Genomic DNA, 141572 nt, shown 5'->3' with positions numbered 1-141572 from the left:
TGAGAAACCGCTTACTGCACCCTTCGTCAATTCGATCGTGGAGACTTGCATTTGGAGGTTTCCATACTGCCATTTCTTTTAAGCCTGAATGGTTGGCTCCGTTTGGAAAGAAAAAAAAAAAAACGTCAAAATGAACTGTAAGATATGTGAAACAAAACATTGCTTGTCTTTATTTTTATATTTTATATAAGCCTTAATGTACAGCGTGTAAGCTGCTCTATTGTAAAGTACCTTTATATTCTAAAATGCATATCTATATCTTTGAGTTGACTTCATTTGGTTCACAACGGTTTTTACCCCATGTTACTTATCAGTTTTGGAGAGGTGAAAAGTGTTCCACAACTAATTGACTTTTTCCTTCCGTTTTCTTTTTTAATAATGTTCAAATGATTTTATTTGCTAAAAAATGAGCTATTGTTGCTTGTAACTTTGTACACATATTTATATTTAAATAAAACCATTTCAAATAATATCTGCTCTGACTGGAGTGAGTTTGGAACACATCGCTGGTTCTCGTCAAATGTCATGAGGGAACGAGGACAAACAAAACCGGGGCTGCCGAGTTGATGAATACATAAATTAGCAGTGATGCCTATGTTGATTCTCTTATTCCCGCGGCGACAGCAGGGATTTTAATAAAGACGGATGAGATTTCCAAGCCTCCCGCTGTCTGCGTATCAAACATAGCAGGCACAGGCCGTCTCCCCTAACGCAACGAAATATTGCGCTGACGGAGCGGGTGTTGTGTGACAACATTATCTTGTCATGTCACCCAGTCTCTCAGATTTCATCATGTCATGCCGAGCTTCACCGCAGGGAGTGTTGAAGACATAAACACGTACTCAGCATTAAACAAATGGCTAAAAAAAAACACACAAAAAAAAAAAAAACGGAGGGCTACTCTGGTAAATTCAGGGTCATGTTTCCATCAGCTGTCATCATCCCTCCCAACAGAGTGCATAGACACATAATGGAGAGAGGACATATTAACAGTGGCAGGGCATCTTATGCACATGCTTAGTGGCACATCCGGTTTTTATTGACATGAGCCACTAAAACGTGTAACGTGCCAATGGATTGCATAATGTGCCACTGACAATGATGCAAAACGTGTTCCTGTATTTTGTGGTACCTCTAGTAGTGACTGACGGATGCTTTGAACAGCTGTACTGGTGTAGTTGTGACACTAGCCTAATTTAGTGATTGAAAAAAATATATTACTGATTTGTAAATAAGTTCAACTGATTTTTTTTAAACATGTCGTCAGTTTGTGGGTGACTCTGTATTTGAGTGCCATGTGCCACTGAATGTTACACTTAATGTTACTGAATGTTGTTGATCATGAAAATTGGCCTTTCAAGGAAACATGTAATATGCATTAACAGTCGCATCATACTTGAAATTATCAATTACTACACCTTTACTTTTATACGATGCTGCATGCACAGTACACAAATATGCGACAGGTGTCAGTATAAGTGTAACACTGGCTAGTGCAAGATAAACCAAAACTTACAACGGTGGTGGATGGTGTGTTATTTATCCACGGATGATGTGTTATTTGTTAGTGAGTTAGATGGTTGCACCAAAAAAATATAATAAAAAAAGTAATCGGCAATTTGTCAGTAGCCTACAGCACCTAGGGACACATAATTCGACACAACAGCGACCAATTTGTCTGCAAGTCCCCGAAAGCCCAACTAATCACTTGAATTTCCAGGTTTTTAATTAGTTATTATTACTTGAACTAGCTATGCAATAGTTATGCTGACTGTGAATTTAGGCATATTATTTTATTGGACAAATGGAATAGTGATAAAACAATACATTTATAAACATTGTATTTAAAAAATAAATAACTTAAGACTCTTCAAAAGTTTATTCTTTTTCTACACAATTATATAAAAGCTATTTCCGATTTATAGTCTTCACCTAAACTATATATATCTCCTGACACATGAAAAAATAAATAAAAAAAATCTTGTTCTGAGGTAACGTTAATTATGGCGGAAAAATCAATGCCTAAACGAACCGATTGCACAACTGATGCTGGCGCACACGTGATAACATACTCGCTGGCGCGAGTATGTTATCCGCAAGAGGATAACATACTCGGTTACTAACATAACATCAGTTCTGATAGTAGGGACTCTAGCTCTCAGTCCCTGAGATTAAGGCCTGCTAAATTGATCCAATGGCGGTACTCGGTTAGAGGTGTAGGTCTCACGCGTGTTCCGTCTCTTCCCATGGCATAGGGATTTTTAATTAAATGCAATACATTCTATCTTATGTATTAACTCGTTTCATCTGACTCCATAAAATGAAAAGGTTTTTCAATGATCTGTGTATCGTTTTGTATACGTTAATGTTTGACTATTCCTTTTAACGCTAATGAAAATAAAGTCAAAGTCTTTAAAATAATCAAATATAACAATTTATAACAGAAGGCGCACATATCCAGTCTATAAGAGGGGAAAGACGCAGCAAGCCAACATTTGATCTGGGCTCATGGTGAAACTGGCTTCAGGAAAAGGGAGCCCAAGGAAACAGCGGTTCAAACTAGGTGTTGCCCAACCTCCAACCCCCAACTCTAGAATCTGTCAGCAAAGCACTCTGTCAACATCCAGGCAGAGCACACACTTATTATAGATGAGCTCTATAACACCTAGGCCACCAACTTTGCTTGGAAACAGCCTTCCCTCTCTGCTGAATCTAACAGATAAGAGCTGGTCTGAGGTCTAAGGCTTGCGTTCTCTATACGTCTAACCGCTATGAAGCGGACAGACAGAGAAAGCCAGGGGTGGGTCTGCCACCTCCTGGGCAGCACTCGCAGGCTCACCACCTGATACTATTACTGGAGAGGTAAGAACCTTGGGCACAATCCAGTAGAATACTAGGCACTCGAAGGGTAGGACCTTGTACTGAAACTTCGCATCTTTGAATGCCAGAACACAGAATGATCTGTGGAGCAAAGAGATCGAGGTCTGAAGTACTGTCCTTCAGGTTGAACGCTGCAGGCCATCTAAGGTACGGAGAATTTGGAAATGCATCTGTGTTAGCAACTGAATGTAGACTTTCGCAAAAGGGCCTGTTATAGCTGACACAGGTCTAAGATGGCCATGACCCACCACTCTAAGGTACAATGAAATACAGGTTTATAGAAACCGGATTTCATATCGGCTGGAGGAAAGGCTACATCGCATCCTTCACCAGTAGGACTGTGACATGTGCACACAGGACAGGAGCAATGCTCAACAAGTAGGTGTGATGAATATCACTAACTTTAGGAGCATCTTAGCTCAACACCTAGGTATGATTAATATCACTAAGCCAGGGTGGAAGCCAGCGAACTGAATTGCAACAGATTCTGATAGCAAATGTACCCATGGTGGGGCAGCAAGTTGGAGGACAGGGACCCGACTCAGAAGGCCTGGAGGTGGCCCAAAGCAGGGTCTGAGTGTGATGCATGACACTTACCTGTCTCCACGAGACTGGGATGCGTGAGAAGGCAGATGACCGGGTCCTCGAATCACACCCAGCTCACCCAGCACACCCAGACTTACCCACTTGGGGCCCAGGAACAGAGGAATTTGCTCTTTCCTTGAAGTGTGGGTACCGCTTTCTCCACTCTTTTTGGGAGCAAAGCGGTGAAACAGAACACACACACCAACAAAGACTCCACCTGGCCCTCACCTGGGGGGAGGGAGTGGATCGGTGACCAACTCCAAGAGCATTCTCCTCCATCCTGGGCTGGGCGTCCCTACTGCATCCAGCTTCATGCTGAGGCCTGGCTGGAGGCTGCTGCAGAGGCCCAGCAGGAGCAGCAGCCAGGGAACATCCTCAGCGATGAGCAGGTGGAGGAACTGCCACCGGTGGTGGGGTGGAGGCAGCAGCAGGCTGCTGGGGCAGTATCTGCCGGATGCCTCCGTCTGCGCTTGGGCAGCAGAGAACTGTTGGACGCAGTTCTCCGCCGCATCGCCGACCAGCCCAACCTAGGAAATTGGGGAAACCAAGAACCTAACCTTGTCCGCATTCGCCATATCAACCAGGCTGAGCAAAATATGGCGCTCCTGGACCACTGAGGTGGACACCGATCCAGCATGCCATGACACTTCACCTATGAGCACATGGTCTGGGCTACCCTCGTGCATGTCCATGGGTGTCCTGGTCTGACAGACATGTAGCAACGCTATGGCAAACAAGAGGCAGCAGCTTGCCCAAAAGCTTTGTAAACTCTGCCCATCGAAACGGGCGAGAATTCAATACAATTCAAATTTATTTGTATATCGCTTTTCACAATACATATTGTTTCAAGGCAGCTACAGAAAGTGCATTTCAGAAATGTACATGGAAAAATACATTTAGTTAATCATGTAATAATTTAGGGCATAACATGTCGCCGGTGTTGAGTCGTCTCTTCACAGGCGTTTAGTCGTCTCATCGCAAGTGTTTGGGCATCTGAAGTCTCCGTGAGAGGCTGGATACAAACTGGAGCTGACGAACGCTATTTTCCTCAGGCCTGGCATCCCGAGATAACAGCAGAAAAGCAGATGGGAAATAATTAGCATAGCTGCTGTTCATAATATTTACTCGAAGAACATTGGCTCTCTGACGCGATCCCCATTCAGTCGACCCTCAACTACGTCCGATGTTATCGACTGAAAGGGAACCACTTTTGCAACATAACTGTCACGTGGTGTAGCGACGCCTCCCCATTTGATAGAGAGACTTCCCCCTGAGAGACTTCCCCCCGTCTCCATATGCTCTACTTCTATTGGATATTCGAGTCACGTTCAACAAAATTCATTAGCATAAAGATGGGCATTGGCTTTTAGCTTAGCTTTTTTGACGCGCAGCATCTTTCCAAATGAAGCGCCGCCTTTCTGGGATGCTTTGAAGTGTTGCGTGGACAAGTGTATCCACAGCCTAAAACAGAAGTAGGCTACAAGACGTTCGGATAGACGTTCGATCGGCCATTCAGACGTTTGATTTTGTTTCGGCACAGAGTACGCGCCGTTCATTTTGTATAATGATACAAAATGAACGCCATTAGCGTACACTTTTCTTGAATGAGCTCGCGAGTTTCTGTTTCCTTGCGTGTAGATCTGTTATCCTCTCCCGGAAGTCATTTACCGCGTGCGCCAGCATCAGTTGTGCGCTCGGTTCTTTTACCCCTTATTTACACTACACACGTCTGCGGCGCATTACAGCTCTGACAAGGTTTTATTCCAACTTCACACGGTGCCAACACACACCAGCAGCATTACAGAAATGAAGCGACTGGGATGCGCGAGACCACGTGATTTTCCCGTCCGACTTGTTTTTGGGGGTTTTACTAGGGATATATCAGTGTGGAATACAATACTGGTAATCTGCACAGGGTGTTTATTTTGAAATTGACTTTTTTTTTTAACTTTTATTTTGTATTTACAAAATAACTTGGTTATTATTTATTATATATTTGTTATTATTAACATTATTAGGTATCATTAATATTTTTTTAATAGCTTGGACACGGTGTCCGTCGAAAATAGACTCGGCTTCTATCTTTAGCGAAGCGGCGCTGAGAGCTGCTTCTGAAACACGGTGCGTTATGCTGGTGTAAACACAAGCATAGAGTGGGCGAGATCAGCTCCGGTAGCCGCGTCGCAGCCGTAACGCGCCGCAGATATGTAAAGTGCAAGTAGCATTGATTAGGCATTGATTTGCCGCCATAGTTATCCTTTTAATTGAAATGATCGGAGCGTCAAACCTGCTATCATATGGAGCGTTTGTACAAATATATGTACACATATTTCATGGTTTCTCCAATAAAAAACAATGAACATGAGCAAATATACCAAAGAACTTAGCTAAATATATTTTTTTTTATCTACTCACCGAACACGCAGCTTTGCTGGATGCCCACCTCAACCTTCACGTTATTTGAATATTTATAAATTAAATTAGATTTAATAAAATTATAAAATATAAATTAATTAATATAAATTAGAATATTTATGACGCAGGGTGAATCTCACCATTAAAACGATCTGAACTATTGTCAGGCTGTAGCCTACATAAACAGTAAGCTGACAGAAATACAGTAGGCCTATGGAGGAATTAGTTAAACTAATGTTAGCTGTATTTCCTTCATTCATTTTATATACCAAAATTCTGTTTCAATCAAGTGATAGTGACCTTTGGCTGCCTACATACCATATTACTGCACAATATGCTAAGTGCAGGAGTTGTTATGACATCAATTGTAGATAATATAAAAGGTTGAGCACCAATCTAAAACTCATACAAGGTCAAATCTGCCATGTAATTAGCTTAAGTTCAATACTCTGCCAACCATTTAAAACAACTGTTGCAGTGCAGTGCAAAGCTTAATTAAACCTAGAGCTTTTTAATTGGTGCAAGGTCAAAACTAAGTACATTCACATCTGTAACAAAGTCACGCTTTGGGTTCTCGATCGTATCAACTGAAAATAGCAGATATGTTTCCCTTTCCATTAGGAGACCACAAATAATTGTTGAAGGCAATGCTGATGTGATGTTGGTTATTTATGCAAAGGTCAGCTAATTTATTATCGATAGTTTTCAGTTGTTTTTACTACATTTGCATTTTTCAGGGGGAAATTAAATTACATGGAAATTAAGCAAAAATGTTAAAGAAAAGATATGAAAATGTAAAACCACTATAAATTTTATTGTTAAGAGAACATTGTAAACTCTTGGGAAATTTTAATACATTAAAACATTTGCATAGTGTTTAAATAGAAACACAATGAAACTAAACTAAAAGTAATCGCTAAATTTGCATTTAAAAAGCATGTTAAATATTTACAAATGTTAGTCACCCAGACACTAAAAGCCATACAATAATTTTAGTTAAACAATTTAAAAATTTGTTTGAAATTCTCCCAATTAAAAAACAAAAGCCTAACAGGCCCGTAACAGGTTAAATTAATCATCATGATGCTATATGAAACTCCAGTAGTACATAAATATATAGTCCATTGCTTGACATCCCTCAACACACAGCTTGCATCTTTTGTACCTCCTGGGAGATTAAGTCTCTACACTACAAAGCCTGAAATTCTTAAGCAAGTGGACTTTCCATGGGAAAGAAACTTGCCAAGTCTTTTAGGATCCGGGGTTATAGATTCCTCAATACATTCAGGACTCTTTGAAGCAAAGACCATCCTGCTAGGTTGTTTCAGCCAACTTCTTTGACATTGATTGGCTGGAACTCTAACATGCAGCAGAAGTGAGTGACCTATGTTGGCCTTAGTTGTATTGGCAAATGGATGATGGAAATATCCTATTTTTACCTAATCCTCCCATTTAGAGCTTTGCCTCCAAGGTCCCGAGATCACACAGATGTGAGGAAAGAAGGTCAGCCAGAGTGGGATGCTTACAGAAATTTCTAGATTGCAAAGAAGCTTTTGACCTTCTCTAAAAGAGAAAGAAAAAAAATGTAGGGACTGAAGCTCGCTCCAAAGTCTGAAACACAAGAGTCATTGTTTCTGAGAAGAGGCAAAGTCCAGTCTTTGGAATAAAGGCACGTTTTGAGTATAAGAAAAAGTTAAAAGATTTGTATAAAAACAGAACATAATTCAGAAAGAGAACAACATGAATTCCATTGGGTCAGATGTTGCTGGCAATCTCATTATAGGACAGTTTGATCTCTAAGTGCCATTTATGAAGTTACTGTTGAAGAAATCAGATTTGAACAAATGAAAGTTGGCAAAAAAATGTGTAACAGTGCATCACAGTGATATATATGTATATCCCCTCATTATAGTTGTATCTCCACGTATTTGATTTGGTTGACTAAAGATGAACTCAACTTTAGATTGATACAGCTATGAAAAACCACACTGATAAGCCAACAAGGTGGTCTGAAACGAATGCAAGTTCAATTTTCTCACAAATGATGACAACCGAAGCTGTATTGTGCGTGTGCGGCTCACATACTGTACTAAATATTCACAGAATTGAACATTTCTGTTCTTCTTTGGTTGTCATATGATCGCAGGTCCAGGCTCCACTATACGGATGTGATTTCACGGATCCAGTCCCGTAGTTTGGTGACACGCGTGTAGACGCCAGGCTTGTTCCGCCGAGCGCAGCCTTCTCCCCAGCTCACTATGCCAGCCTGGAACCATTTGCCAACATCGGATCGACACACAAGAGGCCCGCCCGAGTCTCCCTACGGAAGCCAAAAGAAAAACTCTTTAAAATATCATTCCACGTTTTCCAAAACTGTTCGAAAAAGACCAAAATGCATGGAGGACTAATGTAACAAAACATATTTGATCAGCATATTCAAGTTGCCTGTTGATCTGTTCAAGAGAATGTTCATTAATGAATGTTTACAATATTTTAATTTATTGTATATTTATTGTGGTTATTTATTTTTAGTATTACTGGAGACCTTTTTATTGTGTATAATGCTTTGGTAATATTGTATATAAAACAATCATGCAAATAAATAGCTTGAAATTAAAAGAGGAGATGAAACGTTGATTATGTATGTGAGAAAATAGAAAGAAAAGAAAAAAGGAGGGTGTGTGAAGCAATTGCAAACATTTTAATTATTATTGTAATCACTTATCATTTATTATTTTGTACCTCTAATTTAAGCTGCTTATTTACGGTGTCATTTCATTACTATTATTCCTGAATGATTTGTTTTGTGTGTAATACAATTCGGCTCTTAATTACTTTGCCAATATTGCAATGTAAACCGACGTGGCAATAAAGCATATTTGAATTGGGAGGTGAGAGAGAGTGAGAGAGAGAGAGAGAATGTGTGTGTGTGTGTGAGAGAGAGAGAGAGAGAAAGACAGAAAGGAGTCACAAGACCAGGACCGGAACCTGTGCGAGGAAAAAAAAAAAAAAACACACTAAGAAGATTACACCCAGAATAAGAGAGATGCACAGAGCGTTCAGAAGGGGAAAGTAAGATGAATAACAAGTGAGATAGAAGAAGAAATTATGGAAATCAGCTCATTTAAATATCAGGGAACAAGGTAGAATAATTAATCTTCTCCACTACGAGGGTGTACACACACTGCAGGAAGACAACAACATTAGCTGAACACTTTGATGGCATTATGCTCATGTCATATTTGTACTGTAGGTGTTTCTGAATGAATAGAACAGGATGAAAAAGGCTTGACAATGCATCTAAATGGCTATTAAACCACCTTGAATTCATTACCATTCAATAAATGTGTAATCTTTGCACAAGTTTTAGTTAGAAAGCTTTTTAGCTGCATTGAGGGTGTTATTATTGTAACTCTGTAAATGTTATTTTGGAAAAAAAAAAATATTGGGATAATAGCCCTCAAGTTGCGGTCAACATTGACACATTTTCACAGTTGAATTAGCCATTTCAACGGTATTCCAAACAATTGAGGGTGAACAATTTCATCAATGTTGGAAACAGTTACTCCTTATTTTTTTATATAACATGTGATACTTTTTTTCAGGATTCTTTGATGAATAAAAAAGTTTTTAAAAAGAACAGCATTTATTTTAAATAGAAATATTTTGCAACAATATACACTACTTTTCAAAAGTTTGTAAAGAAAAGAATACTTTTATTCAGCAATAATAATAATAATACATTTTATAATCTTATCACTATCATTGTTAGAAAAGATTTCTATTTTGAATAAGTGAGCTCTGTCTGATGACGACGACTGGGGTATCGCTTAGAAAGCCTATCGACTTCGAGTATACAAAATGAGCCAATGGCAAAGAAATGCCATGGGTCTGAGTAATTTGCACTCCGCCCCACCTCATGGGTATAAAAGGAGAATGCCGGGCACTGAAGACTGCTGAAAATTCAGCTTTGATCAGAGAAATAAATTATATTTGAAAGATATATTCAAATAGAAAACTTATTTTAAATTTTAATATTTCAAAATGTATTTTTCCCCCTGTACTTTTAAACAAAATCAGGCCTGATGAGCATAAGATGATCTTTAAAAAAACATAAAAAATATTAATATTTCTAAATTGCTACCATGTATTTAGTAAACGTTTGACCGGTACAGTACATATACTGTAACCCAGATCGAAATGAAAATATTACATTCAGGATGATTTCATTAAAAATTAAAAACAACAACAACAAAAAAAAAACTTGTGGATGTTTTTTTTTTTTCTTTTTTTTTTTACCTGACAAGCGTCCACACCTCCAGTGAGGTAGCCGCTACACATCATTCTAGAGGTCACCTGACCTTCGGTCACCATGTTGCATACTGTATCATTAATCACCTTAACTTCTGCTTTCTGCAGGATTGTTGCAGCAATTCCTACAACACATACATAAATCATTAGTCCTATGAGAACCATACTAAAACCAAAAAGCATCATTACACAAGTCATAATTTGAAACATTTATTGGAATTAGTTATTTGATTCCACAAATAACCAAATCGCATAAGTGACATTGAGACAAGGGATTGATAAATGTCAAACTTGTGAGGCGCAATTCCAAAGGTATCTCATGAAAAAGCAGAACTCCAAACGCAAAGGGCAGCCCTCAGGCACACAAGCTGTCTCACCTCCCTCTCGGAGCGCGCCCCAGCCCGTCACAAAGCAGGAACTGCCGGCCGAGAAAACGTGGGTCGATGCTGGAAGGCAGATGGGATGCACGGTGTTGCTGAAGTTCAATGGCTGGCTCAGTTCCAACAAGGAGATGTCATAATCGTAGGTCATTTCATTGTAGCTTGGGTGGGTGATGATGGTCTTTATAGTACGCTGCTGAACTGAGGCGTCCTGGATGTTCTGGTCTCGCAGACCACTGTACGTCAGCCAGCTGGATGTCATTTTGTAGCTGCTGGAAGAGACAATGAACACAATGTTGTTTTGGAGGTTAGTTGTTTAAATCAGATGTTTTGAAAGGTCAACATGAAATGGCAGTCGAATCCATTTTAAGTCCCTATTTTGACAGGAAATCTGAGGAAATCAAATTTAATGAGAAGAAAAAAAGTACTGTCAGTATTGTGAGAAAAACCGCTTGATTTTTTTTTTTCATGTTCTTTAAAGAATTATCTTCTGGTTACCAAGGCTGCATTTATTTCATCAAAAATACAGTAATATTATGAAATATTATTACATTATGAATATATTTTAAATTATAATTTATTCCTGTAATGTCAAAACTGAATTTTCAGCATCATTACTCCAGTCTTCAGTGTCACATGGTCTTTCAGAAATCATTCTAAATTATGATGATTTTGTGCTCACTTTTATTGGCACTCACTCATTTTTCACTTATATTTTATTAATTTTATAATCAATTATTATTGTTGTTTGTCTTAATAATAGTTCTTATCATTATCAGTGTGTAAAAACAGTTTTGCTGCTTACTATTTTGGTGGAATTCTTTAATGAATATTTCACAAAATTACAGTTTTTACAGCATTTTTAATCAAATAAACGCTTCCATGGTGAGCATTAGAGACTTTTACTTTTCTTGTTTTAAAAAACGAAATCCTAATTATTCTAAACGTTTGACCAGTAGTGTAAATGAAGAGGGATTGAAAAATAAGAGAGCTTGTTAATTTCAGCCGAAAAGCAAAGTCATTTCAGAGGTGGAACAAGTTATTACATTTTAATGAAAGACATTTGTGCATTGATGTATCATTCACAAAAAAAGACCAGAAACCTTTATTAACAAAGTAAAATGGGGTCAATTTTGATTTCACGGTGAAAGCATAGCTCAGGAGAGCGAATTATCTTTTGGTTCAGCCTTCGTGTTTCAGTTTTAGAAGCATGTTGGACTAACTCAAAGTAAAATATGATTGTATGCCATGTCTTGTGCTCCACCTGCTGGCCAATGAGAATAAATACAAGCTCAGTCTTTGACCAAAATGTTTGGAGAAAGATACTAATTCATTTCTCTGATAACATCAACTACAGCAAACAGACAAAATTAAACTGACCGAATAAAACAGATGCAATAAACCGACTCACTCGTCTGAAGGCTGGATGAAGCAGTGGGCAGCACAAAGCAGCCATTTGTTGGAGATGATTGAGGCGCCGCAAGTGTGTCCATTGGTCTTGAAATGTAGGCTGACCTGCCACGGCCATTCACCCACATCTGCGTTCTTCCCACCCACAATACGGTTGTGCTTGTATGGCCGGACTCCACAGTCTGAAACCAAATTGTAGGAATGGTTCAAAAACACAGAGAGACTTCAAGAAAGACAACGGAAGAAATATCATTGGCATGCTGAGATGAGAGGTTAAGGAGGTCTTCTTCGAGACCAGCAGGGATAAGATCAGAGGGCTGGCTGCAAAAATTGTTAGCACTGAAAGTTCGAGTTTCTCGAAACATCTGCTCTGACTCACACGGCCGTCAGCCTTTAGCGGCGGGACTAAAGCAGAACCATAACAAGGCAGATATATGGAGGAACGAACCGTGCTGGCTGATAAAAACACAATGAAGAAAGGAAAAAGAAACTAGCAACCCTGAGGCCTATAAAAGAAGTAGAAGGAATGAAGAAATGTCAAGTAGGATTCCATAAAATAAGTATAATGGCTTTGGGCTTTAATGTGAATTTCTTTCCACACTAATTACCACATTGTCGATTATTCAGCAACTTCTGGAAATGACAATTGTTTTTAAATGCGCTGAAACACCAAAAGCTTGTGAAAACACTGAGAAGCTCATTATCTTCAAATCATTATGCAATAAAGACACTAGAGCTGCATGGGGCGGTAATTGTATTCTCTTACATATCATTATATATTATAAATCTATACCATTTCATAACTAAATCTATAACTACTGTAAGTGATTTTAACCATTAGCTGGGTTTTATAAAATAGTTTTTAATGTGCATTTCAAATTAATATTAATAAAAGCTGCTGTACTTATTTGTTTTTCCATAATCTAAATCGCTGCTAGATCTTAAAATAAATGAAAAGACTGTATAACTGATGTGCCTTGGCTGATACTGATTCATAAAACAACATAGACAATCCATATATATATATATATATATATATAATTAGGGCTGGGACGATACACTCATTATAATTGATTATAAAATTCAGGCAGAATTTTAGTTTTTTGACACAAAAACACTAATAGGTGTTGCATGTCTATGGGTATAATATCTACATTCTGGTGTGGTTAGAAAACATCTTAGGGATTTCAGAAAAGTCTAATGTGTTGATATAATGTGTTAGAACGAAATACATTGCAGAAGTCAAAATTGTAAAAAAAAAAATGTTCCAGATTACCCAAATTCACCCTACATGATGAGTCATATAAAAAAAAAAAAAAAAAAAAAAAAAAAAAAATTACATCTTTTTTACTTTTATTTCAGAAGCATCATACAATACTACATTCTCTAGAATAAATGATTCAAATTCAATTTTTAACAGTCACTTGTAGCCACTTATAGGCGAAACAATTTTTATAGATAACGACACATTTCATCCTCTGTTGGAACGAAAGTGGCTAACTTTATCAACCTCATCTACAAGCAAGGCCAAAAATAAAGCAACTAAATTTGAATAAATATTGATTCTGGAATTAAAAGAAAAAAAAAATCTTTTTTAGAATTAAAAAAAAAATAATAATTTTCTCCCACCCCTGAATATAATAATAAAATATATAAAATACAATAAAATTATATATATATAAAAAAAATATATATATGACTGGATGAGCCACATTTTAAATCATTGTAAAATAGTAGCTGAAATACACACCTGAGCAGTACATTTCAATTATGTATTTAACGAATATCTCAGACAACAGTGCTTCTAAATATCACCGCTGCAAATTAATAAAGAAGTTATAAATATTGAATAACTTTGTGTGTTGAATGGTTCCTGGCCATGTTTTGTCCAGACTAAAAGAGCCTTTACTTTTGTTTGTAAGTGAAAAAAATACATTAATCAATGTGACTTACCGCATCCCTGTTCATCCGAACCATCTGAGCAGTCGTTTTCGCGATCACACTCTGCGTTGACTTTGTTTACACACTGCTTGTCTTTACACACGAAGGAGAAATCATTGCAGATACCAGCCGCTAAGAGAGGAAGAGAGCATAAAGTAAAACTTGAACGAGGGAAATAAACCATCAATTGCAGCTTCTTTTTATCATCAAAGACCATGCAAGAGCCAGCTTATTGATCAGGCTTATTGATTGTGGGATAGGTCACTTATCTCAGCTGAAGGATGCAAAAACAATGGGCAACTTTGGGATAGAAAGAGTGGGAGGTAAATAAGGACTGAACAAGTTGGAAAAGACCAACATGTGTGATTCACTACCATTTCAGCCTAAGTGTTGAAGCTATTGCCATCACAAGAGTCTATGCATATTAAATCAGGTTACACAGCATGGTCCCAAATCTCACTCAGTACTCACACACACGAACATCCAGCCAAACAATAGAAAGCACTTTAATATGTTTAATAATTTACAATTTTGTGAATAACTCAGGACCTGTATATGTCTCACAAAGAACATTAAATTCTGCCCAAAATAAATAAAATCTTAATGTCTGTCTTGTATATATATATATATATATAAAGCTATTATTGTGTGCCAATAATTGCTAATTCAATTTTATCTGTATTGTATCCACTTTGTCCCATTTCTGTGGTTTGGCTGATTCTTTTTTTATTTTATTTTAAATTGGAATTTATTTTATTTTATTTGAAGTCACCTTAAAGGGACTAAACCATGATGAAGTAAGTTAGTTTGTTGCTTGTGAACAAGTCTGGTTCTCATAATTAGACATTACACAATGCAGATAAGCTCACAAAACAAATTTGTATTACCAACCTAGTGTTAAGCTCTATGGAAAGGCAGTAAGTGATCAGTAAGTTAAATCCACTCACATCCTGAGCAGGAGACCTCATCGCTGCCATCAGCACAGTCATTTTTCCCATCACATACATAATCCTTTGAGATGCAGGCGCCATCCCCGCACCTTTCCTCAGCAATGCCACAATCTAGGAGGAACAGCAAAACAAAGCCTTGTCAAGTGTCCTTCAATGGTAAAAATGAAAGTGGTCTTTTGAAGTATGCAACAACGAAGCAAGTGTTAAAGGTGTGCATATGTTGAAGTTCTCAAAGAAAATCCCAATTTAACATAAATTCTTCTTAAGCCAGTGTTTATTTGAATCCCAGAAAACAGCTGGTCATGTGATCTCATCAAGGTCCTGCTTTACTAGGCCACTGCTTTCTCTGTGTAAATGCTTTAGTTTATCCTTAAATGGATTTTCTTCCATTTAAATTGACTTCCTTTTGAGTAGGGTTACCAAATCAGCATCACTGCTGAAATGTAAATTCTGAACGGAGTTTGTTGAAAACTCACCGCAATGTTCCTCATCACTGTTGTCGCCACAGTCATTCGATCTGTCACAGACAAAGAACTGAGGCCTACAAAGGCCATTTCTGCAAGTGAACTGTTCCTCATCACATTCTAAAAAAATGTAAAAACACATGCAATAATGCTACATTTATTTAAACATCACACAACGTAAACTGTCCTCAAAAGGATATTTTAAATAAACATACAGTATTTCCAAGTATTCCCAATTTCAATGGCTAATGATAGGTAGCAAACAGGATGCAGAATTATAATTCAAATCAGAAACAGAATTTGCATGTATTTCAGTATGAATTAATCATTTCAAGAAACATTTAATGATTTCAAAAATGATCAAAACATAGCGTTCATTATATGAACCAAAACCACCTAATTTCTCGGAATGTTTTAATTAATCATTTCTTGTAAATTTAATTTATAATATCTAATATATTAAACACAATAAATAGAATTGTTAAAATGTTGGTGTAAATGTTCTTAAGTTATCTGAAAACAATAAGGGTGCTGTTTGGCAAAATTGAATTCTATTCATTGGTTTATTCCAAACTTAATTAGGAGGAATCTGTCCAATCAGTTGAAGAAAACAACAGATACTGTTGTATCAGAGTAATTGTAAGCAATATAGATACTGATCTATATATTATGGAACCAATCAACATAATTAAATTATTGATGCAATTATTTATCATTAATTCTGACTGATGAATTATCTGTGTGTGGTCATTCCGAATCAATATCCAGCCGGACAGGGCTAATCCAATTCAAGCTCTAATTAATAAATTGAAAGGTTTAAACTAAATGTTACAACATCCTGACAGGGGTGAGACTTACTGCACTGTTTCTCATCGCTCATGTCAGCGCAGTCGTTCCACCCGTCACACTGCTGCTGTTTTGAGATACACAAGCCTGAGGTGCACGCAAACCTACCAGGGCAAGCTGGAGAAGAAAACAGGAAGACACACACAACTCAACGCAAGAAGTGAAGGAGATTTCTAATGATTTAAATGGTTATATTGAAACACTGACTGAGCTTACGTACGGTCTACAGGGTCAAATGCGGTGTAAATGATGCTGAATCCCTTATCAGTGTAGGATTCATCTGAATGGAACTTCACTTCCAAGGTATTGCTGGTGCTAGAGAGCACAAATCTTTGCCTCTCCCCACAATACCTTAAAGAAAAGAGGAAGAAAAGAGCTGTTAATAAAACAAAGGCTAGTAAATCAACAACAAAAAGAGTGGACAACAGACTGCTCCAGCTGGTTTTCAGATACAGTAAATTGAGCTTAATGCCATTTTAAAGATTGTCAGGAAGCTGAAATCTTTCTAGCTGTCTTGGCAGGACAGATGACAGAACTTACTTTTTCCCCAGCACCTCTACGTAGTCTTTGTGACAGTTGTTGGTGTCTACCCCCGGCTCCTTCACACGGAACATAACGAACTCAATCTTTACACATCTGCCAGCAGGAACCTGCAAAATCCACACGATAGTACTCAGAGTTATTTTCAAAAAGGCATGAATCAACAAACTCTTCAAGAGGAATAGTTACAGGGGTGATGAACTGAGAAATCAAATTTCAGGTCATCATATTATAAGAATATCCTGTAAGTTTCAGAACTGAAAACGTCCTTGTTAGTCCAATAAAAGCTTTTATTGACACCAGCCTCAGCAAACGACTCGTTTTTCAAAGTGGGGAACTATGACGTCAAAGAGGATAAAACACCACCACCCCAGCAGAAGATCAACGCCTACTTCAACACGGCCGGTTTAGCCCCGCCCACCGATTCGAGCATTACACACATAGCTAAATAACATAGGCCTACCTCATGATGACAAACCGGATCGAGCTACAAGCAATACAGAATATTGTGCAGCGCCTGGTTGTGGAAGAAGACAGTCGCTTATATGCATCCTCTGGATTCCAATAGGAATGTGTGGTTAACTTTATTTTTAATGACGTTCCAGCTGAGGGTAAAACATTGTCCGTCTGTTCACTTCATTTCACTGAGGATTGTTTTGTAAACAAGACTGGATTTATAGACCGATTAAGAGTAAAGAACGGTGACACTGAGTCACTCTCGTGCGCACAGTAGACAACGGCAGCATTTCTACAGAACCCCCTTTTTTTGCAGTGGAAATGAACAAAACGGTTTGAGAACAGACACAGGCTGGTAAGCCCATACCAGAACTGGCCTGGAACCCCCTATTGATAAGTGGAAATGCGTGAAACGGTTCGAGAACAGAAACAGGCCGGGAGCCCGCACCAAAACTGGCCTGGAACCCCCTTTTTTGCTGTGGAAATGCATGGAGCAGTAGGAGAACAGACACAGGCCAGGAACCCGCCCCAGAACCGTGTCGGTGGAAAAGGGGAATCTGTTAGTAGAGCCCGACCGATAAAGGATTTTGAAGGCCGATAACGATACAAATATTTTTGGGTTTTAAAATCCGATATTCCGATAGATCGGCCGATATTTTTTTTTTTTTTAAATATTGTTGGATTTCACACACGTGTAAAAGAAAAGCTAACTTTTCTGCACAAGATACGTTTGATACTTTTTCTCTGTCTAAATGTTCACTCCTCGCAAGTATAACTTACATTTTACAATGCAGGGACTGTAACTAGAGATATGCGAGTTATAAATACAGTAATAATTACTTTATTTAGGCAGAAAAGGTTCATTGTGGTTTCCAAGCTCATTAACGTTAACGGTCTTCCACTGATGATAGTGGCATTAGCTAGCTTTGTGGTTAGCTAGTCTATGATGAGCCATAACTTAGCAATAGATAACATCATACTGCAAATTGTAAAACATCCATTTTCAATATAACAGGCCAAGGAGAGATGATTGAAGCGTGTTTCGTCCATTTTTATTTTATTTTTGAAATATTCATTTATCGGCCATTATAACTGCCGATACCGATATTATGGAAAATGCCCAATATCGGGCGATAATATCGGCCGACCGATATATCGGTCTGGCTCTATCTGTTAGTAAACAAAAAAGAGTGAAACAGTGTTGTAAAGCTTACATTGATGTTCCAAATGCAGTCTACCAAAGGAGGGAAGAAACTAGGGTAATGCGGAGAGGTGAAGTTTCCCGTGGAACCAGTCAGAGATGCTCCACAGCTCACACCTAGAAATGAATATGCGGAGAGGGGGAATGAATGGAAAAAAATGTTAAGAAACCAACTTTCTAGTCAATTCAACATTTTTTTTCAAGTTTCAAGGCTGCTTTAAGTCAGATGCTGCAAGTGTTTACATGAGCAATGAGTAGAAGTGCAATATAACTGAACATCAGCAAGGCTGTCACAGTGTGCTAATCTACAGCCATATCGCACAGCTACGAGTGTAGTATTACGTTAATACAACAGTTCAACGGCACAACTGAGTAATTAAATAAGATACAACAACAGAGTGTCTTTAAAAACACTCTTTTGTGCAGAACTACTTCCTTCTGCACGGTCTCAAATTGACAGTTGAGTCCAAGCCTCTGTTATTAATTCTAAAACGTCACTTTAGATCTATTAATGAAGGAACGTTGAGTTGAAGCTTATTGCATTATGTAGAGTATTATGGTATTATGAGAGAATTATGGTATTATGAGAGAGAGAGAGAGAGATCGACTAAACAAATGCATTACATAAGTATCTTTGCTACCATCTAATGGCAAAACATTAATGTAACTTTCAAGTCCATATCACGATCACTAACGAACCATTTTTCAATACTAAATACTACGTCTGCGAAAGCGTCTAAACGGATGGTAAAATAGTCACTATGTTTATATATTAGTCACATATTTGAGATCTAAATAAATATATTCTAGCCTAAAAAAACTCTTAAAAATACATTTTGTGACAAAACAACAGTAGTACTTGTAAAAATTTGCTCAACCTCCATGACAGTCGCAGCAAGCAGAGTGATACAAACTGTGCCGATACTGGGGAAATAGTGCATGGCTCTCAGCCAATCAGATTCGAGTCCAAAATTCGAGTCAGCATCGAGTCCAAAATTCACGTCCAAATTTTATGCATGTTAAAAAATAAATACAACCTCACGTTGTGTCAATCGCGCTTGCACACTGCCTCCGAAACTTTTGTCCGTCAAGAAATAAAAATAAAAAAATGAATCGGGTTCGATTTTCTGCGTTTTTCGCATCCGTACCAAGTAGTTTGAATGGTGTTTTTGACAATTCAGAGCCACCGAATCACAAATAAGAACGCATTCGAAAATTTTGGACTCGGTGTACAAGGACCTTTAAACTGGATGATGACGTTATAAAATGCTACAGCATTTGTACAGATTGATTACACGGTTTACCAGTAGTAGTAGGAATGGCAGAGTAAACCGCTTTGAATCCTTGTTTCCGGACCTTGTCTGTGACCAGGTTGACAAGCATGATGTTACCAGAAGAAACAACGTCAAGAGGATTTGAAGGAGGGCGAAGACCACACTGTCTGTGATGGAAAGAGTGTTAGAACTGTGACAACGGTATATAGAAGAGCATTGTATTATTGCACACTAGTGTGGAGTACAACCCGTGAAGAGTATTATCAATATGTTTGTTCCAAAATTGAAAGACAATATAATATAAATATGTGCTGCAAGTGGATTTTGTCAGCCTTTAGGCCTGTAGATGACAGATACGACCTTTAAGATGTAGACTAAAACTTGAATTTATGGGGTCTTTAAGATCATAAATGAAAGAAAGAGATACCTGGGACATAACAACATTATTAGGAGCTGTATGGCTCTGTGTCACCTTAGAAACGGGGCAGAGGCTGAGCAGTGCTGTGAGTATTATGTTCAGAGCCCACTCACTACAAGATACAGTTACGACCTACGTATACACTTCAGGTGATTTGTTGTGTAGACAAACAAACACAAAGAAAAGAAAAATAAGCTCTCCTTTCCTAAAGCCTGTGATAAGGTGACTAAAAACTGGCATGTATCTGAGAGGTGCAACAGAGGGGTCTCAACAAGCCAATCTTCAGCTAGAAGCCTGAGGCCAACCAAAAAAAATGAAACTGAATTGAAAAAAAGTCAAGTAACCGCTGCTCAGCGATGAGGGGGCTTCGTCCTTGATGGAAGATAGTTCTATATATCCTATACACTACGGTTTAAAAGTTTGTGGTCAGTATTATTCTTTTTTAAATTCATATTTTTTTTTAAATTTATAATACTTTTATACAGCAAGGACATATTAAATGGATCGAAAGTGACAGTAAAGACTTCTGAACATTCTATTCTCAAAGAATCTTTAAAAATGGTTTCCACAAAAAAACAAAGCAGCTGCAGCACAGAAATGTTTCTTGAGCATCAAATCATCATATTGAATGATTGCTGAAGGATCATGTGACACTTAAGACTGAAGTAATGATGCCGAAAATTAGCGTTGCCATCACTGAAATAAATTGCATTTAAAATTATAAAATGGTTATGGTATGCTTTTTTTGTATTTTTGATCAAATCGATGCAGCTTTGATGAGCAGAGGAGACAAAAAAACTAAACAATTATTATTTTTTTTTATCATTTTAACTTTTTTTTCTTTTATATTTGAGTTTAAGAGTGTATAAAATGGTTATTTTAAGTCATAATAATATTTCACAATATTACTGCTTTTTATGTATTTTTGATCAAATCGATGCAGCTTTGGTGGGCAGAAGAGACAAAAAAACTAAACAAATTTAATTTTTTTTTTATCATTTTAACATTTTTTCTTTTATGTTTGAGTTTGAGAGTGTATAAAATGGTTATTTTAAATCATAATAATATTTCACAATATTACTGTTTTTTCTGTATTTTTGATCAAATCGATGCAGCTTTGGTGAGCAGAAGAGACAAAAAAAACTAAGCAAATTTAATTTTTTTATCATTTTAACTTTTTTTTATATTTGAGCTTGTCAATGAATAAAATGGTTATTTTAAATCATAATAATTATTTTTCACAATATTACTGCTTTTTCTGTACTTTTGATCAAATCGATGCAGCTTTGGTGAGCAGAAGAGACAAAAAAACTAAAATTTAATTGTTTTTATCATTTTAACTTTTTTTCTTTTATATTTGAGTTTAAGAGTGTATAAAATGGTTATTTTAAATCATAATAATATTTCACAATATTACTGTTTTTTCTGTATTTTTGATCAAATCAATGCAGCTTTGATGAGCAGAAGAGACAAAAAAAACTAAAAAATTTAATTATTTTATCATTTTAACTTTTATTCTTTTATATTTGAGTTTGTCAATGTATAAAATGGTTATTTTAAATCATAATAATTATTTTTCAAAATATTACTGCTTTTTCTGTATTTTTGATCAAATCGATGAAGCTTTAGTGAGCAGAAAAGATTAATTTTAAAAAATTAATTTTAAGTTTTTTTCTTTTATATTTGAGTTTAAGAGAGTTTTTGTTTTAATTTAATTCTCAATATAGTGAGAAAAAATTCTCAATGTCTAGTCAAAATGCTTTCAGCGTAACAATAGTCACACTATTCAAAGATACATTTTTTGCTAAATCAACAGAATGTCACAGATCCTTTCAATAGAGGATAACTGGTATCTAAGTTCTAGCATATTCCTAGAAGCAACACTGATACATATGACAAGAAGTTAAATCTGAGGTTTGAAAGCTGCATATACTCACTTTGTGATGGCACGAGTGCTGTCAGGACTAAGAGAGTCGTAGATGGCCACATAGTCATTGGCACAGTCATCCTCGATGTGGAAGGTCTTGAATTTGACAATGATGGCGTGGCCTTTAGGGGCGCGAATCTGCCACTGACATCGGGAGTGAGCTGGATATTTCTTAGGGTGATCGGGAGACACAAATTCTTTGCTGGTGGTTTCAGCAACAAGACTGTAAAAGCAGTTTTCTGACAACAAAAACAGGCAAAGTAGAAAGATATGATCTTTGCTGCATGCTGGTATGTACATTCAAACCATGTGCTCGACAGATACTGTGCTTGTGTACTTGTATTTGCCTAAATGAGCAGTATACAACAGATGCAGATCCCACAAAGCAATTTGTTTATGGAAATGGAATTGGCATTCTTGTTATTTAAAGTCATATACTTGCTTATGTTGAAAATATGAAAGTTCTAGTATATTGATGGGAAGGTCAAGAGTGCATAATAACAGCCTCTTGCTGATGATGGAGAAATCTGGAACACACACATGCTAAAACTAACTTGAGGACTATGGTAGCATTAACAATGGACATCTGCTTAGTAACAGAGGGGAATCTGCTCAGCAGACATTAAATCAACCAATCATAATGAAGTAAACATGCAACCTTTTAATCATGCTATTTTTATACATAATTTCAAGGGATAAATATTTGTGCATTTTTCTCTCCGTTGTCGTGACTGACTCTTTGCCATCTTCATCAATTATCTTTTTTGTCCCCCATTTTTGGTAAGAGCTATTTGGATTCGGGTCTGGTTTATGATCAGTGTGCGGGACTTGATGTTGTCAGCCTGGAATTGATCAATAGAAAGTGGCCTTTGCAAAACTGAAATGGAAGCATATTTGATCAATCACTGTGTAATGTCCCAACTCTAACCAAACACCCCAAAACGGCACAATAACCACAGTATTAAAAATGGAATGTTCTGAAATCACTGCGTTGCAGTTAATTAATTATTGTCATCATGTTGAATATTTACGATCAGAAATCCTGTTGTGTGGTGGGAACTCCGAGCACGAACACGCACGCACGCGCAATGTAGATTGTCACGTGGAATAAAACGATAGTACCCAATCAGAAAGCAAGCTGAAGGAAGATCAGAAATCGTCTTGCCCGTCATCCGCCATGTTTGTTTAACTCTAAAAGTCGTTTAACCGCAAGAAATTTTGCAAGATTTCCCATTCTCACAGTCGGGGACTCAGGTTATTTGTGATTGGAATATGTTAGTGTGCGTTGTGTTGTCTTGGTCACATTGTGGGACTCCAAACAACAAACAAAACTACGGAGGCGTATTGCATTCACTTGAAGAAAAAAAATCTACTCTGTTTTTCTGAATTAACGAGTTAATTTTTCATGAGAAAAAAAATTGCTCTGTTTTTCTGAATTAATGAGTTAATTTTTCATGAGAAAACAATTTTTTTGCTCTGTTTTTCTGAATTAACGAGTTAATTTTTCATGAGAAATTTTTTTTTGCTCTGTTTTTCTGAATTAATGAGTTAATTTTTCATTAGAAAAAAGTTTTTTCTCTTTTTCTGAATTAATTTTTCATGAGAAAAAAAAAATTGCTCTGTTTTTCTAAATTAATGAGTTAATTTTTCATTAGAAAAAAAGTTCTCTTTTTCTGAATTAATTTTTCATGAGAAAAAAAAATTGCTCTGTTTTTCTGAATTAATGAGTTAATTTTTCATTAGAAAAAAAGTTTTTTCTCTTTTTCTGAATTAATTTTTCATGAGAAAAAAAAAATTGCTCTGTTTTTCTGAATTAATGAGTTAATTTTTCGTGAGAAAAAAAGTTTTTGCTAAAAAAAAATTTCCATGAAAAATTAACTCGTTAATTCAGAAAAACAGAGCAAAAAAAAATCCATGAAAAATTAACTCGTTAATTCAGAAAAACAGAGCAAAATATTTTTTTCTCATGAAAAATTAACTCATTAATTCAGAAAAACAGAGCAAAAACTTTTTTCTCATGAAAAATTAACTCATTAATTCAGAAAAACAGAGCAATTTTTCCTCATGAAAAATTAACTCGTTAATTCAGAAAAACAGAGCAGATTTTTTTTTTCTTCAAGAGAATGCAATACGCCTCAGTACAAAACTGTTCAATCTATGCTTATTTTTCTCTCAAATTTCGACAAATCTGATTCGATTTTAAAGATCTTTCAGTGTGGGCCAGCCTTTAATTGAAGTAAAACGGGTCCGTTTTGCTTTCATTAGTAAAGCCATAAAAAAAAAAAAATCAAATGCACTTGCACTTTAATGCAGATAGTTTAGACATTTGACAAGTGCTGTTGAAGAGCTGTACATTTGCTTTCTGTGGTTGAAAAACAAGTTGAGATCTTGCGTGTTGTGCACAGTAAGGTAAGTGGAAGGGAAAGCGAGCGAGAGACAGAGTGAGCGTGAGATGGAGGCGGGCAGGCATTTTTCAGTGAGTGACAGGAGAGAGCACTGCAACTCAGGTGGAAAATTACAGTGCAGCGGTGACTGAAATGGGACACACTTTACTCACTGGATCTGGGGTCTCTGGCCATCCGAGGGTCTGTGGCTGCAGAGACAGAAAGAGAGAGAGAGAACATGATGCATGCTGTCCTTTTTTCAGTCCTCTTTCCTTTCATTTTCCACAGGCCTGTCAGACATTCTGTTCTTCCTCCCCACCCCTCACCTTGACTGCGACGTTCACAAATACCCATCTCTCACCTCACTACAGCGGCATGAGTCTCCGGACAGAGATATCATTTTAAGCAGGGCACTGAGGTGTCACTCAGGCCTGCTGCTCACGTGTATATAATGCAAATGGGGACTGCAGAAGGACAAAGTGTAACAGATTTTTTTTTAGTAGAAACAGATAATTACTCTGTTGCATTGAGCCGCACATTGGAAGCCTTACTGTTATATAGAAAGTTATTAAAAAGCATCAGCACTCCTAAAGGAGCCATTTTTGTTTTTTCCCTTTTTCATTTATATACATGTTAGTCATGGTATTTTGCAACAAAAACAGTCATAATGTAATTTTCCCACAACCGTTGTCAATTTAATCTTCCTTTATTCACCCTAATTACTGCACTGTGACTGTGGAGCAAATATGCTTTTTCTTTGTAATTAGCAATCATCTTACGTGAAGCGGTGATGTCGTTGGAAGTGATTGTGAAGGTCCTGAAGCGTTTGCCCTCCTGTCGGATGGTCTTCTGCAGAGCCTCGATCACACGCCGCTCTGTCAGCTCTGGGACGATCTCCTGGTCCATCTCAGGAATGTCAAACTGAGACCAATGATACGCTAAGGTTCCTTCACTGCAGATGCATGATATTGTCAGGTAATTGAGTGAAAGTAAAAACAAATAAAAAACTCACTGTTAAAAGCTAGGCTATTGTGTGTTGTTGTGAGGGTGTTTCTATGAAGCTGCTAAGGTTTTTTTATGGTTTTAAGGATGTTGCTATGCTGTTGCTAGGGTGTTCTGGGGGCTTTCTTAAGGCCCCAAATAAAAAAAAAGAGACCATTATCTATGCTACTGTGTAATGGATTTTTGTCCTGTTTTTATGGTCCCTTACCCTGAGTATGAGCAACAGTAATAGTTGAACTGGAAATTAATAATTTGTATTCTATTAGGGTGTTTTTTTTAACCCAGATTCTATGAGACTTGTAATTTATCTCTATCAGCGAAACCACTAGGCATTAAAATCAAGACATAAAGAATGATCTATTCTTTAATTTAAAAACTATTAGATTTAGAGAGTGTGCTATAAATCTAGCTTTGTCTAGATCAGTGCTCGTCGGCTCAGCTGTACCTGAAGGCAGTGATGACAGACTTGGTGTAGTATTTGGAAAGTAAAGGATCTCTGGTGAATGTATCGTTCATCTGAAAAAGAAACAGTAGATTGTATTATATATATATATATATATATATATATATATATATATATATATATGTACACACACACACACTGTATTTGCAGTGCACACACAAAAAAAAATATGTTAGATCTGATTAATCTATATTAATATATTTGGCAGTATGTATTAATTGATTTGGCAGAAGTATGTATACCTTTGTACAAATGTCTAAATAAATTATTAAGTTCAAAGTTCATAAGTTATAAAGTTCATAAAACAGGCCTTGTAAAGTTTTGCTTTCACAATAAAATATATGACACTGATCTGTCTTGTGGCATTCAGCCAGTAATGCGAATCTAATGAGTCAAGCTTTGTTTATTGGCTCTGCAGGGCAATGGGAAGTTCTTTGTTTGAGACAGGCATAGCTCAGGAGTGCCGCCTTGTGCTTTTCAGCACGATAGGGAAGAAATACACAAATTTGATAGAATAGTCCATCAACCTGACAGCTACAGATACATGTCAACTAAATAGTAATGGCTTGCTAGAAACACAGTATACAACCCTTCCTATTGAGTCTAGAGAAATTAATGGACATAGTCAGTAACGGTCATGAGTCTTTGAAAATGAATATACCAGGTTGCCACTCACTGCCATAAGTATAAATACATAGTCATTTCCCCATATTTAGCCAAATCAATTTCTTGTGATATATTCCATCCCAACAATGTGTGCCATTTTTTTTTCTGCAAATATGCCACTTCAGATGAGGCTTCATTGCATATTAGCATTGTAAAGACTTCAATGACTGAAAGTTTATTTTTTATATCAAAATACAGATAGTAATGGTGAACCTCTAGTAATCATTATGAGGAGGACAGAAAAACAAATTGAATTATTCCTCAATTTAGAATAAAGAATCTCAGTCAAAGTTTCCACAAGACTCATAAACACTGTCAAAGGAGAAAAGTCTGAGAACAACACAAACTCACAATTCCTTCCAGGTCTTTTGCCATTTGTTGGAACTCCGTACTTTCAGGGTTGTCATATGCTGGGCTGTACTCCAGTTTGAGAAGCTTCATGTGTCCGCTGTAAACTAGTGTGGATGAGGTGGATTTCTGAGTGGTGGACTCTTCCAATTCTTTGCTCCTAACTGAGAGATGGAAAGATGTTTTTTTTTTTTTTTTTTTTTTTAATAAAATAGTAGGAATTGTACACTACCATTTAACTGTTTGGGGTTAGTACATTTTTTTATTTTTGGGGGGGAAGAAATGAACAATGCTACAAATGATTTTCAAATTAATGCAGTTCTTTTTTTAACTGTAAAAATGGATACATCAGATTTATCAGTTTATGATGAAGTTTTTGATAAAGGTTGAGCGTAAGAGACCCAAAATGGTAGTATATATGAAGAGTTCAGATGCAAAAGCCTCTAAATGCCAATTGAAATTTTCTTCTTTAATGATGATTTTTATCAAACATGTATATTTAAGTTCAGTAATTTCACTTAAATAACAATTAATAGGTAATTATCATTGCCATTTAAGTGAAATCACTAAACTTAAATATACAAGCTTGATAAAAATTATCATTCTAGAAGAAAATTTCAAATGGCACTTAGAGGCTTTTGCATCTGAACTCTTCATATGTGCAACCTTCTTGTTAAGAGCAAGTTCCCTAGAGACAATTGGTGAAGCGATTTACCAACAAAGAGCCACACGAGAAATCCAACCACCGCGGCAACTACCAGCAGGGAAACGACGACCCCCACGGCAATCCTCGTCTTCCGTGCTGGTGTCATCTTCTGTTCATTCGTCAGGAAGGTGACCTGCTCAGGTCGCCCATTCCCTCTCTAAAACAGAAATTAAAGTATTCTTCTGTGAGTGTGTTCTTCAATAGTGAACATTTAGCTCCTCAGTCAAGCAAATTATACAAAATAGCACATTCAGAACGAATCATGAATTCAGTTTCATTTATTCATATAATAAACTGAAAAATTCAGTTTCCTCTTTAAAATAGCTTTACAGCTGTAAAGCTCAAAAAAAGCAAAAGAGAAGAGGTTTAAGAAATAAAAAAAATAATTTTGGTTTACTTCAGACTTAAAATATAGCACAAGGCTTAGAGTACCGTCATTTAATTTTTTGCCACTTTGGGTTTTTGATGCATCAAAAAGAGCAGTTTGAATTTTTTAACCCTGCTGTGTAACTTCTGCTCTACTGAAGAAAAAACAGCACACTGTATCATAATAATTCCTGTTAGTTGCTTTGCTTAGAGAACATGAAAGCACAAACACATTAAACATTAAATGACATTAAATGTTAATATAAACTACCATATTTGTTAGAGAAATAAATGAAAGTAGCCTCTGGTGGTGCAACATCTGTTAGAATATTTAATACAAACTAGCCACTAATGAAAACTATATTTCAGCACCACTTATTTTTATTTAATCTCATAAAAATTTAGACTATGTCACAAATTATGCATGAGTAGACGCAGTACGCTGCCTACACACCAAACCCACTTCCCAAACGGCACAGGAAGAGCTGAAATATTAAGATAAAGATAAACCAAGCTTTTTGTAAGTGCAACAAGTCCTACCAGTACTGAATGCTCTAAACTGAAAAAGCATTTTTTTAATTTTATTTTTTTTATTTTTATGAAATAATCCACATGCCTGTTCTTTGCAACAAAACATGCCGAGACTGGTTTCAATGGCCCGTACATTGCTCAAAAACTGGTTAGGCCTGTTTCTGTGACCTTACACATACACAGACAGTTATATGGCATACGCTATCATCCAGCTCTGGTTTAGAGCATTACATTGTTGACATGCCTATGTTTAAAGTGTAAGGTGTGAGTTAATATTTCTAAGAAGGATTAGAGATTCTGTTCTGAAGATCTGTCTTAAAGTCCTGTGTCCAAATACAGGAGGCAAATATGTTGTAGCTGAATGGATAAGAATGTCTGAATCTAATTCAAATGTTGAAGGTTCAAAACCAATCCTGAATGTACCATAGTCCCTGCTGAGTCAACATGAAATGCATTTGCAACCCATATTTATATGACACTGATGGGAAAAAATATTAAAGAATAACAAATGTAGGGTGGGATTTATTTGCTATATATTACGCACTATAACAATAGCTATACAACTATCCACACACCAATGCATCTTCTGTTTATCATAAGCATGCGCAGCAGTTCTGCCGCTTTAAATGCTTGAGTCCTAGGATGGATTTTGACTTGCTTTCAATCATCATTCATTGTCGGACTCGGCAGGAAAAAGTCTTTCTGAAAGTGATTCCAATGATATCTTTGGCATTATTGTTTAAGTTCATATCTTTTTCATTATTGTTATAGATATTATCCTTGGTGTGAATGGGCCTTTAAAAATAAAGGTTCTTTATTGCTACCTATGGTTTCATGAAGAGCATTTACGGGCTCTCAGTATAGGAGTATAGGAACTCAGTTACAGGAAGTAGCCACCAGTGTTGTTCCCCAGAGAACACAATTTTCCCTTGGGGCATTTTCCTTGTTGACTCGCAGTAGAAACTCTGAAGTGTCGTAAGCCAGCCGACAGCAGCGTAATATCAGCGCAGCATTCAACAACAGGAGGATGGAAGAAGCCATAATTGGTTGAGAAGTGCCTGGACTTCGGCGTCTGTCCATCCATCACAGTTTTCCATGTTTGTGATGTTAGTTTGTGGAGTAAGTAAATGTAAACTGTGCACTAGTTTTTAAAAGTGGCGGGTGCCAGAGTTTCATATGGAATGCGTTCAGCCAATGACTGGTCATTCCTATTGTGCTGGGTTAGACCCTACTCTGAAGTAGGAGCTAATTTAGGTCCCCCAAAAGGCGCTCCAATAACTAAGGGCCCGTTCACACCTACCTTGTTTGGTCAGGACTTTCGGACTTTTAAGTTTGGTCCTAATCAAAATTACAGGAGTGAAACCTCCCAGTCTGGACCAAAGAGATGAAATTTGGTCCGACGAAAAGAGGTAGTCTCGGTCCGGATCAAACTGAAAAAAGGTTTGGTTTGTTTCTAGTGTGAAAGCATTTCTGTATGGTTCGGACTCTCAGACCTTTTACATGAATTTCTGGTGGTTCCCAAAAAGCCGAAAAAACAGAAGGTGGCAGGAAAAATGAGCCGTGGTAGCAATGAGGAGACAAGGAGACGAGGGTTTTAATTGAAGTATGGTGTGATGACATAAGAAGTCAACTTGCAGTCTTCATCTCCTTTCCTGCCGGCGACGATAAAATGTTCGCACGATGAGGACGTTCATTTGGCGAATTTGAACTAGCCTTGTGTATAGTTGGTGCTGCGGGTAATTATGCCATAAAAATAACAATATAGTTGCAACGATATGCATCTGTTGTCAAAGTTACCCGCCGAATTGACAACACACAGACGTCAGATGCACCTCCATTTACTAAACCCATCAATGTCAAGATGCAGCCCACATAGATGATGACAACAGGAGGCAAGTATGTCGCGTAAAGTTCTTTAGTGCGATCGAATAATTGCAGTGTGAGACCAAAACAAAACTTTCTGAAACTATAAAACGTATCAAAACGTGAACTTTGGTTATAGGACCACGGACTTTCAGGTGTGAAAACGCCCTAAAATTGTTCCCAGTTCATTGTTCTTTTTTCATTTTTAAAAAACTTTTGTGGAATGGAAAGGTTTCATGAATGTTAAAAGGTTCGTCACACCAAGATTTTTTTTTTTTTTTTTTTTTAAGAACTGTTCGCTAAAAGGTTCTTTGGGGAAACAAAATTAGTTCTATGGCATCACTGTTGAAAAAAAAAAAACACCTTTTGGAATATTTATTTTAAAGAAGGTAAGGACACACACAACTATCCAGCAGTGTCCTTACCTTCTTTAAAATAAAGATTCCAAAAGGTGTTTTTTTTTTTTAACAGTGATGCCATAGAACTAATTTAGTTTGAGGCAATAATTAATTGTTCATGCTCATTGCTCTTATTTACATTCAAGTTAAAGACTAAAGTTAATCTTTCACAAACCATTTAGAGTATAAATGCAATATTCAGCGAATCTCAAAACGAATATCCATTTTTAACACCGTACATAATATGCTGATGCCAAAATTCCTACTGTGCATTTGTTTAATCAGAGATGAGACAGAAGAGCAACATTGGAAAAAATTGCTTAAATGTGTGCGCAAAACAGCAAACAACAAACCAAATCACTTTATTTCAGAGGTCTGTGTTTGAGAAAGGATCAAATTATGCCTTTATTTTGCAAGATGTGGATTGTGTACTGCTGTGAGAAATCTGGATGGGCTACATACTGTATAGAGAATCCCAAAGGATGCAGAGGTAGTAAATAACAGCACTGACAGACATCTACAGTCAGGCATTTAAGAAACCAACCGGCCTCTTCCTTCATTTCCTCCTTTCTTCCACACACACACTGTTGACTCCACAAAAAAACACTGTAATTGTCCATAAATCACCCGTTCCCTACCGCAGCGGTATCATGCTGAAGCTAAACTGGGACTGTGGAATGAGCCAGAGCCTCAGTACATTGCGCACGTTTTTAACTGAAAAAGCATGCACATTGCACACATAATAAGGAAGGGGTTGCAATTAAAAAGTGGTTAGAAATCAGATTGTCTACACCCTGGGAGAAGAGGAATCAGGAGATCATTAGGGAGAAAGAATCACATTGGTATTAAATCAATTTGTCAGACGCGCTAACCCTCCTTTCAAGATTCGAGCCCGATTACAACAGCGAGTGCAGTAACTCATCGCAATTAAAGCCATTCTTACTGTAGCCCGCCTGGCACTCAAGCTGCCTAAATTGGAATTTTTTAATAGCCATTATGGCATAAGATTAAGAGAATCATTGAGGAATGCAGGCCACTTGCTGCTGTGGGCTTCTGTTATCAGTCATCCAGATCACAGCCTAATAACAGCATTACACGTCGTGATTCTACCCATAACCCTCTGCAAAACGCCATACTGAAGACATATCACTCTCAGTAAGAGCCATCAGCAAAACAGTACCATCTCTTTCTCACTTTTATCAGCCACGGTAGACAAATCTAATTAGACGCGCCTCCACAGGTGTAATCCGCATAAAGCCAGTGCGTGTTGCTTCTCTGAACTAAGGTTTGCTTCGAAAATGGAGCGATAACACTGCAATTAAAGATTAAGGTGTGGGTGATGTGTTACAAATGGAACAAAGAGAAAACTACCTTATATTGAAGCAAAATAAAGCTAATTTACTTGTCTATAGGTGGATTGATAGCTATACATAGTTGATTGCTCAATTGCCCCCCTCACTGTTTGACCAATGGGCTCTATGCACGGCGGTATTTCCGGTGAAGGATTAAGGATGCTCGATAACTTCTGCCGATCGTAGAGTCCAATGCAATACCGAGAATTTATATTGAATTTTAAACTCCATGGTTATAATAAAGAAACGTTACTCACAAAAACAGATAAAACAGACACCCCTCGTTGTGTTTATGCTTCTTTTTAAAATTATATTAAATAAACATAACTATATATAAAATTGCATCTAAACGTACGTTTCGTTTCAAAGACGATAGGACAGTAAATTTTGAAGACTCTGCCATAATCCCGTTTTCCTCGGTTCTCCTCCGCTTAAATCTCCACAACCGGAAATGGACGAGCATCCTTGCGTCAAATGCGGAACTTATGCGTGCATATAGCCCATACACTAGAAATAAATGATGTTTCTTACACATTAGGGCTGGGTAATAAATATCGATTTCTCGATATTAATCGATTCTCATTTTTACAAACCGATATCGATTCTTAAATCTCAAGAATCGATTAGTCATCCTGTTTCATTTGAATGAATGAGACATTGTATCGCGGCTGCGCGCATCCAACAAATCGCAATAATCTTTGTCCTTTGTTACAATTGATATGAAACAAAGTCTCAATTTTCAAGTTACGTCCATTTTCTTTAGAAATTCAAAAACATAAATAGCGTTTTGCCGTTTTGGCGCTGTGGCGTGAGATCGCTCTGGCGCAGCTCCAGAGAAGCAGCAGCGCTGATCTCTCTTCCGGGTAAATAATACAAGCTACAGCGCGAAATAAACATGAATGAGCATCTCAAAGTGTGTTAAAAGATAGAGTACAACTTATCGAAATCCCTATCATTTTACATTGAGTCGCTCAATCTGCGTTTCAACCGTGGAAAGACGTCAGTTAAACAGCTTGTAATCAATGTCATGTATCGTCATATTTACCTCAGAAAACCCACATAAACTCGTTAGTCCACACTCGTTAGTGTTCTTCAATATTTAATGCATATTTGAATAAATCTGGCAAGTTTTTATGACAGCCACCATTTAAATGTTTATATTTCATATAATCTTCTTATTATAAAAATAAATAAAAGTGTAATTTAAGTGTTTGTATAGCTACAAAACAGTTAATTATTACCTTCATATTAGGCCAATGAAGCCTAGTAGGCTACAACTAGACTATAGACCATAGTTTACAGCATTTAAGAGATTTGATTCCCTTGAGAAAAATTGCCATTTATTGTAACTGATATCCAAAATAATCGATATTGAATCGAATCGAATTGCAAGCTTGTGAATCGAAATCGAATCGAATTGTGAAATTTGTCTCAATACCCAGCCCTATTACACATATTTCCTATGCTTTTCCAATAAATTTAATTCAATGAAAAGCTGAGCAGCTTTTTACTTAAGTTGTCCCCTGGGGAAGGATTAATGAGACAGTGGTCAAATGAATACTCAAAATTATGTCAGGTTGAGATGTCTATTTTCAAATTAGATGAAAGTTCTGTATAAAAAAAAAAAAAAAAGTTCTATACCGGTTCCCTCGCTCTAAAGTCTATGGGTTTTTGATTGGCTTTTTGCTAAATCGCCTGAAATAAGGTCTGTGGTGAACAAAGCCTCAGTCAAAATATTTTCACGTTTTGATCTATGACATAGAACACACAGTTATAACCAGCTTGCAGTTATAACCTGCTGCTGCTTGTGGTTTTTAAACTTTTCTTGTGTCTGCTTGTGGTTTTTTTAAACTTTCCTGTGTCTGCTTGTGGTTTTAAAAAAAACTTTATAGGCTTCAAAATGTATACATTTTGGATTAACTTGTTAAGATTATCTAGATAAAACGTGCAAGGGTCGTGCAAGAGGTTTAATAACTCATGATGTAGTCAAATCTGATTATCTCAAATGAAAGTGAATTAAAATGTATTAAACTTTATTTTGATACACACAAAAACATTGTTAGCATTGAAAAAAAAGTGGAAAAAAAAGAACAAAGATACCTCAAGTGTGACAAAAATCGCAGTATTATCCTGCAGTGAGGACTTCCCACAGCAGAGGGTGTTAGATATGTTAACCTGTTACCTCTTTTCAAGGTGTGGAGCTCTTGAACTGAGACATGACCCTGTGCCTGCCTTAAGCTATTTCTGCTTACCAAGAAGAAAATGACTTCAGTGGCAAATGTAGCTAAACCTGTTCGCAAACTTAGAAAAACTCAGAAGACATAAAAAGCAAGAACGAAAAACAAACACACTTTTAATAGCTAATAGCTCAGATCATATTTAAAATTATTCATAAATGCCGTGCAACGTAAGACTGTATTATGTTGTCTCTCTTACAGTAAACATCACAGGCTGTTGACTCAACTCATCTTTCTATTTGACTAATCTTGCACTGCAACATCTTGCACTACAAATAACATGTTTGTATTTGTTCTGTTATATTTCTGTTCTACTGTTTCTCAAGGAACTGAAGGCTTAGCTTTTGTACATCTATCCATAGCTATCTGCCAAGACCATAAAATGCGAATGAATCACTACAGTGCAGCCAAACCAACCACTGAAATCAGTCGGAATTTGAACCTGATAATCATACAACAGATTTGCCATTTATACACGTCCCAAAGAATAAAGCCAATGATTATGTTCATTTTATTTATCAGAACAAAAAATAAACCAAAATAGTCCTGGTCCGCTTAGCATTCACATTGGCATTTTAACACTGAACCTAAAAGATACCGAACCTGAAGGCATAGGGATATGTTGACAACCTGATTGGTCCGCTTTTATTATGTGTATTGTGACAGAACTTACTGAACATCCAAAACAATGCTGTGTGCTGGGCTAAATGTGCTTGTTGTGTGTAGCCTACATTTGATGGTATTTTGACCAGCTGAGAACCTGAAGAGCTTGTAAATCCAAAACAGTCAAGAATCAAAACAGCACCAGGAATCTCTCCGTCACACACAAACTGAAGATTTGCTGTGAGAAGCAGTTCTGTCTGTTCTGACCTGTAATGGGCAAACTCGCAACTATGATGAGGTAGGCATAGCATAGGCACCCTGTCCTTTTTAGGGTCGCATCTTCCTGTTTTTTGGTTTGCTTCATGTCTTTGGTCTGTGTTGTGTTTACATTCGAACCGCACCAGAGTTCGTTTGGAAGCAGACCAAGACCCATAATTTTAGCAGCTTCGGTCCACTTGTTTGGTGCGCACCAGGGTTCCAATGGCAGCATTCACACTTAATCAAAAGAGCCGCACTAACAGAGCAATTGCATCAGGGTTCGTTTTAATCCAACCGGCAAACATGCCAAGTGTGAACAATCCAGACTTGTGCAAAATTCAGAATCCGCCTCCATTCAGTTCATGAACTGGAATTTTAATTGAATTGACTCCACCCCACAGAAAGTTGAATTGAAATGACAGGTAGTGGAATTAAATTCATAGCAATTAAAAGAAATTCCACACACTCACACAACAGAAAGAATATGTTGAATCTCACATACGTTCAGTGTTAGGAAGGTTACTTTGAAAATGTAATTGCTTACTGTGATAAGTTACCCATTATAAATGTGGTTTGGATTACTTTATCAATGTAAAGCAATTTCCTTTTATTTTGATTAGTAACCAATTGAATTACACATTTTACCTCAGTAATATGACTAATTACAATTACTAAATGTATTACACATAACTAACTAGTCAATCCACAACCCCGCATAATTTTTTTGTTTTTTTTTAATGACTAAAGTAATTCTGGAAATGGAATCATGTTTTATCACGTTCCACAAAATTACAATACATCAAACTTAATTATTTGTTCTGTGACTAGAGCTTTTAACATTCATTGCTGGGGGAAAACATTTACACGTAGTTCAAAATATCATTTATATAATGTGGAATGCAATCATATCTGACTGTAAATCTTCATTGTTAAACCCTTCATTTAAAATATGTATGTTAATTTCTTTGAATTTGTATTGAATTGCAATTCTGCTTCCTTTAATTCAAATTCGAATTGTAATTCTAGATCCTGTTTTTTGACATCAATTCAAATTCAATAATTAAATTGCAATTCAAGAGTCATTCTCAATTCAATTCTGAATTGTGAACAAGCCTGGAACAAACACTAAATGATTGGTGTTATAAATATCAACTTTAAGTTAAATTGGGTAAATGAGCATGCAATTAAATATTGGCTGGTAATGGTATATGGAGTGATAAAAAATAACTCTGGTTATCTATTTGTATCAACAATGCTTGGCTATATTGGACAGATTCAACATAAGATAGTTATGTGACAAAAAGATATAAGAAATAGTAAACAGAATGCAAGAAAGCAATTTGTCTACATTCATGTAGCCTATTCTTCCTCTGCTATAGTATATGATCTGTAAACCCAAGCACACCACATTTCAGCTAAAGTCCAGTTGTCTGGACTTCTGACATGGAGCAGGACCAGAGGCCAGTAATCACTGACTGGTCAGTCAGCTGGAAAAGACAGTTCAAAACACGGAGGAGCTTCCGAACAACATCGTAGCAATTAAACCTCAAAGAATGAATCCCCCCAAGACATAACAGAATATTTAAAGATACGTTCAGGCAATTAAAAGACGGCTCCTGACACAGGACGGTTGAGCAAATGATTCAGTTGATTAGTTTGCCCTCAGTGCAGCAGATCATTTTACTATGTTGGGGGGTTTTGAGACGTATAGCATGTAGAAGAAAATTACTAGTAAAATGTTGAGTTATTATGACAACTGTGAAGCGTTCCAAAAACAAACTTTTATTTTAAAAAAAAAAGTAGGTTTTGTTGGAATTTAAATAAGGAATTATTACCATGTAATGAAAATCCTTCCAACAGTCATGAATAGGCTATTCATTGAGTTGTCTTGGTTGTTAATTAATAAAGCATGACAACACAAAGAACAGGAAATCATAATCATTAATGAAACTGTAGAAAATAAAAAAAAACTATGTGTGCTCACTAACAGGACTTTCAAGAATATTCTGTTATATCTTAAAATTTTCTCATGATAGGGAATTTCAAATGAACAGAAAGTCAGTCCAGGCTTTTGTTGTGTGTAAATAAGGTCAGAGTATTAGCTATATCAATATGATTCACTTTATTTCCAACTTAATGTGCCAGTGAAATATTTGTATCCTGCACATACACTAAAGCATTTGGATTTTAATCTACCCATTCCTATGAGGACAGAAAAAACCATTCCTGAGATATCATACCCTTCAGCGCTTTTCCAGATAGCATGTTTTTTGGCCTTGAAATAATGAATACTTAGAGGACTGAAAAAAAAAAAACATTTTTTTAAAAAACGATTTTTTTCATACATTCCAGAGAGTTTCTCAATTTATGATGCCATAAAAACAACATCATAAAATAAAACACTTTTTTAAAATAATTTAAAATACACATCACTTTCCTGACACTGTAAATCTGAACTCAACTAATCAAACCCAACAACTTTTTCTCCAAGAAATGGAGCAATAAATAACAAAACACCTTCATCAGAATAGCTTCAGGGATGGTAGGAAAAAGGATTACGCAAGACGAAGTATAAAAAAATGTCTGTGTATGGTCATGTTTAGTCTTGCTGGAGCATTTCTTATTACTAAGGTGTACTGAACTGTCACAAAGGTCGCTATTCAATAAACCCCAAACAAAACGTCTTTTCAACTAGGTTACATGGAACAAAGTGCCAGACACACCAGGCCAATAACCTCCTCAGGTTAATAAATTAGAAATTGCAAGACAGAAGATGAAACACTGCTGAATGAGATGAGGGTGGGATGACATGGTCACACTGGATTGAAAGAAATGAAATGTGCAAGTATTGGTCCTTCTGCCAAGATGGGCCTGAGGTCATTTGGATTCACAAACATCCTTGTAATAGAAGTCTGATTATACAACTAAACTGGCAAATACAAAGATAGGTCTAACAGAGGTTGTTGATATTGTTTAAATACTTACTTTCATACATAAACTCTTTCCATTGACAGATGTTTACATGATTTGTGACACAAAGCTTCCCCTTGTTGATGGATTTTTCCGGCGATCTGTGTATTAACTGTTATAAGGTAGGGGCGCTATTATCTTATGAAATAGTAAGCTACAGAATCTCTGGAAGTATAGACAAGTGAAAGAAGCATTGCTTACGCATATGTAAAAGAACGTGATCTTCAAACATTGACAGTAGGTCAAAACTTGGTCCTACCAGACTCTCTGTTGCGTATACGTATTAACACGTACACATTTAATCTCTAGTCATTCTCCATTGACAAGCATTAACTTCCTTGAAGGCAGGTACTCTGGTCTGGGCAGATCCAATAGTTTTAAACTTCAACAGTTACTCTGAATCCGACATAACTAATCGTTAACTTTGTCATGACGTACGTAACTCGCGCACCTCAACGTCATCGTTCTTAGCCACTCAATCTGTTCGCTGATTGGACCGGTAAAAAATTGATCAGAGAAAATCCAAGAATATACAGCAAACCCAGAAGTAGTACTGAAGGAAAATGAAAATTGAGCAGAAGGAGGGCGGAGCCAGGCTAGTCAAAACTAATTTGTACAGAGAGTATTTCACCCATTTCAACATTAATCTTTATTGAAAGTGGATCATAGATGTAGTCAAAATGTAAAAGAATTTTTGAATTTGGGTGCCCTCTTGACCGATAAAATACAGAAAATAACTGAGGGGCGCATTTGTAAGTAAGACGACAATTCCCATAATGCACCACATAGCACAGCTCTGCAAGCCACACCCGCTAATCCGGAACAGCACAAACAGAGAAATCAGTCTTCCATCTACAAGGCTAACGTTAGCTGTCACCGAAATTTGAAATTCATTTCACACAAAATTTCTAGTTAGTTGGCTGTGGCGAACAGAACGATCGAGGGCGAGGGATGTAAGGACGGCGTGAGTGATAATGAAAGACCCCTGTGAGGTGCACGCCAGTCTCGCGTCTCTCACGAAGGAGCGAAAGCATTAAATGAGGAGCGACAACGGCAGATCGAGAGAGAAACAGGCCTGATTTTATGATGTGTTTTGTTTCTGTTGTGTGTAACGTTACAGCAGTCGTCAATGAGGGGCTACTGGCTTATACTTTCATTTTGCATGTGTTCATTTTACTATTAAAATGTTTAAATGTTCGCCGGTTCGCACAACAACAAATCCCGTTAACGTTACATTGGCAAACTCATTAGTGAATTACTTCTCGTTTGTAAATCTTTATATACAGTGCCCTCCACAATTATTGGCACCCCTGTTTAAGATGTGGTCGAGGACTTTTAAAAATTCTCCCTTTTTTTTAAACAACATAGAATCCAAATGCAAAAAAAGAGAAAAATCCAACCTTTTATTTAAGTACATTACTTTGGTGGTAAAAAATTTTTTAAAATTTAAAAAAATAAAAACTTCAAATCATGTGTCCCACAATTATTGGCACCCCTGATGTTAATACTTTGTACAACCCCCTTTTGCCAACAAGAGAGCACTTAATCTCCTCCTATAACATTTCACAAGATTGAAGAACACAGAGAGAGGGATCTTTGACCATTCTTCTTTGCAAAATCTTTCTAGATCATCCAGTATCCTGGGCCCTCTCTTGTGCACTCTCCTCTTTAGCTCACCCCACAGGTTTTCGATTGGATTGAGGTCTGGGGACTGAGATGGCCATGGGAGGACCTTGAGTTTGTGACTGAACCATTTTTGTGTAGATTTTGCCACACGTTTTGGATCATTATCCTGCTGAAAGACCCAATGACGACCCATCTTCAGCTTTCTGGCAGAGGCCATCAGGTTTTTATTTAAAATGTCCTGGTAGTTCAAAGCGTTCATAATGCCATGCACCCTAACAAGGTTCCCAGGGCCTTTGGAAGAGAAACAGGCCCACAGCATCACAGATCCTCCACCATACTTCACGGTGGGCATGAGGTACTTTTCGGCATACACATCTTTTGTTTTACACCAGATCCACTTAGAGTGTTTGTTGCCAAAAAGCTCAATCTTAGTCTCATCCGACCAAAGCACACGATCCCAGATGAAGTCCCAGTGCCGCTTGGCAAACTCCAGACGTTTACGTTTGTCAGTGTTAGTGAGAAAAGGCTTTTTCCTAGCATGCCTCCTAAACATCTTGTTGGCATGTAGAGAGCGTCTGATGGTTGTTTTGGAGATTTTGTGACCCCAAGATGCCACTATTTGATGCAATTCTGTGACAGTGAGCTTAGGACTTTTTTTTACTTTTCTTAGCATCCTCCTCACAGTGCGTTGTGGCAAGATAAACTTGGGACCTCTTTCAGCCTTGTTTGTCACTGTTCCTGTTGTTTTAAACTTCTTAATGATTCCTCTAACTTTAGATATGGGCAATATAAGGTGAGTGGCTATTTTCTTGTAGCCATTGCCTGACTTATAAAGGTCATCACACATCTGCCTTACTTGAATGGTGTGTTCTCTTGTCTTTGCCATGTTGACAAATGGGTAAGAGAATTAGGCCTCTGTGTCATGTCATATTTATACCCCAGGGAAATAGGAAGTCATGAATTACTAATTAAAAGTTCCTAGATATCCTGACCAACATTAGCAACTACAGAAAATATATATTTTTTAAAAAATCAATTACATTTTTCAGCGGAATTGTTAGGGGTGCCAATAATTGTGGGACACAGGATTTGAAGTTTTTATTTTTCTAAATTTTTACTTTTTTTTTTACCACCAAAGTAATGTACTTAAATAAAAGGTTGGATTTTTCTCTTTTTTTTTGCATTTGGGTTCTATGTTGTTTAAAAAAAAAGGGAGAATTTTTAAAAGTCCTCAACCACATCTTAAACAGGGGTGCCAATAATTGTGGAGGGCACTGTATGGTGAATTACTGCATGACACCTGGATGTGCAGTCAGGCGAAACTAGGATGGTTCACATCACAACACAAACGTCTGTGTGCTCGTCTGATTCAGAGATTTCGTTTGACCAGACGGACTCTGTGTTCGTAGTTCACAGCTAAAGCACAGGCACCAGGAGTCTGGCTCGAGCCAGTCCGGGCTGCCCGTCCGCGACAGGCAGCCGCCTCCGGTTCCTCAATCAGTCTCAGCTGCTCTTCACTATATTGCGGCTCATAAAGACAGCCACGAACATCGGATTCGAGCAGCAGAATTTCAAAATCCTCTTCTTCCATATCATGTTTAGTTTCTTCCATTATTATCATACTTCCTATCTCCGAAGCGCTTTTTAGCTGGAATAATGAAGAGCTAAGTTTGTAGTCTCTACACTTTTCAATGAAATGTGACTTCCTGCTTATGACGCAAAATGACGATTTTTACGTCATAATATGCAGGAAGTAAAACACTTAAATCCTTTTCTCCCATTTTGGGGGAAAATAAGGGAATAAACCATGACCATTCAAAAAATATGACTGGGTTTCTAAAGATACAAAGCTTAATGCAAATGGGTGAAGTGTCCCTTTAAGATAACACAAAAACCACAAGCAACCAAATTTCAACTTTGATTTCATGGAGTCTGGAAATACCCAACACACCCAAAGAGAACAAGCCTTTTGCATCATAATGCCTGTTTCAATAAACCAATGACTGGAACACATATTTCTATTTAATAGCTTAAAGCTATTTACTGTGCATCTACAAGATCCTTGCACAAGTGTGCATTCATATCTGAACATCACCTAAAACCACTGATTCCAGTCCGTGTAACAAATCAGAGGAAATATCATCCATTCTGTAATATAGATCCTACTTATCTGTTTTTCTCAAATGGAGCGGATAATCGCATGTCTAGGGAGACTGCGAACAGCTGAACAATACTGTAGGCCTCAGTATCATCAGTCCACATCACAGCAAAGACACAAATTAAAGCCAACCTCAAAATGCCATTGAAAATGGGCACAAAAGGGATAATAAGAGATGTCAAAACAACAAATCTGCTATAGCCTATTAATCTATAATGTTGAACAGACAAGACTTAATAGCAGCATCTCAAACAACTGCATAATGTAAACATTACATTTTAATTGTTACACTTTATCCAGTAATACATGCACTTGTCTCAGAATTTTGTTTTTTGCCTATAAAGTATGAGAGCATGACGTGTTTTATTCTCTTGAAAAACTTGAAAATTGTAAATTAAGTAATGTAAATTAATAATTGCATGTAATTATTGAAAAGTTATATTGTGGCCCATTAAAAACTTACCAGAAAAAAGACAAAATGCATCTGTGCTGCTTTGAGATTTTGGCTAGTGCTGCACGATCATTGTATCCCAATCCCCATGGTTAAGCCTATGCGATTAGCTATATGACGCGATTTTATGGTTATGGTTATATATATAGGGGCAAAATGTCAAACAAATATCTGAAAATTTGTCTCTCCTTTTTTTTTTTTTTTTGCATGTACAGTTCAAATTTTGGTGTTTAACTTTGCGTTTTTAAAATATAACCATTCATTTTTCGTTTTGCAATTACGGGTTAAATAAGGGAAAACGAATGGACACAACATTACACTGACCGTTTGGACTATGAGACAGTCCTTTATTAAATTCATAAAAGAAACAATAATTACAGGAATAGCCTACTGGACTTTAAACCTCAAAGAAATACCACATCAAGACCTCGGAGCAGAAATGAGGGGGAGAAACACCCAAGAACTCCCCTGCCAATGCCATTAACTTTTGGATAACACACCACTTCTCCTTCCATTAATATAGACCTAATAATGTCTAGTGTGGTAGCTCTGATATAGGGTTGCTTAACCTACCAACATCCATTGCCACGACTTTTGGAATAACTTTTTATGCGAGGAAAAAATAAGTTTTAGTCGCATAACATCAGTTAATGGAAACACTGTCATTTCGCAATAGTTTATCGAAATTTACAAAAAAAAATGTTTTGCACAAAACTGTAATGGAAACACACCTACTCATTCAGCGTGAGACTGACGCAATTGACACTTTTATGCTCTCACGACACACATCCATTTTCTCACGCAGAGAAAAATCGTGAACCAAAGAGGACACTGCCACCAACAGACAAGACTATTGATATGAAACTAATTCTTAGCTCATTACGAAATTGACACTAAAAGTTAACAGAATTCTGTTTAGTTACCAAATGTTTTGACAATCACAATATACACTTACACCAAAAATGATCCACAGACTGAGTTTAGACAAAGCATGTTACATCCTGCCTAGTTCCTGTTTGTCTGGACTGAATGTTCAAATAACATTTTTATGAGCATATAAATATTCTTATTGTTCTATTTATTGTATAATATTGAGACAATAACACATTTGCTGTAATGCAAAGATGTCATTATTTAATTTAGTAAAAATATATAATTTTAAATTGAAAACACTGTGCATTTAGTTGCTAGTTTGAGTTGAGAAATACACATTTCAGCATTATCCCTCATTTGTATGCATTTTCCTTGAGAACCAAGCAAGTTGACTCGTGAAACCTTTTGTTTAATATATCGCAGTTGCATATCACAAATCACAATATTGACCTCAATAATCACAAAATTACATTTTTCCCAAATCATGCAGGCTATTGTGGTGGAAAATTTAAACACACACACACACACACACACACACACACACACACACACACACACACACACACATACATATATATATATATATACACAGTAGCTAACGCCAATTATATTTAGACAGGCTAGCGTATAAGTTATACTAGAATAGCTAGTGTTAGGGAGACAAATCTAAAACAGTTAGGTCTGAGGATAGAAAATCCAGAACACCATCAAGTTGAAACAGGCCTGAGGAACAGAAGATATTGCAAATACTTGGAAAGATATGTTTAGCTTTAGCAGGAAAAAAGCCCATCTGAACACATGACCTCCCCCTAGTGTAGCATAGGTCTTATGTCTGATCATATATAGCTACATACATCTACTTCGAGTCAACATGTTTTGGTAGTTGCAAATAGTTAAATGATACAGACAGCCAATGCATCAAGTAAGAGAATGGCCAAAGAAATGATTCATCCTCACTAATCTATATCCTAAAGCATATGTCTTTCCTTAAATTGTGATGGCAAGACAAGAACCACAAGGGATAATATTGGCTTTAAGGAAAATGCCAGTGTTATTTGGGCTTTGAAAATAATTTATATGAATCACATGGATATGAATGCATGTAGATTTCTCAAAAAGGAATTCAGAACAAGACATGAATAATATGGATTATATTTCTTAATGTGTCAACACTGGGCGTGTCTCTTGGTTTTTGCTTCCACGAGGACTGTGTTGCAATAGGGTTAGGTTTGGGGTTTAGGGTTAGAGTTGTCATTACAGAAAAATAACAAACAACTGAAACGAACAATTTGTGGTTGTTACTCGGACAGATTACTTTAAGGACAAGGAAGTGGCCGTATGAGACAAGTCCAAACCCTGATGGGTCTCCATTTACAACTTTATGATAAGAATTTTGCCACAACTACTCACACACAGACAACATTAAAATGCCAAGGTAACACTAAATGGATCTCAAACACATACTTTCCCTTCAGGGGAATATTTCTGTTAGAATTAGGCTATTGTACATTCCTACTAATCTGCATGGTCACCAAACCAAAGTCAATGGATTGATTTCTAGGGAACACAAAAAATTATACCCTAAATGCCAAATGCAAATGTCAGGCATTAACCCTATAAAGCTTACAGTGTAACACTCATTTAGTCTTCTAAGTTATCAACATGATCAAAACCATAGGCTGTACACAATCTTCTAAATGCCTTCAGTTATCTATTTAACAAGTAAAAATGTCCACCATCAGGTTGCAGTACATCACGTGTCTTTTTTCTGCAAAATTTTTGACTTAAAGTAAAGAGTCATTTTTATTCAAAGATGAACATTTACCGCACTGAAGCAACTTTGACCATAAAACATGCATTTGAATCTTAGAACAAATTAACAACTTAAAATCGTTGTTTAGCCTACTGTTATAATATAATTGATTTACTGTACATTACAATAGGCTAAAAAATATGATGGATCAATATGATGCAAACATAGGCTATACCCATGTAAACTTTTTTTTTAGTTCTTAATTGTATATGTTGTGTAAAATATTAAACTAAAAAAGGTTTCTGACTATCCATGTCTAAATGGTTATACCAGCAGCTAAACTGGTCAGTTGCACACAGAGATACTCACAAAAATGAGTTTCTTCAGTCAAATATCAAAATGTTCCACTGACTTTACTCAGTGGTAGGAGCATGGACACTACTAAACCTTCACTGACGTGGATTCAGAGTTAGTCTTGTTAAGAGAATCTTGAACGAATCATTCTCGTTCACCTCCAACTGGACTCGTTCGTGTGTATTCATTCAAACGAGTCAGTGGGATGAATCAAAAGCCCACTGGTAGATGAATTAACGATGGCGCTAGACTCGCACAGGTGTTAAGGTGAAACACGAACAGTTAAACAAAATAGACCTACCTGAAAACAACAACACACAATTAACCGTATTACAACTTTAAATTCAAGCGGCGCTGTCATTTTACTTTGATACGTTTAATATTTCGAATGATAAAGTTTGCAACATCTTCATTCAGTCAAGAGATTTAAAAATAAGATAAACAAAAAAATATGAACATGCACTTACATGTTCATACGCGGCGGAATTCATGTTACTTCAGCAGACAGACACCAAACAGAAACTCAGATCAGTCTATCCAGGCGCTTTTCATTGCGTCTTGGGAGAAATATTCCAATTGTAAAAGTTGTTTGGACCGTTCTGAGTTTAATCCAGTGAGTCCCGCGGCGTCCTCTCTCTCATCTCTCTCACACCTGAGGGCTCGTGATGACGTTGTGGTTTCGCTGACAAAACTACTTCCGTCACTAAACTCACAGGCGTTTACCAATGTACTTCTTCTTCTATTGTTTAAATGGCAGTTGGCAAATCAACTTTAAGGTGCATTTCCGCCAGAACTCAATGTCACAAGACTAGCGGTGCTTCTTTTTATGTTGGTTTCAAACAACTTGTTCAGAATTGTTAAGAAATTTTGATTTTGCGGTTAGATAATCAAGTGAACACGCTAGTATTCCAACGACGAGAGGTGTTATTGAATGTAGACTCCAGCTACCTGAAAGATGACAATAGGCCTAGGCTATGCATGTAAATATCTGGCCGGGGCAAGTTGTCACATTTTAAAATGTTAATGTAATACCAATGTAATATTAATGTAAGGTTCCACTTTTTGTTTTTTGTTTTCTTTAGACATTCTACTAACTCTAGGTAACTTTGCAACTACATAATGTCAACTAACTTAACTCTCATTAGAGTATTAGTAGGCTGTAGTAGACTGTCAGTAGACTGGTAGGTTATGGTATAGGGTTCAGGTTTGTAGAATAAATTGACTTGTAGTTGCAAAGTTATAGTCAGTAAAATATCTGTTGGGGGACCAACAAAATAAAGTGTTATCGGATATTAAGCAGCTAGTGTACTAATACTCTAATGACACTTAGTTGACATGTAGCTGCAATGTTAGGCTTAGTAGAATGTCTAAAGTGGACTATCAAAATAAAGTGTTACCAGCCTACTACGTTGATGTCGATAATTGTTGTTACTTTTTATTTTTATTTTGCTGTTGCTTAATAAAGTGTTGTGTGTTTCTTAATTGTTTTTGAAAGCCCAGGTAAAGGCTCCAAAGAGACACCATTATTGTCAAAATCCTTTTTCCCTGGGAAATAATAGTCACCTATTCATCAAAATCGTATTAATCATTGCCAACTTATTAAACATATAAACCTCATTAGCTCCCTAGAACATTACATCCTATCCATTCATTATTGTATACGTGTGTGTTAGAGCGTGCGTGCATGGTTTAATCATTTATCTGGACCTCCCTCTAGCGACTCAAGTCTGAAACTACACCATAAGCAGGTAGATGTGAAAGTAACGTAGTGAGGAACAAAAGCGGCTGTAAAAAAGCATTGAAATAATGACATGTAGACACCAAGATGCATTTTGCTGGGTGAAAAGTGTAAACTAGTGTGCCTACGTATTTCTCCCACAGTTCGTGTCTTTTCTCACAGGCGTCCTCTGTGCATTTCCATGAATGTCCAGCAGGTGGCGCTGTTCTTCAGCAAATGGACGCCCACCCTCTGCGCAGCCCGAGCGGAGGAGGGTTTGGTTTTTGCAGGGGGGAGCCGCAGCCGACTGTCATTCACACCGAGATCTGCGGACACAGGAGATATCTCAGCCTAACGCCGACCAGACCAGCTCGTATCCCGCAGCAGACCTGCTCAATCCTCTTGCTTTTTTTTCTTTTGTAAATAATACAGTAGCTAAAACAGGCATTCAGAGAAATCAGCAAAGTTAAATAAAGAAGAGAAGGAAGAAGAATGGGGCAGAAAACGCCATTAATATTGATGACTTTATTGTCTTATTGCGTCTGGAGAGATGAGGTAGGATCCGAATGCGGATTTACACATTTATTTGTTCTAATTGTCATGCACTTGATTCAGGTTAACCTTGAGAATACATCATTTTTTGCAAGCTTTCATTTAATTATTATTATTAAGCCAAATTTAATATATAAAACAGTGAGCGTACTAAATAACACAATTCTGGGGTCAGATCTGATATTTATGAAGGTTTGACTGCGTATGTTTGTTCGTGTTTGTGTGTGTGTGTGTGTGTGTGTGTGTGTGTGTGAGAGAGAGAGAGAGAGAGAGAGAGAGAGAGAGAGAGCGAGCGAGCAAGAAAGAGAGAGAGAGAGAGAGAGAGAGAGAGAGAGAGAGAGAGAGAGAGAGAGAGAGAGAGAGAGAGAGAGAGAGAGAGAGAGACTGAGTGAGTGAGAGCGAGAGAGTGAGAGCGAGAGAGTGAGTGAGAACCAATTGGTACCTTGGCCTGATAAAGGGAAAGATAAATTAGCTGATCATTTTTTTTATTTCTTAGGGTGGGGCATGTTTTTTTTTTTTTCATTACAGAATGGATGTTTAGTATTAAGATTGGCATCTTTGAGTAATCTATTATATTTAGTATTGATTACTTGCACTGAAGAGGAAATTGCTGTCTTGTTGCAGATGCTTACTATTTGTATGGGAACAATTCACTGCATCAGTAAAATAAGACATTTAAAGTGGTCTTTCTGATCAAATCGTTTGGGAAGCTGACATTAAGCAACACGGACTGTTATAGCAGAGCAGACACAATCTCCTCAACCCTGATCGTTGAATGATGTCTGGGAGTCTTTGATTCAGTGCTGTTAGATATGCTGCATCCTCTGCGGCCTGCAGTGCTGACGAAGCCTGTTGTACCTTCAGACCCAAGATGGAAAAAATATATATATATTATGTAAAAATTATCTATTTTTATGCCGGACATCCCATTTTATCCCGGAAATATTATTGGATGATGAAGTGTTTTAGTGATGGGTTGAAAATCCTTCTTGGCAAAAAGTCAGAATAATGGGGCAGATTTATTTATTATGTAAAGACTTTATGTAATATGATGCTAGATTTGGCCACATGCAGTTCGAGTGATCGGGATTGTGTCTGTTTGCGATGCATGGATGTAAACGTTGTAAATCCCTGTAACCTCTTGTGAACAAATCAGTGTAAGATCAGGAGAACACATATCTGTAATTTTACTGCATCCGAGGGGATTTTTAGTGGCACCATTTTTAAAGCGGGAAAATGTTTTAGCAGGTGATATAGGTATTTAAAATAAATATCGGTAATTAAAATATTCCTAGGATGAACAAAATTTAGCATTTGTCTTCACTAAATAAGAAACAAACAGTTACACGTTTACAAAGAAGTTGTATATGAGTATTCTTTATAACACAACACAACAGTAATCATTAGAGGTCAACCGATTTAACCGATAAATCGGCACCGATAAAGGATTGCTGGAACATTCGTTTATCTGCAAAAATCCATAAAATAGTTTTCCGGGATTGCATCGGTTGCTGGAGTGGCTGAGAAGGGTCCACTGTCATTATAAAGTACAAGAGCGACCTCTAGAGGCGAAAAAAAACTAACACGCCTCGTGGAGTTTGTTTTGACGGAGCTGGGCACTTCAGAAACTGATTTATATAGATGCAATATACATATGTAACTATTTGCAATGGCCTTTTTATATAGATATTTTAAAGATGGCCAACTTTAAGCATGACTGTTTAAATTTATATGAAATAGTAACACTACAATAAGAGTCCATTTGTAACATTTACTAAGGTTAATAAAAGTATTGCTCATTGTTAATTTCAACATTTATGAATACATTTTAAAGCACTGTTTTCTTTGATAAATCGGTCTTCAGCCAACATGGTCCTATCTATCTATCTATCTATCTATCTATCTATCTATCTATCTATCTATCTATCTATCTATCTATCTATCTATCTATCTATCTATCTATCTATCTATCTATCTATCTATCTATCTATCTATCTATCTATCTATCTATCTATCTATCTATCACAAAGCATACTATCTATCTATCTATCTATCTATCTATCTATCTATCACAAAGCATAATCAATGACCGATAATCAATCCGCTCTGAACTGACTCTGTTGTTACAGTAATATGAATCCCCTTTATGAAGTCACATCCTGTCTCTCAGGATGCAATCAGTTTGATGGAAGTCAGTGATATTAAATCTTAACCTAGCTAATAATCCTAAATTATGTCTTTAGAAACAAAATTTCTCTAGATATTGTGTTAGTACTCATCTCCGTAACCATGCCACGTTTAAAGCTAGTCTTGCATCTGTTTATCGATTAGTTTGGTGTATATCTAGCCTAGAAAACCTGTATTCTGGGTCATAAATGAAAGCACATTGGTCTAACAGTAAACGCTACACCAGCTCAAAAGAAGCAGAGGGTGAGGGAGGGAGAACGGGCTGATTCTTCTGTCCCTCTCCTGCTGTCTGAATGCGTCAGCACTCACCCCGAGCTGCCGGTACACAGATGCTGCCGCTGAGCCTCATGGGAAAGGAGTAGCAGAGACTTTAGGGTGTGTCTAGGAAACCCACTGTCACCTTCATCGTGCAGTGACCCAGTGTGTCCGTACAATGATTATAGAGCGGGCTAAAATGGGTTCGTGGCAATGGGAGTCTATGAGGGGATACCCCTTTCTTTGTTCATGTGTATTACAGCAGTGCCTTTAGAAATGTCGGCGCACTTATAATAAAATATTAAAGAGAAAGAAAATATGATGACGTACATTTGTAGACTGCGGAGTGAAGGTTTTTTTGTGGTCAAATTCAGTTCCATTCAAAGTTTACACAGCACGACACTCTGAAACAACTGTTTTCAACATGGATCATGGTGATAACCGTTTCTTCATATTAGAGTCATTTCTGAAGGATCATGTGACACAGACTGGAGTAATGATGCGGATAGCTCAGCTTTGACATCATGAAAAAAAATTGTAAATTATATTATTTTTTTTAGATTTTGTGATTTTTTTTAGATTTTTTAAAATCATTGTGCTTTATGAAGATGAAAAAACATTATTACCCATTTTTAAGGCTAATTTTAGTACTAAAGCAACAGCTCCGGGACCCGCCCACAAAGTTACTTGCGCTTTTCTCTTCGACACTTGCGTTTCAGATCGTTAAAATAGGGCCCGTTGAGTCTAATTCATTATATAATGGGTTACACAAATTTCAGTGCAAATGATTTGTGGAACCATTGTTCGGTCCAAGAGAATGTTTTTACATTTTAATTTGGCTTAGTGCCAAAAAAAAAAGTATGATATTACGTTCACTTGGATAGCATTAGCAACAGTCCTGTAAGTATTCTTCTTTGATTAACCATGTATCCATTCACAAATAGATTACGAATGTAGCTCCATTGAAATACACCTGTATGACGGATGAAAGAGGGATAAGTGTGAGAGTCTTTAAGGTCACCTTGTCATGTGAAACAGTGAGCATAATTCCATTTAGCAGTAATCTGGATGAGGTGCAAATCCCATCTTTTGTTATTCGGAAGTGGGAGAATGCAAAAAAAAAGTTGACAGCCATATCCTAAGAGGATTAGATACTTCTTTATGCATTAACCACCAGTGAAGATTGCTTAAATTTATTAGCTATAAACCCATCTTTCATTGTTCAATTATGCTGGGCGGGTAAGAGCATTACTGGGATTACCGTTGCTGCCAGTAACTCTGTTGTGTTGTACAGTCAGTCTTGGGCTTCATTGGTTGTGCCGTCACGATTGAGCATGTTAGATTTCCCCCTGTTTGACTCACAATAAAACCACTTCTTAAATTTTCACCCTGAATGTGTGGTTCTCCCCCAATAAAACACTGTTTTCTTCACCGCACCTTACTATGTACCTCACGTAATCTTCTCTGGGAGTTGTTTCCCCTCATGAAAGCAATGTTTGTGAAGAGGTTGTTTGTTGATGCTATAAACCAGGATTATTCTCATGCTTTTTTGAGGGTTTTTGAGTGCTGTTTATGCACGGAGGAAACAGCTGAACTGTGGCGTGTGGTGTAGCTTGTTGGGAGTGTGAGATTCCTTTGAGAACATTTTGATATTGGATTTCTATGGCAGAGGAGAGACTGCACATTAACCTGGAACCTGAGACCTGATGAAGCTGAACTGCGAAGCCCCTCGGGGACCGGAGCATGAAATGCTTCCAAAAGTTGAAAATTATACAGCACATCTGGACTGAGTTTTTTAGCAACAATGTACATTGCATTTTGATGATTGTACACTTCCCGGATGATTCATTTATCACAATGGCATTTACTGTTTGTTTTTAGTTGTTTTTGTTGGTTATTATATATATATATATATATATATATATATATATATATATATATATATATATATGAAGAGTTCAGATGCAAAAGCCTCTAAGTGCCATTTGAAATTTTCTTCTAGAATGATAATTTTTGTCAAGCTTGTATATTTAAGTTCAGTGATTTCACTTAAATGCCAATGATAATTACCTATTAATTGTTATTTAAGTGAAATTACTGAACTTAAATATACAAGTTTGATAAAAATCATCATTAAAGAAGAACATTTCAAATACCATTTAGAGGCTTTTGCATCTGAACTCTTCATATATATATATATATATATATTAGAAGTATACAAATATATAGTTTTTTATACATTTAATGAAAAGCCAATTTTCCTATAAATTGTTAAATTATAGTAACTCAGTTTCATATATAATTTAATTAATTTTAGGATGATTTTATAATATAATTCATAACATTCATATTTAAAAAAAATACATAGAAAATATTTTATAATAATTAAATTAACTTAATTCTAAAAACATATTAAAATACACTCTAAAAATGTGAGATTGTTTTAACCCAATTGTGAGTCAAATATGGACAAACCCAAACATTGGGTTAAAAATAGAATTAAAAAAAATGTAACCCAATGGCTGGGTTTGTTCATTTTTGACCCAATGTTGGGTTAAAATGACATTGGGTCAAATATGGAAATTTATATAAATTATATAAAATGGGTCAAATATATAAAATGTAATTATAATTACATTTTAAAATATTACATTGCTATTTTTATTATTACATATACTAAATATGTATTTATTTATTTATGATGTTTATAATATTGTTTATGTCATAAAAAATGAAATGACAAAATATTATGATTTTTATAATGTAATTGATAGAATTAAAAATGAAAAATGACAGAAAACAGATAACTTTAATTCTAAATTCATTAAAATAATACATATTTTTTTTGAATATTACATTCAATTATTTTTATCGTTACATGTAGTAAATATTATTTAATTATTTTTGTACGATTTTATATTGTTTATATAATTAAGAACTATATTAATTGTATCAATACACACACTTCATATATAATTTAATGAGCATTTTAGTATGATTTGTAACATAATGAGTACATTAAAATTGCATATAGAATATTAAGTAATAATTTAAAAATATATTATTAAAATGACATGATTAAATATAACATTATTAAAATTATAACACAGTCGCTTTCAGTCCTTGAAAAAAAGCCCAGGACGTCTTTACGTAGTGATAGTTAGCAGAGGGTGGTGGAGGGGTAAGACAGTGTTAAACAGGTACAGGGAGAGCCCTGGATGGGAGGGAGGACCCTTGGGTGGTGATGTGCTTGAATTTGTAAATTGCCCATGCTCAGCTCTTCCCAGTAGACTGTGGCCTTGTCTGTACAGAGGCACAACGGCTCTGGCTGCAGGGCAGGGGATTTGTTAAAACAGATACGAGTGTACAAGCCCCACCAGATCCCCCCTCTCTCGTTTAATTAATTTCCGAGCATGGGAGATAATCAGGTTTCACTAATGTTCTCCAATGTGCTTTGCTCCGCCATGTGCATTTGCTACAGGGTATGAAATGCACCATTTCAGTGCATCTCTCCGCTCCGTTTTTGTATTCCCTGTCGGTGCAGAGATGAAACGTGTTCTGTGACTATGAAAGAGATGCACTGCTCATTTAAAATAAATGCAGCTGAAACCCATTAACTCTCACCCATGACAGTATGTGCATTTAAGCAATCTGGCTTATTTGGCAGCCACTATCACTTGTGTTTGTTGATTATAAAATCCAAGGCTGGTGAATTCCAACATCTTCTAATGAGAGTCTGGCAAAATAAAAATAAAAAAGCATACTAAATGCAACTGTTTCATTTCAGGATCTTGTAGATTTAAATGCAGGCAAGTATCATACATCTATAAAGATGTCAGATCCAAATAACACAATCATCCAAATAAATACTGAAATTGATGACTACCTTGATTAAGCAGTTGTGAAAGTGTTGACTGCAGCATTCAATTGACTTATTTGGCATTTGTTTTTTCAGTACAATCACAGACAAGTTGTGTGCATCAATGACATTTGAATTAGTTGCTAAAAAAGAGCGAAGTTTAAACAGTATGATGTACAATATCCAATACATTTTAAGGCCCACAAGTGTTGAATAAATATCACCCGACTCAGGCGAAAAGCTATTTGCTAGATGTCTTGCTGTTTGCTTGCAGTGTAGAAAGTGAAACACATACAATGCAATCAATGTGGAAAATCTATAATGCTCCCATTACATGGGACATAGAAATGAAGAGATTTAATGTGCAGACAGCAGTTCTTCAAAAAATGTGAAATTTGCCTAAAAGTGGCCAGTGTTCGTTTCACATAAAAAAAAATTTGGGGCAACAGATTACAAGCAATATTGTTAATTCAATTTAACAAATTAGACTTGAGTAATAATTATTCAAATTAATTCCTTAAAAGTAAACAATTTAAAATGACTAAAACTTACAAAAAAAAAAAAAACACTTACATTTAAGTCGCCATTACGGTGATCGGTGTTTTTAGGTTTCTCCTTCAGTGATTCTGCTTGTTAACATCAGGTGTCTTCAATGTTGGCAATATAAAATAAAGAGTTCTTAATTAATCTTTGACGTCTGTCTGTTATTCAGATATTTTTGTTTAATTTTTTTTTGGTGTAAACTTTACTCATTTTAAATGGTTAACTTTTAAGGAATAAATTGATTCATTATTACTCAATTCTAATTTCTGTAATATTGCATTAATATTGCTTGTAATCTGTTGCCACAATTTTATTGATTAGATAAAGCATATTCATTTTTACAGTGAGTTCTCTGCCACACTGAAAATACATATGAAGAGTTCAGATGCAAAAGCCTCTAAATGCCATTTGAAATTTTCTTCTAAAATGACCATTTTTATCAAGCTTGTATATTTAAAGGGTTAGTTCACCCAAAAATGAAAATTAAGTCATTAATTACTCACCCCCATGCTGTACCAACCCCGTAAGACCTTCGTTCGTCTTCGGAACACAAATGAAGATATTTTTGATTAAATTTGAGAGCTGTATAACTACCACATTGGCTCCTAAGGGACTGCCTCTTGACGGCCCAGAAAGTCAATGAAGAAAATGTTTAAATTTCCCAAATGACTACCGTGGCTCAACTATATGTTGATCAAGCGACGCGAATACTTTTTGTGCGAAAAAACAAACAAAAATAACGAGTTTATTCGACTATTTCTTTTCTTCCTTGTAGGCCAGAAACGAGACTTCCTTAGATTTCCACGACGCATGCGCGAGAATTGCGATCTGAAGTAGTGTAAGCAGATCGCAAATCTCGCGCATGCGTCGTGGAAATCTAAGAGAGTCTCGTTTCTGGCCTACAAGGAAGAAAAGAAATTTTTTTCATTAGTGGATGTGTAACCTATAGAATATGGCTGTCGTTGCGCTATAAATAACTATTTTAATGTCACTTGAATTCATTTGAATAAATCAACCCGGTCTCATCCCAAATCGTCATATAACTGACGTTTTGGGACGTCTTTTGACCATACGTCAATATTCGCCTTTTTAGGGCCCCCTTAAACGTCGGTAGATGAGGTTATGGGATCCTAACTCTACCCCATACCTAAACCTAACCCTAAACCTAACCCGTCACCTAACTGACGTTAAAGGTAAAGCGTCAGTTGTATGACGGCCCGGGATCGCATTCTACCGACGTTTAAGGGGGCCCTAAAAAGGCGGATATTGACGTATGGTCAAAATACGTCCCAAAACGTCAGTTATATGACGATTTGGGATGAGACTGTGTTAAATAAATACAAGTAGCTATTTTGATCATAATTGTGCAGCCTAATGAGTGAGTATAAAACCCAGTGCAGATTTCTAACGGTGTCTTCAGCCTGCCGAGGGAAAAGCCTAATTGGCTCTGGTTTCTGTTCCAACTTTCAGAGATTGCGAGGCTAAGAAATGAATGCAGAAGTTTTGGCTTTCCAGTTGGAGGCTTTAGCCAGACAGCCTATGAAGCTGCTGCAATACATTGATAACACAGCTCTACACTTTTGCTGGAGGCGGGGGGAAAGTGTGAAGAAAGAGCTAGAGAGAGAGAGAGTTTACATAGAAAGATACAGTAATGGCAGATGAAACTGCAAGCCAGGGGATGGGAGGGGAGCGTAAGGAAGATAGAGCGATATTAGCTTTGGGAGAAATCCTAACCCTGCTATCCCTGGTTTGTTTCGCCTGATCCGATTCATCTCTGTCAGAGATCCGCACACGTTTGGCCTGGTGGGAGATGTCGGTCAGTGGAGAGATGTCACGAGCCTGCGAGTCTTCAGAGCACAACTCATATTATATAAAACCATGCTGGCCGTTTCAGGGACCAAGTTTGCGATAATGAATTGGCCTTAATAGGAGTATTTCTGTTGTAAATGTCAGTGGTTTTGCATTGGCAAGGTAGACCTGCGGCTACCTTATACAAGAGTGCAATGCAAACTGGGCTAAATGAGGAGTGATAATAGATTTGGAGCAGGCAAATAGCTGTAGGCAAGATAAGATGGATTTTTGAGATTGGAGACAGATTTAGGGCAACCTTGGAGGAATTTTGTGGAATAAAAATATATAGTCTTATTAGTCTTTCATGAGAAATGTGGGTTCACAGACTTCGCACATACCGCTGAGACTCCACATGAAATAAATCCCCCATGAAACGTGTTGGTTAGAGCGGAAGATCGTCAAACGCGTCTTGTGGAGACGACAGGTCGATTCCATTTTTATTGAGGCCCATTTGTTTGTCCATCGTTTGCTGGTGCAGAGTAAAATGTAAAATTATGCAAATGATTAAGTTTTGCCTATTATTTGAGTGTCACCTGGATGTAAAATGTCAAATTTCATATGAGGAATGCAATGATTGCCAAACCTCTGTGCCATTACTCATTATAAGGATGAAAACTGTAACCACGGATAGCAAAAGAATCATTCACTTCATTAGCTTTCTTTAGAAATGGATCACCCATTTGTCATTAACGAGGCCCAATGATATATTCCAGCAGACCTGGGTGATTATTATATTATATTATATTATATTATATTATATTATATTATATTATATTATATTATATTATATTATATTATATCTATTTGTCCTAAAAAGATGCATTGTCTGTGTGCGCAAAAGTCATGTGACATTCATTCTTGCCAGTTGTCTTGTCTCGAGGTTTGTGGCGTTGCGTTCACAGTGTCTGCTGTTGAGACTGTATGAAATAAGTTCTGCCTCCGCTGCTAAACAAGATGGGTCATTTTTTTAGAGCTCGGCTTGTATAATTCGCCTCATCACCATCAGTAGGGAATGTTGTAGTAGAGTGGTATTACCAGGGTTGTACCAACCCGATCTCACTACCAAGTCGTACGAATTCGACGAATGATTAAAAAGTGGCTAAATTGTAACAATTCATACGACCTCACTCGTACGAATTAGTATGATTTTGCTAAATCGTACATATTTTACGAATTGGCCCACTCGTATGAATTCATACGAATGACCTACCCCTTACCCCGCCCCTAAACCTAACCATCACGTGGGTTTAGAGAAATCGTACAAATTAGTACGAGTGAGGTCGTACGAATTAGACACTTTTTAATCATTCGTCGAATTCGTACGAATTGGTCGTGAGATAGTGTTGGTTGTACACCATTCAGAAATGAAAATTTCTTTTAAATTTAATTTATTTTGCTGAATTTGAATTGAGGTAGCAAACAGGGTGCAAAATTGCAAACTTTGAATGTTGGCGTGTCTGAAAAATATTTTTTAAAAGGCATGAAATTTGAAGGCTATACACTGCTGTTCAAAAGTTTGGATTGGTAAGATATATTGTAGTTATATATATATATATATATATATATATTGTAAATATTATGTGTGTGTTTTTAAAAGAAATACATATAAATGTATGTATGTGTGTGTTTTTAAAAGAAATTTGTTTTATTATTAACTAAGGATTTTTTTTGTTAAACTGATCAAAACTGACAGTACAGACATAATGTCAGATTTGATTTGAAATAAATTATGTTCTTTTGACTTTTCTATACATCAAAGAATCTTGAAAAAAGAAAAGAAATTTTCTTGTTTCCACAAGAAAAGAAAAAAATAACCAATGCAACTGTTTTCAACCTAAATAATAATGAGATATGTTTCTTCAGCAGAAAATCATTTTCTGAAGGATCATGTGACATGATCTCGAAGATGCTCAAAACTTATATAATATATTAAATTATTTAAATATATTATAATTAAAAACAGTTATTTTAAAGTATAACAATATTTAAAAATATCATGATTTTTCCAGCCTGGTCTCATTGTTAATACGTAGCTATTTTACGTTTTTGCAAAGATAGAAAACGTACTTTTTAGTACGTTTGGATAGATGCTGAAACGTATAATATAGACGTATCTGCAACATTTAAACGTAACATTTTTACGTTTTTACAGCTACAAAACGTAAACTATTTACGTATATTCTATATCATAAAGATATCTGGATAATTTCCCTTTTTACTATTTTATAGATAAATGTAAGATCCCGTAACCCTAATCCCAAACCTAAACATACCCATTTTATACTTAATATAAAAAAGGATAAAACGTAACAGACAGGTGTTGGGAAAGGGCAGTTTTATTAACAATATAGCATTAAAATATATTTTGAGCCACCTACTCCTACCCCTAAACCTACCATAACAATTCCTTAAAACTACGTAAAAAACTACAATTATGAAGAAAAACATAACTAACAGACAAGTATAATCACAATAATTTATTTATTGCGAAAATGTCAAAACCGATACCAAAAGCCGTTCACATGATGAAGCGTTGCAGTCGCAGTCTTCTCTCTGGCAGTATTGTAATAGTTTTGTATGAAGTACAGAGCAGAAATTAAATTACTAATGAAAATGTTAATCCGGCTTCGGTTGGTTCGCGCTTCTCCATTTCAAAATTCAAATGAACTAAACTAACCAACCGTCTACAGTCCTTCATGTCGCAAACTGTGACGAAGCAGGGAAGAGCCAATGAACGTTTGATATCGCTGCCGTAAAAGATGACGTATGGGCGCAATATTTGAATTTGAATTAATCACCAGCGCGGGGTTTGACTTGTAACGTTACGGTCGCTGCTGAGAATGGAGATCACGAGTCACGACTGGATAAGAGGCTGAAATCGCTGAATTAGGAGTTGTTTCTTGCAAACAACTATGGATTCTAAAGATTTGGATTACATCAAACTATTAAAATTGATGTCTTTTGTGAATTTTTGTTGTGTTTTATAGGAGAAAACGCTTTATGTGTCTCAAGGTAAATAAACTATTACAAAATGGTTGAACGAGTAACGTTAAAGAATGTATTTTTTAAGGTTTTATAGTGTATTGTTTAACACCATGCAGGCGAAACGAGCAAAATGTTAATATTTATGAGTATTATATCAATAATGCGACTGAAAACTTCATTAATAAGACAGTGGGATGCAATAGAGTCAAAACATAATGCTACGATATTAATATGCATAAATTGTGATACGTACAATGTGTACGTCGGTGGATTTGTTCATACGTAAATAAATTACGTTTTTGTGCTGTCAATACGTAAATATTTTACGTTTTAGTACTGTAAATACGTCAGTATTATACGTTTCTGCGCATATAAAACGTAATTATATATACGTATGATAGAACGACACTTTACGTACACATACATACGTATTCTCATGAGATCACGTTGATTTTTCCTATATTTTTAATCAATAAATGCAGCTTTCGCAAGATACTTCTTTCATAAGCAATAACAAATCAACACTACACTAACACTAACATTTTAACAGTAGTGTAGATAGATTTGTACATTTTAATATTCTATATAGTAATCATCATGTTGAATAAATTCATATTTGTGGAAGAACACAAATGCACCTCTGTTGTAAATTCCACTTCCTGTTATTTCAATTCAAATTCCAAATTGATCCTTCTTTGGTGTGCGGCCAGCTCGATTCAAACTCACACTCTTACACTGAAAGAGATACAGTTCTTCAATTGTGAATTTTGCAGCACACTGTTATGCATCAAAACCCCAAAATGTAGTTGTGTGTGACACTCTGCAGAAGATGGCTGGTTGCTGCAGCTCCATCAATAATGTAAGGACTCGGAAAGGCCCGGACTCTTGCTTGTCGGATCTGCTTGGTTACCTCTGTCGCACTCTCCTGTTCTCGAACGTCCCTCGTTCCACCGCCACCCCATACGTTCATCCCCAGCCGACCCGCCACTGCTTTCCCCCTCTTTTTCCATCATCTCAGTTTGTTTTGCAATCAAATATTTATCATCTGCGCCCACTTCACTCATTCTCCATCTGTCCCTCCCCTTCTCTTCGGCTACTTCTGTCAATCTAACGGCTCTCCTGTCTCTAATAGAACTCAATGTCCTCTGCCACCTCTCTCTCTCTCTCTCGCTCTCTCTCTCTCTCCTCCATCCATTGCACCGCAGCATTATGGTCTATCTTGGCTTGTTCATCACTTTTAAAATGTTTGCTTTTCACAGCAGCAATTCATTTTTCCTTTGTGCTCTTTCTTTTGCGGTGTGATCTTTAATGTGTTTTTTCCCCACAATCTTTTACCGACGGCATATTTCACACGGGCAGGAAGTCTCAAGGACGCAGCAAGAAAGTGTCATTTGTAAACACTTGCCACTGTGAGCTGAGATGAGTTCTGTGGCTATCACAATGTTACACAAGCTCAGATAATTGAATGAATTGTTGAACTGTGCTGCTCCATTCAGCACAGATTACAGAGCATTTTTCTCTTTTCATGGGGAAATGGGGAAGTATTAAACCTCTAGGCTTGGTCTGAACAATAGATTGCTGTATATATACTGTATACAGATTTTTTGTCCAATCTGACCAATCAGTTCACCCTAAAATGAAAATAATGTCATCATTTACTCACCCTCAAGTCGTTCCAAACCCATAAGACCTTTGTTCATCTTTAGAACACAAATGAAGATCTTTTCGATGAAATCAGAGAGATTTCTGTCCCTCCATTGACAGTCTACGCAACTACCACTTTGATGCTTTTACAATGGTGAAGTGTCCAATCGCTCCGAAAACCAACCCTGACTGACAAGGTACAACAGCCCATTCTCACCCCCAAGGCGTCAGTTAGATGACGGCCTAGGATCGCGTGTCAAGTCAAGTCACATTTATTTATATAGCGCTTTTCACAATACAGATTGTATCAAAGCAGCTTCGCAGTGATAACATGAAAGTAGTACAACACAGATCAACAACATTGCTAAACACTAAATAACCCCAACTGAGCAAGCCAAAAGCAAGCCAAAAGCAAGGCGACAGTGGCAAGGAACTAAAACTCCATCAGATTGGATGGAGAAAAAACCTTGGGAGAACGTGTAACCCTATCCCTACCCCAGACCTAAACCTACCCGCGTCATCTAACTGACGCTTTCCTTTAGCTTTAGCCTAAAGCATCAAATATTGAAGCATGGTCAAAGATGACGCCTTGGGCTGAGAATGCGTTGGGTACAAAGACATGGACAAAATGATTTACTCTACCTTATGTATTTACAAACCCAATTTTATTTAATACATTAGCTAACATGAATGAGCTATATATTTTTTTTGTTGAACAAACAATCAATAATTGTATTTTTATTAAAGGGTTAGTTCACACATTTTGTTCATCTTTGAAACACAAATTTTAATGAAAAATCAAATTTTTGTCCCTCCATTGACAGTCTTAAGCTTCCGTTTACCACAACTGATGTGTGAGTTGATGAATAATTTTGATCATATAAAATCATATACTCACATATTATCTTATAAATCGAACGAGTCTCTTCATAATATTTGGATCGCTCAAATTTAAGCCCGATTTGCAAATCGTTGAGCTCGCCGACAGGTCAGGGTGTTCTCGCGTGCAAATCACGGGGGATTAGAGAGCGATGAACCAACAAGAGCCAACAACACAACAACACCGAGCTTAGAATAAATATCTAGCATGCTAGATATCCAGAGCGAGCGCAGTCTCATCCCAAGACGTCATAGAACTGACGTCTTGGGACGTCTTTTGACCATACGTCAACATCCGCCTTAGGGTACCTTTAAACGTCGGTTAGATAACGTTATCGGATCCTAACCATACCCCAGACCTAAACCTACCCCTAAACCTACCCCGCCAACTAACCGACGTTAAAGGTAAAGCGTCAGTTGTATGACGGCCCGGGATCGTCATGTAAACGACGTTTAAGGGTACCCTAAAAAGGCGGATGTTGACGTATGGTCAAAAGACGTCCCAAGATGTCAGTTATATGACTTCATGGGATGAGACTGTGTTACCAGAGCTCAACCTCACGTGATGTCATGAGCTACAGCCAATCAGAGCAAGGCATGGGTTGAGGTCAGTTTTCTTTGCTGAGTATTGGCGCGCTTGTTGTCTCGCGTCATTTTCGGTTTGTTTTATCGTGTGATTTTATAGATAGATTTTAAAATCGTGTAGTGTGAACAATGCTTTAGTAAATGTTCGAGTTAACATACAAACAAACTAAGCTGTGTTATTTATTGTATTCACTGTTATAGTCAGCTTCAAATGGAAATTCACCCTTTCAATACCATTACTTGTCAGTCATGAAAAAACATGGCGTTACATTTTAAACGATAAGGGCTGAATCTATGCATTAATACTAATGCTAACACCACTGCTAAATCTCCGCTAATAGCAGCAATTACACATTGCAATTTGAGACTTGAGTAATATCACTCGCTAATGGTCTGTGATGAATATTTATATGAATATTAGAGGGTCCTGCGGTAGGAAGGATGAAGCGGAGCTTGTATATTTCACATGTAATGACACTCAGAGAGCAAGCTGGCTTGGAACGATCTGCGTAACTCAATAGGCTAATTCCCTTTTTTAAAAGGAAAACTGCGAGATGCTAATTCCAAGCATCGGACATGATGAAGCATTTAGAGATGCGGAGATTTGGGGTAAAATGCACTGGACCCATTTAGACTATTGAGATTGTTGGACATTATCTGATTTGGTTGTTTAATTATGTCATGAGCCATTGTGTCTGTCGAGGCGACATCAGTCACGTGTAAATGTGTGTCTTAGCATCTTGAGAGGGAGTGATGTAGCGTTCAAACAAACAACATCAATGGGTCTAATGCTCTGTGCTCATTTACTGGTTCTTTGGGCTATATTTTTGACCTACTGAATATAAAGCATCCAGGAAAGCATATTTCAGTTCAATTATGGAAAGCAGAGAGAGAGAGAGATGGAGTGGCTCATTTGGAATCCTGCAGGGAACCAGTTGCCACGGTAACAGGGAAGGTAGCCAGCTCCGTTGGGAGATGTTGCCACAGCAACCAGCCTCAGTGGCCAAGTGATGCTGCCGAAAGAGAGCGCGAGGTAAAGAATGGGGGAAGGAGTGGCAAAAAAAAATACACGCAGAAGTGTTTGATGTGAGTAAGAGAGATGGGGGGAGGGTGGTGACGAGATAACATGGAAGAGCAGATAAAAGCTGTAAATCTGTTATCGTGCGTGCCGAGATTCGAGGGAGGCTTAATTGAACCTCGCGGAAATTTCCACAACAAAGTGAAGGTAAACGATGACAATGAGGACGGGAAACCCAGTGCTTCTCTCCTCTGGGAGAGCGAGATCATGCTAGCCTCAGATTTCCACAAGTTCTTCATAACCACAACAGCTCAAGCTCGCAGACATCAGAGCTCAACGCTGGCGAGAGTACAGATGGCTTTAAATCCATTCACTCTTGGTTTGTGAATCAAAGCATTCACATAATATGTATTACTGGATCTAACTGTAAATACTGAGGAAGTCTTTAAAGCAAGTGTCATAATGAAAATAGGGGAACATTGTAAAAAAAAAATGGCATTATCATCAATGAGTCATGACCACTTATGATTTTACATTACTTCAACTCATCAAAATAATTTGAGCCATTTTAAATTGTTATCTTTTCAGTTATACAAGAGACTCAGCTATTTTTTTTTTTTTTTGAGGTGAGTTTAATGTAATTTAAGTTGAAATGACTTACACAGCCAACTTGCCTATAAAAACCTTAAGGCAGCTTTTTTTTCAGTGAATGAAAAATGTCTTTAATAATACTTTCTAAAGACAGCAGGAGATTAGATGGAGAACAAAATCTATTTTTTCTCATCTTTCTTAGATTTATGGTGACGCAAGTTTTCCAAGTAGGACACTGCATCCTGTTGGCCATGCAAGGACAAAAACATTCCTGTCCACCAATCAGAAATGAGCTTATATTAATTTGGTAATGGTGCACAATTATGTTCAATTTGGTTACATTACGTATTGATTTTGGTATCGGGAACTATCAGTTAACTTATACAGAATGTTTAATATTGGTTAATATACATTTTTACATGCACAAAAATTGGGGTCAAGACTTGTGCCATTTGAAATTTTCTTCTAGAATGATCATTTTTATCAAGCTTGTATAAGTTCAGTGATTTCACTTAAATGGCAATGATAATTACCTATTAATTGTTATTTAAGTGAAATTACTGAACTTAAATATACAAGCTTGATAAAAATCATCATTAAATAAGAAAATTTCAAATGGCATTTAGAGGCTTTTGCATCTGAACTCTTCATATATATATATATATATATATATATATATATATAGAGAGAGAGAGAGAGAGAGAGAGAGAGAGAGAGAGAGAGAGAGAGAGAGAGAGAGAGATCCTTCAGAAATCATAATAATATGATGATTTGCTGCTCAAGAAACGTGTCTGGTTATTACCAATGTTGAAAACAGTTGTGTTGCTTATTTTATTTTATTTGTTTGTGGAAACAAATATTATTTTTTTCAGGATTATATGATGAATTGGAATTTATTTTGTTATTTTTAAATAGAAATATTTTAGCATCTTAATAAATTTATTTACTATCACTTTTCATCAATTTAACATGTCTTTGCTGAATAAAAGTATTCATTCATTTTTTTTTTTTTTTTTAAGGCTCTCTTTTGATCAGTACTGTATATCAATTAGCATTTTAACATTTTGGATAAATTAGAATTGTTTTCTGTATTATAAATAAACATGCATTACCAATAATAGTATTTGTATTAATTGAACATTTTAAAATGCTGTAAAAATATATTTGTTTAGTTTCGGACACCTAATGCATCAACTAATGTTAACAAATTGAACTTCTGTGCTCTCACTGTATGTCAGTTTCCTCATTAGACTCTATTTTACTCTGGGCTGTTTCGTAATCTTTTGCCCATTGCTATTTTTTCGGATGAAGCTCTAACCTGAAATCATTCAGTCACTGAAAGCATAGACATCAGTCCATCCACACACACTGCAGTGGCTTTACACCTGCTGCAGTTGGTCATCACACACAGAACACACACAGACAGCAACATGCCGCATACAAACCGAACAGATGTGCTAAGTGAGGAGACAAGAGCAGAGAAGAAAAGAAAGCATAATGACAAAGAACGTCACATGCAAATGTGCTTTTAAGAGAGGGCAGAAGATCCCAAGATCTCAAAACATGTCGGTGACTCCTATATTAGCTGAATAAACATTATTAGAGGCAGAAAGACCAGTGGGGACCGTTTCAAATGTAGCAGGACTGTATTCATTTTACACACGGGTAGTTGCACCAAAACAGCCTTGAGAAAAATAGCCTGAATCATGTGGATCACACATTGTCCTTATGTTGAAATATGAAACAGAACAGACATACATGTTTTTCTTGTTTGCGTGTGGTACGGTGTTGACATTTCCACAGTCTTTTTGGGAATGCCTAAAGAGCAATTCCATAAACAAATTAACTTTACTTCCACATTTCCTACAATCCATGTGTGTGTGTGTTTTCTCCACATTTTTCCCTGGTAAGGTCAGTCCACAACAGAACTGACAAGTTCAGTTGAGAACGTCTTACTTTGAGATTTTTGTAATAATCGTCTTTAATCAAAAGAGGTCACAACAATGTTTCAACAATGTAAAAAAATATTGATGGTTTAACTTAAAAAAGTAAGTAACCTAGTTGCCTTAAAATTTTAAGTGCATTGAACTGGAAAAAAGTGAGTTAATACAATGAAGGAGAATGATTTAATCATCACAAACTCAAAATTATATGTTATATGAACTAAATAAATTATTTAAGTTGATTTGACAAAAGAAAAAAAATATTGTTGGTTTAACTTAAAAAAGTAAGTAACCTGGGTTGCCTTAAAATTTTAAGTTGATTGAACTGGAAAAAGTGAGTTAATACAATGAAGGAGATTAATTTAATCTTCAGAAACTCAAAATAATAAGTCATCTCAACTAAATAAATTATTATAAAGTTGATTTGACAAAAGAAAATATGTTGTGATAACAAATCTTGAAAATATTTTTTTACAGTGAAACAGTTCTCATCAAATTTGTCTAAGACGAAATCTGAGCCTATATTCACATATTCATTTTATAGTAATCTTATTAGTAATATCCATCTGTCCATCCATCCACATTTATTTGTCACATCAATACATAACTCTAGACATATAATACATATTTTTAACCAGAAAAAAACACGACTAAATCATGTTAAAAATGGTAACGTTAAATCGTTGATTTTATATCCTTGACTGCGTAAATGGAGCATTGTTTTAAAGTCTCAGATGGTTTGTTCAAGTCACATCGGAAAGAAACACACATTTTTCAAAGTCGTAAATACCAGTGGAAAGCTTGGGATTTTCTTTGAGTCCCGAGTTTACGAGATGAGGCATGCGTCAGTGAGAAACATGGCAGGAAACCACTATACAGGTATGTTATCATTTAATATGTACTGATAAAGTTTAAAGTTTACATTGACTTCATAAATTAAACATTAAAAAAATCATTTGTCCTTCGCTTTATAGAAGTAGAGTTTGAAAAGCTGTGTTTTTGTGTAGTTAATTGAGAGAAGGTACACACCATCTCTTTGTGACGAAGAGACTTGAATACACCAAAATGTTTGTCCTTCGCTTTATGGAAGTAGAGTTAAAAGCTGTGTTTTTGTGTTTTTTTTTAATTGAGAGAGAGAAGGTACACCGCCATTTTGTTGTGACGAAAGAAACTTGAAGTCTTGAACACACCAAAATGTTGTGTTGGTAAGTGAAGTGACACAAACCGAAGAAAGCAGGATAGGGTTTATGGAGGTAAATGTTGGATTTTTCTGATGATTTCCATGCTGAGGAGGATTGAATAAATATTCAGAGGGATAAGAGCTCAGGATATTCCCCCAGCGCCGATGAAAGTAATTCACTTGATGACTGTTATTTAGTCTTTCATTTAACGAGCTGAATTTGATAAATCGGTCTTTAAACATAAACATTAGCCTCGATACGCACACACATGCCTCGAAAGAAATGGAAAAATATCATCTTTATCCTTTCCAAATCCAATTCTCATGCCATTCGCTGATCTGCAATAACCCCTGAAGAAAAGCAAGCGATTCCAAAGCAGGATTAGTGATTTCACAGTGGTTAGAACGTCACGTCTTGCTGGCAATCTTTCAGATGGCAGAGATACAGATTTGCTCTGGCATAAGACACCAGGCGAATGAAATGCATTGTAAGGAATACATTTAAATATACTGTACTGATAACCAGCGTCATGGACACATCATGTCATTATTCATTCTTTACATGCAAGGGCCGATATGCTGATGCCAAGAAAATGACCTCGTAAAAGCGAGGATAGTGGTGATTCTGTAAATCCTTTGCAGTCATTGTCTGGGGAGATTATACAATAGATTGGGCTGGAAGACACAAGACTTATATAAACGCAACATGTTAAATTCATGCAGCAGAATTTATTCATCCTCATCTGTTCTGCATCATCTGAGGCCGCTCCAAAATATGACCATTTATCTCAGTCAGCAAGCGTAAGCATTAAACAACCTTTTCAGTGCTGATCATACTAAATTTAGCAGATATATTGCAAGTTCTTTCTTTCTTTCTTTCTTTACCTTAAAGGGATACTCCACCGTTGTTTCATATTAAACTGTTATTCCCTTTACTAAGACGAGTTAATACACACCTCTGTCGTCTCAGTGTGTGCGCTTAATCGCTCTGGCGCGCGAGACACTTTGATAGCACTTAACTAGCCCAGCTCATTCAATATGGGCGAAGCAGAGAAGCGAGCAAACACCTCCACGTTTCCCCTATTTAAATACAGTTAATAATTACTGGAGAGTCTATAAATTACAAGGAGAAATGAGAAAATTCTAAGCATTCGCCTGGGACTCTTTGTAAATAAAGTTCGATTTTTCATTGTTCTTTATACATTTTATTTCACAATTCCACATGTATGTCAAGCAAAGGCTTTGACAAATATATTTTTTGTTCAAAAACTGTTCACTATTGTTGTATAATGTGTGATTTTCAGAAATAAATGACAAAAATCGAATTTCCGGTTTTGAAAATCTCTAGTTTATTGAACATTTTTCACTCATACTTCCTTTATAAACACATTCCATGCATGCTTATGTTAGCTTAGGGTCTTCTGAATCTATAGATACCAAACACATAGTGTTCCATCCATCTCCATTACATATAGTTTATAAGCCCAAATGCAAACATAGAGAAAACAGACCAAAAAGGGCTTAGTCCCCAGAGGGAAATAACATAGTTTAATATGAAAAAAAAAAACAGTGGAGTATCTCTTTAAGTTACCTTAAGCTGGACAAAATGTGAAAGAATTGTGTTGCATCAGATCATTTTAAATGACTAAATAAGCAGCATTGCATTTTTATTTATTTATTTTTAATATAGCTCAATAGCTGGTCTGTTATCTTGGGCAGAGTTAGGCAAATGTACTTTTAAAGGCAATACGTTGCAATACTATGCCTTACAATATAAATGATTTACTCCCTGTAAAAGTAACTAAATGCATGCTCAAATGTATTTTCCCGGTTTCTCTCAACACGCGGGCTAACATTAAACGTTTAGATGTTGTTGTAATAATGTCTGTTTATGAAAAAAACATGAATTCAATGTCAAAACAATGTTGAACACCAAATAGTTGAAGTTGTGTTGTTAACTCACAATGGATTCAACCTAGAAATATCAACTATTTGTACAACAAATCAACATTATTTGTAGGCTACAACCTCAAGATTCAACGGTTATCCAACACTGGCACCTGCATTGATTCAACAGTGACTCGACGTTAAAATGCCAGGTGGGAAGAGCTGTCAGTCAATGAGAAAACAAAGTAGCTTGCATTACTTATTTGAATAATTTGATTTTTTTTTTGTAAATTTAAAAGTAATACTTTACTCGATACTTGAAAAAGTAATCTGATTACATAACTTGCGTTGCTTGTATTGCGTTACTCCAACACAGTAACTATCACTCACATTTACTTCAGGAAATATATTGATACAATAGAGGACATTATGGGAAAAGTTGTAATCTGAATTTGAACATACATCTGCTCTGAGAAACGGACCACATGCTTTCAAGTATCAGTTTTTCCACAATAGAATTATAAAATATCCCTCTTTCTGAACACTAAGTAATCTCAAGCTGTACATTTCTGATTATGTGTATTATACAGTGTGAATGATGTGTGGTTGGGGGGAAATTTCTGTGGTTTTAATATTGGTCCTCACTGTGAAATTTGTTAAATACTTAATGAAATGGTAATTAGTTAAATGGTGACGTGCTGTTTGTCAATCAATTTAAAGGAACACTCCGACTTTTTGGGACTTTAGCCTATTCACCTTACCCCCCAGAGTTAGATAAGTCCATACATACCTTTTTCATCTCCGTGCGTGCTATAAGTCTGTTTGACGCACCCACCGCTAGCCTAGCTTAGCACAAAGACTCGATGTGACTGGTTGCAGCTTTCATACTGATCCAAATGAGTGGCAACTGGCAAAATAACGCAAACGTTTTCCTATTTACATGTTGTGATATGTATAGTCACATAATGTACAAATAACAAAGTCAAATGAGACACAGACATCTTTTAACCGTATAAAACCTGGGAACTATTCTCTGAAGGCGAAGCACTGCTACTTTGACGGCGTAATAACCGCATCACCGGAGACACGCCGTGGTGAGGAGCGGAGAGTTCGCTCGGTGTTTGGGTAATAGAGTCAGCAATTTATAAATAGTAAAAGCGTAGTTTAGAGTCATGGGTTTTCGCTCTATTGTAAATAGCTGCGACAGTAAACAGGGGAGGTAATACCATGTTTCACAGAATTCCAACTAAAAACGCTGACTGGATGAAGAAATGGCTAACTTACTCTGGATATTTATCCAAACACACCTAAGATTATCAAGGGACATTATGTTTGCTCGGTACATTTCAATGAGGACGACTATTTTGAAAAAATGGAATTTGCCACACGGACCATAATGTGCTGAAGGATACGGCCATCCCATCGATAGCACAGACAGGACAAGATCACCTGCGGCTGAGGTAAGTGTTCCGTTATGTTTTTAGATGACCTAACGTTACTGTAACAGTGCCATTATTAGCCAGATCTAATGTAACGTTAGTGACACTATTATATGATTAGGGTATGAATATGTTTTTATCTTGATGCGGTGCGGACGCGCTTGGGAAAAAAACGAGCGCGTTTACCGCGTTGAACTTGCACCCTGCGCGCGGCGCGCCTAGTAGCCTAAATTTGAAATAACCATGGAAATAACGAACTTGAGCGTGCAAAAGGGTACGATAGGCTGTGAGTTCATTGTGCAAAAACAATTTGTGCTATTACTTTCCCCTTATTCTATCCTATAGTAATGCAATACTGTATATTATATAGGCTGCTGTTGAATACATTTGGTTCATTTGGTTAAATTGCATTTAAATATATTGATTCCTGTAATAATAATTATTTATTCATGTGATATTTATAAATCTGGGTGCGTTTTTGGTTGGAAATCAATGAAAAATGGTACTGTATTCAAGTACTCCTCGCTGCAGACTGTAGCGCGGTGACGTCACGTATCTACCATACGTCACGTACGTACGTCAGGTATGTGTTACCGCGCATGCGCCAAATCGCGGTGACAACGCATGCGCGTTACGTGGTTACGTCACGTGTTTTGACGTCCCTGTCTATGAACTTGACATATCAAATATATATATGTTAATGTATTAAAAACTATAAAGTAATAATGAAAGCAGAAAAAAGAAGTACTGCACGCATCCATAGTTTTAACTATGCCTGATTTAAGGTAAACTTATTTGACATTTCAGAGTGAATATTGAGTAATATCTGCGTAGTATTTTATTTAAAGTTTATTTTCACATTCTGTTGCACTTCACTTTGAAAATGACAAAATTATTGTAAACACTGGCACCTTATTTCTTATTTTAATCATTATTTACTTTTGATAGTTATAATGGTTTATTTTTGTGCATTAGGCTATCATAAAACATTAAACCAACTACTACATACAGTACATTGTCAATCTCTGTATCCAATTTTATGCATGCCGATTCAAAAAAATAAACTCATACCAGTGATAACTTTTATTTCAAAACAAATATAATTGTGTAAAAGAACAATGTACAAATACAGATAATCTCATACATCTGTACAGACAGACACACAGAGACAGACAGACACACACACACACACAAACACACTATTCAGCTTGAATTTCCCCTCCATCAATGAAAAAAAAACAACAACAATCAACTAAGCAATTATAGCCCTCAATCTCCTTTGCGGAATAAAATGCACGCAGGACTCCTCTTCTGCCATCACACAGACCGAGCTGGGCAGTCCTCGTATATCACAGTGCAAGCACAGAACCAACGAGTAGCGCACCCTTCGGAACTCTTGCTTGTATTGTCTGGAAAATGCATTAAAACACCTAATTTTGATAAAATACAGAACAAACAATATTGAACCATTTCGAAGAAAGACATTAACATACAGAGTCGTACAATGATTATATATATATATATGTGTGTGTGTGTGTGTGTGTGTGTGTGCAGTCATGGTCACAATTGATATAATATGTTCAAAACTGGCTGTAAAAAATGAAATTTTTTTCTCCAAAACCTTTTGGCCACAATTATTGGCACCCCCAGAATATTTTACAGGTAAAATATCTCTGAAGTATATTCCCATTAATATTCACCTTTATTTAGCACACCAGGGTGACTAGGAACATGAAAGTGTCCAGCCATGACTTCTTGATTCACAGGAGTTTAAATATGAAGAAGCACAAAGGCCAAATCCCCTTCATCATCCACAACAATGAGTAAAACCAAAGAATATAGTTCTGATGTGCAGCAAAAGATTGTTGAGCTTCACAAAATAGAAAGTGGATGTAAGAAAATAGCTATAGAGCTGAAAATCCCCATTTTGACCATCAAGGCAATAATTAAGAAGTTATTATTATAAGAAGTTATAATCAACTAAAGATGTTAGGAATCTGCCAGGAAGAGGATGTGTGTGTATATTTTCTTAATGGACGGTGAGGGTGAAAGTTTGAGTGGCCAAAGACTCTTCAAGGATCACAGATAGAGAATTGCAGAGATTAGTTGAGTCTTGGGGTCAGAAAGCAAAAAGTAAAAAATTCTCTGATCTCAGGTCAGGTGTTCTCAAAACTCATCAGGCATTACAGTAGAAGACTCTGGTATATTGGCAAAAGGAGATTGCAAAAAGCATTTAATAAACAGGTGCCAATAATTGTGGCCAAAGTGTTTGAGAAAAATATTTATTTCATAATGTGATTTACCCCCACTTTCAATTCTTTTACTTCAAAGAAAGGTATGTATATCTATATAAGTTTGAAATATGTCTTCAAATAGAGCAGAAAGACGTAAATTAATGAAGTAATGAAGTTGATTGTTACATCCATTGCAAAAGAAATGTTGTTATATCAACATTAATATCAGATCATACTGTAAAAGTTACATTCATGAATGTAGTGCATACTACAGGTATATGTTATTTTAGTGAACTATAACCTTAGTTGTTTTTATCATTTAGACAGCATAACTTTTTTTAAATTAGTTTATGTTGTTCATAAATAAAGAAAAGTCTCTTTACAGACAAAGCCAATAACTTTGTTTAAACAAAGTTATCGGCTTTGTCTGTAAAGAGACTTTATTTATTCAACAAAGTTATTGGCTTTGTATGTAAAGAGACTTTTCTTTATTTATGAACAACATAAATAATTTAAAAAAGTTATGCTGTCTAAATGATAAAAACAACTAAGGTTATAGTTGACTAAAATAACGTATAGTATTCACTACATTCATGAATGTAACTTTTACAGTACGATCTGATATTAAGGAACATTTCTTTTGCAATGGATGTAGCAATCAACTACATTACTACATTAATTTACGCCTTTCTGCTTTATTTGAAGACATATTTCAAGCCTTAATTTGTTTAATGGCGAACTAAGACTTCTACATATCACTTTAAGACAATTCAAAGCCATTAACTCAAAAGAACAATTGTCAAAGCATAAATAATGCATATCGACTTACTGGCATCGAATCCATCGCCTGAAGTGATTGTAATGAACTGCGTGCGCGTGCGCAAATGCCTGTAATTTGCGCGTGCGCACATGCTTGGTAACACAAACGTGACGTACATACGTGACGTACATACGTGACGTGAATACGCGACGTCACCGCGCTACAGTCTGCAGCGAGGGGTATCTCACTGTATTACCTGGTCTCCCCTGTTTATTGTCACAGCTCATACAATAAAGCAAACACCCATGATAAACTATGCTTTTCTATCTAACGTTAGTAATTGCTGACTCTTTATTCCAACGCTGAGCGAAGCGAACTCTCAGCTCCTCGTCACGGTGTGTCTCAGGTGATTGTTATCACTCTGCCCAAGTAGCAGTGCTTCCCCTTCAGAAAATATAGTATTTATACGGTCAAAAGATGTCTGTGTCTCATATGGCCTTGATATTTGCACACTCTGTGACTATACAAACCACAACATGTAAATAGGAAAACGTTTGCGTTATTTTGTCACTCATTTGGATTAGTATGAAAGCTGCAACCATTCACATCCAGTCTTTGTGCTAAGCTAGGCTAGCGGTGGGTGCGTCAAACAGACTTATAGCACGCACGGAGATGAAAAAGGTATGTATGGACTTATCTAACTCTGGGGGGTAAGGTGAATAGGCTAAAGTCCCAAAAAGTCGGAGTGTTCCTTTAAGAAAGATGGGTGAAATAGATAGTGAAAACCTGTGTGTGTGGCTTGGCAAACCCTACATTATGGGGACAAAATATTCCCACAAAGATGGCAATATCGGAAATCCTTGTGGCAACATTTTATGGTCCCCATGAGGAAAACAGCCAATAAATCTTTTAAGTTTTGATTTAGTTTTCTGAGGCGTGTAGGTTTTGAGGTGATAGAAAATACAGTATGATAATCACATAAAACAAAAACCCTACTTGTAAATGTCTAAGTTCTACTTTTTCTACGTTTTTATGTTGTTTTGAGAAAGTTCTTGTTAAGATTTAACATAGTTCCCGCCAGAATCTTGCTGCAATTGTCATACGATTGACTCTTGATTAGTACTTTTTTTTTTTTTTTTTTTTTTGGAGAGCTACCAGGACATGTGTCCTTTAGAAAGACCCCAGAAACAGGCCGAGTGTCTCATCGAGAGGCCTCGACTATGAACCGTTCCCAATCTGAATAGAAGTAATTGAATTTAGAAAATGAAACAGCCTCTTTGTCTGTTAAAAAAAAAAGATTGCTTGATGCCGCCCTTGATGTTCTCGCAATTAAGCTATAAAAAGGAATCAGCCCACTTTTGAGAGGGAATGGACAAAAAGCTTTAATGATGGCGGGGAACAGAACGGCGGGTGACAGACACAAAGAAAAAATAGAGTTTGACAGGAGATTGTTGAAAGTGGATTGTTTAGTCATAAATCACTCTCTGAGTCAGGCACATGTATCAGGCAATAGCTCAATGCAGAAAAACAACATTTTGCCTGCTGTTCCTGAAGACTGTTTGTATTTCATAAGCATGCTCAGTTATTTAAGGTCTGATGAGTGTGTTTGTGTGGTTTGACAGTGACTCACCTCTCGCTGCTGGTGCCCATCTGGACTTATGTGGGTGTGTAGAAACCTCTCAGACCAGGGCTATTCTCGCGTAGCTCACAGGCTACGTAGGAGATCTCTGGCTACGTGTTTATGGCTTCTTCTTCACAGAAGTGTGGTATTAAAACGTTGACACAGGACATGGACATCACGACTTCGCGGCCCACAAATACACAGTAATTCAATGAGTAAACTTTACAGTCATGACTAATCCATCTGCTGTGTGTGTTTGTCATTGTACATTTTGGGAATGATACTCACTCATTTTCTCACTTTCATGGTCAAAACAAAAAAGTTCAATTGCATTGAACTTGCGAACTGAAAAACTCACAATATCATAATGGTTAGTTTTGCACAAGTATTTTCTACAAAATTAGTTCTAGTACTGAATGCCAGGTTTTTCTGTTGGTTTGAGGCCATAAAGTCCTATTTAACAATTTTTTAAATCTGTTTGACTTTCTATCCGCAGAACACAAAAGAAGATTTTCTTTTGAAAAATATCTCTGAGCTTTATTCAATGAGTCAGTGGGGTCATAAACAGTTGAAACATTCTTCAGTTGAAAAAAAAAAAACAGCCTTCAAAATATCTTCTGTATATTTTGTGTTTTGCAATTTCATTTTTTTTTCCAAGGTGTGTTTTTTTAACTAATGTTTGATATTCAATATGAAAATGCCACTCTAGCTAATTCGCTTTGAGGAGTTAGTTCACCCGAACATGAATATTCTTGTCATAACTTGTTAGAATAAACTGATCTACCCGGTTTACTATGACTTTGTTTCTGTCATGAAACACAAAAGGAAATATTTTTTGGTTCAAAAATGACAAAAAACGATCTAAAAGAACCATAAAAGTAATCCATACATTACTAGGTTATATTCCAAGTTTGCTGAAGCAAGAAAACCAGGGACATTCATCTAAAGCTGCACCTAAAAACGTAAGAAAACGTAAAGAAGAAGACAACGAATTTCTGAAGATGTTTTCACCCCAGTGTTCTTTGAAAATACCTTCTTTTGTGTTTCAGTTTGCAGATTAAAGAACATCACACATTACATATCTATCATTTGACATACTGTTTAAAAATACTACTTTTACACAACAAAATATCTGTTGTCATTACTCACCCTTAATGTCATTGCAAAAATTGTATGACTTTCCTTCTTCGATGGAACATTTTGAGAAATGTGTGTTTTTTGACGATCATTGGAGCCCAGTGTTGTTTTGACGTTCCTCAACGTTCTTCAAAAATATCTTCGCGGAAGAAATAAAGTCAAACTGATTTGGAATGACATGAGGTTGAGTAAATTATGACACATTTTATTTTTGAGGGTGAACTATCCCTTTACAATTAATTAATGAAATGCTTAATAGACATCTAAGTGCGAGCGCACCCTTCTGCTTCCAAATTTGTGAGGGTTTGCCTTCTCTAGTGTGCAAACCCTGTCCCAGAACAAGCCCTGCAGGGGTCACCCATCATCTGCCATCTGCTACTCATCAAGGCAGCTGGAGCTCCAGTTCAACTAATCTGGTCTGATGGAACCGTAAGCTGTGAGCGTCCAGCTGTCCTGTCAGCGCAGACACCACTGCCTTCCAACCCACTGTTCGCCCTAAGGCAAAACAAACAGATATGAGAATAAATGAATTTGGTGCTCACATGACCAGTGTCGGCCAATAGTGATGCGCCGTTCTGAACGCGGAAAGCGCTGCACAGTGGTTACAACATAGATTGACAAAGAAGAGAAGAAATTCTTCATAAAGTTATTATTGTTTTGTTTCTGCGCACAAAAAGTATTCTCGTTGCTTCATAAACTTAAGGTTTAGTCATTGGACTATTTTAATGATGTCTTTACTATCTTTCCTGGCCTTGAAAGTGGTAGAGGCATTGCTGTCTATGGTGGGGTCAGAAAGCTCTTGGATTTCATCAAAAATATCTTCATTTGTGTTCAAGGGGGTATGCATTGACCGGAAGTTGAAGCCGGCCGAGTGCCACCATCTAGTAGCAGAACTTGACTTGCGTTAGCATTTCCATTGACTCCCATTCATTTTGGCATCACTTTGACAGAGAATACCTTTACTTCTGAGCCGTTTGAAGACTCCATTAGTCCATTATTTATTTCTAAAGAAACACGAGTCACGACAATGTATAAAATGCTCCATTACCTTGTAGCTTATGTTATGGCTCCGTAGAAGCAGTTTTTTGTGTAAAAGTAGGCTAACGATCACGTCATAACCACGCGACTCTCTGTCGCACAGTAGAGAGATTACCGTATGGACAGGAGGAGAAGCTCGCGCACAATCGGGGAAACGTGGAGGCAAAATGACAAAATAATAAATCAGAATACCTAGCAAAAGTTTCTCCTGCTCCAAGCTCATGGACAACTCCTACTCACACTCTCTGCCTCTGCATGTTTCGTAAGGGAATGATTCAGATTTCTCATGCCACATCCAACCCGGTCTCATCCCAAGACGTCATATAACTGACGTTTTGGGACGTCTTTTGACCATACGTCAATATTCGCCTTTTTAGGGCCCCCTTAAACGTCGGTAGATGAGGTTATGGGATCCTAACTCTACCCCAGACCTAAACTTAACCCTAAACCTAACCCGTCACCTAACTGACGTTAAAGGTAAAGCGTCAGTTGTATGACGGCCCGGGATCGCCATATACCGACGTTTAAGCGGGCCCTAAAAAGGCAGATATTGACATACGGTCAAAAAACGTCCCAAGACGTCAGTTATATGACTTTTTGGGATGAGACTGTGTTACCACATCTATCTCGTCAAGCTCTGTTTGAGTCGGTTTGAGTCTGCGCGTCAGGAACGGAAGTCCTAAAAAAAAAAAAATTAAAAAAACGCTAAAAATGGGCTTCACTTGTCTCAATTGAGCTCCAATGAGATGGCTCTGTCCACTTCTTATACTGTCTATGTTTGTGTTCCGAAGACGAATGAAGGTCTTACGGGTTTGAGGAAGGGAAACTACACCAATTCGGCAAAAAATGTAATCTAGTTACAAATTGCCATGAAATTTGTGTTGACCCACCAGCTAAATCAGCACAAGCCAGTCTGAAAACCAGCAGATCTTTTCAGCAAGGGATATTGAACTGTTTGCCCCCGTAACATCCCATTTCCTGCCATGTTGTCCACCCTTCACACCAGCCAAGTGTGAGAATCGATGGCTCCACAGCTCGTTGCCTTTCTCCAACATTAATTACAGCGTGCAATTAGCATGGGGCGCGCAATTAGCATCAGAACCCAACAGCGGTTATTGCTCCGACTGAAGCGAGTCAGGCCACGCTCTTTCATCAAGTCTTCTTCACATCCAAGAGCAGGGTGGACCCAGCTGACTCTCTGCTCTCCTAATCATGGGCTGGCAGGCGAATGAAGCTGAGCACTGAATAATTAATCAGCATGATTACAATGATGAATGCACCCAAATCTTGTAAGGGCTGTTTTACTTTGGGTGGGGGGGGGTGGAGGAGGGAGCGGGAGACAGATTGTGGAGAGTTGGGATCAGCAGAAAGCCAGAGAATATGAATATGGAGGGGGGCCGGAGAGTTGCAGCCACCCACTATTAGGGCCATCTGTCCTGCAGAAAGACATTTCTGTGTAAGCGTATGGGAGAGAGCTTTGCGCTTGTTTGTTTCTATTTATTCCCCCAAAACTGCGGCAGAAGCCCAGTGTGCCGCTGAGCCAAAGGAAGAAGCGTTTCCAGGGACACTTCCTGACATGCTAGAGCTTGTCGTGTAATATTCAGTTATTAGACTTGGCTGAACTCCTGGGACCTGCAGCAGTTAAGGGCTTTGTCACATTTTTCAGTTGAATGATTTGTGTGCTTATATATTAAATGCCATGTTGTATAGCTATGAATCTTTGTCATCGTTGATGCTATATTTAAATTTTAGATTTCTTTGGTAACACTTTAGAATACGGTTCCTTCGTTAATGAATAACTACACAAGAACTAATGAGTAACACAATATTAACAATCTAGTAACTGTTATTAACTAACAAGAAACTCTGATTAACGAACTAGTAAGTAATAGCGCACAGACGAAAGTGGTAGTTCACTATTAAGTAATCAATAACTACTATTTTTTTAATACTTCCCAGAGAACTACTGAAAAAGTTTATTAACAATCTAGTAACTACTATTAACTAAAATAAATTCTTATTAACGAATTAGTAAGTAATAGCTCACAGATGAAAGTGTTACTAGATACTTCTGTGGGAATTACTAATTATTTGGATTCGTATTATAAAGTGAAGATCATTGAAACTAACTAGTAATTACTCAAGTGTTACTAAAGACATTTTCTAAAAGTATACTAAAGTTCACCAAAAATCTCAAACGGTTGCACAAATCATCACTAGATCATATAGTAACACTTGAGTAATTACTAGTTAATTCCAATGATCTTCACTTTATAATACAGATCCAAATAAATAGTAATTCCCACAGAAGTATCTAGTAACACTTTCATCTGAGCTATTACTTACTAATTCGTTAATAAGAATTTATTTTAGTTAATAGTAGTTACTAGATTGTTAATAAACTTTTTCAGTAGTTCTCTGGGAAGTATTAAAAAAATAGTAGTTATTGATTACTTAATAGTGAACTACCACTTTCGTCTGTGCACTATTACTTACTAGTTCGTTAATCAGAGTTTCTTGTTAGTTAATAATAGTTACTAGATTGTTAATATTGTGTTACTCATTAGTTCTTGTGTAGTTCTTCATTAACGAAGGAACCGTATTCTAAAGTGTTACCACTTCTTTTAATAGCAATTTCACAGTTAATCTCCAAATTAATGTTGAAACAACATAAAGACAGTATATTTTAAATACTTGTTTGATGGCATAGTTGTTTTTGAATGAAGGCCAGTAACACTGATACCAATACTGCTAGTCTTGATTTTACATGTCTTAGGCTTCAAAAAATATAACAAGTTTTAAGTTAAGGCTGCTCTTATGAGAATACTTGACATTTTGGTGTGTGTTATTGTCCGTTCAAACGCAAAAGCTGTGTGTACTAACTAAATGTGCACGTGTACATAGACAGGATATTCACAGACCGAGCGTTCTCTTTTGTCTTGTCTGGTTTTAAAGCATTTGCATGAATATGAGACAAATGTGCTACAACAGCAGAAGACCCCAATGGATACCACTCATCTCCACTACAAATAGGAAAAAGAGGCTACAATTTGCAAAAGCTCACCAAAATTGAACAGTTGAAGACTGAAAATTTGTTGCCTGGTCTGAGGAGTCTCGATTTCTGTTGAGACATTCAGATGAGTCAGAATTTGGCGTAAACAGAATGAGAACATGGATCCATCATGCCTTGTTACCACTGTGCAGGCTGGTGGTGGTGGTGTAATGGTGTGGGGGATGTTTTCTTGGCACACTTTAGGCCCCTTAGTATCAATTGGGCATTGTTTAAATGCCACGGCCTGCCTGAGCATTGTTTCTGACCATGTCCATCCCTTTATGGCCACCATGCATCATCAAGACAAGAAGCAGCATGTAGCCGACAAAGCATCGATGGGAAAAAAATCTTACATTTCTGTGCAAACTTTGCCCGTCGATAAAATAATTGCTGTAGTGGTTGTATGGGTTGTGGCAATAATTGTTATTTTTATAATATTTATAATTGTATTTTTTTAATTTTAAAATGTGTGTACTGAACTTTAACCTAGTTCATTTACTTAATTTATGCATGCATTTTGTCATAAAAATACATTATTTAATTTTAAATATATTTAAATTTTTTTAAATATGTATTTTGCCCGTTGTGATCAATACGATACACTGAACAGACTTCACTTTAATTCCTCAGAACCTAATTTTCATTATAGCATCAATTCAATATGAAGTATATCTTGACTAAGATACATCAACACACCTTAGCTGATGAATCCTGAGGTTTCATTCTACATTGGAAGTGTGAAGGAACCGTGATTCAGTAGTGCGAGGACAGAAAACCAGCGGCCCACTTACTGACAGTTGCATGTCTAAAATGACATATGGTGTATGGACTAATCCTATCACCCATGGGTACAAATGGAGATGACTGCATCTCTAATGAAAAGAGGATCCACACACACTGTCACACACACAATCCATACATTGTATTTACTGCAGGGTGGTCTGATGGATTAAAATGAGGTTGACTTGTTAAAAGGTGACACATGATGAACTGGCGTCCTCTCCCTGCTCACTTACCCAGCAGCTCTGCACGATTGCATCATCGCCAGGCATGATGTCACCCTGCATCCACGACCAGGAGCAGGGAGCGGTGTAGAATATTTAATCAGAAAGCAGGACACTGTTATTGAATGAATCGTATTTCACATGTTGCAGCAAACAGCTGAGCACAATCTCAAGGGACGGTAGATTGAATATTGGGCGGTTTTGTGTTTGATTTAGTCTGGTAGTCAATATACTTTCTTAATACACGTTCCTTGTGTTTTTCTTGGTGATTTATTGGTGAATTGAATGAATGTTATTCCAAAGAAAAGTTGGTCATCTTTATTGAAATATAGTAACATTCAAATTTTTCTCATTGAACGTCCTGTTTGCCCTATTATGGAACAAAAATAGGTTGCAAATGCTGTTTTATGATGTTGACTGCACTATTTGATTTAAGGAAGGTTTAAAAAAAGGTTGTGCACAGAAAAAGAAAAAAAGACTTCAAAATTAAGGAATGTAATTTTCAATAGTTGCTTGCTTGCTTGCTTTTAAAACTTAGAGAGTTATAATATATGCTATCGTTCAAGGGTTCAGTAAGATTTTTTTTTTTTAATATGTTCAAAGTTAAAATATGTTAGTGTTCAAACATTTTTTGGATCAAAAAACAATTTTTCAGCCTTCATCTTGACAGCCTTCATCTTGAAACGGCCACTGTTATGATTGACGAACATTGCATAGGACACAGTGTTAATGCTCCGCACAATATTGCAAGTGTTTTGAAAATATTATCCATATAAAACCAGCATTTACAGACAAAGCAACATGAATTCATTTTAATTCCGTTGCTGTCAGATATATCGAACAAACATAATCCTCCGATGGGATCCATGACGACATTAAAATAACCCATCCACTTATTCCTGATCAGCCCGGTCTCATCCCAAGACGTCATATAACTGACGTTTTGGGACGTCTTTTGACCATACGTCAATATTCGCCTTTTTAGGGCCCCCTTAAACGTCGGTAGATGAGGTTATGGGATCCTAACTCTACCCCAGACCTAAACCTAACCCTAAACCTAACCCGTCACCTAACTGACGTTAAAGGTAAAGCGTCAGTTGTATGACGGCCCGGGATCGCCATCTACCGACGTTTAAGGGGGCCCTAAAAAGGCGGATATTGACGTATGGTCAAAATACGTCCCAAAACGTCAGTTATATGACTTTTTGGGATGAGACTGTGTTATCCTTATGCTGATATCTTTCTGAAGTCTCTATAGAAATGAGCCAATGAACCATTTAAACAAGATGCGTCAGACCCAAAATTCCTTTAGACTTCATTTGTCCTGTTGTCAGCAGATTCAAGCAAATAAAGCGCATCTGTACTGTATCCAGTATAGACAGCATCAGTGATTATAATGGGTTCTACTTGCGTTTTCAGAACAAGCCATTTTTGGAGCTTGATTCAATAAATCCTCTTAGACCTCTTATATGCAAAAGACCAAAGCAAACTCATTTCCAAATCCAAGATTTCCAGTCTTCATTTTCACGATCCTTAACAAATCATTCTAATTTGCTGATTTGCTGCTCACTTATTAATATTATCAGTTTTGAAAGTTTAGCTTTATATTTTTTTGAAAACTGCTTCTTTTTAAATACTTTGAGCAGAAAGTAAAAAAAGCATTTATTTGAAATTGTAAATCTTTTGTAAAATCATAAATCTGTTATCTGTCACTTTTGATCAAGTTAATGTGTCCTTAAGTATAGAAGTAAAAAATAAAATAAAAAAAAATACCAACTCGAAACGATATCTTTCTATGCCAATGTTTAACTAGTCTGTTCATGCCCTTCATACTAGTGTGTGTGGTTTGTTTAGGTTAAAAGTAATTGGTTTAAAGTCTTGAGCCAAATCCCATTTCAGTGTACTATGTGGATGTTTGTCTGTGCTCCCCTTCCCAATTCCATTTGTTGTCCATTTGAGTCCCAGTTCTGGCTACCCTATTAAGGAGTTTCACTCGGCTAAAGCGGACACTTGCTCTCTGCATGAATGAGCTGTGGGGAAACATACAGCTTGCTGAACTTCACTTTGACGTGAAGGAAAATCGATCACAACGTAAACCCTCCAAAAACAAGTGCATGCTCTGCTTTGAACGGCTTGAGCTTTGTGTGCATGGCCTTTTGCACGATACAATCTTGAGTTTCCATTGTACAGATGGAGACAGAGAGAAGCAGTGAATTAGAGCCGGTGTTGTTTGTGAATGTAGTCACGACCGTTTAACAGGGTTTAATCGACGGTTGCTGAATGTTAGAGTTCAAGAGCACACAGGAATCAAATGAAGCTCTTCAATAGAATTACAATGGAGCGTGTGACTTGCATTATGAGTCAAATATAATTTTCTGTTTTTAAATTTAATGGATAATAAAGCTTTTGAACTGAATCAAACTGAACATAACGGAATGGATCAGAATGTAATCTAATTACATTTGCGAGATGGCGTGGCCCGATTAAAATGGAGCAATGACTAAATCTGCATTGATGGGATTTGCTTTTTAGCAAGACGTAGTATGAAATGCCTCAATTCCTATTGAAGGAGGCATATGAATGCCACAGTATATTATCGTACAGCAAAATGTTTTCTTTTACTCGGGAAGCATTTCAGTACCTCTTTTGATGTTGTTTTTTTTCATTATCATCTTTCGCTAATTCCACTGTGTGCCTCAGAGCAAAAAAAAAAAACTCGATTCCATATCCCTGTTTCCTTTTTGTATCTAATAATGGCGTGTTGTTGGTTCTATCTGCAGGGGAGTTCGCTATTAGATATTGTTTACATGCATCGTTCGCTTTGCTGCAGTTAAATCTCCCCAAGCAGAGAACTTAAAGATAGAGTTCACCCGAAAAACGGTAATTATTTACTCAGCCTGGTATTTTGCCAAACCCATATCTTTATGATGTTCTTTCTTTCTACACAATTGAACACTAAAGATGTTGTTTAAGAATCTACCAGTCACTTTTGTCAGTATAATGAAAGTGAACGAGCTATGGGCTCTAAAGTTTCAATGTGGGAAAAAGATAGATAGATAGATAGATAGATAGATAGATAGATAGATAGATAGATAGATAGATAGATAGATAGATAGATAGATAGATAGATAGATAGATAGATAGATAGTACAGGTGGCCATAAAGGGATGGACATGGTCAGAAACAATGCTCAGGTAGGCCGTGGCATTTAAACGATGCCCAATTGGCACTAAGGGGCCTAAAGTGTGCCAAGAAAACATCCCCCACACCATTACACCACGACCACCAGCCTGCACAGTGGTAACAAAGCATGATGGATCCATGTTCTCATTCTGTTTACGCCAAATTCAGACTAATCTGAATGTCTCAACAGAAATCGAGATTCATCAGACCAGGCAACAAATTTCCAGTCTTCAACTGTTCAATTTTGAAAACATAGAAACATTTCTGATTATTAATGTTGAAAACATGCAGGATTTTTTCAGGATTTGTTGAAGTAAAAAATAATCAAACTGCATTTATTTGCAACAGAAATCTAATATGTCTTCACAGTCACTTTCAAAATCTTACTGACCCAAACCTTTGAACGGAAGTTTAGCTCACAAAATGGGCTACTTTTACATGTTTAGGTTTTTTGTTTTGTTTGTTTGTTACCTTAAAAGGTCAAATTTCTATTCATAATTGCTTTGAAAAGTCTGACTGGTAAACTGTTCTGTCAGGTTTGAAACAACATTAGAGTGATGACATCTGTCTTCAACAAGCAAGATAAAAGACTGTCTTAAATGTATGATATTTGTATCCTGTAGTGAATAAGAGCATGCATTCATTTGTCATCCCCAATACACTAACAGCTGCACACTGCTGCATTGTACTTTAGCTGAAGAACCATTGTGTAACTCAGCTCAGGTTTTAGTAGACTGCAAGAATTAATAACATGATGCAAATCATGGAGTCATGCGTTTTTGCTATTCTCAGAATGCAATCTGGCCAAAGCCAAAACGCTTGGTATAACAAACCTTCTGTGCGTGTGTGTGCATGTTTTAGATCAGACCTCAGGGCTCCTGATGCACTGATATCGATTGAAGGAGCAGGATTGTACAGCAAATTGATCTGGGCTGTGTGTGTTTCTAATGTGTGTTTGTGCCATGTGTGCACATGGAACTAAGAGCTCGAAAGCATGCAGGCAGGTTATCTTCTCAAATGTCCGGAAGTCTCCCATGTGGCTTTGACCTTCCTCCAGTTAAAAAAAAAATAATCTCATCTCATTATCTGAGCAGTGTTTCGGTAGATAGAGGCGTAGGTCCCGTATCATGCCCTGATTTATCCTGTTTTAAAACACATCAAAGGTCTTAATAAAAGCTTTTCCCTTTCATGTTAAATTGTGTATGTTTTGGTTCATTGTAATGTAATCAAATAGGCCCGCACTGAATCTACACAGATTTTCAAGTTCTACACATCACTTGCTCAATTTGTTCTGTTTTATTTCTATTTTAGTACTCATTGAACCCATATTAGAGATGCATTAGTGTTAAATGATGATTCATTTTATGTTTTGCTCAAAAACCAATGTTGTTTTTACTGTTGTAACTGAAGTTTCGTAGATTTGTTGATCTAATAAGGCATATTATATTGCATATATATATATATATATATATATATATATATTAGGGGTGTAAAAATATAATGTGTCACAATATATCACAATACAAAAATGCAACAATGTATTTTGGATAGTGACAATATGTATTGTATCGTTCACCCAAAATTAAAATTATAGTTGACAGAGTTTTCATGTCACTACTACATAATTGATCTAAGGTTCAATATAATGTATAATAAGTCAATGGGGGGGGGGGGGGGGGGGGTGATTTGTATTTTAGTTCTTTTTTTCCATATGTTGCTGTGAGCTATATATATATATATATATATATATACACATTATATTAAAAAAAAAAATATATATATATATATATATATTTTTTTTTTTTTTTTTTTTTATTATTGCCACAACTCATATACAACCACTACAACAATTATTTTATTGGCGGGCAAAGTTTCCACAGTAATGTATTATTTTTCCCATCCTCACCAACCTTTTCTTAAAACTGATCAAACGCTAAGACGCCTCCTCAGTGCTTTGTCGACTACATGCTGCTTCTTGTCTTGATGACGCATTTGGCGGTACATGGTGGCCAAAAAGAGATGGACATGGTCAGAAACAATGCTCAGGTAGGCCGTGGCATTTAAACTCAATTGGCACTAAGGGGCCTAAAGTGTGCAAAGAAAACATCCCCCACACCATTACACCACCACCACCAGCCTGCACAGTGGTAACAAGGCATGATGGATCCATGTTCTCATTCTGTTTACGCCAAATTCTGACTCTACCACCTGAATGTCTCAAAAGAAATCGAGTCTCATCAGACCAGACAACAAATTTTCAGTCTTCAACTGTCCAATTTTTGGTGAGCTTTTGTAAATTGTAGCCTCTTTTTCCTATATTTGTAATGGAGATGAGTGGTAGCCAATGGGGTCTTCTGCTGTTGTAGCCCATCTGCCTCAAGGTTGTGTGTGTTGTGGCTTTACAAATGCTTTGCTGCATACCTCGGTTGTAACGAGTGGTTATTTCAGTCTAGTTTCTCTTCAATCAGCTTGAATCAGTCGGCCCATTCTCCTCTGACCTCTAGCATCAACAAGGCATTTTCGCCCACAGCACTGCCGCATACTGGATGTTTTTCCCTTTTCACACCATTCTTTGTAAACACTAGAAATGGTTGTGCGTGAAAATCCCAGTAACTGAGCAGATTGGGAAATACTCAGACCGGCCCGTCTGGCACCAACAACCATGCCACACTCAAAATTGCTTAAATCACCTTTCTTTCCCATTCAGGAAAGAAAGTTCAGGAGTTTGGAGTTCACAAGATTGTCTTGACCAGGACCACACCCCTAAATGCATTGAAGCAACTGCAATGTGATTGGTTATCAGATAATTGCATTAATGAGAAATTGAACAGGTGTTAATAATCCTTTAGGTGAGTGTATATATATATATATATATATATACATACACATGCACCATAATCTATACTGTACATATTTAACTGGTAATCTGTCTTACTCGAAATAAGAGTGGCGTGAGCAGATGTTGTCTTCCTTCAGAACAGTTTCATGAGTAATCGACAGCTGAAAGTCAGCGATGACTAGCGCAAGGTCATGACACCAGGATTCTCTCTGAGCCTTTGGCACACACACACACAACTATGCACTGGCACTGCAAACATTGCAGCGGCGGTACAAACCCATTCGTCAAGCCTTTTTTTTTTCAGCATTTTTAATCCAACAGTCTCCTAATGGTATTTTCCTATTATTCTCAGCTCCACACTAATGCTGCTCTCTCTCTCTCTCTCTCTCTCTCTCTCTCTCTCTCTCTCTCTCTCTCTCTCTCTCTCTCTCTCTCTCTCTCTCTCTCTCTCTCTCTCTCTCTCTCTCTCTCTCTCTATCTATCTTCTGCGGGCTCTGTATATTTACTGTATATTTACAGCTCAAATTTATATATTTATTTCCTCATAAATTTTAATTAGGACTTCAAACATTTTTGCATTGGCCAGCAGAGGCAGGGTTTTCCTTTGATCAGTTTTACATTTCGCCTCTCTCTCTTGCTCTCTCTCTCTCTCTCTCTCCCCTCCCTGTGGGTATCTCCAGTCTAATTGGTTGCCTGAGTGCTGTGTGTCTGTCATTCACTCTGTCATTGAAGATTAAAGTACGCTGAGTTTCCAGTCTTTGCCAGGGTTGCTAGACTGGTGCCCTCACTGGGGATGCCATTGAAATGCAGCAAGCTTCGGAGTGTAAAAAAAAAAAAAAAATGTGACAAGCTTCTGAAAAGCTTTTTTTTTTTTTTTGCTCTGATTGCGTCTTTCCACCTACAAGTGAGTCGTGCAACCTCGCACCAGCACTCCCCCTCAGACTTCACGCGTGGCAGAATCATATTCAGAACTGACGCACACCCCGTTCTGGTGTTATAATCACATGTTGCAATGTGCTGTTTGTCATTAGTCATTACGGTTCTCTTAAAATCACTCTTGGCCACTGATCAAAATGACTAGTTGTGTGATGAAAAGGACATTATCCTTGCTTGAATTAGCCTGACATAGACCATGGAACACTTTGATTTATCGAATTTGTTTAGAATTAAATATATGCAATTATTTTAGAATTTAAAAACATGGTGATCAGGGTTTTATAATTATATAATTATACATGAAATATTGATCTGAATTGAAATATTTTATTATAGCTCTTTAAATGCAAAGCTTCTGCAGAGAGAGCATTTGCTAACACGGCAAGTTCAAACTAGACAGTCATACAGTGCAGTCATACCAGTTATTACACAGCTTTTCACCAAATATTTAATTATGGGGATAAGAAATATTGATTTGAGATTAAGATTGAGATTGAGGGCCTTACTGTCAGCTAGTACGGCTGCTAAAAAGACTATATTAAAGGTATGGATAGAGCCGAACCAACTTCTTTCACATGGTTATCATATTTCAGAGACTTTGTATTGTTGGAAGGCACCACTGCCAAGGTCAATGGCGCAAGTGACAACACTATTCAGAGCTGGACAAAAATTGCAAACATTCTGTTAGAAGAACTAAGATTTTAACATCCTACATCTCCCTCTCTCTGTAATTTCTTATAAATATATATCATTATTGTTATTATATATATATATATATATATATATATATATATATGAAGAGTTCAGATGCAAGCCTCTAAGTGCCATTGGAAATTTTCTTCTAGAATGATCATTTTTTATCAAGCTTGTATATTTAAGTTCAGTGATTTCACTTAAATGGCAATGATAATTACCTATTAATTGTTATTTAAGTGAAATTACTGAACTTAAATATACAAGTTTGACAAAAAATCATCATTAAAGAAAAAAATTTCAAATGGCATTTAGAGGCTTTTGCATCTGAACTCTTCATATATTCTTATATGTGGAGAGTTTTCATGGCATCTGTTTGTATATAGTTCAGTGAGCCTTGATTTGTATCTGGTATGTTAACTTAAAATAAAAAAATATTGATCACAAAATCAATTTTAAATTTTAAGATTTTAAATCATACCCGTTTGTTATCTTCTAATCCATTACAGTGTACAAAACAATCAAAATGGCAGAACAAAATGGCAGTATGAAACGAGAGAGATCAAGTCCACGATACTGGATGACATAGTTAAAGGGGTCATGAACTGGCTTTTTAATTTTTTTTTAAATATTGTTGTCTGAGGTCAACTTATGGTTTTTGCATTCAAAAACATCAAAATGAATAAGTAATAGGCTATTTTCTAACCTAGTTTTGAGCCCAGCTCAAAAACGCTCGGTTTTTATGGACGTCTCGAATTGAAGACTTGGAAGTAAACGCCCACTGCTGTGAGTGGATCACAGTTTTGCATATTATAATGAGTTTCACTCTCAACCCGGTTTGTCATCACGAGGTAGGCATCTATGTTTTTAGATATGCGTGTAATGCGCGAATCGGTGAGCGGGGCTAAACCGGCCGTGTTGAAGTAGGCGTTGATCTTCTGCTGGGGTGGTGGTGTTTTATCCTCTTTGACGCCATAGTTCCCCACTTTGAAAAACGAGTCGTTTGCTGAGCCTGGTGTCAATAAAAGCTTTTATTGGACTAACAAGGACGTTTTCATTTCTGAAACTTACAGGATATTCATATAATACGATGACCTCTTAGATATCAAAAGCTCAAGGAAAATTTGATTTCTCAGTTCATCACCCCTTTAAACAACTGTACACGAAATATTGATTTGACTGATTTGAGTTGAAATATTTTTTTAGCTCACCAAACGCAAAATTTCCACAAAGAAAAAAACGTTCCTAGCAAACGTATAGCGCTGTTGACTTCAGTAACCCGGATGAGCCTGTGTCATCTATCTATTAATGGGGAATAACATACCGCTATAAAAATTCTGTTGAATTTTTCTTGACTTTTTAGATGATTTTGATATCCAATTGTGGTTGTGTGTCAGGATATGCAAAGCTAGTGCTCTGTCTGACACTTTTTAACAATCTGCCTCTCTCTTCAATTCAGTGTCTGTACCCTGGTATAAATTTGGCTGTAATTTATAGACTTAATCCAGGATAAATCACTCCAGCGCAGGCAAACCCCAGATTAATGACGCTTTTGAAAGGCGCAGTAATTCTCTCTTCTGAAAAGCAGCAATATCAGTCGTCGCCAGTATTTTGTGGTCTCAAAATCTTTGTTTTTTGTTGTTTATTTTATAATATGTTCTATAAATTATGAAGGATTTAAAAACACTATTATTGTTATGTTGTTCTTTTTTCCATGCCATTTTTTAAGTAACATTTATATGGTCACCATACAGTTCTTCACTTTCTAAATTAAATATGACCTCAGCCATATATCTGATTTGATTTGCTTTGGGATTATTAAAGTGAGTTAAGTAACAACAGTCTTTTGATTACAATATCTGCAACATCTATATATACACTGTAAAAAAATATTTTCTTAATTAGTAATCGCAACATTTTTCTTTTGTCAAATCAACTTAAATAATTTATTTAGTTCAGATAACATATAATTTTGAGTTTCTGATGATTAAATCATTCTCCTTCATTGTATTAACTCACTTTTTCAATTTCAATGAACTTAAAATTTTAAGGCAACCAGGTTACTTACTTTTTTAAGTTAAACTAACAATATTTTTTTTACAGTATATATATATATATATATATATATATATATATATATATATATATATATATTATGTGTGGCTTGTCCCTACAGAAGACAAAGGGCATGCATGTAATATACAAACACAGAAACAAACACTCATTTGTTCCTCGTTGCTGAGAAGCAATTAGTCTGTAGCGCTACTAAGCTTTAAACAGTGAAATGGGTAGATAGGTACCGAGATGAAATGAAGCCTCTCCCCTGATTAGACTTTCTCTTCTCGCCTGATCCTTTGTTTCCTGCTCTGTGTTGCTGTACTCAAATGACCTAGTGGTCAATGAGCTTGTATTAACATCTGACTCTAGCACGGGGTTACTGTTTGCTCTGCATGCGTGACTGTCCCCGGGGCCCTTCCTCCAGGAGTGCTGAACAGATTTCAGATCAATACCTACATCCTTTGCCAAAGAGAAAGGGAGGATGTGAATGAACTAGAAACTGAGTGATGTGAGAGAGAAGGGCGAGAACCGAACGGATAACACACAATAACAATAACACACTCTCTTACTATTTCACGCAATGTATACACTGTGTTTTTTAATCCATGGAACACCTGAACACTATATTTGCCTATAGTATATGTAAATGCAATGCACTTTCAATTTTCAATAAGACGAATGATCCAGATTTTTTTTTTTTTTTTTTTTTTACGTAACTTTATTTTCCATGTGTAATCCAATTTTATCTCCACTGATATTGAACACACAGTTCAAAATTAATGGTTGCATACTATGTAATATTTGTTTATTTATCGATCATTCATATTTTTTAATACAGTGTTTATTTTTTTTATTACTTTATTTGTATTATTTTATTTATGAATTCTATTTATTTATTACATTTAATATATGAAGAGCTCAGATGCAAAAACCTCTAAATGCCATTTGAAATTTTCTTCTAAAATGATCATTTTTATCAAGCTTGTATATTTAAGTTCAGTAATTTCACTTAAATAGCAATGAAGATTACCTATTAATTGCCATTTAAGTGAAATTACTGAACTTAAATATACAAGCTTGACAAAAATGACCATTCTAGAAGAAAATTTCAAATGGCATTTAGAGGCTTTTGCATCTGAACTCTTCATATTTATTATTTATAGAGTGTATTTATTTATTTATTTATTTATTTATTTAAATGCTGTTTTTACACATGGCAGTATACACAGTTTTCCATTCCTAACACAGCCGGAGATCATCAAGAAGTGCAGAATAAATACCATAGTCACAGAGAAATTGGCAGTTTGTGTTGATGAATTATTATGTGCTTCTTAAGCCTTTTTAAAGATAATTATTCCCCCTTTGCCCTTTTTAATTCGTTAACACTTTTATTTCCGCCCGGGGGGTAAGCAGACATATTTGCGACTAGTGTACAGAGACAAAAGTTGTTGCTGTGCACATCTGCAGCTCAGTGTCCTGTCATTGCCTGTCCTCCAGTTGCACGCACAGTTTTGATGGAAGATGGATAAGCTGCGTTTAGGGTTATCAGCCGGTCTGGCTTGCTGGCTCAATTTGAAATTCAATAATGAGGCTCCATGTTATATTTCCTCCTCGCTGTCAGGACAGTGATAACAACTGTACTCACTCTTCTTCCCAGTCTCCGTGTCTCTCCTCGTCCTGTCCTTTCCACTTTCCTATCGCTCTGAATTTTTGCTGGCCTCAAATATTTCTTATCGCTCCGTGGTTTGCAGTAATAACAAGCAGCCAGGCTTCACTTGTTTTTATCAGGAATGTAGGCCACTCCGAACAATTTGAGTTCTCTCACTTTCTCAATATACAATATATAAAGTGTGCATATCTTCTCTAGAAGATAAAGGTGTTGTATCCTAGTTTCCCCTTGAATTTGTCTACTCTATTGCAATGCGTTTTAACAGATTGCCACTTGAATTGACTTCTTGCTTTGGTTAGTTACAAATCTGTTTGTGCAAGAAAGCCTCTGCAAGAACATAATACATGTGTACAGCGAATGCAATGTTTTACTGTAGAATTCAGAGTCACCTTGACTTTGAATCAGCATAAAATTCAAAATCTCTCTCTCTCTTTCTCAGGCTCTGGCCATGACGGAGGTGAATGGACCGGTTAGCGGTCCTCGTGTGGCAGAACCTCAGATTGCCATGTTTTGTGGCCGTCAGCTTCTACACATGAACACTGAGAGCGGACAGTGGGAACCAGATCCTCAGGGGCGACAGGGATGCTTCACCCAGCCCAGCAAGATCCTGTCATACTGCCAAGAGGTGCGATTCGATTCTGATTTGGTTTTGTTTTGTTTCGTTTTCTCTCCTGTTTATTTAGTTTTGAGCTTTGTTTGCACAAGCTTTGTTTGTGCTCTGCTCTATTCTATTTTAGTCTAGTGTTTTCTATTTCATTGCTGCATTTTGTTTCATCTGTTTTTAGTTTGTTTGTGCTGTATTATTTTGTTGTGATATTCATTTACTACACTTGTTTTGTGCTTCAATTTTAGTCAATTCTTTTCAATATTTTTATTTTCAATTTTGTTTTGTGTTTTTGCTCTATTCTCTTCTATTTGTTTTGTTTTGAGTTTTAGCTTTGTTCACAGTGTTCGGTTTTGTGCTCTATTCTATTCACTTTTAGTCTAGAATTTTCTATTTCATTGTTACATTCTGTTCCATTTGTTTTGATGTGCTCTATTATCTTCTTTTTTAGCTTTATTAACAGTATTTTGAGTTCCACTTTATTTCGATTGTCCACTTTAGACATTCTACTAACTCTAATTTTGCAACTACATGTCAACTAACTCTCATTAGAGTATTAGTAGACTATAGTAGACTGGTTAGGTGTTAGGGTTTGGGTTAGGAGAATAAATTGACTTGTAGTCGCCAAGTTACTTATAGACCATTTCACAAGATGTAAACAACACTGGTCCAGAAGCACTTCCTGTTTCAGTTTTTTAACACTACATAAAAGCTGGGATAAAATACAACCAACAGAACATTTAAAACTGAATCAAAAAGTTAAACAAACATCTTTAAGATGTTTTATTTACATGTGAAATAAAGAAAACAGTTACAAACTGAAACAGGAAGTGCTTCAGTGTTGTTTACATCTTTTGAAATGGTCTATAGTCTATAGTAGATTATCTGTTGGGATGGGCAACGATTAATCGCATCCAAAATAAAAGTTTGTGTTTACATGATATATGTGTGTGTGGTGTGTATAATTATTTTGTATATATAAATACCCACACATGCATGTATATATTTAAGAAAAATGTTTTCTTAATATATCAAATATTTATACATAATATTAATTATGTATAAATATTTCTTAAATATATACTTGCATGTGTGTGTATTTATATATACAAAATAATTATACACACCACACACACATATAATATGTAAACACAAACTTTTATTTTGGATGCGATTAATCGCGATTAATCGCGATTAATCGTTGGCTTGGCCATCCCTAGTTGGGGGACCAACAAAATGTTAGCAGATATTTAACCAGATAGTGTACTAATATTCTAATGACACCTAGTTGACATGTAGTTGCAAAGTTACTTATAGTTAGTAGAATGTCTAAAGTGGACTATCAAAATAAAGTGTTACCAGATTTGGTTTTGCGCTCTATTCTAATTTAATCTAGCCTTATTTTTGTTTTGAGGTTTAATATTTATTTGCAGTTTTCTGTTCTATTCTATTTTAGCAGTCTTTTCTATTCCATCGTAACATTCTGTTCCACATCTTTTGTGTTTTGTTTTTCAATTTGATTTAGTTTGTTTTATTCTGATTCCATTCCATTTTTTTTTTAAGATTCCATTTTTTTTTTTTTTTCTCATGTTCTGTTCCATTCAATTGCTGTTTTCCATCCAGTGGATCATTGTGATATATGACGTAATATAACGTCCTCCTCTACTTTTATTCTGTTCTTTTGACCTCATGTACTTTAGTTTCAGTCAAGCTCATAACATCAAACTCAGCGCACGCACCCACATTAGCATGCACTGTGATTGGTTTAATTACTATGTGGACAAGCATCCTCAGACAAATCTCCACTCAAGCATATTCTCAAGGTGAACGCCGAGGGCAGCCTGCTCTAATATTAGCATTGTAAAACAAGACTAAAATGTGCAACGGCGTTTATGTGCATACACAGGGAACTCGATGCAAATCTCTCTCTAACTCTCCCCGTATTAAGTGTGCAGGATAATGGCCATATTTTTCACTATCAATCAGCAGTGGAGATTTATGATCTCCGTACGCCTCGGGCTCAAACATATTGTGCGGCTAATGTGGCCGTATTCTCTGATTCCTAAGAGGATTGCAAGTTTTCATTCCCTGTTGTCTCATCTAGAGGAATTAGGGATGATCAATGATGCCTGGTTGTTTTCCTCGGTTTTTCATCAGTTTACAGCAGCGTTTCCGAACACGCTTCCACGTCCCTTAAGGATATCATTGCAAAATAGCATTCCCCTGCAGGCCTATGGATTCACAATGTTGTACAATGCCAACTTCCATTGCATTCTTGACGGATAACGAGATTGAAAAATTCCTCGCTTTCCTGCATTCTTCTGGTCATTCGATATATCTCGATTGCCAAATACAGCGATGCGTCTCGCCGAATAAGATTTGCTGTATTTCATGGCACACAATAATCTAAGCCTGTATTATTGCATGACAGCAATTCTGAAAATTGAGATGTCAGCCTGAAAAAAAAAGCTGTATTGTCTCTCTGAGCGCTAAAAGTGCCAGCAATGTCTGTCCAACCTTGTCTGAATCAACACACTGTCCCTACAGCTCCACAGTGTAAAATCACCTCGTTGTGCTCTAATCTGGGCTGAACCAGTCAACCAGTCATTCTGACTAATGGCTTTTAAAAGCATTATTGTGCCTGCGTTCTAGCCTGGCACGTCGTGGCATATACATAAGCTGGCACGAGAGACATCAAAATGGAATGAAGAGGCCAAAGAATATGTCATTCTCCTGGCTGGATGAGCTTTAGACTAGCAGTCTGCCAGTGGACGTGTTTAGAACATAATAATCCCTTCCCATATGTCTGTAAGATTACTCTCACTTGTTTCAGCCCAGTGCCAATGGATTCGATGCATGCATATACCCAGGACAATACTCTATTTTCAAAGAATATTTGCAAATACCACACCACATTAATTCGAACAATATATCATAATTAAGCAGTAATGGACTCATGGTTATCCTGCGACTATTTACAGCTAAAGGATGTTGAAATGCAGCACATTGTGTGCGCAAACCAAGCGGCAACATTCTAATGTGAAAAAAGAAGCCTACCCAGACAACCCGGTCTCATCCCAAGACGTCATATAACACATTTTTTGGGACGTCTTTTGACCATACGTCAATATTCGTCTTTTTAGGGCCCCCTTAAACGTCGGTAGATGAGGTTATGGGATCCTAACTCTATCCCATACCGAAACCCAGAGTCGGCGCCAGAGCAGATCTACTGGAGGGGCATTGGGTCATCAGCGGGGGGGCACTGCCGTTTAAGCAAAAAAAAAAAAAAAAAAAAAAAAAAAACGAAACACCTTTTATTATTATAATTATTATTTAAAATTATTATTTGCGAATTTCCCCACCACTTTTTGCCAGGGTCGATGTTGTCCCAGCACTTTTATACATCTCGCGGCACGGATGTACCAATACAAATAAATATCCGGTTTACAGAGCATTCATTTGTTAAATAAGAGGCGATATAGCACGCTGAAATGTGTTGTTTTTTAAATCAAGTGATCAAAGTGCTCGTTGACTCGATCTGTGGTGCTGATAAAGTGTTCTCTTGTGTCTCGCGCTGCCACAATAAACATCTTCACACGGACGCGCGCTTGATCTGTTGCGGCGAAATCTCTATTCGTACAAGTAAAATGCACTCAAACATGTCCCTGCTTGACAACCACTGATAAACATAATCGGTTATAATGATGGGGAAAAAAAATATCTAAACGAGTGTGGACTCGAAACCACAATCTCATGCATGCCAGTCTAAATTTCTGCCACTGGACCAACAACACTTGCGATAAAAAATAGAATTGGATGGATGTATTTCTTCACGTGAAAATTCTTGGCACCAACACATTACATCCAATTAGACAACAAATTAAACACAATGTGCTATTCAAATAGATTGCTGGACATTTGGTATTGTATAGCCTACATCTGATTTATGATTTAGCATTGTATTAGAAACTGTGGTAGGAGGGGCATCAATGAGCGCTAGGGGGGGCACGGCCCTCGAATGCCCCACCATAGCGCCGACCCTGCCGAAACCTAACCCTAAACCTAACCCGTCACCTAACTGACGTTAAGGGTAAAGCGTCAGTTGTATGACGGCCCAGGATCGCCATCTACCGACGTTTAAGGGGGCCCTAAAAAGGCGGATATTGACGTATGGTCAAAATACGCCCCAAGACGTCAGTTATATGACTTTTTGGGATGAGACTGTGTTAACCCAGAACTGCGAAAGACTGCAATACATCTAAAATCCGCTAGAGGGAGGTCCCAAAAGGGAGCAAATTTCCATTGATCCCTTGTTAAAATGTCCGTTTTCACAGCATAAATTCATGCTTTTACAGGTTGGTTCCATTATTGTATTTTTGGATAGGTTCCGAGTGCGTGACAACTGTGAGGGGCGTGATTTTTTATTTTCTAACTCGTTAGTTTAGATCGCATTTAGATATAAAATGTATGACAAATAAGGGTGGTTAACTTTGATTGACAGCTGATAACGGGCTGCGCCCAATGGATTGACGTCTCGGCCAAGATCTAACACAACACATCATACCACCTCTGTATCTTTTGAACATTTGTATTTTGTATTTCTCAAGATTTTCCAAGATGGCGCCGTCCATACCCCCCATAAACAGCCTCAAACCCGTTCTTCAGAGAGTCTATGGGTGACGTCACAGACGCTTTGTCCATATTTTTTACAGTCTGTGGTGCAAATCTTTTAGCCTATATTTTATGCCTAGTTCAGATTACACGATTTTTTTGTCTGTTACGATTGTCACTGTGTCAGATTATGCGATTTTGACTCCTAAAATCTTGTCGTGCCGTGGACAAGACACGTCAGACTACACGTTGCTTACTGACCAGTCATCGCATGCCGTCTTTAACGGCACGCATGATGACATCGAGAAGGCGAAACTAGTAGCGAGTGACTTCCGTAAACGAACGTAAACAAACAATGGATGAAGCTGTGAGTGTTGTATTGGCTGTTCTGTGTTCAGAAAAAAGTAAAAAAAAAAAGAAAGAAAACCCGACAATGGACACGTTCCTGGATTGCTTTGTCAATTGTCAAAACTTGAGGTAAAATATTGTTTTCTTATATATTTTTACTTTTAGTTTTAATGTTAGCACCATCGTCTCTCTTTCGTTTCGCCATTTTTGAAAGTTGTGTACGGAAAAGCGTCTGTGCTCCTATTGGTCAACCTCATACATGTGACGGAACCGTCGTGGACGGCCGTTAAAAAAATTAAACTTGCTAGTCTTTTTGTTGTGATGTCGTGAAGCATCGCAGACGCAACATAGGTTGTCACCCACTATAACACACTACACAAGATGACATGATCGAATCTTGCATCCCGATATTTTACATTTTTATGCGTATAAATTTTAATATATATGTTGTGTGTGTGTGTGTGGGGGGGGGGGGGGGGCGTTATTTCTCTCTCTCACTCTCTCTATAATGAGAGAGAGAGAGACCAGAATATAGAATATATATGAAACATGTTGAATATTTACTGACAACTTGCAAGTAAAAGGCCTTTTTATGTGTAACTGACCTTGTCTTGTCAAATCTGATCTATATATAAAACATATATAGTGAAACAAACCTAATGTGACAGTTTACACATGTATATTCTTGAATATACGTACATATCTATCCATTTTTCCCTCTCTTCCTATACTCCCTCCTATTTGACTCAGTTTATGATTTTAGTTTGAATCAAAAATAAATCCTAATATACAGATGATTCAGAATGACTCAGTCCCCCTGCAAACATGTTTTGAAGGTGAGGCGTAATTGCTTTGGAAATCCGTGAATAATACGCAGTGAGTTTTCTGACGCCTCTTGCTGGACAAACACAGCAATGTTTTTCTTTTTTTCTTTATTAACTGTAAACTGCTGCAGTCCTGACTCAGCGACTCCCTCTTGTGGTAAAATGAGAGGTCTCACATTGAACAGTAACCATCAGCAAAAAAAAAAAAAAAAAATACATCCATTATGTATTTATCTGGCTTACTATTAATTGCATGTGTGGTTTAGCTATATGGGCATATAAAAGGACTCCCATGTGCAACTGCTCTGAAAAGAGATTGTTGTAGATATAATTTCCACTCAGAAAGTAGTAGCGAATTTCACAGTAAATTCAAAGAATTATAAAGAAATGTAATGAAATTTTAAAGGAGACTGAAATAGTTTGGAAAAATCATCTTTTATAGTGTAAGTTTTCAGAAACAAGATCAGAAATAATTGAATATTTCACTGTGCTTTGATGAATTGTGGCCAAATGGTTTCCATGGATCCTTATCCGGAGTGTTTTTATTTTTTTATTTTTGCTCCGTTCCTTCTCATCCCCTTGTTCTTATTATTTTCTGCACGCTAAATGCATTATTTCCCTGTCCTCTTCCAACTGTTGTGATCCTGAATCCTGTCCCCTGCTCTTCCCTCACGTTTGTTTGTGTCTGTCGTTCTCGCCGTATGTCAGATGTATCCAGGACTGCAGATTTCCCATGTGGAAGAGGCCTCATCTCCAGCCACCATCCAGGGCTGGTGTAAGAAGGGCTTGGGTAAATGTCAGACCCGCCCCTTCATCGTTGTGCCCTACCGTTGTCTGGGTGAGTCACAAACACATCCTGAACAGTTTATAATCCCAGCCATCCCAAAAATGCTCTAAAGACTAGATTTTCACAGTACCATCATGTAAACCTCAATCAATACTATGTTCATGCACCTGTTTATGCGGTTAAATTCTTTGATAGAAATGAATTAAAGGAACAGTTCAACCAAAATAAAAATCTATCATGTACTCAGTTTATTTAGTGAACAATTATATTATAGTGGCCCTATTATCTTTTTTTTTTCTTTTTTTCAGGTATTACCTTGCATGCCATGTGTAATATAGTGAAAGTGAGTGAGAAAGTGAGCGATAAATGTTGTTGTCTCCTAAATAAAACAACCAAACTGCCTGAAGCGAGTCGTCAGTAATTCAAGTCTTTTCTGCACGAGCCTACGTAGGTTTGTAACAAATTTGCACAATGCCAGCTTATGGTCTTTATTGGCTGCCCATGAGCAACATCTAATTTGATCCGCCCTCAAACACTGTAATTGTAGCTGAGGCCTGGAAGAGTTTAGTTCATGTTGTCGGCATATATTAAGAAGATGCTATTTTTTTTTTCCTGAAGCAAATTAACTTTGCATGCACTTCCAAAGGACAAAGACTTGTGCTTATATTGTGCATCGTTACGGTAGGTATACGATGTGTATCAAGTGCTGAGGAAGCTTCTAGAGTTGAAATTCAGATATGATAATGAGCTTTCCCTTACGAAAAATTAGTTTATTCAAGTGTGCCATTAGTATACTTCTTTTAAACTAAAAATAAGAAAGTATACTTTCAGTTTATTTTTCCTACTTCTCAGAAGTATACTATATACACTTCTCAGAAATATACTTCAAATTATATAAATTATACAAATTGTATATTTGTCCTGTTCTTGTAATCAATCTTTTGATCCAGAAATACTTAAAAGTATAATTAAGTATTCAAAGTATACTTGTATAAGTATTACAGTAAAAAAGTAAACTACTAGTATACCCATAAATTCACTTGCAGTACACATGAGATACATAATTATGAACTAGTTGTGCACTTACTGTTACACTTATAGTACACTTAAACATATACTTTTATGTACTAAAAGTAGGGCCAATTTAGTCCCAAGCGGTATTAAAATAGTACACTTACAAGTTTACTACTAGTACATAGTGACATGAGTATACTTACTACATAATGTATACTTAAAAATATACTTGAACATTACTTAATTATACTACATAAAATGAACTTGAAATATACTTATTTTTCGTAAGGGTTTCCTTTCTGTCATGCCCTGTGAGCAGTAGACAGACAACAAACTGGGCCATCTGATCAATCAGAGCAAAGTAGACCAATCACAACAGACTGCAACATCTGACCAATCAGAGCAGAGTGGATCAATCACAACAGACTGCAACATCTGACCAATCAGAGCAGAGTAGACCAATCACAGCAGACTGCATCATCTGACTAATCAGAGCAGAGTAGACCAATCACAGCAGACTGAAACATCTGACCAATCAGAGCAGAGTGGATCAATCACAACAGACTGCGACATCTGACCAATTAGAGCAGAGTAGACCAATCACAGCAGACTGCAACATCTGACCAATCAGAGCAGAGTAGATCAATCACAACAGACTGCAACATCTGACCAATCAGAGCAGAGTAGACCAATCACAACAGACTGAGCCTTCTGACCAATCAGAGTAGAGTGGATCAATCACAACAGACTGGGACATCTGACCAATCAGAGCAGAGTAGATCAATCACAACAGACTGAGCCTTCTGACCAGTCAGATTAGAGTAGACCAATCACAACAGGCTGGGACATCTGACCAATCAGAGCAGACTGGATCAATCACAACAGGCTGGGACATCTGACCAATCAGAGTAGAGTAGATCAATCACAACAGACTGAGCCTTCTGACCAGTAAGAGTAGAGTAGACTAATCACAACAGGCTGGGACATCTGACCAATCAGAGCAGAGTAGATCAATCACACAACAGACTGGGACATCTGACCAATCAGAGCAGAGTAGATCAATCACAACAGACTGAGGCTTCTGACCAGTCAGAGTAGAGTAGACCAATCACAACAGACTGAGCCTTCGGACCAATCAGAGCAGACTGGATCAATCACAACAGACTGGGGCATCTGACCAATCAGAGCAGAGTAGATCAATCACAACAGACTGGGACATTTTACCAATCAGAGCAGAGCAGACTCTCGGAAAGGAGAGGTTTAGAGAGACCGGATCCTTTATCAAACAATTTAAGACACTTTTATAAAAGAGTTGATGCTGCAGTGTACAGTATAAGTGCTTTCTGATCTTGGATGCTGTAGGAAACCATCATAACAAAATTAGAAGCCTTTAAAATAACATAAAAGGGCACTTTAACAATGAATTGTGAGGATGAACATGATATTTCTGAGATTTCTTAACTGCAATATTACAGCATCATTTTGTAGTACATTGTACTCTGCAATGCCATACAAATGTGGTATATCACAACCAAAAATAAATAAATAAGTTATAAATCTGTTGGCTCAGTACTAATGTTGATGAATAAGTAATGCGTATGTGCAGCTGTTTGCCTCTGAGGAGCTTTTGTCCTTGGTTTCTGCTCACATACTGCACATATTTTAAGTTCCTACTTCACATATTTGCCTTCTCAGCTCACGGTGGGCATTTTCAAAACTGCTAACACCATTTTTTTTTTTTTTTGGTCTCCAGTATTTTAAAGCTATTTTCTCATTCTTTTGTTTTAGAATTTATTCCAGTCAATATCATAAAAGGGCGTGTTTTGAAAGATGTATTTAATTACAATTCAAACTATTTTACTTACTATTTTAAGTCACGATTTAAAATATACTATTTTATATTTAATATTTTTTGTGGAAATTGTATTTTTTTGAAGTTTCAGGATACTTATGATGAATAGAAAAGCATTCATTTGAAATAGAAATCTTTTGTAATATTATACACGGCTTTTATCATCACTTTCGATCAATTTAATGTGTCCTTGCTGAATAAAAGAATAAACTTCTTATTGAACCCACATTTTTGAACGCATGCTTTATTAAATAATCTTTTTTTTTTTTTTTTTTTTTTAATGACTGTGATTTAATTATGTTTCTCTCTTTCTCTGCCTCTCAGTGGGTGAGTATGTCAGCGATTCACTCTTGGTCCCGGATCGCTGCCGTTTCTTACACCAGGAGCAGATGGATTCTTGCGAGAGCTACGTGTACTGGCACAGCATCGCCAAAGAGGTAAATAATAAAAGCTCACAAAATTAAAACCTGAAAAAGTATTGGAAGAACTGGAATTCAGCTGTAATAGCTTCACATCTTTAATGGTTAGTGTGATGCCTGTGAAATTGCAGTCGCCCGCTGTGATCTATGATCTTCTTTTTCTCATTTCCTCTCTGCATTATTACCAGTATCGTCTGGTGCGCCAGGTTTTTCTATTTGAGTTGTATAGGTCATTTCATCCTGACATGTACAAGCAATTACAAAAAGATAAAAAAGAAGAAATAATGCACTTTTTCTTTTTTTAAAAGCACTGCTGCAGTCATTCATCTTTTGCCCTGATCATTAGGCGTGCACCGCTGACAGTCTGGAGCTGCATAGTTACGGGATGTTGTTGCCGTGTGGTGACCGTTTCCGTGGGGTGGAGTATGTCTGTTGCCCCGGTAGGGCAGGATCGAGTGGACGGGGCGAAACGGAGACTGCAGACACTGTACAAGGAGAAACAACACCCCTCGTCTCCATGGCTGGAGAAAAAGTTGTCACCAGGTAAATAAGTTTAGTGGTCCGTTAATAATAACGGTTGCTCATTTCAACACATTCATTCATTCATTCACATTCATCAGTGTCAAAATGCTTTATCCTTATTTTCACCACAGCTGACTTTTAACCCGTAATTTAATAATTAGAATCATATTAGACAATGCTTTGAGAGTTTTAAATGTAGGTTTGAATCTCCTAAATCATCAGTTATGATTGCTACTGGTAACTAAAAGAATTTAAAGGAGTAGTTCACTTTTTTAAAAAAACTTTGCTGATAATTTATTCACCCCCATGTCATCCAAGATCTCCATGTCTTTCTTTCTTCAGTCGAAAAGAAATTAAGGTTTTTGATGAAAACATTCCAGGATTTTCTCCATATAATGCACTTCATTGGGAACCAAACGGTTCAAAGTCCAAATGTGAGTTTCAGTGCAGCTTCAAAGGGCTTTAAACGACACCAGACGATGAATAAGGGTCTTATGGAGGACCTTTCGAGTCAAAGATTTGTTCATTTTGATGAATGAGTTTGTACAGTATGCTCATCACAGAACAGAGCAAGGCGAGCATTTGTGCTTATAAAACGTAAACTTTTTTATTTATTTTTGAAATGACCGATCGTTTCGCTTGATAAGACCCTTATTCGTCGTCTGGTGTCGTTTAAAGCCCTTTGAAGCTGCACTGAAACTCTCATTTGGACCTTGAACCGTTTGGTTCCCAATGAAGTCCATTATATGGAGAAAATCCTGGAATGTTTTCATTAAAAACCTTAATTTCTTTTCGACTGAAGAAAGAAAGACATGGACATCTTGGATGACATGGGGGTGAGTAAATTATCAGCAAAAGTTTTTTTTAAAAGTGAACTACTAACGATTCTAATTTCAATTCCTCTTCACGATTTTGGTTCCTTGGCGGCTCCATAAATATTAAAGGTTGTATCAGTGATTTCAGGCCCAAAAAAAGGCTAAAACATATCTTTCCTAATGATCCGCTAGCTACCTGCCCCATAAGCAGGCCGTCAAAAAAAACACGTCTCTTTAGGCAGCCTAGGCTCAAAAACAATTGGTTTCACCAATCTTCAATTGTGTTCCAACCAGTCACCGACAGGGGGTGGGCATTGTGAGGTTTTGCGCTCGTGCACGGCTGCACGCGATGTCGGAGCTGAAGAAGAAGCCAGCATCTATCAACATGTCGGTCATTTAAAAAGAACACCTAATGAGAGTCATCCATTCAAGAATTAGACTATGCTGGATGGGCTGAATGTTTTTGATCATTAAAAAGAACAGACTTCATCGGGGAAACAGACTACACTGGGAGTGCTGTATGTTTTATTCACTAAAAACTGTCAGCTCATACGAATCATTCATGTGGGAATCAGACTATGCTGGATGGGCTGAATATTTTTGATCATTAAAAAAAGAACAGACTTGTCTAATTCTTTCATCTTGGAAACAGACTGCACTGGTTATGTTGTATGTTTTATTCACGAAAAACAGTCCGCTCATAAGAATCATTAATTCGGGAATCAGACTAGACTAACTAAGCTGTATGTTTGATCCAGTAAAAAGAATAGATGCTTTTCTTCAGAAATCAGACTACACTGTTTAAGCTGTTTTTGATTCACTAAAAATAAATCACCTCAAAAGATTCATTCATTTTTGGAATCAGACTACACTGGTGGTAGCAACGTATGTGTTTGTTGTCTAAAATGAATCGCATCATAAGAGTCAATTGCTTTTTAGGAATCTGACTACACTAACAGTGCATGTTTTTGAGTCATTCAAAAGAACAGACTAATATGAGTAATATGTTTAAGAATCAGACTATACTGGGCTCCGTTTCCTAAAAGCATTGTAAGCCTAAGTTGATCGTAAAACCAATTGACCGTTCGCAAAGACCCACTCCCGTTAGTTACTGTTGCTATGTCCGACAAGCTACGCTGCTCTCTCTCACACACACACCATGTTCTTACACAGTGAAAAATGCATCGCAGACTGACAACATGCTGACCCTTTTGATATTAAACATATTAAACAAAGTCTCACCTTTCAAATTTGGTCAATTTTTTAAAGAAATTTAAACAATAAATACCGTTTTGTGGCTCTTTAATGTGTCGTGACAGTTCGCTGTAGAGCATCAGTTAAATCCAACACTATCTCACGACCAATTCGTACGAATTCGACGCATGATTAAAAAGTGTCTAATTCGTACTAATTCGTACGACCTCACTCGTACTAATTCGTACGATTTGTCTAAACCCACGTGATGGTTAGGTTTAGGGGCGGGGTAAGGGGTAGGTCATTCGTACGAATTCATACGAATAAAATATGTACGATTTAGCAAAATCGTATTAATTCGTACGAGTGAGGTCATATGAATTGTTACGAATTAGCCACTTTTTAATCATTCGTCGAATTCATACGACTTGGTCGTGAGATCGGGTTGGTTAAATCTGCTCGTGATCCGATCATCTCTTCCTTCTAGTTCATTTATAGCTTCAAATAAACATGAATGAACCTAAGGGATGTTGTTTTAACCGCAGAAAGGCGTCAGTATATTCTGTTTTTCAAGTTCAAATCCCCCCCCCCCCCCAAGTTATTCTACTAAATCTCCTGACTGCTTTGTCGGACAAAATGGCGGATGGCTAAGTATGATTGGTCAGATCCCCTGTCAATCAAGCTCCCTGCAAAGGGTCAATTGCCACCAATGGTCTTTAAGATCAACTCAGGCTAAAGCTGCTTTTGGGAAACACAGCCCTGGTTGTATTGTATGATTCACTAAAAAGAATCAGCTCAGAAGAGTCATTTGGGAAGTAGACTACACTGGCTACATTGTATGTTTGATTCACTAAAAAGAATCATCGCAATAAGAGTCATTCCTTTGAGAATTTAGACTACACTGATTGCACCTTGACCTACAACTGACCAAATGTGTTAAAAAAGAGAATGTACTAACTTTAAAATCTTTCAGTGTGAAAACGACACCACCCACCCCCAGTCCCTCCCCTGAGACGGACATCGAGGAAGACGACATGGAGGAAGAAGAGGAGGAGGTAGTGGAGGAAGAAGCTGAGGAAGAAGAGGATGAAGAGGAGGAGGATAGGAATGAAGAAGAGGCAGCTGAGGTAGAGGAAGCTGAGGAGGAGGAAACCCCCACAACAGCAAAGGACCAAGAAGATTATGAGTATCCCATCGACTCTCATTTCCAGGGCCAAGACTACATGGACAACTTCTACTACGACAAGAACCTCCAGACTGCCAAAGCCTCCACCCAACCTCAAACTCGAATGGACAACCGTGAGTCTTACAACTGACATTTCATGTTATATATTGTCTCACACGCACACAGAGACATTCAGCAGAGGTTATATGGGATGCCTAAGCTTAAATGACTCTTTAATCCTTTTATACAGCGGTGCTGACGATTTAAAGTTAACACACTGCTCGTACTGACTCTACTTTAGCTTCCCTGAGCTAGTGATCATTCTTTCTTCCATTCATTGATTTAGTAATCCCTGATTGGTTCTTAATTAAGTCACTTGCTCTCCTGTCGGTAGTGCCCACTCCTCGTCCTACAGATGGCGTGGATGTTTACTTCGAGATGCCGGGAGACGACAGTGAACATGCCAACTTCCTGCGTGCCAAGATGGACCTGGAGGAACGGCGAATGAAACGCATCAATGAGGTGAGGGAGGCATGACTTTTTAGGTTTGAGTATAAGTCCTTATGAGACCCAGAAGAGTGTGTAAGAGGGAATGGGATCATGTGACTTTATTTGTGTATCCAGATCATGAAGGAGTGGGCAGAGGCTGATAACCAGTCAAAGGACCTGCCTAAGTCAGACCGCCAGGCACTGAATGAGGTAAAATAAACACGACGATTACACTACCGTTCAAAAGTTTGGGGTCAGTAACATGTTTCTGTTTGAAAGAAAATAATACTTGAATTGATGGAAATGACAGTAAAGACATTTATAATGTTACCAAAGATATATATCGCAAATACAGGCTGTTCTTTTGAACATTTTCTGTTTATCAAAGAATCATGAACAACAATGTATCACGGTTTCCACAAAAATATTAAGAAGCACTACTGTTTTCAACATGGATAAAAATGAGAGATGTTTCTTGAGCAGCTAATCATATCAGAATGATTTCTGAAGGATCATGTGACACTGAAGACTAGAGTAATGATGCTGAAAGTTCAGCTTTGACATCATAGGAATACATTGCATTTTTCAAATTATAGAAAAATAGAAAACAGTTCTTTAAAATCATAATAATATAATAACATTAACTGTATTTTGATCAAATAATGCTGGTTTGGTAAGTCATGGCCAAGTTTGATTTAACTAAAACAAAGGAACAAATGATTCCAACATGACCAAGATTTAGTAAAACGAGGAAACGAGTGTTTATTGTGTGCATTTACTTAAAACGAGGGAACGAACTAATAAAACATGCTAAGTCATGGGGACGAATTCTTTCTTTGTGGCCATAATATACATATTTTTTCCCCAAAATACATATGTCATATTCAGGACTTTGTAGGGTCACAATTCAATCAAATCTGAAGGATAAAATCAAGTCCCAACCTAAAAATTTGTCTCTGAATTTCCAGATTTATGAAGTAAAATAGGTTGCAAATGATAGTTCACGATGACTTTGCATAGCATTGATCAATCATTAAATAATGATTGGTGGTGAACTTGACCTGAAGAAAACTCTTCTTTCAAAAGTTGGTGCTGTTTTTCATAAGTGAGATTACATTCAGATCTTCAAGTCCAATCAAGTCATGTTGGATAAAAATCCTGCCCTGCCCTACGTTTTTTTTTTTCCTGTTCTCTCACAGCACAAAAGTAAAATGTGTAGCGAAAGCTGCCTCATGTGTTTACAGTCATTACTGTGACACTTCTCAAATTGTTCTCCATCTCTCTCCCTTTCTCTTTATCTCTTTCCCAGCATTTCCAGTCTGTTTTACAGACCCTTGAGGAGCAGGTAGCCGGGGAGAGGCAGAGGCTGGTGGAGACACACCTGGCCCGTGTGGTTGCCACCCTGAATAACAACCGTAGACTGGCACTGGAGAGCTATCTGAGCGCTGTGCAGAGCGACCCTCCACAGGTACGACACTAACTGAGAATGGCTACCACAATATTAGCACAATACAACATTTGCTAAAAAAGGATTGTTCAGTTGTATTGGCAAAGGGAAAAGTAATACAGAAATAGTAAGAACGAGAAATATCAATATATTTCATAGGTATATTTGTACAGGAAGACTCCATCAGAGTTAGTAATAATACAACCAGGGTATAGCAAGACATTTGTGTGATTATAGTTCTTTCTTATGTTAGAGAAATTGAGGGCCTGATTCCCTCAGCCATCACATGCCCTAACAACAGACATGACTTTTGTGTTGTTTTTGTTTTTCCTGTATTATGTCTTTTTGTATTATATTGGTTATGTTGTGCGTGTGTTAGAGTGCAGTGCTGTGGAAAAGAAAGTCCCCCCTGGGGACTATAAAGTTAAAAGTTCAAGTTAAAAATCAAATCAGAAACCTTTTTTTTTTTTTAAATCTATTTCTTAGTTGATAGCATGTGGATGTATTAGATATTGCATTTCTAATTCTCCTTTTGACATTATTTCTCTTCTTTTTTCTCCCACACACTCAAACACACAGCCAGACCGTGTGCTTCAGGCTCTGAAGCGCTATATGGCCGCGGAGCAGAAGGACCGACGACACACTCTTCGTCATTACCAGCACATCGAGTCTGCCGACCCCCAAAAGGCTGAGCAGATGAAATTCCAGGTTTGAGACACTATCTGTTCTTCCAATGAGACCAATACGATTTCGGTGTGGGCGGAGCTACCTAGCACAGTATGACAAGAACGAATCATTTTGGTGTTTGTAAACAGCGATGACATGTTTTGTGGGAGGAGCTTACCTAATGGCAGAATGCAGTAATAGTCTTAGGAAGCTTGTTTCCGCCACGGAATAAAGTATAGAATATAGTTTATATCCCACAATTCAGATTTTGTTTTAAACTTTATAGATATACTGTTTCTCAGAATTGTGAGAGAAAAAATTTTATAGGTTTAAACATTATCTATGTAAAATGTTTTAGGTTTAAATATTTCATGCTGTAACCACAAGGCTAATACGTTATGCCCTCTATGAACTGAAGATATTATGATAGATATATTGTTTACATCAAATTCATACTTTAATAATAGGCTAATCGTCATAGGTTTTCTCAGTCCGGTCTGTCTGTTTAATTGCTTGCAAACATAAAAGTCTTTGTTTAGCTTCAAGGGGCATTTTAGATGACGGTGTAACAACTTCAACTCTTCAAAAAGTGAGTGAATCATTATAACAAAGGGAGTTGACTATTGTTTTCTTTTACTCTTGATCAAAACCACTTCACAAAAGCAGCAAGACAACAAAGTCCCCCAAAAACATTGCATTGAAAATATAAAGGCAACTTAGACGCTCAGAAAAATGTTACATAAAACGGTTGACTCTTTGTGTAAAACTAAAAAAAAAAATAGTCCAAATAGAGAAAGTTCAAGAGTAGTAAGTCCGTGCAAACAAAATATAAATAAAGACAATCCTCAACAGTCCTACCTTAGTCCTTTTCTGCTTTGGGGTAGATAGGCAAATTAAAGTCCGGATAAAAAACAAAGTCCCCAAAAAGAGAAAAAAAATACAAATCCACTGGTTCAAGGCCCCACAAATAACAGGTTATCCTCCAGCTGGAAACAAAAGTATAGTCCACCATGTATATCCCAGACCAGAGCACGTGGAGATCAAACAGATCCTTTTTGGGCCACCTCCTCAAAAAACAAAACCAAAAAAAAAACACCTTTCAAAATGGCCACCACTTCCTTTACCCTAGGCTCATCTTATTAAAGGAGTAGTTCACTTTAGAAAAAAAAAAAAAAAAAAAAAAAAACTTTTGCGGATCATTTGCTCACCACCATGCCATCCAAGATTTCCATGTCTTTCTTTCTTCAGTCGAAAAGAAATGAAGGTTTTTGATAAAAACATTCCAGGATTTTTCTCCATATAATGGACTTCACTCAGAACCAAACGCTTCAAGTTTCAGTGCAGCTTCAAGGGGCTTTAAACGACACAAGACGATGAATAAGGGTCTTATCTAGTGAAATGATCAGTCATTTAAAAAATAAATAAAAAAGTTTAAGTTTTACAAGCTCAAATGCTCGCTTACTCTGTTCTCTGATGAGCGTTCGTTACTCTCCTGTTTAAACTCGTTCATCAAAATGAACAAATCTGTTTGAGTCATTTGGTTCATGAATCAACCATAAATGACCGATGGTTTCGCTTGATAAGACCCTTATTCATCGTCTGGTGTCGTTTAAAGCCCTTTGAAGCTGCACTGAAACTCTCATTTGGATCTTGAACAGTTTGGTTCCCAATGAAGTCCATTACATGGGAAAAAAAATCCTGGAATATTTTCATTAAAAACCTTAATTTCTTTTCGACTGAAGAAAGAAAGACATGGACATCTTGGTCGACATGGGGGTGAGTAAATTATCAGCAAAAGTTTTTTTTTTTTTTTTTTTTTTTTTTAAGTGAACTACTCCTTTAAGAGTCCTTTAAAAGTTCCCCCTATTCCCCCTCAAACAAAAAAGCATAGGCAAATGCTTAAACTCAACATACAGGCAGATTAGAAAAATAAAAATAAAAGAATATTTTGTCATGGCACATATACATACAGTTTACAATATAAAAATTAACTTAAGTGAGCATTGTGCAGGGCTTTACTGTGGCATTGTCACAATGGTGCTCTATAAAAAGAAAGAAAATTTTTTGTAGTCCGATTCGCACATCCAGTGGCACTACAAAAAAAAAAAAAAAATTCCCCTATAATCCGTGGATCTCACCCATTTTCCTCCACTTGCTACCACTGATTTTATGCCACCATAGTGTGCACCCAACTGCATTGACGTCTGCTCCCAAATGATCTACTTGTCGCTCATTGTAGACGTGTCCGATTTAATGCTTGATTTTGTCAGATGACGCGAAAATGAATAAAAAAGCAATGTGATTTCTGTGTTTGAAGGTGTACACACACCTGCATGTGATCGAAGAGAGGATGAACCAAAGCCTGGCTCTGCTCTATAAAGTCCCCGGCCTGGCTGAGAAACTTCACGACGAAATCCGTAAGTGTTTTAGTGAATTCTTTTGTTGCCTCAAAGTCTAAAAATCCTCAAAATCATTCACTCAATCTGTCTGTCTCTGCAGAGGAGTTGGTGAGAACAGAGAGAGGGGACATCAGCGAACTCATGACCACTTCCTTTTCCGAGACGCGCACCACAGAAGAGCTGCTTCCTGCCGAGAGCGAGGAAGAGCGAGATGATGAGGAGGAAGAGGACAGAGCTTTCCAGAACCGCCCCTACCCACCACGCATCGGTACAACATGCATAATGAGGACATGCGTGGAGCTTAACTCAGAAATAAGCATGTTAACAGTCTGAAAATACTAACTATCCTTTATCCTTTCTCTTTATTTTTGTGGCAATGTAGACCCCCAGCCTAGCGATAAGAAAGGTAAATACCAAAGCTCTGTGATATAATGTAATCATTTAATAGTTTGTTTTTAGTTATATAGCCTACTTGAATAACTGTGAGGTCACTCTTCTGTCTGTCCACAGTTTCATCAGTAGATGAGTATGACTACACCACCTCTGAGAGAGGACCAACTTATGAATACGAGGAGAAGGTTAGGACAAAATCTGCTCTAAGAGACACAAAAATACACTATAATGTGTACAGAATCGCTCATTACAGAAGTGACTTACTTTTACTTTTGGACTGAAATACTAGCTGCATTAATGTCTTTTAGGGCTGCATGATTTGGGGGGGGGGGGGGACATCTTTTTTTTATTTTGGATTAATCAAGAGCACTCAGTTAACAAAAAATGTCTTTACTTCTGGTGGTCTCATCAAATCATATTGGAAATTGAAGGTATATAGTCAAAAACATTGCTTTTTGGGTTACAGTATTTCATGCAGTGTGCTCTGTTGTATAAAGCACATTTTGGCAAATGTAGGTATTTTATTGAAACAGAAAATGTGCACACTAAATAGCTACTGTATGTATGTTGTTCTGGAGTAATAGTAGTATGTCAGTGTGCTGCTCTGAACAAGTTCTGCAGTTTTGCAACTTGACCACTGGATGTCACCATTTGGAGTTTTAATGAGTTTGAATAAACAAAAACTTCATAGATGATATTTCCCCAATAAAAAATAATCTCGGACTTTTCTCTGACAATTCCGTTTTAATGCCAAGCTTGAGTAGAATTGAAAATGTTTTTCTATCCCACACAATCAGCTTTATGTGTTCCTCAGATCAACACCTCTGTAGAGCTGAAGCAAGTGGTCTACAAGTCTCCAGGAATCCAGAGAGATGAGCTGGTGAGCGTTCAAATTTGTGAATTCGTTTGTTTTACGATGTCTAAATGTTTAGTTTTCTTCCTTTAGCTCTTTGGTATTATTATTCTACCAAACTTACTTTCATGTTTAAGCGTAAATGCAAAGCGATTACTTAAAGCTATTGGATAGGCAATGTTTTTCATAAACACTTTTTGTTATACTGGTTGAAACTTTCTTAACATCCTGAGAGCAGTCAATAATAGAAGTGGTATAAATATTTAAAATAGACTTTAATCTTCTGTGGAAGTCTCAGGACCAAAAAAAGATTTGTCTACTGAATGCAATAATAGGATGTGCTACCTGCCAGTCAACATAAGGGCGCTTCTCAAACAAAAGGCTGCGTCCTTGCTTGGCCTGCGCCCAAGCTTCCAATCAAGTTTTCAGGGCAAGAACATGTGTGACTTGGACATGCTTATTTACTAGACCGTCTCATTCTTGAGTTCCTATCTAATCTTATGCTTTCAAAACTAGCTTGCTATTGCTATAGCCTCTCCTGATCTCCTGTTATACTGTATGAATGATCAATGTAGTGAACGGTTTAACAGTATATTTGACAATACAGAATAATAAATTGTGTTAATATATTACAATAATATATTAGGAATTGATGCTTTTCATATATTGATATGAAAAAAGGCTAAACTGGGGACTATTTTCAGGCGCTACATCATATCATTGCGCCTGCTGAACTCATGGTACGGCAGTAAAGTTTCTTGATTATTACGCAGGAATGAGAGTATAGTTCCTAGTCATTTCAGCCTAGAAAATCACAACTTTACATTTTCTGTCGGTCTTAGTACACAATGTAACTACAGAGGACTCAAGATTTAAATAGGAAAAATATCGAAACTCTTTGGTCAATTTTATTTTTATTTTTTTTTTGGAGAAATGCTAATGGTCTTGTGCACTTCAATGATGTATGCTAAGCTATGCTAAAAGTGGTACCGCCAGAACCGGAGACCGGCTGAATAGATTCAAAAATGGTAAAACTCAACAATTTAACTCTGGGGGAGTTGTAAAATGAGCCTATTTCCCAAAAAAGTGGAGTATCCCAGTAGGATGGATTTCCATTTTATACAAATAAAGTTATGCCCCCTCAGGTGCTAATATGTTCCCTGTATACAGTACTACTAAAAGTCATTTTCTTTTTTTTTTTTTTATCTATCACAGCAGCCGGACGTTTTGGAGACGTTTAACCGCGGGGCAATGGTGGGGCTGCTGGTGGTCGCCGTGGCCATCGCTATGGTGATGGTCATCAGCTTGTTGCTAGTCCGCCGTAAGCCATATGGAACCATCAGCCATGGCATAGTAGAGGTGAGAGTTCAGCTGACAGGATGTCCAAATGGCTTGTTTTTGATGGAGTGCGTTCAAGAAATGGGGTCAAACCATGACATCACTACAGCTTCTGATTGTGTTTGTGGTTTTTAATGTGACAGCCTCATGCAAATTTATCTTGACACATTCAAGTAAAATAATTCGATTTGGCTATCAATTTCAAAGGAACATGAGGAATTAACAACTAAACCCCTGAAGCAGCTATAGCCATTTTTGCATTCTGATATTTTGATTTGATAGGGAAAAAAGTGAAACCATGAAGCAGAATTTTAATATTTAATCTGTACTAAATTAATGTATCTCATAATTAATGTAGTTTTGTATGTGAAATTTGTAAATACAGGCCTATATGAATCATTGTGCATAATGTCTGAGACTTGATTAGGGGTTCTTTTTCAATAATTGCACAACCATTTATTCAATAAATATTTCAATAGACATGAAATAATGGTTTCTGCTTCAGTTCAGAGCAGGAAAAATATATAATTGTGAATAAAGGAAAAATAAGACATAAGAAAAACAGCATTTGTGTAATGTATAGCTGCAGAGTTATAAAACTGCAATTATGAGAAATAGTCTAATTTCTAAAATATTAAGTCAATAAGTTACAATCAGATAAGTGACTATTTTTTACTCAAACATGTATGCCAAATGGCAGATCATTATGTCTATGTTAAATGATACAATGATAATAAATCATTGTTTAACAAATATTTGACAGAATTGAGCATTTATGTACGGAGGCGTATTGCGTTCACTCGAGGAAACAAAATCTACTCTGTTTTTCTGAATTAACAAGTTAATTATTTCAGAATTAAGAGATAATTTTTCATGGGAAAAAGTTTTTGTTCTGTTTTTCTGAATTAACAAGTTAATTATCTCAGAATTAGAAGATACTTTTTCATGTTTTTTTTTTTTTTGCTCTGTTTTTCTGAATTAATGACTTGATTATCTCAAAAACTCAGAAATTCTGAAAAATGATCTCATAATTCTGAAATAATTAACTCATTAATTCAGAAAAACAGAGTAGACTTTTTTTCTTCAAGTGAATGCAATACGCTTCCTTTATGCAATGGATAATGATGCTAATTGTGTATTTGTAGAAACGCATACATATGCAAATTGCAACATATACAGTATGTTTCTATACACCTACCTATATAGTATAAGTCTCTAATATTGTGACATTTTGTAATGTTCTTCCATATGGGAAGCTTGCTCAGATGCACCCATCGTAATGATTTCATTTTTGCTCATGGCCAACTTGTTAAAATCTTCCTGTTCCATTAATTCTTCCCATTTAAATTCACCTACGCTCCATTTTAAGCGATTCTTTCCCCGTCTTGTCTCTGTCTCTTTCCCAGCAGGTCGACCCCATGCTGACCCCCGAGGAAAGACAGCTCAATAAGATGCAGAATCACGGCTATGAAAACCCCACTTACAAATTCTTCGAGCAAATGAACTGAGGAGGGTTCTGCAGTCTCAAGGCCATGCCCTCCCCTCTCGCCTCCCGTTTTTCGATTGGGGTTTCCACTGCAACCCCCTCTCCCTCGTGTACCCTATGTATGTCTATATGACCGATGTTCAAAATGTACAACAAACCCGGCACGTAAATAGGGAGTTTGTATTAAAACGTTCGCATACTACTCTCTCTTCAGGGAGAGAGAACACCAATAAGAGAATCCGCAGACCACCGAGAGCTCCTTTATCCCCCGGTTTTTGCTTTCGTTCATGAGGGCGTGGCCGTGCCGAGCATGTTTCGGCGGTTTTAAAATCTCGTGAGAATAGTGTCACACATTCTTTCCGAACGAATTACGTGTTTCAAAGAAGCTAAACATGTTCGACGTGAACGGTTTGTTTTGTCATTTCTATTTTCAAAGCAGAGTTTATTTCATGGTGAATCTGTGATATGAATGAAATAATATATTTTTGAGTTCACTACAGAAACCCGGGAGGGAAATCGAGACATGTTGGCCCTCTAAGACAAAAATAAACTACTGTTTTAATAAGACTTCAAAAGGAAGGAGGTTTGTATTGACATTATAACTAAACCATCAAACATTCTGGTAGATTATTAGTCTCAATCACACACCGTAAGAAACTGAATCAGTGTTTTAAATGTACCACGAACGTTCATCCAACAATACTACCCTAAAGCTTAGGATATTTTTCTGGTATCGCTTCTTTAAAAATCAATTCTAAGTAATCCAAAGTCCATACGCGTAAAGAAAAAGCATGCAAAATTTGGTGTATGATGCTATAACGTACTTGTGTTGGTCCTGTTTCTTGCTTTTTGATAAAAATGAAAAAAATCAGTGCAACAATGACGTGTACATAACTAAAGACGTGACTCGAATAGACGTTTCTATCGTTAATTTGTATCGACGCAACGTGTGGACGAAAAAGATGACCTTGTGCTGCTCACACAGAGAATGAAACATTTCCTAACATGGCTGAATGAAAACGGACTGTTGTATAAACCAGCACAAGAAAATGACACGGTATCTCCTGACTGAATGTATCTTCGGTAGACATAGGCTCCATTCACCGTTCCTCCTAACACACCACGGCGGTTAGAGCGTAGGTTAGTTAGCTTAGCTAATCGCTCCGTTTTCATACAGTAGTTGATTTAACCGTCGAGGGTTTGTGTTGTGTGACTGAAACTAGTATGCCGTCACCTGTGAAAGGTGGTAAACAACTTTCACCGATTCCAAAACTGGTTTAAGTTTCTACACGTGTCACTAAGGCCTGAAAAATCAAGTTTTTTTGTTTTTTTTAATATATAAATATATATTAGGGGGTTATAGAGTTGTCTGTTTATTGCATTTATGTTCTAGTACATGATAGAAATTTTAAATCAAACTTTTGGGTGTCCGTCGCTATAACACAAATAGCGTGAACACAACAATTTACTGTTAGCCTGTCGTAGAAAGGACATGTCTTAGTCTGAATCTTTTTAATTGTAGAACTTACAGGTTTTTGTGAAGAATACGGAATCATCATTTATATTACGTGACATATCAACAGAAGTGAAACCAAAATGTGGGCCCAGTACGTTTGTTTTCCGTTTCTGCAGTCCAAAACTACACTTTTATAAAAACCAAACCAAACTCCGTCCTGTGGAATCGTAGCTCATATTTACTTTAGAGTTATTTTTCGGAGTCAAGATGCACCAAAACATAATGACATGATCGTTTGTATTTAATTGCATTGCCTTTGTTGTCTTCCTTTGTCCTGGAACAGTCACATTTGAACATACCTGAACTGAAACCAAACAAAAATGAATTTAACCTCTTTGAACAAAAGCATCAAGGCATGCTACTCATTCTTAAGGCACCATTAGAAACCTCCTGGTCTAATTCAACACATGGCATCAGAAGCTCATGGCACTTAAAACGGATCGTGGATGGCTCTGTAGTCTTGATCGCACTGAGGTGCATTTATGAATTGTGATCAGTTAACATTGTGGTTCGATGCCCTAATTTAGGACTCTTAAATAAGATTTCGTACCAGCATCAGGCAGATTTAGGACAATGTATTCAGTAAAGATTGATTTTACATTTATACACGTCTTCTCTCGGCTGAGATGACGCATCCCTCTCTTTTCCTGAACCAATAGAAATGTAAACAAAGTTACGGATGTTTTAACTGCTGCATTATTGCCTTTTTCAATGCTGTGTTTTGGATGTAATTCTATGTATTTTTTATTTAAGTCGATATTAATTGGAGTTTGGGTCATTTGCTATATAGATTTGGACTGTAAACACTGAACGGGTCTGATCAACATCATGCTTTTAAACTAAACTAAATAACAGAGCACAACTGTATCCAGATTGACTCATTTGTGTCCATTCATCACTTCAGAATCTTCCCTCGTCTTGCTGAATTCATTACTGAAGGATCAATGCAGTGAAGGTTAAGATGGAAACGCATTTAGCCTATAGATCTAATGTGTTGAACATCCTATACACCCCAGTTTTATCTTTCAAATTACTAGCATGTATTAAAGATGCAGCTTGTTAATGTAAAAATAATTGGTTACTTTAAAAGTAAAGATTTGGTGAACTGGTGCTTTAAGGAACTTTACAGAATTTGACATTAAGCTACTGAAACCAATGCAATGAAATAAGCTGATCTGGAATCATTCTGAATTTCACCAAAGACATGTTCTGGATATGATTGGAAGGCCAAATAATGTGTTGTGTTTTTAATTGACATGTATTGTAAAAGCAAGCAACCTGTGAACTGATCTGGCTTGTTGTACTTGCATTAAAATGACAATAAAATTATAAATGACCCACACAATTTGACTGTGGCTTTTAACTTTTGGAATAGCATCCTGTCAGTACACTTCTGGTCATTATTGACAAGATAATTAAGAGAATTATTTCAGTCATTTTATTGTAATCTAGCTTATGATCACAACAAAACAAAGATGCCAGGTTTATTTCTACATTCTCAGAAAAAAAAAAAGGTGCAAAGCTGTCACTGGGGCAATAGCCTAAGGTATATAGTGTAAGTGAAAAGGTCTTTGCAACTTACCCAGATAGCAAGCAACTATCAAAAAAAAAAAAAAGAAAGAAAGAAAGAATGAAATCAATCAATGTTATTGTGTCAACGTGAACCGCATTGAACCACATGACTTTTGCATCCGCAATTAATTTTTGCATTATTTATTTATTTGCAACTTCATCATTAAATCAATGTTACAATGTGATGTTGGTTCAGAAAAATTAAACTAAAACCGACTGAAAACCACACAGCCTGAAATAAACAGCAAATAAAAAAAGATAATAAATCTCACAAGATCTCAGCAGAGGAGGATTAATCGACTCCAAAAAGAGTAAGCTTTACTTATTACAAACCAGACTGACTTTAGTTCTGCCATTCATCTACAGAAGTTATTACTGAGAATTAACAGAAGTTTAGATGTTGATGTTTTAATAAAAATGTTCAGTCACCATTATTTCCTTTAGTTAGGCAGTTTGACGCTTAGCTTTTAAAGGTGCAGTGTGTGATTTTTCGCGACATCTAGCGATTCGGTTGCAAGGTTGCACTAAGGGCTCAGCCCACTGCTCATCCCTCCCTTGTGATGAAGCTACGGCTAAAACGGGACAAACATCTCGTCGTCTGAGACAGCAGAGAATAGCCAGAGTAAGCTAAGAATGTTTAACATTGTCACTGTTTCTGTACCACAGTCCATTATAAACCACATCATGGACATTTATCCCCACATAGCAAAGCCATAACACAGCGAGGGAGAACTAAGTTACATGAAACAATCCAACCACATATTTTACACCACTGACAAGGGGAAAGTCACTACTCACAGTGTCTATGGCTTCCATCTTTCTGCTGCTTCTCTTTCAAGGTAGTGACGAAACTCGCTCTGTAGCGCTGTTTGTTCGCTGTCGGCTATGGTAGAAACATGACGACACAATATGTCGACCTTCATTGAAGGGGGTTCCCGTGGTTATGTAGATATAAATGTCTCATCCTAAGGTAATAAAAACATAACAGTTTATTTAGTAAGTTCTTTATACACTACTGAAAATAGTTAGGGATATAACTATGGATGCTAAGAGCGTGGTTGCAAACAATGAAAATAAAGTGCAGGATTTAATCATGGCAGTCGGTCATTATAACAAAGAAACAAAACACTCAAGAAACTCATAAAACATAACAACTAAACCAGACAAGAACGGACAGTGAACTGAACAAAGACGGCTTAAAACTCAAGGCAAACTAATCAACTAAATGAATAACAGGTGCACATGATAATCAAATAAAAAAGAAACCATGGAGAAAACTAGAACACAGGAAACTGAACTAAAACATGTGACAAACCCACCTAAAACAGAAACTTACACATATACCCGTAAACTAAAAAGCTAAAAGCACCCTGGGGTAAAAGGAGCCTTTGGGTTTTATTTTCCTCAAACACTAGAAGGTGTTTCCAAAAAATCCGCTTTTAAAGATGAACGTGAACATTTGTCTGATCGTTGAACCGATCGTTGGCAGCAACGCAAAGTTGATTTTGTGCTAAATTGATCTAATCTTTTGTAGCGCCCTATCCCTTAGCCCTGAGTTAGTTTAATAAACAACAAACTCATCTTTATCTTTCAATAAACACTTGTCGAAATATTGGTGTGCTTCTAACAGACTAAAATTACCACAAATTCTTGTAAGTAAAATAGAAAATCTTCACTAAGGTTTTTTGAACCGCTCTTAGTCTGACCTAGGACCTGTTTGCCTTGGGAGACCCTAGGCATATAGCCCCAGACAACATAGATCCTAGGGTTGTTCGGGTACTCAGACCCCTCCACCAAGTTTTTTTTTTTTTTTCCAGTAAAAATTTATTCAATTTCCTACTTAAATCTTAAATCTTTTTTAAATCAAAATTATTTTTTTGTCATTTTTCGGTACAAATATCTCAGCCTACACATTACTAAAGAGTATTACTAATTATGCTTGTGCTATGACTTAAATTTTAGTGATTGTCTGAATCAGTAAATGAAACATCAGTGTTTGTCATATTCTAATGAAAGCGTTTCAACAAGTTTCTCTCCAGTTTGTTTCTGGGTGTCTTTGGCTTCTGGTTCTGATTTCAGTGAAATGGATAGAGGATTAAACAGATCGATCTGTGTCATCTTGGCACGTTTACAAAAGGAAATACCAAAGAAGATTTTCAACGTGAACAGAAGGATTTTTTTGTGGCTGTCTTTATTTATCTTTATAACTGAATGAGAACATCATGTGCATTTCATTACCTCTGGTAAATAGTTTATCTGTACAGGTGAGAACATCTGATAAACATGACTCGTTTGGAAGTTAGTATCTAGTAGCTTTTCCACCACTGTTGTTAAATATTGCAACACATTTGTCTGTCATTTGTTACTGTGAAAGTGGAATACAGTTTTTTTTTTTTATTTAAATGTATATATATTTTTTAAGTACTTATATTTTTAAGGAAAGTATTTTATATTTAATTGTGTTTGCTGTACTTTGTGGATTATTTTAATTTGTTTTAATTTCAGAAAAATGATTACACTTCATTACATTTTATTGTATTCATTTCATTTTATTTTCATTATTTCATTACCAGAAATTTTCATTATTTGTTTAAAACTGTAACATGTAACATGAACCAAAAACAAAACATTAAACTCAACAGGCAGGTCCCAGACTGACACAAGGCCAAAAGTAATGAACAAAAAGACCATCAACAAGGACCAACTGTGATACAGATTAATGATAAGAAACTCTGCTTTTGCCTCATTTGAAGGGTAAATTGAGTAGTTATCTTTTTTATGAGAAAATACTTATATGACTGTTAGTCTGCTGTGGGTAGACGACTTAGCAAGTCATCATCTGTTTTTCAGATTTAGAAAATTAGCTTATGAACACAACTTTAAAAAGGTTTTACAGATAAGTGAATGAGTTTACATATTATTTTTGTTTTAAAGCAAACTGTCTATTTTGACGTACAGAACGAGCAGGAGTTGGATCATTATGACATTAAATAAAGGTATGTAAAGTTTGCCGTCTCCACTGGTGACAGGAGCTCAATGATTTTTCCGCAAGCTACAGTGTTTTTAATTAAGTTCTTCCTCATACCCACAAAACCATACCCTCATTCTCAAAGCTAAACAAAGACGTGCAACAAGACAACATTGTTTTCTTGCATTGTCGTCACAGAACATTTGTGAATATCAGAGATGTAACTGATGATTAAAACTGAAACTAAACCCACTTTTAGCTGTACTTGTATTTTAAATTGAATGATCTTAAAGAGACTGCATAATTGGGCTACTATATTTTGTGCCATGTGAAATCCAATAATAGTTTTGTGAAGACTTTTAAACTGTTCCACTGTCATTGGTGTAACATGTCAACAGTTGAAATTGCACATGTAGACAGACACAAACACACTGATCGCTGACTCAATCGAGGTAATAATATATTAGCTTGAGAGCATAAAATATTTGAATAAAACAAAAAGAGGCATACATATATGTGTGTGTGTGTGTGTGTGTTTATATAAAACAAACAAATAAACAAGGAAATAAAAGTAATAAATAGAAATAAACCAATAAAATAAAATAACTCAAACATTTGCCATTACTGTGTTAAAGGTAAATAACAAACTTTATTATTTATCAACAGAGAGTTTACTGTAATATAATTATTTCCAAAAAGTAAATGTAAGTGATGTTGCAGAAAACACGCAGTTGCACAACACTTTCCGATAACTGTGATGCCAACTTATTCGACTGGTTAATTAACATTAAGAATTTTTAGTTTTACTTTTCCTCAGCTCTAATAGTGTGACTTAATCACAATGTAATCACTCAACTTCACTCTCTTCCTCTTTGGCATCACTGGCTTAAATGACTTGACAGGTTGATTAAGGAATTTGCAACAGGTCAGACACTTGATGATAAAGCCAATAATTCACCGTGAGCATTACAAAATAAATTTTTTAGTCTTCACTTAATTTACAGAAAATCTACCTATAAAAACTAAAACCTCACAACAGGCAACAACAAATACTTGCTCCCATCAGAAATATTTCATAACCTACAGTGAAAGAGGAAGTTTGATGCTTTTCAAAGAAGAAGAAAGTGGTCACACCTTCAGAAGATGCAGATTGTCTCCAGCGATAACAGATCTCAGCATTCCTCAGTTGTGAGGTCATTTGAGTTGCTGGGATGGACCTCGATCACGTCCCACATTTAATAGATGATATAAAAGCGAGAGAGAGAACCTACAGGTACAACAGTGAGACATCACAAACTCATCGACATCATGATCTTCACCATTACATGCCTTGCCCTAGTGGCTTCTGCTCTGGGTAAGTGTCTTCTTTAGAAGTTTGCAAGAAAAGGTATGGGTGAACATTTATATTCACAAAATGCAAAACCTAAATAAAGAGCTTCTTGTGTCATGAACTTCTGTTCTTTATCTACAGGTTGTGGAGTGCCTGCGATTAAGCCACAGACGATTGGCAGCAGGATTGTGAACGGACAGAATGCCATCTCTGGTTCTTGGCCCTGGCAGGTCTCTCTCCAGGTAACAGTGTATTGGCCGACTTATATCCTGCATTTGCCTGATTTGGTCATAGAGTATACTGTACGTCATCTTTTCAATGCTTTTACCTCCGAAACAGCAACCCAACGGAGACCACTTCTGCGGTGGATCCCTGATCAACCAGAACTGGGTTCTCACTGCTGCTCACTGCCGTGTCCTGTAAGAGTCTTTAATCTAACAAACCTCACATACAATAGTGCTTTAGATGCTATTTATCTTTCGTTTTTACAGTTAGTTTTGTCTTTACTGCTCTCTTTTTAGGGTCGGCAATCATCGTGTCATTCTTGGAGAACATAATCGTGGCTCCAATGTTGAACCCATTCAGGTCAAACTAGTTTCCAAGGTAAAGATGTTGAATGATTTCAGCGATGAGTATCAAAATTAGAGATTAACTCATACTATTTTTTAATTGCTGGTCCATTTCTGCTTTTTCACACAACTGAATTGAACTGAATCAACACAGAACTGACTTGAGCTGAATAATGAAAGCTGCTTTACGGCAGAATGCGTGAAAGGCTTAAGACGACAAAGAAGAAATAAAACATGCTTACATGTATATCTTAGATTACCATCCATAAAATCCTCTAGTAACAGTCCATCTTTTTCGCTTGTTTCTGTCTGTGCAGTTCATCCCACATCCGCTCTACAGCAGCTCGACCAAAAGCAATGACATTGCGTTGCTGAAACTTGCGTCTCCAGTTGTCTTCACTCCCCGTATCTCTCCTGTATGTCTGGCTCCATCAACCATCAACATCCTGCCTGGAACTCGCTGCTTCACCACTGGATGGGGCAAAACTAGCCCCACATGTAAGTTAGACAAAGACAAATTGCAAAATTTACTCTTGTATATTACTTGTTTTGTAACAGTCTAACAGTCTGTCTGATGTTCTCTTTTTTCAGCTTCAGCGATTCCTCTAATCCTGCAGCAAACAGGTCTGCCCATCATGAGTCCTACTCAGTGCAGACTGATCTGGGGTCAGAGCCGAATCACTGATGCCATGATCTGTGCTGGAGCCTCTGGATCCTCATCTTGCAATGTACGTGAAGACAGATCAAGAAAAACACATTACCATACTAATGTTGCTGCTGTTTCGATCTCAAATGTGTGTGTTGTGTCTGTGTGTTTCCCACAGGGTGATTCTGGTGGTCCTCTGGTGTGTGAGAGATCAGGGGTCTGGACTCTGGTGGGGTCTGTGTCCTGGGGCACCAGCACTTGTGACACCCGTTACCCTGCTGTCTACGCCCGCATCTCCCAACTGCGCTCCTGGATCGACAATACTATCGCTTCCAACTAGAGCGCCGGTCTGAGCATTTACCCTTCAAAGGAGGCAAAAGCAGAGTTTCTTATCATTAATCTGTATCACAGTTGGTCCTTGTAGATGATCTTTTTGTTTATGTCTTTTGGCCTTGTGTCAGTCTGGGACCTGCCTGTTGAGTTTAATGTTTTGTTTTTGGTTCATGTTACATGTTACGGTTTTTAACAAATAATGATAACTTCTGGTAATTAAATAATGAAAATAAAATGAAATGAATACAATAAAATGTTATGAAGTGTAATCATTTATCTGAACTCAAAACATAAATTACAATAATCCACATACAGTACAGCAAACTAAATTACATATACAATATTTTCCTTAAAAATATAAGTACTTAAAAATATGTATACATTTAAATTGCAATTTAAAAAAAAAACTGTATTCCACTTTCACAGTAACAAATGACAGACAAAAGTGTTGCAATATTTAACAACAGTGGTGGAAAAGTTACTAGATACTAACTTCCAAACGAGTCATGTTTATCAGATGTTCTCACCTGTACAGATAAACTATTTACCAGAGCTAATGAAATGCACATGATGTTCTCATTCAGTTATAAATATAAATAAAGAAAGCCACAAAAAATCCTTCTGTTCACGTTGAAAATCTTCTTTGGTATTTCCTTTTGTAAACGGGCCAAGATGACACAGATCAGTCTGTTTAATCCTGTCCATGGTACTGAAACCTGTGTGATGTCTTCAATCAGAAGCCAAAGACACCCAGAAACAAACGGAAGAGAAACTTATTTAAACGCTTCCATTAGAATATGGCAAACACTGATGTTTCATTTACTGATTCAGACAATCACTAAAATTTAAGCCATAGCACAAGCATAACAATTCTTATTGCTTATAGATTTAGATGCACTTTTATGTGCACTACTGTTATGACTTTTTGTACTTTTATACTTTGTTATTTTTTTTCAGATTCATAACATTATCTTATTAACAAAACTTAAAAAAAAAATTAAGGGGGGGGGGGTCATTTTACAGATAAGTGGCCATTGTCAATAGAACAAAATGCCTTTGAGGGGGGTAATTACATTTTGATTGCTTTTAAACAAACATAATCAAAACAAACTCCATTGTGATGTACAGAATGAGCAGGAACCGGAACATTATGACATTAAATAAAGATATGTAAAGTTTGCCGTGCTCAGACTGGTGAACAAAAAAAAAAAAAAGATTTTTCAGCAAGTTACAGTGTTTTTAATTAAGTTTCTTCCTTGAGAAACTTCCTCATACCCACAAAACCATATCCTCCTTCTCAAACCTAAACGTTTAAAGACGTGTAACAATGGGAAGACATCATTGTTGTCTTCCATTGTCTTCACAGAACATTTGTGAATATCAGAGATGTAACTGATGATTAAAACTGAAACTAAACCCACTTTTAGCTGTACTCGTATTTTAAATTGAATGATCTTAAAGAGACACTAATTAGGCAATAATATTTTGTGCCATGTGGAATCCAATAATAATTTTGTGAAGACTTCTAAACTGTTCCACTGTCATTGATGTACCTTGTCAACAGTTGAAATTGCACATGTAGACAGACACAAACACACTGATCGCTGACTCGATCAAGTTAAGAATGTATTAGCTTGAGAGCAAAATATTTAAATAAAACAAAAAGAGGTATAAGGAATACAAAACCAGCCATAAAGTGAACAAGTGAACACTTCCGGCAACTCAGGAACTTAAAAAAAAAGAAAGATTACATAACAAATCAGGAGCAGAATCAGAACATGTGTTTGAAACAAGATGAACAAGATTATCTTGCTGGTTTTCTTTCCTGTTTTTGGAAGTTTGATTGTCTTTCCTTGCACTGTGTACAAACTGTAAATACTTAATAATGTACACAAAACAATGTTGACAACATTACAATTCAAAATAAAGCCTAAATGGCAAGAATTTAAATCAGCTCGAATCGAGTCTCAAAAGTCTGAATTCTAATAAAACAGTTTAATTGCATTTAACAATTAGTGCTAACTTTCATTATATCATCAGTCCACATGTGAGCCTCACTGACTAAGTCAAGCAGGGTGGCTTTATCTTGCAGTCATAAATACTGTATAACTAAGTATAACCAATATAAGTATAACCAGGGGACAGAGAGACGTGGATAGATATGGTATATAAAGGACAATAAATGTGGTATTTATAAAGGTGGTGGTCAGTACAAATAGATAGATAGATAGATAGATAGATAGATAGATAGATAGATAGATAGATAGATAGATAGATAGATAGATAGATAGATAGATAGATAGATAGATAGATGCCTTTATTAATCCCTCCCAGGGGAAATTCAATGTACATCAGCATTAGTGTGTGTTAATTACCAACAAACATTCTCACTACTATACGCACATAAAAGAGAGCACCAATAATAAGATAGATAGATAACTGCCTTAATTCTACATGCCATTGATTCAACAAGGTGCTAAATACGTTCTTTGGAAATGTTGGCCCCTATTGATAGGATAGCATCTTGCAGTTGATGGAGATGTGTGGGATCATCCAGGTACACATGGAAAACATCCCCCACACCATTACACCACCAACAACAACCTGCACAGTGGTAACAAGGCAAAATGGATCTATGTTCTCATTCTGTTTACGCCAAATTCTGACTCTGAATGTCTCAACAGAATTCGAGACTCATCAGACCAGGCAACATTTTTCCAGTCTTCAACTGTCCAATTTTTGTGAGCTGTTGCAAATTGCCTCTTTTTCCTATTTGTAGTGGAGATGAGTGGTACCCGGTGGGGTCTTCTGCTGCTGTAGCCCATCCGCCTCAAGGTTGTGCGTGTTGTGGCTTCACAAACGCTTTGCTGCATACCTCGGTTGTAACAAGTGGTTATTTCAGTCAAAGTTGCTCTTCTATCAGCTTAAATCAGTCGGCCCATTCTCCTCTGACCTCTAGCATCAACAAGGCATTTTTGCCCAAAGGACTGCCACATACTGGATGTTTTTCCCTTTTCACACAATTCTTTGTGAACTCTAAATCTAGAAATGGTTGTGCGTGAAAATCCCAGTAACTGGCACCAACAACCATGCCACACTCAAAATTGCTTAAATCACATCTCTTTCCCATTCTGACATTCAGTTTGGAGTTCAGGAGGTTGTCTTGACCAGGACCACAAAATGCATTGAAGCAACTGCCATGTGACTGGTTGATTGGATAATTGTATTCCAAAAAGTAAATGTAAGTGATGTTGCAGAAAAACACGCAGTTGCACAACACTTTCCGATAACTGTGATGCCAACTTATTCAACCGGTTGATTAACATTAAGAATTTTTAGTTTTACTTTTCCTCAGGTCTAATAATATGACTTAATCACAATGTAATCACTCAATTTCACTCTCTTCCTCTTCGGCATCACTGTCTTAAATGATTCACAGGTTGATTTGCAACAGGTCAAAGACTTAATGGTAGTGAGCATAATTTACCTAATTTACCGTGAGCATTAAGAAATACATTTTTAGTCTTCACTTCATTTTACAAAAACACTTTAGATATAATAAATAAAACCTCACAACAGACAACAACAAATAGTTGTTCCCATCAGAAATATTTCATAACCCACAATGAAAGAGGAAGTTTGATGCTTTTCAAAGAAGAAGAAAAAGAAGTCACACCTTCAGAAGATGCAGATTGTCTCCAGCGATAACAGATCTCAGCATTCCTCAGTTGTGAGGTCATTTGAGCTGCTGGGATGGACCTCGATCACGTCCCACATTTAATAGAAGCTGCAAATGATATAAAAGTGAGAGAGAGAACCTACAGGTACAACAGTGAGACATCACAAACTCATCGACATCATGATCTTCACCATTACATGCCTTGCCCTAGTGGCTTCTGCTCTGGGTAAGTGTCTTCTTTAGAAGTTTGCAAGAAAAGGTATGGTTGAACATTTATATTCACAAAATGCAAAACCTAAATAAAGAGCTTCTTGTGTCATGAACTTCTGTTCTTTATCTACAGGTTGTGGAGTGCCTGCGATTAAGCCACAGACGATTGGCAGCAGGATTGTGAACGGACAGAATGCCATCTCTGGTTCTTGGCCCTGGCAGGTCTCTCTCCAGGTAACAGTGTATTGGCCGACTTATATCCTGCATTTGCCTGATTTGGTCATAGAGTATACTGTACGTCATCTTTTCAATGCTTTTACCTCCGAAACAGCAACCCAACGGAGACCACTTCTGCGGTGGATCCCTGATCAACCAGAACTGGGTTCTCACTGCTGCTCACTGCCGTGTCCTGTAAGAGTCTTTAATCTAACAAACCTCACATACAATAGTGCTTTAGATGCTATTTATCTGTCTTTACTGCTCTCTTTTTAGGGTCGGCAATCATCGTGTCATTCTTGGAGAACATAATCGTGGCTCCAATGTTGAACCCATTCAGGTCAAACTAGTTTCCAAGGTAAAGATGTTGAATGATTTCAGCGATGAGTATCAAAATTAGAGATTTTTTAATTGCTGGTCCATTTCTGCTTTTTCACACAACTGAATTGAACTGAATCAACACAGAACTGACTTGAGCTGAATAATGAAAGCTGCTTTACGGCAGAATGCGTGAAAGGCTTAAGACGACAAAGAAGAAATAAAACATGCTTACATGTATATCTTAGATTACCATCCATAAAATCCACTAGTAACAGTCCATCTTTTTCGCTTGTTTCTGTCTGTGCAGTTCATCCCACATCCGCTCTACAGCAGCTCGACCAAAAGCAATGACATTGCGTTGCTGAAACTTGCGTCTCCAGTTGTCTTCACTCCCCGTATCTCTCCTGTATGTCTGGCTCCATCAACCATCAACATCCTGCCTGGAACTCGCTGCTTCACCACTGGATGGGGCAAAACTAGCCCCACATGTAAGTTAGACAAAGACAAATTGCAAAATTTACTCTTGTATATTACTTGTTTTGTAACAGTCTAACAGTCTGTCTGATGTTCTCTTTTTTCAGCTTCAGCGATTCCTCTAATCCTGCAGCAAACAGGTCTGCCCATCATGAGTCCTACTCAGTGCAGACTGATCTGGGGTCAGAGCCGAATCACTGATGCCATGATCTGTGCTGGAGCCTCTGGATCCTCATCTTGCAATGTACGTGAAGACAGATCAAGAAAAACACATTACCATACTAATGTTGCTGCTGTTTCGATCTCAAATGTGTGTGTTGTGTCTGTGTGTTTCCCACAGGGTGATTCTGGTGGTCCTCTGGTGTGTGAGAGATCAGGGGTCTGGACTCTGGTGGGGTCTGTGTCCTGGGGCACCAGCACTTGTGACACCCGTTACCCTGCTGTCTACGCCCGCATCTCCCAACTGCGCTCCTGGATCGACAATACTATCGCTTCCAACTAGAGCGCCGGTCTGAGCATTTACCCTTCAAAGGAGGCAAAAGCAGAGTTTCTTATCATTAATCTGTATCACAGTTGGTCCTTGTAGATGATCTTTTTGTTTATGTCTTTTGGCCTTGTGTCAGTCTGGGACCTGCCTGTTGAGTTTAATGTTTTGTTTTTGGTTCATGTTACATGTTACGGTTTTTAACAAATAATGATAACTTCTGGTAATTAAATAATGAAAATAAAATGAAATGAATACAATAAAATGTTATGAAGTGTAATCATTTATCTGAACTCAAAACATAAATTACAATAATCCACATACAGTACAGCAAACTAAATTACATATACAATATTTTCCTTAAAAATATAAGTACTTAAAAATATGTATACATTTAAATTGCAATTTAAAAAAAAAACTGTATTCCACTTTCACAGTAACAAATGACAGACAAAAGTGTTGCAATATTTAACAACAGTGGTGGAAAAGTTACTAGATACTAACTTCCAAACGAGTCATGTTTATCAGATGTTCTCACCTGTACAGATAAACTATTTACCAGAGCTAATGAAATGCACATGATGTTCTCATTCAGTTATAAATATAAATAAAGAAAGCCACAAAAAATCCTTCTGTTCACGTTGAAAATCTTCTTTGGTATTTCCTTTTGTAAACGGGCCAAGATGACACAGATCAGTCTGTTTAATCCTGTCCATGGTACTGAAACCTGTGTGATGTCTTCAATCAGAAGCCAAAGACACCCAGAAACAAACGGAAGAGAAACTTATTTAAACGCTTCCATTAGAATATGGCAAACACTGATGTTTCATTTACTGATTCAGACAATCACTAAAATTTAAGCCATAGCACAAGCATAACAATTCTTATTGCTTATAGATTTAGATGCACTTTTATGTGCACTACTGTTATGACTTTTTGTACTTTTATACTTTGTTATTTTTTTTCAGATTCATAACATTATCTTATTAACAAAACTTAAAAAAAAAATTAAGGGGGGGGGGGTCATTTTACAGATAAGTGGCCATTGTCAATAGAACAAAATGCCTTTGAGGGGGGTAATTACATTTTGATTGCTTTTAAACAAACATAATCAAAACAAACTCCATTGTGATGTACAGAATGAGCAGGAACCGGAACATTATGACATTAAATAAAGATATGTAAAGTTTGCCGTGCTCAGACTGGTGAACAAAAAAAAAAAAAAGATTTTTCAGCAAGTTACAGTGTTTTTAATTAAGTTTCTTCCTTGAGAAACTTCCTCATACCCACAAAACCATATCCTCCTTCTCAAACCTAAACGTTTAAAGACGTGTAACAATGGGAAGACATCATTGTTGTCTTCCATTGTCTTCACAGAACATTTGTGAATATCAGAGATGTAACTGATGATTAAAACTGAAACTAAACCCACTTTTAGCTGTACTCGTATTTTAAATTGAATGATCTTAAAGAGACACTAATTAGGCAATAATATTTTGTGCCATGTGGAATCCAATAATAATTTTGTGAAGACTTCTAAACTGTTCCACTGTCATTGATGTACCTTGTCAACAGTTGAAATTGCACATGTAGACAGACACAAACACACTGATCGCTGACTCGATCAAGTTAAGAATGTATTAGCTTGAGAGCAAAATATTTAAATAAAACAAAAAGAGGTATAAGGAATACAAAACCAGCCATAAAGTGAACAAGTGAACACTTCCGGCAACTCAGGAACTTAAAAAAAAAGAAAGATTACATAACAAATCAGGAGCAGAATCAGAACATGTGTTTGAAACAAGATGAACAAGATTATCTTGCTGGTTTTCTTTCCTGTTTTTGGAAGTTTGATTGTCTTTCCTTGCACTGTGTACAAACTGTAAATACTTAATAATGTACACAAAACAATGTTGACAACATTACAATTCAAAATAAAGCCTAAATGGCAAGAATTTAAATCAGCTCGAATCGAGTCTCAAAAGTCTGAATTCTAATAAAACAGTTTAATTGCATTTAACAATTAGTGCTAACTTTCATTATATCATCAGTCCACATGTGAGCCTCACTGACTAAGTCAAGCAGGGTGGCTTTATCTTGCAGTCATAAATACTGTATAACTAAGTATAACCAATATAAGTATAACCAGGGGACAGAGAGACGTGGATAGATATGGTATATAAAGGACAATAAATGTGGTATTTATAAAGGTGGTGGTCAGTACAAATAGATAGATAGATAGATAGATAGATAGATAGATAGATAGATAGATAGATAGATAGATAGATAGATAGATAGATAGATAGATAGATGCCTTTATTAATCCCTCCCAGGGGAAATTCAATGTACATCAGCATTAGTGTGTGTTAATTACCAACAAACATTCTCACTACTATACGCACATAAAAGAGAGCACCAATAATAAGATAGATAGATAACTGCCTTAATTCTACATGCCATTGATTCAACAAGGTGCTAAATACGTTCTTTGGAAATGTTGGCCCCTATTGATAGGATAGCATCTTGCAGTTGATGGAGATGTGTGGGATCATCCAGGTACACATGGAAAACATCCCCCACACCATTACACCACCAACAACAACCTGCACAGTGGTAACAAGGCAAAATGGATCTATGTTCTCATTCTGTTTACGCCAAATTCTGACTCTGAATGTCTCAACAGAATTCGAGACTCATCAGACCAGGCAACATTTTTCCAGTCTTCAACTGTCCAATTTTTGTGAGCTGTTGCAAATTGCCTCTTTTTCCTATTTGTAGTGGAGATGAGTGGTACCCGGTGGGGTCTTCTGCTGCTGTAGCCCATCCGCCTCAAGGTTGTGCGTGTTGTGGCTTCACAAACGCTTTGCTGCATACCTCGGTTGTAACAAGTGGTTATTTCAGTCAAAGTTGCTCTTCTATCAGCTTAAATCAGTCGGCCCATTCTCCTCTGACCTCTAGCATCAACAAGGCATTTTTGCCCAAAGGACTGCCACATACTGGATGTTTTTCCCTTTTCACACAATTCTTTGTGAACTCTAAATCTAGAAATGGTTGTGCGTGAAAATCCCAGTAACTGGCACCAACAACCATGCCACACTCAAAATTGCTTAAATCACATCTCTTTCCCATTCTGACATTCAGTTTGGAGTTCAGGAGGTTGTCTTGACCAGGACCACAAAATGCATTGAAGCAACTGCCATGTGACTGGTTGATTGGATAATTGTATTCCAAAAAGTAAATGTAAGTGATGTTGCAGAAAAACACGCAGTTGCACAACACTTTCCGATAACTGTGATGCCAACTTATTCAACCGGTTGATTAACATTAAGAATTTTTAGTTTTACTTTTCCTCAGGTCTAATAATATGACTTAATCACAATGTAATCACTCAATTTCACTCTCTTCCTCTTCGGCATCACTGTCTTAAATGATTCACAGGTTGATTTGCAACAGGTCAAAGACTTAATGGTAGTGAGCATAATTTACCTAATTTACCGTGAGCATTAAGAAATACATTTTTAGTCTTCACTTCATTTTACAAAAACACTTTAGATATAATAAATAAAACCTCACAACAGACAACAACAAATAGTTGTTCCCATCAGAAATATTTCATAACCCACAATGAAAGAGGAAGTTTGATGCTTTTCAAAGAAGAAGAAAAAGAAGTCACACCTTCAGAAGATGCAGATTGTCTCCAGCGATAACAGATCTCAGCATTCCTCAGTTGTGAGGTCATTTGAGCTGCTGGGATGGACCTCGATCACGTCCCACATTTAATAGAAGCTGCAAATGATATAAAAGTGAGAGAGAGAACCTACAGGTACAACAGTGAGACATCACAAACTCATCGACATCATGATCTTCACCATTACATGCCTTGCCCTAGTGGCTTCTGCTCTGGGTAAGTGTCTTCTTTAGAAGTTTGCAAGAAAAGGTATGGTTGAACATTTATATTCACAAAATGCAAAACCTAAATAAAGAGCTTCTTGTGTCATGAACTTCTGTTCTTTATCTACAGGTTGTGGAGTGCCTGCGATTAAGCCACAGACGATTGGCAGCAGGATTGTGAACGGACAGAATGCCATCTCTGGTTCTTGGCCCTGGCAGGTCTCTCTCCAGGTAACAGTGTATTGGCCGACTTATATCCTGCATTTGCCTGATTTGGTCATAGAGTATACTGTACGTCATCTTTTCAATGCTTTTACCTCCGAAACAGCAACCCAACGGAGACCACTTCTGCGGTGGATCCCTGATCAACCAGAACTGGGTTCTCACTGCTGCTCACTGCCGTGTCCTGTAAGAGTCTTTAATCTAACAAACCTCACATACAATAGTGCTTTAGATGCTATTTATCTGTCTTTACTGCTCTCTTTTTAGGGTCGGCAATCATCGTGTCATTCTTGGAGAACATAATCGTGGCTCCAATGTTGAACCCATTCAGGTCAAACTAGTTTCCAAGGTAAAGATGTTGAATGATTTCAGCGATGAGTATCAAAATTAGAGATTTTTTAATTGCTGGTCCATTTCTGCTTTTTCACACAACTGAATTGAACTGAATCAACACAGAACTGACTTGAGCTGAATAATGAAAGCTGCTTTACGGCAGAATGCGTGAAAGGCTTAAGACGACAAAGAAGAAATAAAACATGCTTACATGTATATCTTAGATTACCATCCATAAAATCCACTAGTAACAGTCCATCTTTTTCGCTTGTTTCTGTCTGTGCAGTTCATCCCACATCCGCTCTACAGCAGCTCGACCAAAAGCAATGACATTGCGTTGCTGAAACTTGCGTCTCCAGTTGTCTTCACTCCCCGTATCTCTCCTGTATGTCTGGCTCCATCAACCATCAACATCCTGCCTGGAACTCGCTGCTTCACCACTGGATGGGGCAAAACTAGCCCCACATGTAAGTTAGACAAAGACAAATTGCAAAATTTACTCTTGTATATTACTTGTTTTGTAACAGTCTAACAGTCTGTCTGATGTTCTCTTTTTTCAGCTTCAGCGATTCCTCTAATCCTGCAGCAAACAGGTCTGCCCATCATGAGTCCTACTCAGTGCAGACTGATCTGGGGTCAGAGCCGAATCACTGATGCCATGATCTGTGCTGGAGCCTCTGGATCCTCATCTTGCAATGTACGTGAAGACAGATCAAGAAAAACACATTACCATATGTTGCTGCTGTTTCGATCTCAAATGTGTGTGTTGTGTCTGTGTGTTTCCCACAGGGTGATTCTGGTGGTCCTCTGGTGTGTGAGAGATCAGGGGTCTGGACTCTGGTGGGGTCTGTGTCCTGGGGCACCAGCACTTGTGACACCCGTTACCCTGGTGTCTACGCCCGCATCTCCCAACTGCGCTCCTGGATCGACAATACTATCGCTTCCAACTAGAGCGCCGGTCTGAGCATTTACCCTTCAAAGGAGGCAAAAGCAGAGTTTCTTATCATTAATCTGTATCACAGTTGGTCTCTTTGTTCATGACTTTTGGCCTTGTGTCAGTCTGGGACCTGCCTGTTATGTTTATTGTTTTGTTTTTGGTTCATGTTACATGTTACGGTTTTTAACAAATAATGAAAACTTCTGGTAATGAAATAATGAAAATAAAATGAAATGAATACAATGAATTGTAATGAAGTGTAATCATTTATCTGAACTTAGAACATAAATTACAACAATCCACATAAAGTACAGCAAACAAAATTAAATATAAAATATTTTCCTTAAAAATATAAGTATTTAAAAAAATGTATACATTTAAATTGCAATTTAAAAAAAAAATAGTATTCCACTTTAACAGTAACAAATGACAGACAAAAGTGTTGCAATATTAACAACAGTGGTGGAAAAGTTACTAGATACTAACTTCTTTAATAATATAATATAATAAACTATTTACCAGAGCTAATGAAATGCACATGATGTTCTCATTCAGTTATAAAGATAAATAAAGACAGCCACAAAAAAATCCTTCTGTTCACGTTGAAAATCTTCTTTGGTATTTCCTTTTGTAAACGTGCCAAGATGACACAGATCGATCTGTTTAATCCTCTATCCATGGTACTGAAATCAGAATCAGAAGCCAAAGACACCCAGAAACAAACTGGAGAGAAACTTTCATTAGAATATGACAAACACTGATGTTTCATTTACTGATTCAGACAATCACTAAAATTTAAGTCATAGCACAAGCATAATAATTCGTATTGCTGACAGATTTAGACGCACTTTTATGAGCACTACTTTTATGACTGTTTGTTAGTCTAGTGGATGACTTAGTAATACTCTGTTGTTTTTTTCAGATTCATAACATTATCTTATGAACACAACTTAAAAAGATTTTAAATGGGGAGGGGGGGTTTAAACAAACATAATCAAAACAAACTCCATTTTGATGTACAGAACGAGCAGGAGTTGGAACATTATGACATTAAATAAAGGTATGTAAAGTTTGCCGTCTCCACTGGTGACAGGAGCTCAATGATTTTTCCGCAAGCTACAGTGTTTTTAATTAAGTTCTTCCTCATACCCACAAAACCATACCCTCATTCTCAAAGCTAAACAAAGACGTGCAACAAGACAACATTGTTTTCTTGCATTGTCGTCACAGAACATTTGTGAATATTTTGTAACTGATGATTAAAACTGAAACTAAACCCACTTTTAGCTGTACTCGTATTTTAAATTGAATGATCTTAAAGAGACTGCATAATTGTGCCATGTGAAATCCAATAATAGTCTGTGAAGACTTTTAAACTGTTCCACTGTCATTGATGTAACATGTCAACAGTTGAAATTGCATGTTACATGTAGACAGACACAAACACACTGATCGCTGACTCGATCGAGGTAATAATATATTAGCTTGAGAGCATAAAATATTTGAATAAAACAAAAAGAGGCATAAGGCAGTGTTTCCCAACCCTGTTCCTGGCGGCACTCCAACACTGCGCGTATTCTTTGTCTCCCTTATCAAACACACCTGATTCAACTCATCAGCTCATAATCACATGGGTTAATGAGCTGATGAGTTGAATCAGGTGTGTTTGATTAGGGAGACAAAGAATACGCGCAGTGTTGGCGTGCCGCCAGGAACAGGGTTGGGAAACACTGGCATGAGGAATACAAACCAGCCATAAAGTAAACAAGAACAAGAGCACAACTAGACGGTATCTACAGTAGTTATATAAAAAAGTTAGTATTTATTACAATCTTTTACTTAATGATCCAGGTTTTTTTTTTTAAATAGCCACTTCTGGTAACTCAAGAACTTTAAAAATGAAGTTTACATTAGTAACAAATCAAGAGCAGAATCAGTACGTGTTTGAAACAAGACGAGACGATTATCTTCTTGTTTTTTTTTCCTCCGTTTTTTGTGTTTGAAATAAGATGAACAAGATTATCTTGCTGGTTATCTTTCCTGTTTTTGGAAGTTTGATTGTCTTCCCCAGCACTGTGTACAAACTGGTGTAGATACTTTATAATGTACACATACTAATGTTGACAACATTACAATTCAAAATAAAGCCTAAATGGCTAGAATTTAAATCAGCTCAAATCAAAATGAGTCAGTAGTATTACGGGATACATTGTGTCAGAAATGATTTATGGCTTTATGACAGGAAGGAGAGGGAGGTTTATGACAGGATGTGGGAATGGGGAGGGGGTTGAACAGAGTATCCATGGATATGATTTCTGGATGGATCGGCATCATCCATATTGTCTGAGGGAGAGAATTAAAACAAATGAGTTTAAAGAAATAACATTGGTCAAGAATAAAGAACATAAATAATGATTAAATGAAAATGAGATGTTAAATTTATAAATGCTAAAAAGTATTTTAAAGTTTGGTAACACTTTATTTTACGGTCTCCGTGATACAGAGTAATTACTTAATTGATTACTCAGTAGTAAACATTGTAATAACATGTAACAAAATGTAATTAACATGTAACTAAGTTATGTAACAGCCTGTACTTATTGTAATTATGCTGTGAACAAGAGGGTTAAAGATGGATAAGGTAGATACTCATGAAGTGCACTTAAGCACTTGATACATTTTATTTTAAAAGGTACAAAATGAACCTGACCGGTCCCACTTTATATTAAGAGGCTTTAAGTACTATGTACTTACATAGGAAAATAAGTACAATGTACTTATTGTGTTCAGGTTGTATTGTAAAACACTTTTGCTGCTATTGAGGTGTGATATGGGTATGGTTAGGGACAGGTGTAGTGGTATGGGTAGGTATCATGGTGGGCTGAGGTGTAAGGGAAGGATCAACTGTGTAATTACAAATGTAATTACATGAATTAATTACAGTTGTAATTACATGCAGGTATTTTCAAAATATAAGTACAATGTAAAAACATGTATGTACACAATAAGTCCAATTTATCAAAGTAGTAACTTCAATGTAAGTACATAGTACTTAAAGCCACTTAATGTTGCCTAACTTCATTAGATGTTAATTACATTTTGTGACCTGTTATTACAACGTCTACTAATATGTAATTAATTAAGTAATTACTCTGTATCACGGATACCGTAAAATACGTTTTAAAACAGTTTTTAAACAAATAAGTTTTAGAGCTTAACGAGGTGGTCTTTATGCGTCTGAATAATGTTGCGGATTCTTACTTCTTTCTGTGTAAGAAATGACACAAACAGTTTTAAAGGGATCGTTCACTTTGAAATTAATTTTTGATATGTTTTAGCTTACCACAAGGGGCAGTATTTTCAATTTTGATATTTTTCGGTCAAACCGTTGTCTGTCAGTCATATAATGGAAGTCGATGGGATTTTCTAAAAGAGCATGCACAGAGAAGTCAAAATTAAACAAGATTTAATGACTCGTAAATGACGAGTCGAAAACACAAAACAAGCGGTTTGTGTGATAAAACGAACAGTATTTATATCGTTTTTTACCTTTCGTAACCTCAGCCACGTCCAAGTGATCTGAATCAGTTGTCCAATGTTCAACTGAACAATGCCCAGCGTTTCGCCGGAAGCGTCGACGTCACTCATTGTTTAAACAGAGATTTCGGAAGTTTTACCTTTCACTGTGAAGATCTAAACATATTTAGATATACAGGAAATCGCAATGGAAGACAATTTCGGTATATCTAAATATGTTTAGTGAAAGGTAAAACTTCCGAAATCTCCGTGTAAATAATGCGTGATGTACACACGCAAGCAATCACTTCCAGCGGAACGTTGAATATGATTCAGTTCGATTCAGTTGGACATCTGATTAAGATCACTTGGACGTGGCTGTGGTTACAAGAGGTAAAAGCGATATAAATACTGTTTGTTTTCTCACACAAACCGCTCGTTCATGTCTTAGGCCATCACTGTGTACTTACATTTACGAGTCATTAAATCATGTTTAGTTTTTTTTTTTTAGTTTTTTTTTTTAGATAACAACGGTTTGACTGAAAGATGTCAAAATTGAAAATACAGTGAAAACAAAGACACCTACATCTTGGATGCCCTTGATGTAAGCTAAAACATATCAAAAATTAATTTCAAAGTGAACTATCCCTTTAAGAAATGAAAATCATTGTGCTTGAATAAAACGCATAGATAGTTATTAAATGAAGTAAGATGTTGAATTGACTAGATGCATTTTAATCTAATTCACAATCTAACACATCACGAATTACTGACTTATACAGACGAATAAAAAAATAGTGATTTTCGCCCTGGCCGCCCGATGGACTCTCTGTTTTGACCCCGGCTAAACCATCACCCCCTGTTCCTGTTTCCCTTCATGGACCTGGCCCACCATCCCTCCCCCTCCACCATTCCACCTCCCTCCTGAACTCTTGTGTTGTAGTTGTTGTCTGGTTGCCGCTCCGTAGAGGGGGGGTCATGTCAGTGTCTGGTTGTGTGTCCCTGGGTTGTCACTAGAGGTCCTAGTTATCACGGTGTCTTTCACATTTGACTTCATTTCCCAGCATTCTGTCTTTCACTGTCACTCATCAGTTCATTGCACTCAGCTGTTCCCCGTAATCATGGTTCCCAGCTGTTCATTGTTAGTCTTGTTAGATATATGTGTATATATTCCCTGTCTGTGTCGGAGTGTACGGAGTCGTTTCTTTTGTGTCACACCACTTAAGGTCTGTGCTTGACTAGTTCCTGCTTTTTTTATTTGTTTTGAAGGCTTCTTTTGGATTGACCCTGCATGTTTGACTACGAGTTTGGATTGCCCTTATACTAATAGAACTACTGCTCATGGATTATCTGCCTCCCGTGTGGTTTACGTGACACAAATGTGCCGTATATGGTGTCCTTTTTCATACTTTTACAGCGGATTGCAAAGGAAAAAATAAAAATCATCATGAGGAAAAGAGAGCAGCGACTGAAAAGAGCTCTTGCCATAAATATTCTTATTATAACATGTCACGTTAAAATACCAAGTATAACGTCATTCTCATGATGTCTGAAAATAGCTCATCTAGATTCATCCAGTCAAACAGACGGATCAGCTTTATTTGTAGGGCAACCTTATGATTTGAAATGATTCGTTTTAGCCTTTTTGCATGGAAGTTCCCCAAACCGGAAGTGCCACCCATAATTCAAAACGCAGTAAGGTCGTCAGGAATAAGGTGGATAGTTAATACTCATGTAGGACAGAAAAGTTGTTTCATGGCTAGAAGAATAGCCTTTCTCGAGAGTTTGTAAGAAGAATAATCCTTCCTGAGAGTTGATATGTAGATCGTACGGTTGGTTCGGTGGACGAACAGATTATTCGATGTTAAATTATGGATTATGGATTATATATGGAGGATGGGGGGGATCTTCTATTAAATCGACAGAACAGGTTATACAAGGACAGGCACACTTCTCTTCAAGATTGCGATGAGGGCTTGCGGCTGGTTTGCATTGCTCTAAGCAGACAGCAATGTGGCTAGGGTGTGTCTCTCCTTCAGGCAGGCATCACACAAGAAGGCAGAAGAATCATCTATTTAAACAGACAGAGCATTTGATACAGGTGCAGGCACATTCCTCTGTAAGATAGAGAATTGGACTTACGGCTGGGTGGTGTTGCTCTAAGCAGACAGCGCTAAGGATAGGGTGTGTCCCTCCTTCAGGCAGGCATCACACAAGAAAACAGTAGCAGAGGAGTTTTCTATTGAATAGACAGAACAAATTACACAAGGCAGGCACACTTCTCTTTAGCATCGAAACAGGGACTTGAGGCTGGAGCGGAACATGCACGTTCAACACTGAGATTTTGTTCAGCAAACATTATTTTATGAACATATTGTTCAGCGTTGCATTATTTTATAACATTGGCCGTTATGATTTCATTAGACGTGA

General features: G+C 36.9%; 5 protein-coding genes and 2 long non-coding RNA genes across 10 annotated transcripts; 4 read left to right on the top strand and 3 right to left on the bottom strand.

The window, feature by feature from the left end:
* Positions 1-6673: 6673 nt before the first annotated feature.
* Positions 6674-46097, bottom strand: st14 (ST14 transmembrane serine protease matriptase). Of its 3 annotated transcripts, none has more exons than XM_039670567.2 (19): positions 45828-46097; positions 27577-27724; positions 26865-27025; positions 25830-25900; positions 25162-25334; positions 24556-24591; positions 22009-22237; positions 19684-19820; positions 18393-18496; positions 16723-16832; positions 16403-16533; positions 16195-16299; positions 15349-15456; positions 14870-14983; positions 13935-14054; positions 11983-12163; positions 10569-10840; positions 10180-10316; positions 6674-8200 (listed from the first exon to the last, which is right to left on the bottom strand). In XM_039670567.2, the coding sequence occupies exons 1-19, from the start codon at positions 45849-45851 to the stop codon at positions 8039-8041; spliced, it is 2523 nt and encodes an 840-aa protein (XP_039526501.2). In that variant the 5' UTR covers positions 45852-46097; the 3' UTR covers positions 6674-8038. The 3 variants fall into 3 exon arrangements, with proteins under 3 accessions (XP_039526501.2, XP_039526500.2, XP_039526502.2); XM_039670566.2 differs by having other exon boundaries at positions 10569-10843; positions 45828-46093; XM_039670568.2 differs by lacking the exon at positions 45828-46097 and adding an exon at positions 45376-45455 and having other exon boundaries at positions 10569-10843.
* A 1287-nt stretch (positions 46098-47384) lies between these two features.
* aplp1 (amyloid beta precursor like protein 1) lies at positions 47385-118504 on the top strand. 2 transcript variants are annotated; one of them, XM_039670657.2, is made up of 17 exons: positions 47385-47632; positions 93139-93324; positions 99795-99924; positions 103064-103176; positions 103505-103701; positions 106663-106988; positions 107249-107376; positions 107479-107553; positions 108653-108811; positions 109370-109498; positions 111774-111873; positions 111956-112123; positions 112238-112261; positions 112366-112433; positions 113063-113128; positions 114317-114460; positions 115849-118504. In XM_039670657.2, the coding sequence occupies exons 1-17, from the start codon at positions 47570-47572 to the stop codon at positions 115945-115947; spliced, it is 2175 nt and encodes a 724-aa protein (XP_039526591.2). In that variant the 5' UTR covers positions 47385-47569; the 3' UTR covers positions 115948-118504. The 2 variants fall into 2 exon arrangements, with proteins under 2 accessions (XP_039526591.2, XP_039526590.2); XM_039670656.2 differs by having other exon boundaries at positions 115846-118504.
* A 4738-nt stretch (positions 118505-123242) lies between these two features.
* LOC120478906 (chymotrypsin-like protease CTRL-1) lies at positions 123243-125109 on the top strand. Its single transcript, XM_039671101.2, has 7 exons — positions 123243-123335; positions 123453-123553; positions 123651-123730; positions 123833-123914; positions 124198-124378; positions 124472-124608; positions 124705-125109. The coding sequence occupies exons 1-7, from the start codon at positions 123290-123292 to the stop codon at positions 124864-124866; spliced, it is 789 nt and encodes a 262-aa protein (XP_039527035.1). The 5' UTR covers positions 123243-123289; the 3' UTR covers positions 124867-125109.
* Positions 125110-125299: 190 nt separating this feature from the next.
* Positions 125300-129597, bottom strand: LOC148973336 (uncharacterized). Its single transcript, XR_016146831.1, has 3 exons — positions 129518-129597; positions 128536-128646; positions 125300-125586 (listed from the first exon to the last, which is right to left on the bottom strand). It is a non-coding gene; the product is annotated as an uncharacterized LOC148973336 (long non-coding RNA).
* LOC148973335 (chymotrypsin-like protease CTRL-1) lies at positions 128583-130504 on the top strand. Its single transcript, XM_089121037.1, has 7 exons — positions 128583-128764; positions 128882-128982; positions 129080-129159; positions 129241-129322; positions 129593-129773; positions 129867-130003; positions 130100-130504. Exons 1-7 carry the CDS (start codon positions 128719-128721, stop codon positions 130259-130261), a joined length of 789 nt encoding a protein of 262 aa, XP_088977163.1. The 5' UTR covers positions 128583-128718; the 3' UTR covers positions 130262-130504.
* A 190-nt stretch (positions 130505-130694) lies between these two features.
* LOC120478910 (uncharacterized) lies at positions 130695-134980 on the bottom strand. The gene is made up of 3 exons (XR_005622784.2): positions 134901-134980; positions 133919-134029; positions 130695-130981 (listed from the first exon to the last, which is right to left on the bottom strand). It is a non-coding gene; the product is annotated as an uncharacterized LOC120478910 (long non-coding RNA).
* Positions 133967-135642, top strand: LOC120478908 (chymotrypsin-like protease CTRL-1). The gene is made up of 7 exons (XM_039671103.2): positions 133967-134147; positions 134265-134365; positions 134463-134542; positions 134624-134705; positions 134976-135156; positions 135250-135386; positions 135479-135642. Exons 1-7 carry the CDS (start codon positions 134102-134104, stop codon positions 135638-135640), a joined length of 789 nt encoding a protein of 262 aa, XP_039527037.1. The 5' UTR covers positions 133967-134101; the 3' UTR covers positions 135641-135642.
* The last annotated feature ends 5930 nt before the right edge of the window (positions 135643-141572 follow it).

Source organism: Pimephales promelas, chromosome 16 (assembly GCF_988280905.1).
Source record: "Pimephales promelas chromosome 16, fPimPro1.hap1.1, whole genome shotgun sequence".
Taxonomy (NCBI): Eukaryota; Metazoa; Chordata; class Actinopteri; order Cypriniformes; family Leuciscidae; genus Pimephales; species Pimephales promelas.
Note: the sequence above shows the minus strand (reverse complement) of the source record. Positions and strands in the feature narration are given on the sequence as shown.

Coding starts and splice junctions, on each gene's coding strand:
- LOC148973335 (XM_089121037.1), top strand. CDS start 128,719: ATGATCTTCACCATTACATGCCTTGCCCTAGTGGCTTCTGCTCTGG. Junction 128,983..129,079: donor CCTGGCAGGTCTCTCTCCAG/GTAACAGTGTAT, acceptor CCTCCGAAACAG/CAACCCAACGGAGACCACTT. Junction 129,160..129,240: donor GCTGCTCACTGCCGTGTCCT/GTAAGAGTCTTT, acceptor CTCTCTTTTTAG/GGTCGGCAATCATCGTGTCA.
- aplp1 (XM_039670656.2), top strand. CDS start 47,570: ATGGGGCAGAAAACGCCATTAATATTGATGACTTTATTGTCTTATTGC. Junction 103,177..103,504: donor GGCACAGCATCGCCAAAGAG/GTAAATAATAAA, acceptor CCTGATCATTAG/GCGTGCACCGCTGACAGTCT. Junction 106,989..107,248: donor TCAAACTCGAATGGACAACC/GTGAGTCTTACA, acceptor TCCTGTCGGTAG/TGCCCACTCCTCGTCCTACA.
- st14 (XM_039670566.2), bottom strand. CDS start 45,851: ATGAATTCCGCCGCGTATGAACAT. Junction 24,592..25,161: donor CAACGACATCACCGCTTCAC/GTAAGATGATTG, acceptor CTGTCTCTGCAG/CCACAGACCCTCGGATGGCC. Junction 16,534..16,722: donor GTAGAGGTGCTGGGGAAAAA/GTAAGTTCTGTC, acceptor CTTTTCTTTAAG/GTATTGTGGGGAGAGGCAAA.
- LOC120478908 (XM_039671103.2), top strand. CDS start 134,102: ATGATCTTCACCATTACATGCCTTGCCCTAGTGGCTTCTGCTCTGG. Junction 134,543..134,623: donor GCTGCTCACTGCCGTGTCCT/GTAAGAGTCTTT, acceptor CTCTCTTTTTAG/GGTCGGCAATCATCGTGTCA. Junction 135,387..135,478: donor CTGGATCCTCATCTTGCAAT/GTACGTGAAGAC, acceptor TGTTTCCCACAG/GGTGATTCTGGTGGTCCTCT.
- LOC120478906 (XM_039671101.2), top strand. CDS start 123,290: ATGATCTTCACCATTACATGCCTTGCCCTAGTGGCTTCTGCTCTGG. Junction 123,554..123,650: donor CCTGGCAGGTCTCTCTCCAG/GTAACAGTGTAT, acceptor CCTCCGAAACAG/CAACCCAACGGAGACCACTT. Junction 124,609..124,704: donor CTGGATCCTCATCTTGCAAT/GTACGTGAAGAC, acceptor TGTTTCCCACAG/GGTGATTCTGGTGGTCCTCT.